At 43.9% G+C, this 132,902-nt stretch overlaps 1 protein-coding gene across 1 annotated transcript; it reads left to right on the forward strand.

Annotated features, from left to right (window-relative positions):
- Nucleotides 1-17,575: 17,575 nt before the first annotated feature.
- LOC311242772 (uncharacterized protein) lies at nucleotides 17,576-106,853 on the forward strand (the record flags this gene model as incomplete). The annotated part of the gene is made up of 10 exons (XM_084331803.1): nucleotides 17,576-17,692; nucleotides 18,869-19,009; nucleotides 25,128-25,163; nucleotides 31,682-31,813; nucleotides 47,848-47,918; nucleotides 69,460-69,495; nucleotides 71,483-71,675; nucleotides 84,695-84,838; nucleotides 94,125-94,220; nucleotides 105,330-106,853. The coding sequence occupies 10 exons, from the start codon at nucleotides 17,576-17,578 to the stop codon at nucleotides 105,390-105,392; spliced, it is 1,029 nt and encodes a 342-aa protein (XP_084187929.1). The 3' UTR covers nucleotides 105,393-106,853.
- Between the last annotated feature and the right edge of the window lie 26,049 nt (nucleotides 106,854-132,902).

A 132,902-nucleotide genomic window follows, 5' to 3' on the forward strand; every position in this document is an offset into this window, starting at 1 on the left:
GTTTATTAACAATAAGAAGAGAGGTTATTTCACCGTGGCCACGTATGAACGGACAGTCTATAGTCAGAGACAATATGTTAACCCACTAGCGTCTGGCCATAGACTGACCCAGAGTGCTGTTTCAGACATATGTTAAATACACAGTTGTCAGTCATAACATAATATCAGATATGATGAAGGTAAACAAAAATGGTTCTCAGTCACTGGGAGCAACAACAACTTTGTTATGACTGGTGGGATGTCAGAGTGTTCTTAAAGAGACATACATACATTAACCAGTCAAGGTGGTCATACTGAGAGTCAAGCTGTATAACATGATATCTCAACACAGATCTATAAGAACATGATAATATATTTCCACGACAAGGGCAAAGAAACCCCCCCCCCCCCTATATAGGGCAAAGAAAACTTTTTTTAATTTGTTTTACCTACTTTCTATAGAAGCATCTAAGAATGAAGTTCTATAGAAAGTAGGTTAAAACTAAAGAAAAGTTGGATGTGTTAGTTTGTTGGATGTCTAGGTGAAAGACAGTTGGATGTCTTAGTTTGTTGGATGCCTAGTTGGATGTCTTAGTTTGTTGGATGTCTTAGTTGAGAGACAGTTGGATGTGTTAGTTTGTTGGATGTCCTACTGAGAACAGTTGGATGCACTTCCGAGCTGCTTCCACATGGAGGCAACTTCTCTTTTTTTTGTGGGAACTACTTTTTCTGGCGGATGGTTTTTTCAATAAATCTTCAATGTGTGTTTATTGTATAGCAATAAGGTTGGATGAATGTGCCAGTTGTATAAAAGCATTACACCACTTGTAGTCGTGGGTTGTGACAATTAGACCATGCCTAGGGGGGGTCTAACCACCCTCGGCTGCGCCTCGGGCCTAACGACCACCCCTAGGCATGGTCTAATTGTCACAACCCAATCCTGCGCGTGATGTAATGCTTAAATACGCACAGAAAGGTACACCATGCAAATGTTGATGCTTTATTTGTTTTAAACGAGACGATTTAGAAATGGGCAATGGGCAAATGCATTGTGTTTTCAAGATGATGGACTGGCCGGAAACAGCAATCATGTAACCACTACACCTCCCAATAGACCAGGAAGTAACCACTACACCTCCCTATAGACAGGGCCGGACTGGGGAAATAATTCATACCGGGAGATATAGCGCGAAATATAGCCCCAATCAGGCCACTTTTTAAGCGGGGGGTCTGGGGGTCCCCCACCAGGAAATTTTTTGTTACAAAGACTTAATTTCCTGCATTCTGGTGAATTTTAGTGCATGTGAATCACAATCTAATGAGCCAACAATTGCAATGTACTGTTATGGACCTCAAATAAAACTGTTGTGGCACTAGCAATGCTACTCTCTCCACCTTCAAAAAGAAAAAAGCAAGAGCACAACATATTTTTCTATTTACTATTATAATACAGTTAACCACTCTCCTGTAAGGGCCTTTCTTTTTCTTTGTTTTATCCCTCTCTCCTCCACCCTTTCTCTTTCTTCCACTGTCCATCTTGACATCAACGTTAATTGACTTTCGCTCTACTGTATCTCTCCCGAGTCCCTCACTACCTGGCTCATTGCCTGGCTGTTATTCTGCATCTGAGTGCCGTCTGCCATTCCATTCGCCGCCTCCGCTGTCAATCAGTTGTATCGCCTGGTCCCGCCTCCACCAATCACAAGCGGCAGCACGGCTCCATTGTGTGTGTGTGATCCGCGTGAGGGAGAGAGAGTCAGATAGTTCTCCAACTCTGTCGCAGACAGTGAAATCCTGGTTGTTCCCCACCCACCTAGGTTATCTAACTATCGCGCCGCCGCCACAACTAGAAACAATGGCCTGGCAAAAAAATAAAAAATAATTATAATAAATTTATATAATTTTTCTTTTTTTTAATCTGTGCAGGCCAGGCCACCGGGAAAACTCCCGGTGCTCCCGATGGCCAGTCCGGGCCTGCCTATAGACCAGGAAGTAACCACTACACCTCCCTATAAACCAGGAAGTAACCACTACACCTCCCTATACTAAGTCTTTCGGGTATTTAATTTTGAAAAATGGCCACTTCCGTCCGTGCCTCAACCCAGCGTACTGTCGAGTCTTGACTAGCAAAGTTTAGGCACATAGCGCACATTTCTGCGGTTGAGTAGTAGTAACTACTTACTGGTCACAGGAGGCTTGAATAACGTTTGAATGATAATCCATTTTGTGAATACATTTGTTGAAACAGCCTTGTTGGCCGACGGCTCCTGCTATCTTAACGTTAGCTAAAGCTAAAGGGCTGCGCTCTAACGTTACATAGCTTAATTAACGTGCATGACTTACCTGTGTAATGTTAAGCAGCTTGTGTTCCGCTGGGAAAGCATCACTGCATACACTTTGTTTAATCCAAACGTCCATTCGGAAACGTTGTATTATGAAATCAGTATGAGACGCTGTGCTTTTTTAATCGTTTCAATTCGGAAAATTGATGCTCACGTGGCTTTTTTGTTTATCCCGTCATTCAACGAATAATAATGGCAGGGTGATGATCAGAGCCAATCAGAGGAAGATCTGGGCTGGTCTTTGCATAATGCACGTGTTATAGCCAATCAAAGCCAGAGATATATATTTTTTTTTAACTCACATGGCCACGGGGAAAACACGCTAAACGCTAAACACACACATACATTTACATTTAGTCATTTAGCTGACGCTTTTATCCAAAGCGACTTACAAGTTCTGTACGACAAGCCATCAGGAAGGGCACAACTCTATCAGCTGAGCAACAATGTTCATCAAAGTGTTGAGTGCTACAGTGTAGGTTAGTTTATTAGGACTGGAAGGAAGTGCATGACAGTACGGTTAGTTAGGGTTAGATATTTTTTTTCTTTTTTTTATTCAGATAATGGTTGAAGAAGTGCGTCTTTAGTCGACGGCGAAAGATTGGACGTGTTTCGGCTGTCCTAACTGGGGTGGGTAGTTCATTCCACCATTGTGGGGCAAGGACTGAGAATAGGCGACTTCTCTTTGATGACCCTCCCGGAGCTTGGATAGGAGTAGGTCTGAGGCGGCCAGAAGATGCAGAGCGTAGGGGTCTTGAGGGTGTGTAGTTAGAGACCATTGACCGGAGGTAGGCAGGAGCGGTTCCCTTTGCCGCACGGTATGCTAGGTCGAGGGCCTTGAAGCGGATTCGTGCAGCAATGGGGAGCCAGTGCAGGTCCCTAAGAAGTGGGGTGACATGGGCCGACTTCGGTAGGTTTGAGATCAGGCGGGCCGCTGCGTTCTGAATGAGTTGAAGAGGCTTAGTGGCAGTGGCCGGGAGGCCAGCGAGCAGTGCGTTGCAGTAGTCGAGGCGGGAGATGACTGTTGATTGGACGAGGAGTTGGGTGGCTTCTTTTGTCAGGAAGGGGCGGATCCTTCTGACGTTGCTCAGGAGGAATCGCCAGGTTCTGGTTGTCGCTGCGATGTGAGCAGAGAAGTTCAACTGGTCGTCGAGGACAACACCAAGGTTCTTGGCGGTCGGGGACGCGGTCACAGCTGCATTCTCGACTGTGATGGAAAGGTCGGTCAGGGGGGAGGATTTGGCCGGCAGGTGGAGCAATTCTGTTTTGCTTAGGTTCAGTTTGAGGTGGTTGGTAGTCATCCAGGCGGAGATGTCGGACAGACAGGCCGAGATCCGCTCAGAGACGTGGATATCTGAGGGAGGGAAGGAGAGGAAGAGTTGAGTATCGTCGGCATAACTATGGTAGGAGAAGCCATGAGACGTGATAATGTTACCCAGTGATTTAGTGTAGAGGGAGAAGAGAAGGGGTCCTAAAACCGAGCCCTGGGGGACACCCGTCCGCAGGGGGCCGACAGGGTCCCTCTCCATGACACTTGGTAGGAGCGGTCATTGAGGTATGATGACAGCCATGCGCAGAGCCAGCACTGTTTTTTTACTTGCACTTTAGTGCCTTTTGAATGTGTGCTTATTGTTTTCACTAATGCAAAAAAGTTTTAATTATTGTTTACTAGTCATTCTGCTGTTGTCAAGTTATAGCCCTAAATGCCCTACCTCAAGAAGAATATTGTTTCATTTTGCTAGTTGCTACTTGAACTGCATAAGATTGCAGTTATTTTTTTACTTGCACCTTTTAATGTGTGATTAGTCTGAGGCCTTTGAATCAGTGCACTATCTAAGAGGAATTTGACTTGAAAATGCATAAGATTGCATTCCTGCACTTTAGTGCCTTTTGAATGTGTCCTTATTGTTTTCACTAATGCAAAAAAAGTTTTAATTATTGTTTACTAGTAATTTTTCTGTTGTGAAGTTATATAGCCCTGTTATCTTTAAATACAAATCGAAACTGTTACTGTAATACAAACAGTTCAGTTTGTCAGGTACATGCAACACAGAGAAAATACCATGTTCTGCAATAAAAATGATTGAAGTGAGATGAACAGTTATTTTTAAATGTGTGATCTAAAGATAAACAAAGGGTTTTAAAAGTGTTATATTTATCTTCTCTTATAGTACCAGAGAGAAGCTGAGGAGAATCAACCAGCAACAAAAGCAAAATCTATTAATAATTTTTTTTTTTTTTTTTTTTTTTTTACATTTTATGATTTAACCTTTTTCCCCGTGGTATTGTAAATGGTATCGAATATCGATACTTTTCAAGGTATCGTATCGAAGTTCAAAATTCCAGTATCATGACAACACTAGTGTGTGGTGTTCAAAACGAATGCTGTTACTGGTGATCAGAGCATCAACAAACGCCCCCCCCCCATTGATGCATTCATGATGAAACATAATACCTATTATATACATTTGATTTGGAAATAGTACTGTGTCCACGACTTTAACAAAATTCACGTAGCGCCCTATAACTCAGCTTTTCAGGAATTAGCCCGCATCACTCCAAAACTATACAATATTCCCCACGTGATAACGTGCGAACATATACATGAAAAAATGAACTCTCTTATGCATGTTCAGTGGCTGTCAAATGACCATAGTATTGTCTCCATAGCTATAATATAGAATATAGATATAGCTATGCAAACATAGTGATGCACAGTGAAGATAGGCTATGGAAAGCTGGCGCATTAGCTACATAGATGAGGGTAATGGCTGGTGCTGAAAGTGTTAAGAGAACAATAAGAAAAGCCACCGCCACATTCATCAAGCCGTTCTTAACCTCTTCCATCCGTGATATCACAAATAACCAGCAATTCAGCTTGTATTTATGAAGTATGCAGTGATGTAGTTATCAGAAGGAGTGTGTATTTTACACAACATGTACATGAAATAACGTGTAATTTGGTGTATACAGTATTAGCATGGCTCACAGTGGCACTCGAACCTCTCGCATCAGGGTCATGCAAGATAGATCCATGGACACCAGAGAGAATCAAGATAGATCCATGGACACCAGAGAGAATCAAGATAGATCCATGGACACCAGAGAGAATCAAGATAGATCCATTTTGTCTCTAATTTAATCTTTCTCTCTTCCTTCCTCTTTCCATTCTTCATCAGTGAGGCAGTCGACTAGAGGAAAACGTGGGACCATGAAGGAAGAGAAAGAGGAAAAGGAGGAAGAGCCTCCCACAAAACAAGCCCCTCCCACAAAACAAGCCCATCCCACAAAACAAGCCCCTCCCATAAAACAACAAGCCCCTCTCACAAAACAAGCCCCTCCCATAAAACAACAAGCCCCTCTCACAAAACAAGCCCCTCTCACAAAACAACAAGCCCCTCTCACAAAACAAGCCCCTCCCACAAAACAAGCCCATCCCACAAAACAAGCCCCTCTCACAAATCAACAATCCCCTCCCACAAAACAACAAGCCCCTCTGACAAAACAACAAGCCCCTCTCACAAATCAACAAGCCCCTCTCACAAATCAACAAGCCCCTCTCACAAAACAACATGCCCCTCTCACAAAACAACAAGCCCCTCTCACAAAACAAGCCCCTCCCACAAAACAAGCCCCTCTCACAAAACAAGCCCCTCCCACAAAACAAGCCCATGCCACAAAACAAGCCCCTCTCACAAATCAACAAGCCCCTCTCACAAAACAAGCCCCTCTGACAAAACAACACGCCCCTCTCACAAAACAAGCTCCTCTCACAAAACAACAAGCCCCTCTGACAAAACAACAAGCCCCTCTCACAAAACAACAAGCCCCTCTCACAAAACAAGCCCCTCTGACAAAACAACAAGCCCCTCTCACAAAACAAGCCCCTCTGACAAAACAACACGCCCCTCTCACAAAACAAGCTCCTCTCACAAAACAACAAGCCCCTCTGACAAAACAACAAGCCCCTCTCACAAATCAAGCCCCTCCCAAAGAACAAGCCCATTCCACTTTGCCAGACGCCACCTCTTCATTGGTCAAAGATGCATCTGCGTCATTGATTGACGGTCACCCAGAGCTCCAGATCAAAGAGGCTGAGGTGGGAGAGAACCGACCCAGCATCAATGCTGCCTCTACTGGGCAGGACCACCAGCCTCAACCCCCTGAGAACCAGACCTCTGATGGAGGGATGGAGTCAGAAGACCAGGCTAGAGCTGCTCTCAAAGGTAGAGCGATTCAATACATGATACAAGTGTCATTTTCTCTTTCTTTTTATAAGTAATTCATTCTTAACGTTCAAATCTGTGCTTACCCAGGTGTCTTGCATGATGAATCCCACTCATCTCTACCGCTAGATGGCCAGCTTGATAGTCTTTTCCGCTGTGTTTCACTATGTTTGCAAAGCGGTGTGTGTGTTCTGTATTATAGCTGTGGATACAATGGTGTGGCTCATTTGGCAGACACTACTTGTAGTGCAACATGGAATTTTTTTTTGTTTCTACAGTTTGTAATTTATTACACGCTAAACATCGCGCATTTCCAAGGTAATCCAGTCTTTTTCCATAGATCGCGATATAAATGATCCGGAAGATGATTTAGAACGGGGATCAGAAGAAAAAGATCAAAGTATCAAAACCCGTGAAATCTCTGGTTTGGCACAGAATGTGTTAAACTCAAATGCGCGTTCAGTCTCAATTCATTTGATTTATGAATAGAATGAACAGAGCAGTGTTGTTTTGAAACAGTACAATGTGTGTTAGTTTGATTTATGCTGCATCTTATATTGATGGCCTTCTAATTTGTTTATTTATTTTAAATAAGACACTTTTCCTTTTGATAAGAAATCCAGCCATATTCCTTTCATTGTATTTAAAATACTGCACTTTAATTTCAAGGGAAAACTAATCTTTCCATTAACTCATTCAGGGCCAACAGCGCCCTCTGCTGATGGCCTTTCTGGGCCAACGCTTTATCCAATGGAGAATAGGACTTATTTGCGAGTGCTTAAAACATATCAAATATAATAGCAATAGATCTAAATAACAGTGATCGTCAATGAGTTGCTTCCAGTCAACATGCACAAAACAGATAATTTTTTCTTACATGCATTTCCATTTTATACCGTGATGAATATCAATATATTTCTAGGGCGTTCTGTCTCATCTCAATAAACTCCAGCAAATCGAGCTTAAATGTATTTCCTTAGAAATCGTGCCATTTGTCGCTTGATTTATGAATCGTTTTCAAATAAACGCTAGATTATCGATAGTATATGTGTCCTCATGCACGAAGAGAAGCAGGGTCTGAAAAATCGCTTCACCGTACTTTGGTCGGCGCGAACCTCACACACACATACACACACACACGCATGCTCCGATGGCGGTGATAGGAACATCTGATTACCCCAAGATTCGTAACATAAAGGCCTTACCTCACATCTGATGTCATGCAAAAAGATTAATCCAATTCCTGATCGCCATTCCAAATATCGATCGTGTCCATTGATCCAACGTTATAGTCCAAAACACATAATCCACGATGCTCCCAGTCCCCCCAGTCAATGCAATAGTATCCAGCTGCATGCCCGAGAAGTAAAACCTGGACCGGACTTATTTTTTTGATGCACAGTCCCAGCCAATCCAATCCAATGATGTGCAATACCATCCAGTAGGGGTGTAACGGTACGTGTATTCGTCCCGCGAATTTACGGTACGGCCGTCACGGTGCGGTACGTGCAGCCATACGAAGGATACGCCTCGGAGCCTTCCCTCGCGCGGCACAGAGGAGCCTTCCCTCTTTACAGCGCAAACACACCAGTCGCACATGCAGGCACTCGCGAGGTCCGTGCGAGAAGAGCGAGCGTGGCCGGGCACACCGAGGCACATTTACATTGGAACAGCTGCAGGGTCATTACAATTTTACAGTTTTCTTTCGTTTTCTTGTTCGCTCAATAATGTTAACCAAATGAAACCAATGGATTAATTAATTAATCCAAAAAGAATTAAAAAAAAATTAAAGATTTTATTTTTTTTAATCTAAAGGCACCCCTGGGTGCCGCGCCACCCCTGTTGAGAACCGCTGTATTAGAGAACATGTGTATTACATTAGAGAACATGTGTATTAGAGAACATGTGTATTACATTAGAGAACATGTTCTTGCGTCCCTAATGAGGATGATTTTATTCTTCTAGGTATTACTCCAAGAGGTCCTCTGGATGCAACACCTGGAGAGCAGGCCGGGGAGCCTGCTCCACCCCCACGCAGGCTTGGTGCCTTGAAGGTTCCAGGGGCTGCTCCACCATTTTGGACAACAAACTGGAAAAATGAGATTATCCATACTAAGTGTCCTGGGTTCTGGGTCCCAGGTAAGGAATACTTGACAAGTGTCAACAACTATACCATGAAACTCCAATGATAACCGGGCCACATATAGAGCAAATAAATCAACTTGAAATGCAAACCATTTGAATCCCAAGATGGTTGTACTCATCTAGCAGGCTATCATTTAACATTATGGGGGTTGTATTTTGTACCAAAATTCTAATTAAGATCTAGTTTTAACATTTAAAATCCCAGCGCGGGTTACAACCCTAGTCATTTCAAACGACAGCCTGCTAGATGAGTACAACCACCTTGTGATTCAGGTTTGGTTTACATTTGACACAATATGCTTAAGGTATATGCTACCAGCAGGGGAGGAAATTAGGCCACTTTACTGGCCAAATGCTAGTATTTTTTACGTTTGGCTGGTAAAAAAAATCAGATACCCGCCAGTTGGCTGGTAAGCCAAAAAGTTTGTTTCCTCCCCTGCTGGCGAGTATACAAAAAAATAAAACATTCTGCAATCACTGCACTGGCAAACGGTGCACGTCTTCTGAGTGTTCGCTTTAGTTGACAGTGCCACGAGAGCACTGCACAAGACCACCCGCGGACATATAATGTTTAATAAACGTTTGCGCAGTACTGGCCAACCCTCGGACATATAATAATAAAAGTCCCGCGGTACTAGGCTAGCCATCAGGAGCACTCGCAAACAGATAACGTTAAACACAGCAGAAGATGGAAAACGGACAGACTGACCAACGGGGAACTGCATCCAACCCTAGTACAACCCTCGAGTATAAGTTACTAAGGACACATTTAAATCACAGAGGTGTAATGTTAGTCTACTGGAACTGTATACAGTGGTTAGCTTCTAGTTAGCGTTTAGCTATAGCTGCTTGCTAGCTAACGTTAGCCCCGTGTGCTCAAAGCAGCCAGCTAGGTGTATCTGTTATGACTATAATGTTTCCAAAAAAGCACCGGACTACGACGTAAGGTTAGACATTTTATTTCATGCTCAAAAGCCCCTGGCTTGCACATCGCAGTCACGAAAGGGGCTAGCTCAACCAGTGCACTGTGCACAACAGCACACCAACCCAACTGACGTTACCACAACACTTGACGGTACTTCACAGCACCGTGCTGTCTTAAAGGCACAGTGTGCCTACCCAGATGCATACACAACATTGACGCGGCTTGACATACAAAGAAGTAATTATCACAATTAGCGATTTTTTTTGTCTGGTAAAAAATCTGTTTGGCTGGTAAAAAAAATCAGATACTCGCCAGTTGGCTGGTAAGCCAAAAAGTTAGTTTCCTCCCCTGGCTACCAGTAATATCTTCAGGCTCTAAATAGGATAAATTATCTTATCGATAATATGCTGGTAGGTAGGTAGGTAGTTTTATTTAGACAATAAACATACAGATCACATGAGTATTTGCTTTGTCAGGGATAGAAACGAAAAGTCCAGGGCCCTCATTTATCAAAGTTGCGTACGCACAGATATGTGCTTAACCCGTGCGTACGACCATTTCTAAGCAAAGTGTGGGATTTATCAATTTTTGAACGTGAACTTGACTTTGTGCTTATATTTACGCACAGCTCGGAGCATGCTTAGCTGACGCCGTGGTAGAAGATCGTTACTGCAGACGGACGGCATATGAGCTCCTCAGTTCATGCATTAGTTTCAACGCGGAAATAAGCTTTCGTGCATTACTCCCGACACTGGCGCGTGTTCTGTATGAACCGTAATTCATTATAGTTCATTGTAAAATAGCGACAGTAGTGTAATTATAACGGGCTCATGCGGGAACAAGAGGTTGGCTTGCTTGTTTGGCACAGGGGGCAGACGCAGAACACCCACCTCCAAACGCCATTAAATATTGTTTCAAATAAAAAGCGGCATACTATTATTTTGTGTCATGTTTCCAAATAAGATTGGCCACAACGGAATGCTTTCTACTTCAATTTGTTGGTTAGAATAGATTACCTCGCTCCGTTGAAACTTCACTGAGCTCCGCACACAGACATGATAATAATAATAATAACAACAACAATAATAATAATAGCTTCATTTTATATAGCGCCTTTCAAGAGACCCATGCAAGGTCGCTTTACATAGATGGGGGGGGGGGGGGGAAATAACAAAGTAATAAACATAGTGGACAGACTATGTAAATATGATGATGGGATTCAAGTTCGCGTTTTTATTGATCACATAGGCATGCAATTGAGGAGAACTTTAATCCCTGGATATTAATCGAACGAAACGGAAAAAGGCAGTCATATTCCAGCACGGTCTTTATTAGTGTTTGCGCTGCCCAGGCAGCAATGGTTAATAGATATCATATCCGACATCACCGTACGTGTACACGTCTGTCAGCCTGTCACATATTTCTCCATAACACGCTTCCCTCGGCTTAGTAAATTTTTCCACATTTCATGGGGGTGTTCCATTACCGTATATGGTTAATCGGGGCGGTTTTGGTATGCAAATACGTGAAAGTGTGCATGAGCCTCAGCGTAGGAGCAAGGTGATATTTATCATGACAGGTGTGCGTAGGACCTGTGTACGCACGTGTGATAAATCCCATTTTTTTTGTGCGTGCACACATTCTAAATTCTGTGCTTACGTGTGGAAATAGAACATTTTCTAAGAAAACTTGATAGATGAGGGCCCAGGGCCCTCATTTATCAATGTTGCGTTCTCTCAGATATGTGCGTAACCCGTGCGTACGATCGTTTCTAAGCAAAGTGTGGGACTTATCAATTTGAACGTGTGCTTGACTTTGTGCGTATATATTTACGCACAGCTCTGGCCGTGCGTACCTGGCGCCCGGTGGTAGAATATGAAGACTGCTAAACACTGAAAAAGGCCATTTATAAGATAGTTCCCCTTTAAGAACGGAAATAGAACACTTTCTAAGAATGAGTACGATCATTTCTAAGCAAAGTGTGGGACTTATCAATTTGAATGTGTGCTTGACATTGTGCGTATATCTACGCAGAGCTCAGACCGTGCGTACCTGGCGCCCACCAGTAGAATATGAAGACTACAACACGGAAATAAGCTTTCGTGCATTAGTTTCAACACTGGCGTGTTCGGTATGACCCGTAATTCATTATAGTTAATTGTAAAATAGCGACATTAGTGTAATTATTGTCAAACCCTATAAATAGCATTTGGAATAGGTCTTTGCAAATGAATGCATCTTATTTATTTATCGTTGCATTTGGCTGATAAGTCATTGCCGGTGGCCGGGAGGAACGCATTAAATTGTAATATTACTGGGGTATCTGTAATTAAAATATCACTTAAATGCAGGGGATCGGGGCTATCTACTGAAGCCATGGCTGATGACTCCTCTGATCAACCCCAACAGGAGCGCATCTACGACCGGGCACACTCATGCACAAGACTCGAGAGTCACCGTGGAGCATGCAATTTGCCTGTTGAAAGGTCGATGGCTCTGCCCATGTCTGGCACAGGGGGCACGCTGCAGTACCGGCCTGAAAAGGTTTGCCACATCGTCATGGCTTGCAGTGTGCTCCATAATCTGACCATCAGAAATGGCATCCCGCTGCTGGAAGTTGGAACGCCCAAGACCTGGCTGACACATGTCGGACGTGGAACAGCCACCTCCAAAACGCCACAGCAAATCTACCCGTGCAAGATATTCAAGGATTAAAGCAAAAAACCTCCACTCTATATTTTTTATTTAATAGCGTTAGTGTTTTAAGGGAACTCGATTATTTTTAACATCTTTTCTATTGCCAGTTTGCTTTTACGTAATATCAATGCTGTTTTCAATTCATTAAATAAAACTGATACTTTTTGCAAGGGTTTACTGACTGTCAATACAAATAATCAACCATCTACATACTGTAACTTTTCAGTGCAAGTTTTTATTTACATTGTGACAACGCAGTCTATTTGTGCGCTCCCGCACAGACGTGATGGAATTCAAGTTTGAGTTTTTATTGATCACCTACGCAGGCTACACATGGCGTAGGCTACATGGCAGTGAGATTCATTGTTCTTGTATGCTCTCGTATTATTGTTATAGTATAGGCTATTGTCAAGAAAGGAAGTACATTATTTTCAATCGTGGCTTTAATTCGTAGCCGAGAAGCAGTTTCCTAGCAGCTTCTAATCCCAATCCGTCTCAGCCACATACATAACTGTCTGAGACCGGCTATGGAAACAAATCATAAATAGATAAAATAGCCTATAACATTATAAAGGATATAGGCTATAGCAGGGGTTCCCAACCTTTCTTCCCCAGAGCCCCTCGATTCCTCGGAGACATAGGAATATGATATGCTATAGGTATACTGGTCCGTCAGTGAGGAGATAGCGGATAGCCATTTGAGAATAGGCTATTATTATGGCCAAACGAGGGCCTATAGCCTATACATATTATTTAATGTTTTCATAAGCGTAAAGATACAAGGACAACAGTTACTTAGATTAATGATCAAGTTAGTTTACTGTATGCAGGCTTCGCAGGGCTCTGTGTCTGTGCCCTAATGTCTGTTGCATAATGTAGGCTATGCTATTATATATAATTTATATGGGCTACCTAATACCGACATCAAAATAGATTGTATGCCTCTACAAATCATATTATACCAGGTAGCCAATCGAACTTTAAAAGAACGAAACGAAAAAAGGCATTCATATTCCAAAGGAATTCATATTCCACACCAACGCCAAACAGGTTAATTGTCTTTATAAGTATTTTGCGCTGCCCCGGCAGCAATGGTCTTTAGGGAGTCGTTGATATCCAACATCACTGTGTACAAGTCCGTCAGCCTGTCGCGTATTTCACCCGTAACACGCGCTGTGTCTTCTTGGTTTGACAGTGCGTTTAATTAGTTGGTTTTAGACCTCCGCGAACAATCTCGCTCGTGAAGTTTCTCAAGAGTTCGCTCGGCTCAGTCCATTATTTCACATCCCATGGGGGTGTATCATTACCATATGGATAATCATGCACGAGCATAGACTGTAAGAACAAATGGTATTTATCAACACGGAGTGTGCGTAGGACCCATGTACTTACGTGTGATAAATCCCGATTTTTCTGTGCGTAGAGACATTCTAAATTCCGTGCTTAGGAACAAAAATAGAACACTTTCTATGCATTATTGATAAATGAGGGCCCTGGACTGTGCTTCTATGCTTCATGTCACCATAGTTACGTTTAGGAACACTCTGATTTTCTTACAGACTATTTCACGGCCAAGGGACTGGAACCAACTGAGGTGAGTCCACTTCTCTGTACACTTCTCTACAAACCTCTCTCTATCTTTATCTCTCTACATCTATCTCTTTCCATCTCTATCTCTCTACCTCTATCTAAATGGTAAATGGCTGCATTTGTATAACGCTTTTATCCAAAGCGCTTTACAATTTGTTCCTCACATTTTACCCATTCACTCATACATTCACACACCGATGGCAGAGGCAACCATGCAAGGTGCCAACCTGCACAACGGGAGCAATAAGTGTCGACAAGCTGCCCGGGAGGAGCGGGTATCAAACCAGGAACCTCCGGATTACCAGACGACTGCTCTACCTCCTGAGTCACTGTCGCTCCTTTCCATCTCTATCACTCTACCTCTATCTCTTTACATCTCTATCTCTCTACCTCTATCTCTTTACATCTCTACCTCTATCTCTTTACATCTCTATCTCTCTACCTCTATTTATTTACATTTCTATCTCTATTTCTTTACATCTCTATCTCTCTACCTCTATCTCTTTACATCTATCTCTCTACCTCTATCTATTTACATCTCTATCTCTTTATTTCTTTCCATATCTTATCTCTCTACATCTCCATCTCCACATTGCTATCTCTCTACCTCTATCTACATCTCTATCTCTTTACATCTCTATATCTTTACATCTCTATCTCTTTACATCTCTATCTCTACATCTCTATCTCTTTACATCTCTATCTCTCTATCTGTTTACTTCTCTAACTCGTATATCTTTTTCCACCAAAGGTTTGAACTGTATGTGCATCAGAAAATAAGTTAAACCAAGTACTGTACATAGTGGACGCCCTTGGTTAGACAGGTTTGGGGTTAGTATGTACAGCAGGGCTATTCAACTGGCTCGCGGGATGATTCTGACCGGCCCGCCAAAGATGACATGATAATAAAAAATAATATATATATTTTTTTTTTTATGTCAACGTTAACACGCACAATTGAGCCAAAAGTCACTCAATGAATGACAGATTTCATTGATAAATTGAGGGAAAACTTTGCAAGTCGATTTGATGAATTTGACATGTCCAGAGAATTGATGCATTTTGTGAGCAACCCATTTGCCAATGTAGCTGCTATTTCCACAAAAGGACAAGAGTTCCTTGAATCACTTCACATTGATGAAGGTCTCCTGCAACTTGAAATAATTGACATGCAAGCATCATCTGCTCTGAAGCAGGCACTTGAGAATGAATCCACCACAACATTTTGGATAAAGTGTATTCATGTCAAGACATTCCCCAAAATAAAAACGCTGGCAATATCTGTGCTAACAATGTTTGGCTCAACATACACCTGTGAATCCAGTTTCTCTCACATGAATGCCATTAAAACAAGCAACCATGCCTCCTTGACAAATGAGCATTTGCATCACTGTTTGCGGGTAGCCCTCACTTCCTATGAACCCTCTTTCTCTGCCATTGCCCAGTCAAAGAAGTGCAATCGCTCTCATTAGATGTGTGTATGTAGGCTAGGCCTGTCTGCCCCCCACCCCCCTGATGTTTGAGAGTTAAGAGTCGACAATAAGTGCTAATAAGATGCTGTGATTTGCTGTTGTTGCACAGACATGAAGCACTTTTTCATAAGCTCAGCTGCACTATAAATGTGTTTTTTTGTTCAAGTGTTGATGTTAGAGTTCAGATGCACATCATGCACTTGTTTGTTTTTTATTTTATTTTTATATTGAAATGTTGAAGAGGAGATGTTGCAGTTGTTGCACAGTCATAAATGAAGCACTTTTTGCAGGAGATGTTGCAGATGTGGCACATAAATGAAGCACTTTTTTTGAAAAGTATACTACTTTTGCAATGTAGTTAAAGGGGAACTATCTTATAAATGGCCTTTTTCAGTGTTTAGCATTGTTTCCTAGCTATGTGGACTTATATTAATATGATCTATGTCTCTAATTCTCATATTGGCACATTCTTCCAATTCTCCTCTCACAATATTCACCCTCACTGAACTGAGTCATCTGAAAATGTGCTGATTTGTGATGTCAGAGAGACACCGCTGCATGATAATCAGCTGAGTTTCCACACAGTTCCCACTGTGGTTGGAGCCCAGGCTCAAAACGGCTTAAGATCTTGAGGTAGAAAAATGCTGTTTTTGAGTACTTGATTAGAAATACAAAACAATGAATTAAAAAAATTAAAAGATTACAGAGGTGTTCCATAAACCCACAGGAATTGTGTAAAAGTGCCCAAATAGTGAAAGAAATAGTAAAATAGTTCCCCTTTAAATAAAAGTTGTGAAAATGTGGTTGTGTGTTGTGTCAAGTGTACATATATTCGTAGCACGGGGAGGCGCCGTGGCAGTCCGGCCCCTGGCCCCTTGGGTTTCTGACAATGTGGCCCCCTGAACAATTTAGTTGAATAGCCCTGATGTACAGTATATCTATATTATAGCTGATGCGCTAGGTTAAGACCATAGTTCTAGGTTAGTTAGGGTTAAGACCATAGTTCTAGGTTAGTTAGGGTTAAGACCATAGTTCTAGGTTAGTTAGGGTTAAGAACATAGTTCTAGGTTAGTTAGGGTTAAGACCATAGTTCTAGGTTAGTTAGGGTTAAGACCATAGTTCTAGGTTAGTTAGGGTTAAAAACATAGTTCTAGGTTAGTTAGGGTTAACCATAGTTCTAGGTTAGTTAGGGTTAAGCCCATAGTTCTAGGTTAGTTAGGGTTAAGACCATAGTTCTAGGTTAGTTAGGATTAAGACCATAGTTCAGCAGCCAATTGTCACTGGTATTTTTATTAAGGCTGTCAAAGTTAACGCGTTTTGTTCCACAAATCTCTTGTTGTCTGTAACTAGGCAACAAAGAGAGCTGCTATTGCTCGAGCGCAAGATACGTGACCGAACTCGCACCAATATGACCAAGTATCCGTTCACAAGGAAAGATCTAGTCCCGACTTTAAAATTATGATTGCGGAAAACGGGCAGGATTGTGAATGGAGAACTTTTTATTCCTAAATCTACACCAATAGATCTTTAGCCCAGAGTGAAAATTGTGTAGTCCGCCGAGGTGGGAACGAGAATCGTTTTCTAGCCACTTCTCAGCTTTCACCATACGGCCTATATTATTTCATGCACACTTTATTCATTGTTTTAAATTATTATTTTCTTTTAAGTTATTTTGTGCATCACTCTGTTTTGAATTTGATGCAAATTTGCAATGCATGAGGGTCATCCTTTTGTGTTAAATGGCTGCATAAAGCAAGCATTTGTTGACTCATGTAGAACAGATACAAAAATATGCGATTAATTTGCTATTAATCACAATTAACTATGGACAATCATGCGATTAATCAGATTAAATATTTTAATAGATTGACAGCCTTAATTTTTATACAATAATACAATATTGAACACTAGGACATGGATTACAATTAAAATGATGATGGCATGGTAATAATATCAAGCTCTGATCACTCCTAGTTGTGCAGAATGTTCGGACTGTCCACACTCTATGTATGCAGAACTATGAATGCTCCTACCCCTGTTGACAAAAATCCTGTCTTGTATATGGGTATGATCAGCTTTTTTTTTTTTTTTCACTCTTCATGTGATATGGTTATATGTTACAGTTAACTTTCTCTCCCTCAATTCTAGGTTGTCACTCGTCTTATGAATAGTTGCTCTATGGCTAACCGTACAGTTGCTATGGTTACCGGTCTGCCTACAAACGGGTGCAACGTGGAGGACCTTGTCACCCTGGCCCGTCCCTGGGGCTACATCCCGGGACGCTTCAATGTCTTCATCCTGCCCTTTCAGAGGAGGGTAAGACACACAAATCATCACCAAATCATCACAGTTACTCTAACAATGGTCCATAATGGAAAACCAATATATCAGTCAAACCCTTTTCTCTTCCTCTCCTGAGGTACAATGAATACAGTCTGTTTTCCCTCCTGAGGTCAGTGGTGGCTGGTCCATAGAGGGCGCTCGGGCGCCGACCCCCCTGGTGGAGAGAGAAGGAGGAGAAGAAATTGTGTTTTTTGATTTTAGATTATGGACCCCTAAAAATAAACTAAACATGTTTAAAATAAATAATAATTACTAATTTTAAGTGTTTGTGTTTCAAATGCACAATAACGTTAATATATCAAATATATATAATTGTTTTGTCCGTGCTATTCTCCCCCCTCGTTTGTGATTCACGTCACACTCTCATATAGAAATCTACCTCCAAACCTGAGAGCTAGACTTAACGCCAATGTAAATGGATCAAGCAAATACATTTAGCCTATCACGGTCATCAAATATGATGTCTGGGGGCGCGGCTTTCAAGCGCTCAAACAAAGCAAGCAGTCACACACTCAGTGCGCCACTGTGTTGTCACTCGACACCATTCGTCAAACAGAAAAGACTTGCCGTTTCGAGGAGCCGATGAGTATTGTAGCGAAAGCAATGCTTTATATTGCTTTCCCTGCCTTCTTTTTCAAACGAGAGGATCAGACCCAGCGTGGATTCAGACAGGAATGACCGATTTGAAGCACATATCAGATAAAACAAAAAAACGAATTTCTTTAATTCGTACACATTTTAGCATTTAAGAGCATATACATATTGCATATTACATATGAGAGTCCCACACCAGTGTATTTAACCCTTACTTAAGCCTTGTTAACCTCTCCTGCACATCACACACAGTGTGACACAGTGTTCTCGGCCATTTACATGGAGAAATGGCGCCACCGTCTGGGAAAATGCGGTATTGCACAACTAATATGACCCAAAAAATCGCGGAAAAAAACCTCCTACTTCACGGGCCGCCACTGCCTGAGGTACAATGCATTTTCTCTTCCTCTCCTGAAGTACAATGAATACAGTCTGTTTTCTCTGGCTAGCCAGGTTATTTCATGTCGGCCTGTCTCAATGGCTAGCTGGTGGACACTGACATGACCAATCAGCTGACAGCACTGATCTCTCCCTCTGTCCCCCCATCTCCTCCAGGCCTTTGTGAGGTTCCCACAGTGGTACGACTGTTGTGATTTTGTCCTGGCCAACACAGACAAGCCTGTGACCCTGCAGGGCTGTGAGCTGACCTTCCATTTTGTCCTGGATCCTGTACTAACTGTTGGTAGCTATGATGAGGTAAGGACCGACACACACTAGTTAACAGTAGCCATGATGAGGTAAGGGCTGACACACACTAGTTAACAGTAGCCATGATGAGGTAAGGGCTGACACACAGTAGTTAACAGCTTCCCAGCTCACCAGTACATACCTGGGCTGTAGAAAATGTCAATAGAACTGCATGCACATACATACAGACACACACAGACGTCCGTGCACAGACACATACAGACACACAGACACACACAGACGTCCGTGCACAGACGCATACAGACTAGGGATGCTCCGATATTGGTATCAGTATCGGCCGCCGATATCAGTAAAATAGCTGGATCGGGTATTGGTAAGCCTCCCACACGTTACAAATGACATGTCGTCAGCTTGTGACTGCAACTTGTTCTTGTTCGTGGACGACTCAGCCCTGCTGGTCTCTGACAAGAACAAGTTACAGGTTGAAAAAACCCTCAGCTCTGAACTTGGCAGAATCTGCACCTGGCTCGCTGATAACAAACTATCATTACACCTGGGTAAAACAGAGTCCATTCTCTTCGGATCAAATAACAAACTCAGCAAGACCGACGGCTTCTCAGTTACAGTGGGTGACAATATTGTCACAAGGAAAGATGAAATTACATACCTAGGTTCCATCCTAGAGGCAAATCTTTCCTGTGACAAAATGGCATCCAAGGTAATAAAAAAAGTCAACCAACGAACTAGATTCTTGTACCGGATCTCCTCTCTGGTAAACAAGAATACCCTGAAGACTCTGGCAGGAGCACTCATTCAAGGGTACTACGACTATGCTTGCACCTCATGGTACCAAAGCACCTCAAAGGCGCTAAAAACAAGATTACAAACATCACAAAACAAACTGGTCAGACTTCTACTTGACCTTACCCCTAGAACCCACCTCACCCCTGCCCACTTTGACAACCTAGGATGGCTTAGAGTAGACGACAGAGTACAGCAACTTGCAATGGGTCTGGTCTACAAGATACACTATACGACTAAGGTACCCATGTACATGTCAAAATACAAAGATCAGTGAATACCACGACCTACAAAAGGCCTTCGACACTGTCAATCACTCCATTCTGATTGACAACCTAAAAGCAATTGGTTTTGATAGTTTATCAGTGAGCTGGATGCAATCCTACCTAGAGGGGAGAGAACAGATGGTAGAGGTAAACGGTACTCTATCCCCCCCCCCCCCCCCCTCACAGTGAGCTGTGGTGTTCCACAAGGAAGCATACTAGGACCGCTACTCTTCCTAATTTATGCAAATGACATGTCGTCAGCCTGTGACTGCAACTTGTTCCTGTTTGCGGACGACTCAGCCCTGCTGGTCTCTGACAAGAACAAGTTGTAGGTTGAAAAAACCTTCAGCTCGGAACTAGGCAAAATCTGCATATGGCTCGCTGATAACAAACTATCATTACACATGGGCAAAACAGAGTCCATTCTCTTTGGTTCAAATAACAAACTCAGCAAGACCGACGGCTTCTCAGTTGCAGTGGGTGACAATATTGTCACAAGGAAAGACGAAATTACCTACCTGGGTTCCATCCTAGAGGCAAATCTTTCCTGTGACAAAATGGCATCCAATGTAATAAAAAAAGTCAACCAACGAACTAGATTCTTGTACCGGATCTCCTCTCTGCTAAACAAGAATACCCTGAAGACTCTGGCAGGAGCACTCATTCAAGGGTACTACAACTATGCGTGCACCTCATGGTACCAAAGCACCTCAGGCACTTAAAACAAAATTACAAACATCACAAAACAAACTGGTCAGACTACTACTTGACCTTACCCCCAGAACCCACCTCACCCCTGCCCACTTTGACAACCTAGGATGGCTTAGAGTAGACGACAGAGTACAGCAACTTGCAATGGGCCTGGTCTACAAGATACACTATACGACTAAGGTACCCATGTACATGTCAAAATACTTCCCAAAGGTCAGTGAATACCACAACCACTACACCAGAGGAAGCTCAACAAATCATGTTAAACCCAGATTCGGCTCAAACAAGGGACTAAACACGTTTCGCAATTATGCCACATCAATGTGGAACGCCCTACCCAAAGCTGTAAAGGAATGTGAATCCCTACCCACATTCAAAACCGCTCTTAAAGAGCACCTACGGGAGGCTGCAATTCGAAACTGGCCACCGTAAATGCCCAAAACCCCCACCACCTCCTAATAGACAGTCTCCTCCCCACCGCATGTATATATTCCCTCCCCGCCGTATGTATATTTCTCTCCCACCCACCCACCCCCTCCTAATGTACAGTCCCCTCCCCATCATATGTATATACTCTGTCAGGATCTAGGGGTAACAGTACTGTATATTTGCATATCGTATGTCACAAATGTAACAGTACTAAATGCCTGTATGTCATGTATGTCCCTATGCCATAAATGTCATGTATGTTGTGTATGTCATAAATGTCACTATGAATTGAAAATGGGGGGACCCTGATGTAAACAAGACAAACGTCTTTCTCTGGTCTGCATCCCCTTAACACTTTCCCCGCCATAGGTTATATCCATCAATATAGCCAGTCTGCCAGCACTATAACCCTATGGAGATGTTCACCTTCTTTGCAGGGCTATAACTTTTTTAATTGTATTGCTAAATTGACATTACTATGGCCCATTCAACATCAATTATCTATCGTTCAGGATGTAGGAACGTTATACTTTTTCATTCATACATTCATACAAAAATACCTTCTAGAATGTTTTCATCGTTTTCTGCAGTAATTCCTAGAACGTGAGTTATAGGCCTAAACGCATATATAGATTATCGATTGCCGTTTATTCCCTAGACACGCTATATTAAAAAATTCAACTGTATATGATCGTATACGTTATGCGTCATCATGCGCGGAGGAAATGGGGGGGGGGGGGGGGGGGGGCTTTATAATTCCGTGATCGTCAGTAAATGCTTTATGTAGTATGGGTGATATATTGATCAGATCGGTTTGCAGTGAAATGAATAAACAATTGGGCTGAAAATAACGTCAGTGTCCTCTTACCGTGCGTCAAAGAGACTGGCGGTGAAATATCCCAAGTATAGGATGTTGATCGCCTAGGTCCATTTCCGGTTTGTATGTCGCAATAAACACCGAAATCATATCGATTATTAAGTTTATAAAGCTATCCATATGTACATTGTCTCTGTCGGGAGCCTTGCAACAATGTCTGACGGCCGGATGAATTTAATCGACGCACAGCAGCCACTTCCTGTTGTTCGAGTGTAACTTGCCCGACCATCCACCAGGCGGCGGTATTGAGCCGTGGTTGTATTGAGCCGTAGGGTCCAGCTGCAGCGTCAGAGGTGTATATATGAATTATGAATGCCATGGCGAAAAAATGAAACATTGATTTCAAAATCAATGTACAGCGATATTGGCAGAATGGGCATGGCAGGCAATAACGCTGTAAAGCGTTTCCGGCGCTGGATGTGTTAACAATTGTGTGTATTGAGCCGTACTGTATTGTACCCATTCTGCAATCTGTTAAATAAAGTTTTCATTCATTCATTCATTCATTCATTCATTCATTCATTCATTCATTCATTCATTCATTCATTCACTCCTCGCCACTGAGAGATCGCACTGTACAGGTGAAAAGATGCGACAGCTACCTCCTCGTGTACCGGAGGGGCGTGTGTATGCTTTCCGCAACGGATTTCGGTTTCCGGGTTCCTCTGATTGGCCGCGACCCCCACGTGACTGCTGCCGCTCGCCTGTGTGTTGTGTTGCAGCGCGCACCACAGCGGCAGAGGTTCCTGCCTTCCTCAACAATTTATACGCATGGAAGCATTGACTACGCCGTAACAAATAATTTAAAAAATATACCGTTAATGGGAATATGTTGTGCCTTTACACATATGTTGGATTATGTAATTGGTTTGTCATGACAAACAAATAAAAAAATCGCGATTTACCCGCTGGCTACAACAACACACAGTGACTGCATGTAGTCGCCCTCCTCAGAGGCAGGAATACTAAGCTCCCCCTTAAGCTCCAGGAGAGAGAGAGGCTGAAAACCGCAGTTCTTGCCCGACTGATGGGAGCCGAATCCCCGGATCCGATTTGTCTGATGAATACCCTCAAAACATGGAGGTCCCGAATGCATGGAAGTATTGATTGCGCCGTAACCAATCATTAAAAAAAAGATACCGTTAACTGGAATATGTTGTGCCTTTACACATATGTTGCATTATGTAATTGGTTTGTCATGACAAACAAATAAAATATCGCATCGCCGGCTGTCTCTGGCTTGCTCCAACGGACTCTGGTGTCCGCTGGAGCAAGCCAGAGACAGCCGTGTCCGCTGGAGCAAACCATATTGTGCCATATGTGTAAAGGCACAACATATTCCAGTTAACGGTATATTTTTTTAATGATTTGTTACGGCTTGGTCAATACTTCCATGCGTATAAATTGTTGAGGAAGGCAGGAACCTCTGCCGCTGTGGTGCACGCTGCGAGCAACACAACACACAGCAGAGCGGCAGCGGTCACGCGGGGGTCGCGGCCAATCAGAGGAACCCGGAAACCGAAATCCGTTGCGGAAAGCATACACGCGGAGGGGACACGTGATGCAAGGCATGGTCATCACTGCAGCCAACCAGTGGGAGGCATAGTCTAGCAACGTTCGAGACAGGGGAGGGGAGAATTGAAGGGAGAATTGGCGAGGCGAAATTGGGATGGGAGAAAAATAGAAAAATAAGGAGAAAAGGTGGGAAAAAAAAGAAAAAAAAGCAAAGTAATGTTTTAAGTCGAGCCTGATGTTGCCTTGCACAAAAGAATGATCCCAGTCTCTTCCACACAGTGACAGTGAGGCATACAGTTTATTAATTGAATGAATTAAGTTTATTTTCTGTCTTTGTTTACAACAAATCAAAAACACACTTGTGATCCTTTACAATTCTTAACACTTTGATTGCCTAAGGCTAAATTCATGATATACCATAGGTTGCCAGCTCTATTTGTCTATGGAGAAGTTCCCCTTCTTTGCAGGGCTATACCTTTTTAAATTCTATTGCTAAATTGCCATTATTAGGGCCCATTCAATGTCCTATATGTATTGTTCAGGGTGTATGAACGTTAAACTTTTTCATTCACATATTCATACTAAAATATGATCTAAAGTATAAGTATGTTTTCATCTCTTTCTGCAGCTTTCTCCAGAACGTGATTTATAGCCCCAAATGCATTATATTGATGATCAAATACAGTTTGATAGCAATCGGCGCGATATAAAAAAATCCAACTGGACGGACTTCTGGAAGTTACTACACGTCATCTGATGTTGACCGGATGGGCGAGGGGGCGTTTATAATTCCGTGGGCAGCGTTATACCATTCATCTAATGTGGGTCAAATGTTCATCATAGCAGTTAGTGTCGAACACGGAAATATTACACGCTAAAACTCACCCCAGTCTCCGTGGGCCGTTGGGCGATCAGCGTGGGGTAGACAGTTTTCCATTATGGGATGTAAAAATATCCGGTCCATTTCCAGCTTGTATAATAGTATATACGTCCAAATCATGTTGTTTATCGAGTTATTGGCAACGGATCGCTATGTATTGTGACGAGCTAGAGTGCCGGAACCTATACCGAGTGCCCGGAAGTAATATGGGTGAACAGCACATCGTCCAAGTAACTTTCTGTTTGGCGATTGGGCCGATCGGCCACCAGATGGCGCTCTTGAACCGCTAGAGGGTTCAGTGGGGCTTTTTGGTGGGTCTCAGGCCAGCGGATGGGAAATATGAATCCGATCACAGATTTTTGAAATATTGATATCAAAGACGAGTTACGGCGTCTTCGGCAACTTGAGCATGGCGGGGAAGGACGCCTAAACTCGTCTTCTGGCAGTTAAAGTGTTAAAAACAAAATATATTTAAATATATATATAAAAAAAATAAAACGTGTACTAAATATTTATTCTGTTTACTTTTTTGGAAATAAAATGGTATTGGCCGATACCCAAACCCAGGTATCGGTATCGGGACTGAAAAAGTCGGATCGGTGCATCCCTAATACAGACATGCAGCTGTTTGCTAGACCATGTTCCATGTTATGTGTCAACATTTCTGTGATTTCTGCTCTGTTGCAGGACAAGTGGTACATGGAGTTAATGTATCTCAGCACTGTAAGTCACTCCATCTTCAATCTAATTCTACTAATTAACCTCTTAACTGTGCATTACTTGATGCAAATTCAATAAGCACTTACATTTCTGTGCATAATTATTGTTATTTATCCGACTGTATTGTGTCCCAATGCTAATTACATATGGTAATTAAACATTAAAACACCTGCAGCTTATAGTCCAGTGCGGCTTATATATGTACACATTCAATTTAGCTGCTGCGGCTTATATTCAGGTGCGGCTTATAGTGCGAAAAGTACGGTACATTAAATATGTACCTCTGTTGTTGGTGTGACCAGAGTAGAACTAGGCTGCATTCAGTTCCCTTCTAGCTCATCCCTGTCCCATACCACAGACATCTATACTAATTTGTGGTGCACTGATACCTAGGGCTGGGGAAAATATCAGAAAAATCTATATTGAATCATTTATTTTTAACTAAAACAATTCTTAAAATCCCAACAACGATCTACACAGTAATCTATTCCGTTTTTCAGTCGATATGACAAGATCTGGAGTTGACCAAATTACATCTTTTTGACAACAATAGCAGGTGCCCCAATGCCATCAACCCTAATTGAATCGGATCTAAATCAAATGTGGAAATATGGAAATCGAATTGGGTAATCCGTGCCGATCCCCAGCCCTACTGATACTGGGACCAGTACCCTGTACACAACACCAAAACAATGACAAAATGGAAACGGTGTAAACCATGACAAAAGATTTTCGAATTGCAATTTTGTACGGGTAGAATTCACTGTACATTCAAATTAAATAGAAAGTGACTACCTTGGACTCACCGCCAGTGGTTTTCTGTCAGGCTACTTAATAGCCTCTATACCAGGGGTGGCCAACTCGCGGCTCACGAGCCGCATGCGGCTCTTTGCCCGCCAATGTGTGGCTCCTCCCTCCATAAAAAAAAGAAGACGTAGAATAGACATTTACAGACTTTTTTTTTAAATGGTCATTTGCATGTTCTTGGTATCTGATTCTAGGGACATCTATGGATCTCAGGGAATGTATTCCCAGTGTCAGAAATATTGTATATGTTACTTACTAGGCTTGAGTAAATTGTAATGAACCAAAGGAGAATATCAATTCAATTGTATATATACTTTTGTATCTTTGACTGTGAATAACACCATGCTAAAACTTGAACAAGTGAAGGAGTACATGTACCTTGGAAGCTGGATCAGTGAAGGTGGAAGAGCTAACATGGACATTAAGAGAAGAACCGGAATTGCAAAGGGCGCATTCTGGAACCATAAAGAATTATTGAGAAGAAACATAAGTTGGAAAACGAAGACCAGGATTTTGGAAACGTATGTTGTCAGTCTTTTCATACGGAGCAGAAGCATGGACGCTGAATGAAGAGGCAAAGAGGATGATAGACTCTTTTGAAATGTGGACGCTGAGGAAGATGCTGAAGATAACATGGAAGGATAAGATCAAGAATCAGGAGGTACTGAGAAGAGCGGATATGCAAGGAGGACAGCTGCTGGAGAGGTTGAAAAAGAGAAAGATGGAGTTGTGCGGGCATGTTCTGAGAGGATCCAGCGGGGAGATGTTCAAGAAGGTGGTGATAGGGAAGGTGGATGGAAAGAGAGGAAGTGGAAGACCAAGAAGAGGCTGGGTAGACGATGTCTGTGATTGGAGCGGAGTGAGAGGCGGAGTCACAGATTTGGAGAGAAGAAGTGGGGACAGAATGGGTTGGAGAGTGATAGGCAACCTTTGGAACGAAGAAGCCACCTAATGATGATGAAAATGTACCAGACCTGCAAAATCTAAGCAAATTAATAAAGGGAAGATGATTAAACGGAAGGTTTTGTAGATACAGTACTGAATTCTGCCATCCGGACACATGCAATTTGAAATATGATTATAGAATATCAGGCCTATAAATTACCTTATTATGGCCAAGTCACACATCTATGGATCGGGCCAAATCTCTCCTTTCCAATGGCAGAATTCAATCTGGATTTAGTATCACCAGGCGTGATTCACAAGTACAGTTACTTTTTTATAATGTACATTTCTCCAAAATTCTTCATCAGATTGCAACACCGTTTTTTGCTAGACGTTCACAGAAAGGTAGAGAAACTAACTGTGTTCTGTATTATGGCAATAACGTTCAGGTTTGTGGGAGATAATCCCTGAAAAATAAGAGAAATAAAAAAGTGAATCCAGAAGTCAAATGATTGACGGGCTGGCGTGAGCTGGGTAGGGCAGTTTTTCGAAATTTGAAAGTCCATCAAAAGCCCTGGGTCTCTTCCTTCAAAAGACTACACTCACTTTTGGCTGCGCCACTAACTCCTGTCAATATGCGCCGGTTTCCGACTCAATGCCCTGGGATTTCTATAATCATATATTTCACTAATAGTAATAACGGTTACAATCATTGGTAAACAAACGTAATGCTGAAAATATACACTTTGACTGCTGTTTTGACAGGGTTAGGGTCTTTACTCTTGGCTAATTTCTTTTTTTTATCTACTTTTTTCTCCCATTTTTCTATTTTTCTCCCATCCCAATTTCGTATCGTCCAATTCTACCCTCCCCTGTCTCGAACGCTGTTAGGCCATGCCTCCCACAAGCCGGCTGCAATGTGGACGAAGCCATACATTGCACGTGTCCCCTCCGGTACTCGAGGTAGCAGCCGTCGCATCTTTTCACCTGCACAGCGCGATCTCTCAGCGTCGGGGGGTCTGCGTGGGAGGGACACGCTGCCCCCGTCGCTTCCTGATTCTGCTGCGCAGGCGCACCAACCGACCTGTAGGAGTCGCTGTCCACAACGTCTGATCCCCACCCATCAGCTTCCCACCCCCTAATACTGCCAATTGTATTAGTATGAACGACCAGCCAAGCTGATAGCAATGCGGAGAGCTGGGCTCGAACCCAGCGTCTCCTGCATTGGTGGTGAGCGCCTTGCCCACTGCACCACCTAGCCGCCACTCTTGGCTACATTTGAAAGTTATTATTATTGTAATTTCTTTTTTTCAAATTCTAATTTCTCTGTTCACGTTCGAATCTCGTGTTTTATGTACATTTGAAATTAAACACCTGCATATAACTGATAGCATGAACAATAATGCTGTATATACCATATATATATATATATATATATATATATATATATATTCTTACCATACATATATATATATATCCACATCTGTCTGTACATACCTGCAAGTAATCCTTCTATATACCTACTTATACACCTGCATATAACTGTATGATGGCATGTACAATAATGCTGTATACCGTGTGTGTGTATGTATATATATATATATATATATATATTTATTCTTACCATATACCGTATATATATCCACATCTGTAGATACTATATCTGTACATATCCCTTACCTACTCTTACTAGTTACGCTGCTGTCCAGTATGACTACTACCATATTGACTTAATACCTTTATCACTGTACATATTCATATTACAACTCTGTACATCCATCTGATTAGCACTACATTAATTTAGGAGTACTCATTTATATATTTTATACCCAGTTTAATCACCTGTACATTGTATATTACTATTGCACTTTACTGTTTCATCTGCACTCTGGTTGAATGCCAAACTTATTTTTGTTGTACTGTACTTTATTGTACTGTGCTGTATAATGACGATACATTTTAATGTCATTTTATTTACTTGTGGTCAGTAAAAGTGGAATCTGGACGTCAGAATACCAGAGTCCTATGCTCTGCTTGGTGCCAATTCTATTGGAGCCTATAACGAGCTAGCAACCAAGCTTTCCAAGCTAACATATGGGCTATCCAAGCTGGCACGCGGGCCTGGCTGGAGAAGGAGCTGCAAGCTAACATGGAAGTCAGCACGAGGAATACGACGCAGCGGGGGATACAAGCTAACGGGGTGTTGGACCGCAGCGAGGCCTGGCTGGAGGGGGAGCTGCAAGCTAACATGGAAGTCAACACGAGGAATACGACGCAGCGGGGGATACAAGCTAACGTGGTGTTGGACCGCAGCGGGGCCTGGCTGGAGAAGGAGCTGCACGCTAGCATGGAAGTCAACACGAGGAATATGACGCAGCAGGGTATACAAGCTAACGTGTTGGACCGCAGCGGGGCCTGGCTGGAGAAGGAGCTGCAAGCTAACATGGAAGCTAACACGAGGAATATGACGCAGCAAGTGATACAAGCTGGTTCGGGAGAGGTGAAACGGACGGCCCCCAGGGGAGGGACGGGGAGGCGCTGGATACAACCGGATCAACCAGGACTCGGGCACCCAGGTCGGCCGGACCATCCGCAGCGGCACACGAGATGCAGGTGCGGAGGTCGCCCGGGCCGGCCAAGATGCAAACAAGGAGGCCACACACACCAACCGAGATCCGAGCACCGAGACCAACCGGACCAGCCAGAACTTGAATAACGAGGTTTCACACACCAAGCAGGACTCGAGCACTGAGGTCATACACACTGACCAAGATTCAATACCATATGCATATAAGGTGATAGTGAATGGAGGTTATGATTCGAGACACACTGCAGACAACACACAGACCACTGGGGGACATATAATACAAATAACACGTACTAGACTAAACTGTAGAAACTAACACACATGACGCACAACTAAGCATATTATTTGATAGTGAATGGAGGTTATGGTTCGAGACACAATGCAGATAACACACAGACCGCTGGGAATACAGACATGGTAAACGCATTAGTTGGGGAGGTTGGGACTTGATTCGGGACATACAGTATAGTACAAATAACACGCACTAGACTAAACTGTAGACACTAGCACACAGGACACACAAATAGGATGACAGGGAACATGGGGAATCATATTCGGAGACCGGACTGGGAGCTCTGGAAATGTACTAACATATGAAAGATAAAAATTCAAATAAAATGTTGGACAATAATAGGGACATTGGAGAATCCCCATTGGGGATATCTACGTCGTTATAGGAGGGGCCCTCTCCAGGAGAGCCTTACCCCTCCAACCCGCCAACTGGGGTTAAACTGGGTTAAAAGAATTACCTGGGAAGTGCCAATTGTCTTCTTTATTTTCTTCTGAGTTATGTTAGAATAGCAGTTGCTTTAAATGTGCACATGGACAAATATGAAGGACAAGAATTCAAAATGTTGGACATGAAGAGAGGCTTGGGGGATATCTCCATCTCTGGGGGGGGGCTTCTCCAGTGGGAGGGCCGATCCCCCCCCCAAACCGCCAATCGGGGAAAGAGTGCTAACCATATAACCATTTATGTTCACTTAATTTTTCTTATCGTGTTGTTAGTTTAATTTTTCATAAATATATGCGGTGATGTCGGTGACATGGGAGGTACAGAGGTGGGCAGGCTGGGTTCAGTGGGGGGGGTGTCGGGGGGAGGGGCCATCGTTCCGGCGGTTCGACCCGGGGGAGGGGGGGGCCTTGCGTGTTGTGGGATTGGTGTGTGGGGGGGTGGGGTTTCCTGGGGGCCTCGGACGCCGTGGCCTCGGACGCCGTGGCCTGGGCGGTCTGGTCACCGGGCTGGGGGGGCACCCGGCTTGGGGGGTCGGGGGATCATTGAGGCGTGGTGCTTTGGCCTTCTGCGGGTCTGGGCTTGGGGTCCTCGTGGGCCGGGGGCCTGGCGGTCGGGCGGGGGCGGGTGGGAGCTCTAGGTGCTCGGCTCCACGCATGGTGGACCAGGATATGGGGGTGTTCTGTTTCTCTGGGAGGAGGGCGGGAGGGAGGGGTTTCTCTCAGGAGGATCAGAGCGGCTGGGCTCTGCCCGGCGGGGTCCTGTGTGTTGGGGGGTCGGTGGGCGTGGGGTGGGGCTCTCGGTGACATGGGAAATAGCGGGCTTGGCTCTGTGGGGGGGAGTCCCCTATCCTTTCCTCTACTGAGCTGGCCCAATTGATTCAAGGGACCCGTGTCGCCGGGGACCCGGCGGCGCGCACATCGGCCTGGGATATGGGGGGCTCCTATGGGCTTAGCTCAGGGGGGGGGGGGGCGTAGGGGGAGGGGGACCATCGTTTCCGCGGTTTGGCCCGGGAGAGTGGGGTCTTGGATGTTGTGGGGTGCTGGGTGGCATGGGAGGTAGCGGGCTTGGCTCGGTGGGGGGGGAGTACCACCCCTTGCCCCTCTACTGGGCCTGGCACAACCAAATTCAAGGTACCTGTGTCGCTGAATACTCGGGCCACGCGTGAGACGGCCCTGGGATGTGGAGGAGCCCTGTTTCTGGGGGTAGATGGCGGGAGGGAGGGGTGGGGGGCCTCTCATGGAGGTCTGGGAGGCTGAGCGCGGCCGAATTCAAGGGGCCCAAGTGGATGTACTGTTGTGTTGTTGATGTCATTGTAGGTATGCTGTAAGTGTTGTTTGTCTATAAATGTTAATACAAAATGTAAGTAAAAAAAAGAAGAAAAAAAATGGAATCTGTGTACCTATATCAATAATAATTGATAATGATGATAGTAGTAGTAAAGTAGTATGTGGACATAGTAATGATAGTATTATTTAAAATGATAATAATTGTTACCTTTTATTCTAGGCATGTTCCAATATAAATCAGGTGGAAAGAAGGTTGCTGATCGTGGACCTGAGGAAGTGGAGTTTTGACACTTGCAGACAACTCCTGAATATTGTGACGAATGCCAAGAACTACCTACCGCTCGCTGACAGGGTGCAGACACACACACACACAGACACACACACCCTCACTCACTCAAATTGTGGTGTTAATTCTGTCCTTATATAGCCAGATAATGCAGCTAATATTTTTGTAAACTGAAAGTTAAATTCTGCCTAAAGTTACAAAAGAGTCACTTGCACTCTTCCACTAGGGGTCATGAATGTGCACGGCAAATTTGAAAAGATTCAACTGAAAGCTATTTGAGATGCACTAATTTAATAATTGATGGTTTGGGTTGATTGTGGTGCCAGAGGACGGGTCGGGTCATGAGGTCACCAAACTCAATAGGCTGCATTTTACCAGATGGCCCATAGAAATGACACAGCTCTCAATAATTTAAGAAGATGCCTCAACACATGCCATGCTTTTTTCCCATCTTTGTACTTAGTTGGCCAGCGCTGTAAAGTATAGGGATTTTCACTTTGCATTGCGGTGTTTGCAGGGCTATATCTATTATATATATATTATAGCTATGGAGACAATACTATGGCTCATTTGACATCAACTATCCATCGTTCAACATGTGAAAAAGAATAAATGTTTTCATGTATACGTTCGCGTCTTCATACGACATCGCGTTTCAGAGTGATCCTGGCTAATTCGTGGTAACTGTGTTATGGAGCAATACGGGAATTCTGCTAATAGCGTTGGTACACGCTACTATTTCCAATTCAAAGGTATATAATAGGTATTATGTTTCATCATGAATGCATGAAAGGGGGGGGGGGGCTTTTTCAGATGCTTTGATCGCCAGTAACTGCATTCGTTTTGAATACTACATACACTGATCGTCCGGATCGATATGAAATCATTGTAGGATCAAGGCAGGATTGACGTCAGATAGTCCTTACCTTCGATCGGGGTTATTCCAAAATGAATATTCCAATTGTCTGATTGCGATTTCCAGTATTGATGTCCATCTGGTCCCTGACATGAAATGGCACAAAATATGCCTCAAGTGTGGTGGAGACGTTCCAAGGTGCTCGGATGAACCGTTATGCTTGCCTGGGTCCAAATTCGTGCCTGTGCATTTGGACTTGAGTTCAGGTGCCGGACAGCCTCGGGGTATGTACTGTTTTTAAAACGGGATGTCCTGCACCTGAGACTTTGGAGTCTTCTGCCAGAGGGAAGGGGGTTAAAAAGGTAGAAAGCAGGGTGAGAGGGGTCACTGATCACCTTCTCCCCTTTCCGCCTGATTTGTGTGGCATAAATGGAGGCCACAGAAGGGAGATCACAGCCGATGATTTTTTACGCTGTGCGTACAGTTCTTTCTAGATGTCCCCTATCATGGACGGTGGTGTTTCCGTACCACACAGTCATTGAGAAGGTAAGGACGCTCTCCACAGTGGCTCTGTAAAAGCTGAGCATCCCCTCCCTGGACACACCAAACTTTTTAAGCTGGCGCAGGGAGTGGAGCCTCTGGTGGGCTTTGCTAATTATGAGGCTGGTGTTAACTTCCCATTTTAAATTATCACATATGGTGATGCCGAGGAATTTAAAACTGTCTACCCTCTCCACCTGCTGGCTGTTTATGTACAGTCCTCAAGTTCAAGCAAAAAAAAAAAAGGCTCTGTTTTGGGGTGACTGCCAAATTGACTGCCATGCTGTTTTCCCAAGTTTACTCCCTGGCGCCAGCGTTTCAGACCGTTTTGACGATGTTTGTAGACCCATCGTATATTCTATATTATAGCTATGGAGACATACTATGGCTCATTTGAAAGGCTTCTCTTTTTACTCCAACAGGGAACAAACCGTTTATTTCTACATACCTCCGTTCCTGTGCAATCCAAAAAATCCCTGCTAATTTTCTAGTAAGAGATGTCGCATCTTTTGTGAAGCATGCACAGTTTGAGCTTGTTGCTCGTCTGACACGTATACATTTCCAGGTCAAAGGGCTCATGTTGATACATATTATTTTATTCACAAAACCACAATGTGTAATCGTACCTGCTTCACGACTTGGCATCCATTCCGGCTTATCTGGGTATGACTCGGTAATCTCGCTGTCTGTGTTGCTATCGCTGAACATTTCAGTGAAATTATTCGGGCTCTGAATATGCTCTATTGCGACTACTGCGGCCCGGTGAGATGCTCTGAACAGACCGGCGAGCAGTCTTTAGTATTTTTCTGATTTACTAGAAATGCAGACTCCAACGTAGTCTGGTGAAAACGCACTTTCTCGATAGTCTTCACCTTGTTTTTCCTCTTCATGATGATCTCCAATCGTTCACTACACCCCGATCAATATTGCCACCTCTCTCACAAACAGTTTGCTCAGCTGCTAAAGTTCATGCAGAGTTCATTGGGACAGGACCAACTGGCCCAGATGTACTCAAAAGGTAGGCGACACTGCAACCTATCAGGATTCGATCGTCATTTATTTCAGTTGTATCTATTCCAGGGTTACCAGATCCATACACAAGGGGCCCGAGAGTGTCTGGTATCGTAATAAAAAAAAAACTATAGGGGCGCCCGAGTGGCGCACCGCGTACAGCACTACGGTGCAACACGGCCGTCCCGGGTTCAACTCCCGGACCCGGCGACTTTTGCCGGATTTTTTCCCTCCGTCTATCTCCCATTCGTCCTCTCTCTCTACCGGACTGCCCGGTAGCAAAAATCAATAAAAAACCTACAAAAAACATAACTTGTCCGGACAGGACAAGTAAATTTTTTTAAAGAAACTATAAAACAAATATCGTTTTATAGCACTAGTTTTTGGCGTTCAACGCATGGGCGCCAAAAATGAATATACTCATTATTGGCAGTCAATGAGTTAATAATACTTTATTTGTATAGCACTTTTCATACAGAAGTTGCAGTTCAAAATGCTTCACAACAGTAAAGATATAGGCATAAGCGAGCAAGGTAAGGTAAATCAGTGTTTCACATTAGGACCTAGTATCCCAATAGGTTCTCTGTTTACAGTTTCATTCAGTAATACAAATGACAAAAATAGTTTAAGGTGATTCGGTTTAAAAATAGTCTAAGAATTATAAAATGGAACAGACATACAACAGGGTATTTAACATAACAGTGATAAAATAGTTCAATTTTGGATTACAACAGAGCAGTGCTCTTCATTATAGTAATATTCAAAATTCAAGGGGCTTTCACAATTATTACATTTGGTAGTAATAATGGCACACAGTCATAAATTCATCAACATGCGCATTTGTTATCAGCAGCGCCAACGCAGAGGAGGGGGGGCTGGGAGATGGGACTGCGACTGGAGGGGCCGGGGGTGGCGCGGTGGGGGCGAGTGCAACGAGCCAAGTCTGGTTGTGGTAGGTGGTGTTGCGTAGGAGGAACGCTATGTCTTCTGTTCTTATCTCTCGACGTGACCTTGTGAGTTCCATAGGCTCCAGCACACTTGAGAGTGGGCGGGGGGGTGCATCGGGCAGCGTCGGATTGATGGGCAGCGAGTCTCTTTACAAGTTCCATGTGCAAGGCTTTCAGTCTGTCCATAGCTATCTCCATACGGTTATCGTGTTTCCGAATTAATCTTGTACAGATCCCGATAGCGATCGCTCCCATGCCGGTCAACATGAATGTGAGGATGTACAAATCCTCCACATCTTCAATCTCAAGAGAGTAAAGGCAGATTGATCCCTATTTATTCCAGCTGTCAATCGCAAAGCCCGCTTGAAATGTCCCAACTGGACCAGCGGATCAGCTGCGCTCTGCTTCCTTGAAGAAAAAATACGATCAATGGCTGCAGATGACCAGCTTACTAGTTGATCCATTTTGTAGTTTGAGTAGGGAGTCAAGTCCGTTGAAGAAGGTAGAATCGACACGTCTAGACCGGTTACAGGGAGGCAGTGAGGGCTGGTGATAGGAACGACCTCGACAGTCTGGGGAGTGGAGATGTGACTTGTCTCGGCAGAGAGGAGGGAGGAGGTAGTGAGATAAAATTAGCATAGAACCGACACATGAATTTGATAGGAATTTTCATTTAAATGCCTGAGCAAAGAAGTAGGTTTTAAGCTGTTTTCAATCTCAAGAGAGTAAAGGCAGATTGATCCCCATTTATTCCAGCTGTCAATCGCAAAGCCCGCTTGAAATGTCCCAACTGGACCAGCGGATCAGCTGCGCTCTGCTTCCTTGAAGAAAAAATACGATCAATGGCTGCAGATGACCAGCTTACTAGTTGATCCATTTTGTAGTTTGAGTAGGGAGTCAAGTCCGTTGAAGAAGGTAGAATCGACACGTCTAGACCGGTTACAGGGAGGCAGTGAGGGCTGGTGATAGGAACGACCTCGACAGTCTGGGGAGTGGAGATGTGACTTGTCTCGGCAGAGGCAGGAGGGAGGAGGTAGTGAGATAAAATTAGCATAGAACCGACACATGAATTTGATAGGAATTTTCATTTAAATGCCTGAGCAAAGAAGTAGGTTTTAAGCTGTTTTTGAAGATATCTAGTGAGTTGGCTTCTCTGATGTTTTGGGGTAGTTTGTTCCATAGTTTTGGGGCATAGTTGATAAAGGCTGCATTACCGATCCTTTTTTGACTGTTTCTGGGAGCCTATAGTAGCCCAGCAGTTGATGAGCGCAGTGTTCTTGCTGGCCTGTAATTTATTAGAGTGTTGGTGATGTAGCTAGGTCCCTGTCCATTTAGAGCTTTGTATGTAAGGAGAAGGACCTTAAAGTCAATTGTAAATGTTACAGGAAGCCAGTGTAAAGCAGCTAAGACTGGGCTAATGTGCTCTCTCCTGTTGGTTCTAATTAGCAGTCGGGCTGCAGAGTTTTGGATTAGCTGAAGCCTCTTTGTGGTTTTCTTAGGGAGACCCGTGAAAAGTGCATTACAGTAGTCTAACCGGCTAGATATGAATGCATGAATTAGCTTCTCAGCATCGTTTTGATTAATAAATGGTAGTACTTTTTCTATATTTCTGAGATGGAAGAACGATGTTTTTGTCACTTTGTTAATATGAGAATTGAAGTTCAGTTCTGAATTTATGATAACCCGAGACTAGTGAATTCAGATTTGATCCAAGGGGTTAGTCCTCCCAGGTTCTTTATTAACGTTTATTTTTTTGTTTTGGGGCCGATAATTAGAATTTCTGTTTTGTTCTCGTTTAGTTTCAGGAAGTTCTTACTCATCCATTTATTTATTGCCAGTAAGCAGTCTGTAATGGAGTTAATCGCTGTATCATTTGGTTCAGCAGATATGTACAATTGTGTAAGAGGTTAAGAGGTTAACAGTAGCTAGTAGGGGTGTAACGGTACGTGTATTCGTCCCGCGAATTTACAGTACGTGCGTCACAATGCGGTATACGAAGAATACATCTCATACCACTAGGTGAAACTAGGGTTGCGCATTTTACAAATCTATGCTCAATATCTTTACTTTACACTGGCTTACATTGATCTTTAACGTTGAATATTAAGCTTGTATGGCCAAATGTAGATGATGAATAAAACGTTGAAGCTTGTAAAGAAAGGCACGATCGATGACAAGCGGACAGAACAACTCTGGTCTGCATCCCCTTAACAATTGTATGTATTGAGCTGTACTGTACTGTACCCATTCTGCAATCTGTTAATAAAGTTTTCAATCAATCAATCAATCACACTCTGCACTGGGCCGCTTCTCCCCTCCTACCCTCCCGTTTACTAGTCTAGTACAGCCTAGGTGTCCCTAAAACAAAACCATGAATGAATTTTTTTTGTATCCACTTTTTCTCCTTATTTTTCTATTTTTCTCCCATCCCAATTTCGCCTCGCCAATTCTCCCTTCAATTATCCCCTCCCCTGTCTCGAACGTTGCTAGACTATGCCTCCCACTGGTCGGCTGCAGTGAGGACCAAGCCTTGCATCACGTGTCCCCTCCGGTACCAGAGGAGGCAGCTGTCGCATCTTTTCACCTGAACAGCGCAATCTCTGTGGCGAGGAGTAGCACGTGGGAGGCTCACGCTGCCCCCGATACTTCCTGATTCCGCTGTACAGGCGCACCAACCGACCTGTAGGAGTCGCTGTCCACAACGTCCAATCCCCACCCACCGGCTTTCCCACCCTCTAATACTGCCAATTGTATTAGTATGAACGACCAGCCAAACCAGTAGCAACGCCCAGCATCTCCTGCGTTAGTGGCGAGCGCCTTGCCCACTGCACCACTTAGCCGCCCATGAATGAATTATTTATGTTTATTGTAACACAGCAGGGTCATTACAATTTGTTACCGCCCAATAATGTTAACCAATGGAAACACACACACACACACTCACGCGCAAACACACACGCTTCTTTCTCTCGCGGACTTAGTCTCACAGGCACAGCTGATCGAAGAAAAAAAAGCACTACATACTTTTCTGGACTGATCCTCTCCAGTTGCTGCTACTGTGTTTAAATCCAAAATATTGTTAAATCTTGAAACTAAGTTGTATAAGGGGGCAGTAGGCAATTAATTTACTCAGTGGATGCCTGAACACAGAATGACACCAGTATCACTGACTACCACAGCAAGCCTATAGAATATGATTCTATTTAATAATAGTAATTATTATTATTATTATAAATGTATAATAATAATTACCAATACCGAGGTACGTACCGAACCGTGGCTTCTGTGTACCGTTATATATCCCTAGTAGCTAGCATTAGCTGCAACATTTTGTAGCCGACATTGGCTCAAATATTTGGTAGCTAATGTTAGTGCTAATGCTAGCTAACAACAAAAGAAGATGTGTTGGATGCTTTGCATTGTGTGGCAGATTAGGAGGACTATATGACATCAAACATGCAGCCATACTTAATGCAGTCCCCTATAGAGAAGGCTAAGATGGAGCTGTGCAAGCTAACTCATGTGTTATGAGCAGTGTTGTGCTAGTTACTGAAAAATAGTAACTAGTTACCATTACTAGTTACTTCATTTCAAAAGTAACTCAGTTACTTTACTGATTACTTACACCAAAAAGTAATGCGTTACTGTGAAAAGTAACTTTTTAGTTAATTAACCTCTTAACACATTCTGTGCCAAAAACGTAAAAAGTCGCTATTGGCCGCCCAACGGTTGGATCGTTTGATATTTTTACTTTGATCCCCGCTCTACAGACTTGCCCAGAGCGATCTGCATAATCTTCAACCATCCCCACACATTAGAACTGCAATGCCGATCGACTATCACCAGGTGGCAGTATCGTCTGTGTCTGAACTGCTATGGCTTGGGTTGAATCACACTCTAACTTTCATTTCTGCTTGGCCAGTGGCCACTCCTCCTGCTGGGACATAGATTCACATTGATCGCCTAGAAATTCCGTCGCCTAAGTGTATTTGACCATCGAAACATGTATGGACATTAGGGCTGTCCCTGACTAAGGATTTGGATAGTCGACTATGATTGGCCGAAATTAGCCGAAAGTCGACTATGAAAAAAAAAATTGAAGAGAAAAAAAAAGTATTTTTATAATATTTTTTCATCATTCCATTTGGGCTGTGGGGGTGCTTAATGTCTGACGGAAGGCTTCTTGTCCTCTGCAAAAGCATGCAATTGGTCCACTGATGGATACATCTTGATATTTGTCTAGTCTAATGTGTTCATTAGATGGGTGAAATCCTCTTTCAGTGCCTCTGTGCCTGTTTTATTAGGCAGTTAGCCTCTGCTATGTGTGCCATTAGCGTTAGCCACACTTCTAGGCCTCTTTTCTCTTTGTTGTAAATTGTAAATAATTGTAAATAATTGTAAATAATAATAAAAAAATAAATAAAAAATTATTCTACTAATAGGGGTCAGCCCGGCCCCTAATAGACATATACACTGGTAATCGCAATGGCGATGCAATCACTTGGAATTATTCTTCTTGGAATACCTTCTGGCTAAGGTAAACCTTTTGATTTGGGAGTATTCAGGGTTTCAGGGGATCAGCCAGAACGGTTTGGGCTTATTGCACAATGCACATACAGATGCAGCCATGAATTGACGTTGGACCAACGCTTGGGCACCGTATTAATGGTAACAATGACCAGCAGGGGCGCTCGAATACAGCTGGTGACAACGGCCCGACGCGCGGCTCTCATTCCATTTCATCAGAAGAAAGCGATCACAACGGTGTTAGTGTAATGCTTTTTGGTAACAATAAGTTTGTTTAAACACGCAATGTGGCTGAATTAAAGAATTAAACAGTTAAAACCTGTCAAATTAGCAGTCAATGTGTATATTTTCAGCATTTTCACGCTTGTTTACCAACGATTTTGTTATATAAGATGAAAAGATTCTAGCTGTGTTTTATGTGTGGCACAGTGGCAATGTCGCTGTCTCCCAGACACTAAGCCTTTGCAAAAAGCTAGTTCGAATCCCGTTTTTTTCCCTTTTATATATAATTCATTTATAAAATGAAATGGTGTGGCTAAATACATTATTGTACATGTACTGTATGTCGTTTTATTAATCTATTCCTCCCATGCGGTCCATCTGCGGACCACAAATGACATCACAAATCAGACAAAAGTATTGTTTTATTTATCAAAGGTATTCAAATTATACATCATAACCATGTCACAACAGCAGTTATAATGTATATTATCATCAATACGTTAGTTTACCAATAGGTTAAAGTGTTATTAGATAGTTATTCTTTTTTCCAGATATTCTCTCTGTGAAATTACTGTTATATTATCGCATAGCTCCGCTCTGCGTCTACTGCAATACTCTTCCATATCAGTATTAGCACTGAATAAATGTTCACCTGCACCTTTACATACCTCATCTGCCTGGCCACACCCCCATCCGCTCCTCTATATAAGCAGGGGTGTGGCCATACTAACAGCTCCTTCTTTAGTTTTCACCACGGCAAGTGCCTGCAATGTACCACACTTTGAGATTGCTGAAATATTGAAGAAAGGAATAGGAGCTACGTTGACATTATATCTTTGTTTTTCTCTCTCTCACCAATTTAAGAGAAAAAGTTCCCTGACTCCTCGCCTGTAATGGTCGGTTGAGTCATGGGATTCCCCCCGCCATAGAATACGTCACTGGGCGCGTTTCTATTGGTTGCCGACTTCCGTGAGTTATTTACAGGCCCCATGTGTGGATCTCTGTTATTTGTCAAGTTGGTGCTGCGGTGCATAGGAACTCAAGAGTTCTACTACGCTCGATATATATGTATCTTGAGCCTTTTGGTACGTGGCTCAATGTTACATAAACCTCAGTTACATAAACCCAGATTTTTCTCCCATTTCCACTGTTGGTCGTTATGCCAATTCCCAACCCCCTTCCTGGTTGTTGCACACAGACACATGTGCAGCCAGCCTGGCAGCGCAGACTCTCACTGGGAGAGTGTAACGTGTGGAAGGTCACACTACCTCCCTCCAGATCCTTCCCTCGCTGTGCAGGCGCCCCGACCGAACTGTAGGAGTCGCTGTTTACAACGACCAGGACCCACCCACCAGCTTTCCCACCCCTAACACTGCCAATTGTGTTAGTATGAGCGACCAGCCAAGCTGGTAGCAACACCGAGAGCTGGGCTCGAACCCAGCGTCTCCTACGTTGGTGGCGAGTGCCTTGTCCACTACACCACCTAGCCGCCCTACACTGCTATCTTAACGTTAGCAAGCTAAGCATGCATAGCGCAACCTGTGTAACGTTAAGTTACTTGTGTTCCGCGGGGAAAGACCGTTCCATTTGTAACACAACTTCAAAGAATAACATCCAAATCCGATCCCGACGCGCATTTCCTTCATTCCACAGTGCTGAGCGTGCAACGTATTTCATTGATACTCTGGCCAGAGCCTACTCAAACGTTCCAATGCTGTCTTCGGGATGATTTGAATCCAAACGTCCATTCAGTCCATTCTTTGTATTATGAAATAATTCTGGGATGTCTGACTTTTTCTCTATGCATTGGTGCGAGTTCAGCTGACAGTCCATAAAGTCCATGACATAAGTTCATGAGATGCTCTGTTCTTTTGTTGTGTTTGAGGTGGATGTTGTTGAGTGTGTGGGGTTTTTCATGTATCAATTTGAAACAAGCCTCTTGACTGTTGGAATTAGGGATGTTAAAAATAGCTAATAATATTATTCAATATTAGACATTCATTGATCCAGAGGCAACCGGCTATTTGTCTGCTATTTGTAGATATATCAAGACAACAACACAACTTGCCCTCAGGGACAATAATATTGAATCTATTTAGATACAGTATGTATGTATTATTTACAGATAATTGAAGGTACCTCAAAACATGAAACCAAGCCACACTACAGAAGGTTAACCTTTCACTACCACACTACAGAAGGTTAACTTTTCACTACCACACTACATATGGTTAACACTTTCACTACCACACTACAGAAGGTTAACCTTTCACTACCACACTACAGAAGGTTAACACTTTCACTACCACACTACAGAAGGTTAACCTTTCACTACCACACTACAGAAGGTTAACCTTTCACTACCACACTACAGAAGGTTAACCTTTCACTACCACATTACAGAAGGTTAACATTTCACTACCACACTACAGAAGGTACTGTAGTGGTTGCAGTTTGCACGGTCACAAGACAAACTCATGGTAATAACAAAGGCCCTCAGACTGGAAAGCTGCCAGGTGTTAATTGCTCTAGAGAGGAGGGGTGGATTACAATGAATTCTGGGTGAAAGAGTTCTTCACGAGTGTGGCAGTTAGTCACTTTGATTCAGATAATGGGTGTTTTCTCAGGAAACAGGACTGTGATATCAGCATGATATAGCATGATTCATAATACATATAGACTGAAAACTATATCCCGATCCGAACAAGTGATGGCTTATTTTGAAGGTATGAATCTCTACTTTCATATTATGTAAACTATTTAAAAAAAAATTGAAGATGCCTCAACAAGACCATAATGTATATGTCTAGTCACAGATACAGTATCATGTTGAACTTGTTGTTGTAAGTTAGAACTGTCCTAATGTAGTTGTCTCGCTATTACAGAGAGAGAGAGGCTTGTTTATTCAAGTTAGCTATAATACAGTATATATTATTATGGCCACCACTGTAGCTGTTCATGTCTGTGGGACCTGTTTATTAAAAGAGAAATGATGCAATGAAAATGTATTCCAACCAGACACTCATTGGCATTGGCCCATTTTATGTGAAGCATAAAAACTATTGTTTTAAAAAAAAATTTAAACTAAGTTTGTTTACCAACTATTCCATTCTATTTAATCGCATCTGATGCGTCTAATCACTGTAAATGTAAATGAATGTATTAGTTATTGCCATTATGTCATTGTCGCGTGGTAATTCAAATAGTACATTTTATAGTGCTTTCCTATTCTTTCTTTCAAATGATCAACTACTACTTTTAGGATTCAGCACCCAGCTGTCAAAAGATATAGGCGTGAGTTGAGCGTTTTATCTTGTTTTTTATGCATCAAACATTATCCCTGGTCTGTATAGCAATGGAGAACATGTGGACTGAGCTGGTCACATTTCTTTCACTGAGAATATACCCTGAACGGTGTGGTAGTGAAAGGTTAACCTTCTGTAGTGTCGCCACCTACAGTATTGCTGCATACAACCCCCCCTGCATTTACATGTAAATGTAGGGAGGGGGTTGTATGCCGTTGCCGTTGACGATCAGAGCATCAAAAAACGACACCCCCCCCTCCCCCACCCCCTTTGATGCGTTCATGATGAAACATAATAACTATTATATACCTTTGATTTGGAAATAGTACCGTGTCCACACGAGCAACGGGAACGACTTTAGCAAAATTCACACAGCGCTCCATAACTCAGCTTCCAGGAATTAGCCTGGATCACTCTGAAACTATACAATATTCACCACGGGATAACGTGCACAAATTTTAAAAAATGTACATGTTGGACGAGAGATAGTGACTGTGAAATGAGCCATAGTATTGTCTCCCAGTGGTGGCTGGTCCATAGAGGGCGCTCGGGCGCCGCCCCCCCTGGTGGAGAGAGAAGGAGAAGAAGAAATTGTGTTTTTTGGTTTTAGATTATGGACCCCTAAAAATAAACGAAACATGTTTAAAATAAATAATAGTTACAAATTTTAAGTGTTTGTGTTTAAAATGCACAATAACGTTAATATATCAAATATAAATCATTCTTTTGTGCGTGATTCACGTCACTCTCTCCTGATAGACATCTACCTCCAAACCTGAGCGCTAGACTTAACGCTCACTGAGTGGGCGTCACTGCAGCCAATGTATCATCGCAGCCAATGTAAATGGATCAAGCAAATAAATTGAGCCTATCAGGGTCTTCAAATATGATGTCTGGGGGTGCGGTTTTCTAGCGCTCGAAGCAAGCACTCAGTGCGCCACTGTGTCAGTCGTCAGACAGAAAATAATTGCCGCTTGGAGGAGGAGCCAGGAGTATTTTAATTTCAGATTCAGTGAGTTAGCTGGTTCGGTAATAAGAAGTGTATTCTCAGGAGTCGGAGAGATAATCACGAGATACTGTACATTCAGACAGTGTTGGATCTAACAAAATGGATTTATATGGACACTTTTTATCATGGAAAGTTCAAGCCCGGACCACAAAACAAGTGAGTCTAACCATATGTACTGTTTTGTAGTTACTGAAACTGATTGAATATGGCAAGATTCAAGAGGTTTATTTGTCACATACATACACAAGGCATGATACATTGAAATGAGGGTGGGCTGGCCATGCCTGCTTTGTAGATAGCTGCAATATCTCTCTCTCTCTCTCTCTCTCTCTCTCTCTCTCTCTCTCTCTCTCTCTCTCTCTCTCTCTCACACACACACAACGCTGTACACACGTTCCGAGACGCGCGCAGCGTTATGACTTATGTCATAAGTGAATTTTATAGAAACAACTCACCAAAATTGACTATTGCACAACTGATTTAAAAAAGAAAATCTATGAAGGGGGGGGGGACGGGACCTTCCTACTATACGTAGCACCGGCCGCCACTGTTGTCTCCATAGCTATAATATAGAATATAGATATAGCTCTGCAAACATCATGACGATGCCCATCTTTTAAAGCGTGGCCCATTGACAACGGTGAGACAATCGGTGTTTTTCAATGTATGTGATGTATAGATTGGGGGGACGAGAGAAGTGCCACGACGACAGGCTTCTGGAATGACCACCAGGCCGCGATGACCACCGAGAAATCATTAGAATAGACTTTTCAAGGACAATACAATCTGATAACATCTGAGCTGAGGCTTTCTGTTTATGGAATAAACAACGCTTTTCCTTGTAAGGTAGTACGCTGTCAAGTGTCGAATTCTTACGGAGGTGGTGAATACTTATGCTTGCGGATTGCATTAACGGGGAATGATAAGGATTATCAGCCAGTATGAGGAGACGTCGGGGGAATAAAATACACAACGCAGGGTCAGTGGATGAAGATGATTACACAAGCCAAACAGACGAAGACGTGATACTGGCTGATTGATCAGAATCCAACAACAGGATGGGGATAAACGCTGTCGCTGAATGTGTTAAACGGGGCAATGTTTATCTTAGGATTGTGAACGAACGAGGGTATGTAGAAACGAACGTTTTTTTACATGTTGGACTTAAATAGGGTCTGTCAAATGAGCCATACTATTGTCTCCATAGCTATAATATAGAATATACAATAGCTCCGTAAAGATCGTGAAAATGGTCAAGAAAAGCTGGCGCCAGGCAGTACAGATGGGGAGAGAGGGTGCCGCTCAAAGAGTTAATACAGGGCGGCTGGGTGGCGCAGCGGTCTAAGCACTCATCACCAACGCGTGAGACACCGGTATCGAATCCGCTGTCAGCATTGCCTCCGGCTTGGGCCGGCCATCATACTGACTCAATTGGCAGAGTCTGCGGGAGGGGAGTCGATGGGTGGTAATCTGGTTGTTGTAAACAGCGACTCGTACAGGTCGGTCAGGGCGCCTGCACAGCAAGGACAGGAGATGTCGAGGGTAGTGTGAGCTTCCCACACGTTACATCTCGCCAATGAGAGTCCGAGCTGGCAGGTGAAAAGAAGTGGCTGGCTGATTCCGCATGTATCGGAGGGGACATGCGATAGATTCTTAAACCCTCCCTACGACCGACCAGTGGGGGGCACATGCGAGCAACGATAAAGACAAGGGAGGGGGGAAGAAACCTGTTGCATATTTTTTGCGATTTCTTTTAATCAAACGTTTTCAAGTATTAACATCACTAACATGTCACAAAAGCATGTAGAATGTATATTATCATCAATACGTTAGTTTAGCAATTGGTTAAAAGTGCCATTAGATTAGGCGACCATTTTGGAAAATTTGAATCATGGGAATTTTGCCATTTTGTTGAGGGGATGCATAGCTGTGGATCAGCGTTGGAATTTTGCCGAACTACACTTCCTGGCAAATACTATGGGGGTTCAAAGTTCAGCGTTCTGAATGAATAATATCAATAACTGTTATTATTCGGGATAATAAGCCACAAAAGGTAACATTTTTGACAAATATTGAAACGCAGTTAGTTTCTCCTCCCTATTGTTAGCATGTAGTGACAATTGGATCTGAAATTAGTTTCAAAATGGTTGCACTGTGGTGAAAATAAAAAGGTACAGTAAATTACAGTAGATATCATTATCTGTTCTTATGCACGCCTGGTGATACTAAATCCAAATTGAACTCAGGCATTTGAAAGATAATATATGTACATATATATAAATGTGCGAATTGGCTATAATAAGGTAATTTATAAGCATCATATTCTATATTCTATAATAATATTTCAAATAGCATTGGTCCGGATGGGAGAATTCAATACTGTATCTACAGAACCTTCTGTTTAATCATCTTCCCTTTATTAATTTCCTTAGATTTTTTGTACACATGATCTCAAGAAGGTACTGAACAAGATCAGTGGCAGTTTTTTAAGTTGGGTCATTATTATCATGGTGTTATTCACTGTCAAAGATTCAAAGAAAAATCATAATTCATATTCTCATTCATTCATTCCCTGAGGTCCATAGATGTACCTAGATACCAAGAATATGCAAATGTTATTATTTTAGGCGAAAATATTCCACGGGTGGAACAGGTTAATACAGGAAAAGGTAACATTTTAAAAATAACGCAGTAACGAACCATTTAGTAACATTAATTGAGTTACTGAATTGAAAAAGTAATGCGTTCAGAATACTAGTTTAAGATTTAAGATTTGTTTATCAAGGACAATGCAAATTAATGAACATCATTTACATGTGTATGCATAACATCACAGCATGATAAGGACGTAAATATGCCGGGAATAGCACAGGGCTAATTTCCACCCGTAGTCCTAACATAAAACAAACACAAAACGGACCATACAACGTTCATTCATAAAAACTGACATCACTGAAAAAAGTTAAAAAGTAATGGCGTTACTGTACTTTGTAACATGTTAGTCTCAACACTGGTTATGAGGATACAATAACTGAAATAGAGTTTAGACTGACATGGGAGTGAGTAGATAATGGCAGAGGTTTCATTTTAAAATTAACTCTTACTTTAAGTAGAATACATGGCCACTGTTGATTTACTTGCTTCATGGATGTTAATTTTTTATTTATTTTTTATCCTCTTTTTCTCCGCCTGATTTGGAACCCTGAAGTCCACCACATGCTTCCTCCGACACATGTGGAGACAGCCAGTGGCTCTTTTTTCACCTGGCAGCGAGGACTCTCATTGGTGAAGCGTAACGTGTGGGAACAATTGTATGTATTGAGCCGTACTGTATTGTACCCATTCTGCAATCTGTTAAATAAAGTTTTCATTCATTCATTCATTCAGGTCACGCTGCCTTCACCATTTCCTGCCTTTCGCTGAGCAGGCGCCCAGACCTGACCTGTCCACAATGCCAGATTACCACCCATGACTTCCCTCCCCCTAACTCAGCCAAACTAGTTAGTATGACGACCGGCCAAAGCCACAGGGCAATGCTGACTCCGGGAGTCGAGACCGCAGCCTCTTGTATTGGTGATGAGCGCAATCTCCGCTACGCCACCCCACCGCCCTTCATGGATGTTGATTTAAAGAAAAGATAAATAAATAATAATAATAAAGGTAAATGTTTCATTCCATTTCAGGTCTACTTTGAGATGAAAAGTGTTGCTGATCTTACTGAGCAGATTAACGGACACCAGTCTTCTGCATTGCCGTGAGTGTTTCCACCAAAAAAATCACAAGGGAATTAAACCAAGAATAACCAGGAGCTGAGAAGATGGCTAGATTTATTGGTAATATTGGACCTTTTAATGACAATGTAGAGCAATTAGGGGTGTAACAAATCGACCCCACAACGATTCGATTAGATTACGATTCTTCAGGCAATGATTCAATGCATCATGAAATCTCTTAATTTGGCCACGATTCGATTCATTTTCGATCAGTTAATTCCCCCAAAAAAAATGTATACACGAATGTGGATGGACTATAGGTCAATAATAGGGGTGTAAATATTTGACCCCACAACGATTCAATGACTATTCTTCAGGCAACGATTCAATATTAATTTGACCTCGATTTGATGCAACCTTAGGATCGATGCATTGCGATGCATCGATGCATTGCTACACCCCTAGGAGCAATGGAACTGTTACATGGAGTGTTTTGGATACTTCATCACAGCTAATGGAATTGAAGATGACAAAAATAGTTCCCACATTTCTGACTGTAATGGGACCAAGGACATTTAACTTGCATTAACATTACATTAAACCTGCTACATTCAGCAAAACCAGGTACAAAGACATACGAAGAAATAGTGGATATACTGACCCACCATTTTTCACCAAAACCTTTGGTAATTGCAGTAGGGCTGTCTTAAATACTTCGAAGCTTCGAAGCTTTGTTCGATGGGCACGGGATTCGAATGGGAAAATAAAATTTGAATATATTAAAAAAAAAATATATATATCCTTTTTTCATTTTTTTTTCATCCCCCCTCCCACCTGCAAAATCTTGCGCCTCCAATGCAACGAACGCCATACACCTCATTAACTCTGCTTCTCTTTGTTAACTACAACAAGCAATGCCGTTTGTTATTTAAGATGAGGTCGGACTCTGCACTGACAGATGTGTGTTCATTGTGCTGCTTTTATAATGCCTCAAATGACGGCTTACAATATTTCATAAAAGCAAAGTGTTTCGTTTGTCTAAGATTTAAAAAGGTTTAAACTTTACAATTCTCTATAGTATTTTTTATAGTGTCCCGACCCATATAAATACATATATTAAAACATGTCTTTCGAATTCTGCCTTTGTCTCTATTGACTACATATACATATTTATATAATTGTTTGTTTTATAGACAAAGGTTGCAACATAATTATGTAATGTAATGTTGTTGGCTGTGTAACGGAGAGCAGCCGCCCAGGCAGCGCAGCTCCCGACTCATTATTAATTTAATTAATTAATCCAAACAATCAACTTTATTTATAGAGCACATTTAAAAACAACAAAGTTGACCAAAGTGCTATACAAGTCCCACAACATAAGATAAACAATTAAAATAAAAAATAATTGTAATCTCGAAGCTTCGAATTAAAATCGAATCTCGGCCCTGAAGCTTTGACGGCCAAAGCTTTGAAGGTCAGCCCTAAATTGCAGAGAGGTTTAGGTTCCACAGACACAGCCAGGAGGAAGGTTACCATGTTTGTTGCAGCTTTAAGGAAATTATTAGTATAAGGTAGCCTACTGTATATAAATGATATATAGCATAACCTACATATAGGCCTTTATCGGCTACAACTATGCACAGACACGGAGCCCTGCGAAGCCTGCATGCATACAGTAAACTAACTTGATTGCAGTGTTAATTTTGTCAACTAAAATGATGACTATATATGGTTGTCATCATACGCTGACAGCTGGATTCAATACCAGTGTCTCTTGCGTTGGTGACAATCGCCTTGTCCGCTGCGCCACCCAGCCGCCTGAACCAGCTATTTTGGACAAATGTATAATTACTTTAATTACTCAGATATTCAAACACAATTATGCAATTATTGTGAAATGATTGAAAATAATAATTATTTAACACATTCCCTGCCATTGGTTATATCCATCAATATAGCCAGTCTGCCACCACTGTAAGCCTATGGAGATGTTCACCTTCTTTGCAGGGCTATAAGTTTAACCTTTTAAATTGTATTGCTAAATTGACATTACTATGGCCCATTCAACATCGATTATCTATCGTTCAGGAAGTAGGAACGTTATACTTTTTCATTCATATATTCATACAAAAATACCGTCTAGAATATAAGTATGTTTTTATTGTTTTCTGCAGTAATTCCTAGAATGTGAGTTATAGGCCTAAACGCATATATAGATTATCGATTGGCGTGTCTTCCCTGACTTACTTGACTTAAACCCTTTTGCTCTTTGGGGAGCATAGGTCATTCATGAGTGTCTTCCCTATACACGCTATATTAAAAAATTCAAATGTATATGATCGGTCTAGTTATGCTTCATCATGCGCAAAGGAAAGGGGGGGGGGGTCGTTTATAATTCCTTGATCGTCACTAACTGCTTTATGTAGTATGGGTTGATTTATTGATCAGATGGTTTGTAAATAAAGAAATGTACAATCGGCTTGAAAATAACGTTAGTTGCCTCTTACCGTTCGCCGACGAGACTGGAGGAAAAAGATCCCACTTATTTGACGTCGATCTCCTAGATCCATTTCCGGTTTGTATGCTGCAATAAACGCCCAAATCATATCGATTATTGAGTTATGGCAGCGATCCATATGCACGCCAGTGTATGTCTGGAGTCCCGCAATGATATGTGACTGCCGGATGGATTTCCCAGATGCACCGATTGCCACTTCCGGTTGTAACTCGCCCGATCATCCACCAGGCGGCTGTATTGAGGCATTGCACTATTGTGCAGGGTCCCACTGTATCACCAGAGGCTGGGTGGCTGAATTATTAATGCCATGGCGAAAAAATTAAATATGATCTCAATATCGCTGTACAGCGTGGTTTGGCAGACAACGCATGGCGGGCAATAACGCTGTACAGCGTGAACGGCGGTGGATGTGTTAATGCCTTCTGTGGAATTTGTATTTCTTATTTGTTACATATCTGTTTTAATGATTAATTATACATTTGAAATAATGCAGGTCAACATGCAATATATCCCATTGATTGGTATACAATGGGACAGACCTTTGTTTGATATAGCTATAAACCTGCTTTCCTTTGAATATATCATTAATCAATTAAACTGATATTGAAATACACTATATAGCCTATACACCAACACTGAAATGACGGTGGATAAATAAATAAATAAGAACTAAAGCTAATCGCATGGAAATAGACTGTGTGCCAGTATAGCCTACGTGTCTAATGAATGAACAGTATATAGGCTTATATTATTCTAATTACTTGTTTCATTAGGATTTAGTAGGTACTATATATGCTCTGCCCTACCTACATACAGTAAATACAGTACACATATTAAGGCCGCCAGAGTCGGGCGTACAAGCGGACTGCATGGTGGACTGTACTACGGTCTACGGGGCGGGCAGTGCAGTATATTTGCTGCTGCTGCTCCTAATAAAACAAGTCATGATTAGAATAATATAAGCCTATACTGCGTTCATTCATTACGCGCGTAGGCTATACAGTACTGCGCGCTAGGGATGGGTACCGAATTCTGTACTTTTGAGATACCGAACCGAAACACGTCGGTACTACCGAGTATCGATTCAAGTGAGATACCGGGAAAAAAATTAATTACTTTTATTTAATTTTTTTTTATTTTAATTTTTTTTTACCTTTTTTCTTTTCATGTCAACGTTCACACGCACAATATATGCTTACCTAGGATTTGACTTGATTCAACAACAAAGCAGTCGGAGCAATGGCAAGCCGAAAACTGTCAAAATTGTAGTTATTTGAAGTTTGGATTTTTATTTACGACTGAGGTAGGTATTTCTTGAGACTAAAGTACAGAAAAAAGGTACCGTTGGGTACCGGTATCGATTCACAGGTACCGGTACCGTATCGGTTCAAATGTGAAAGGTACCCATCCCTACTGCGCACGCGTGTGTGTGTGCGTGCGAGCGTGCACGCTGCGGCAGGTGCACCACGAGCTGTACTATATGATGACAATACATTAATCGAATCTCATTTTGATCGGTTGCAAAGCGCTTCCGCATATCGGCAAACATTTTCACACGGCTGCATTGTCAGTTGCATTCTAATGAGCTGGACAGGTGTGTCTAACTATTGACTTTTTGCGATTTCATCTGCACACTTCGCTATTGGCTGCCTTATAAGGAGCTTCGGACGGGCGTTCATGTTTCAGAGCGGTGACATTCCTCATCGCGGCATCTCAGCTGAGACAGTTTGAGTATATTAAGACATCTTCCCCACACGTTGGGGACTCGGAGTGAACTTGTTGTAGATTCTGTCTTAGTCGGTTCCAAGATAAGTCTTCCAAGAGAACTCTTTGGAAGATATTCGGGAATGAGACCCAATGTACTTTACAAAAACCATGACGAAATCATTCTTAATTTATGTTGACTAAAACGAGATGAGACAAAATAATTATAACTTTTAGAATAATTCACGCTATTATTTCAGCATTTCCATTTCCGGCGATAGCTAAGCAAGGCTAAAAACCGCATCCCAGGTATCTCTTGACTACCCAGCAAGATTTTTAATAACCATGAACGGAATCCGTTACTCTCTCAACACTCCTGCGGCAGCCGAAGAGTTCTACCAAAAGAACATAGCATTTAACCTCTTCCACCCGACGGGTCCGGTACCGGTCCCAAAATGACATCACATCATAAATCAATCTGTCTATGTATGTCAATCTGTCGATCTGCAGTATGACATAATGTTACGTTTTTCCCCCCTAAATCCACTCCAAATTGAACTCTGCCATTGGAAAGAGTAGATTTGGCCCGATCCATAGACGTGCAAGTTCGCTATAATAAGGTAATTTATAGGCCTCATATTCTATATTCTATAATAATATTTCAAATTATTATTCACTTTATTCATTTGTACACGTGATCTCAAGAAGGTACTGCATGAGCTCAGTGGCAGTTTTTCATGTCTGGTCATTTTTAGCATGGTGTTATTCACTGTCAAAGATGCAAAGAAAAATCAGAGAGGTTAACCTCTTCCACCCGTGCGGTCCATAAATCAATCTCTCCAGACTGTTTGACAAAAGTATCGTTTTATTTTTCAAACGTATTCAAATATAAACATAACCATGTCAGCAGTTATAATGTATATTATCATCAATACGTTAGTTTACCAATAGGTTAAAGTGTTATTAGATAGATTTTCGTTTTTGTTTTGGTGTTTAGTTCGCGAAAGTCAACCATTTTGAAAAATTTGAACGTCAGGAAGTTTTTTGCAGCCATTTTTAAGAGGACACCGACAGCTTTTGAGTGTTGGAATTCTTCCGAACGACACTTCCCAAAAGGCCTCTATGGGGTTTCAAGCAAATTACTTCTGTATGCATTTTTTTAATATATCTTATTACTCGGGATAATAAACCACAAAACGTAACGTTATTGGTATATATTGAAGCGCAGTTAGTTTCTCTTCCCTATTTTTAGCATGTAGCAACAATTAGATTTGAAATTAGTTTCAAAATGGTGCCACCCTGGCAAAAATAAAAAAGCTACTGTACATATACGATTTGGCACAATCCATAAATGTGCGAATTGGCTATAATAAGGTAATTTATAAGCCTGCTATTCTATATTCTATAATAATATTTCAAATTGCATTGGTCCGGATGGGAGAATTCAGTACTGTATCTTCAAAACCTTCTGTTTAATCATCTTCCCTTTATTCATTTCCTTAGGTTTTTTTGTACACGTGATCTCACGTGGTCTGTACTAGGCAGAGTAAATTGTAATGAACCAAAGGAGAATATACATTTTTCTTTTTCTTTTTTCATCTTTGACGGTGAATAACACCATGCTAAAATTTACCAGACATGACAAATTGCCACTGAGCTCATTCAGCACCTTCTTGAGATCTACTGAAAGTACAGTTACTCTTTTATAAATGTATATATGTAACTTTTCCCGCCATTTTCACCAGATTGCAACAGCGTTTTTTGCTAGACGTTCACAGAAAGGTAGAGAAACAAACTGCGTTCAGTTTTATGGCAATAACGTTCCGGTTTGTGGGATATCATCCCGGGAAAAAAGTCACACTAGAAGTCAGATGATTGACGTGAGCTGGGAAGTGTATTATTTTAATTTTTAATTTTTTTGTCACTGAGCTCATTCAGCACCTCCTTGAGATCACATGTAGAAATAATCTAAGCAAATTAATAAAGGGCAGATGCTTAACAGGAGATTTTGTAGATACAGTACTGAATTCTGCCATCCGGACACATGCAATTTGAAATATGATTATAGAATATCAGGCCTCAAATTTCAAGTTTCTTTATTAGTTGTCATACAGAAGTACAGAATACTTTTATACAAAATGCTTCTTTCTGTTTCGCTCCAGAGACTGTGCTAGACAAAAGGATAAGTATAAAATAGAAGTCACGTACGTAGACACAAGTGTTCAGTATGTACATATGTACAATGTTCAATGCAGAGTAGAAGTAACTGAGTTACCATACAATATACTAATATACTAATATACAATGTACTATATAGTGCAAAGCAGAAATGGGATGAGGTACAATTTAGGTACAATTTACAGTAAGGTGTACTGAGGTATGGGTTGTAGTGCAAATTCTTTGCCAATAAATATAAAGTGCGTTTGGGTGTTCTAAAGTGTGTAGAGTGGGTGCTGCAGTGAGTTATTTGTTTAAAGTGAGTGTGTGCGTGTGGATGTGTGTGCTGTGAGTGCTTTTGATGGTTGTTGCATAGTGTTAACCTGATGGCCTGGGGATAGAAGCTTCTTCTGAGTCTTTCTGTGCTTGCCATGAGACTCCGGTATCGCTTGCCTGACCGCAGCAGTTCAAAGAGGCAGTTGTTTGGGTGCCTGGAGTCTTTGATAATTCTCTTAGCCTTACCCACGCTTGTTGTAAATGTTCTGGAGAGTGGGAAGCCCCCCTCCAATTGTGCGTTCGGCTGAACGGGCCACTCTGTAGTCTGCTGCGGTCTTGTGCGGTGCTATTCCCAAACCAGGAGGTGATATTGCCAGTCAGGATGCTCTCTATTGTGCATGAGTAGAAGTTCTTAAGGATCTTCTGACTGACTTGGAACTTCCTTAGGCGCCTGAGGAAGTAGAGGCGTTGCCGTGCCTTCTTCACAACACTGTCAATGTGTGTGGTCCATGTCAAGTCCTCGGATATGTGGACTCCTCCTAGGTACTTAAAACTGTTCACTCTCTCAACTGGTGCCCCGTAGATGCTGAGGGGGCTGTAGTCCCTGACCCCCGACCTCCTGAAGTCCACAATCATCTCTTTTGTTTTGCTGACGTTCAGGGAGAGGCAGTTCTCCTGACACCACTGCGACAGATTCTCTACCTCTTCCAAGTAGGCCCTATCGTCGTTGGCAGAGATTAGGCCCACCACTACTGTGTCATCAGCAAATTTGATGATTGTGTTGTTGTTCCGCTGTGCCACACAGTCATGTGTGTACAGGGAGTAGAGGAGGGGACTCAGAACACAGCCCTGGGGGGCCCCTATGTTGAGCGTGATGGATGAGGAGGTGCAGTTGCCTGCTCTTACCACCTGGGGTCTACCCGTCAGAAAGTCCAAGACCCACTGGCAGAGGTCATAGTTCAAGCCCAGGTCCCTGAGCTTGGCTATGAGTTTGGAGGGGACTATGGTATTGAATGCTGAGCTGTAGTCGATGAACAGCATTCTCACATAGTTCCCATGCCTCTTGTCCAGGTGTGATGCTGCTGTGTGCAGCACATGGGCTATGGCGTCCTCCGTGGACCTGTTGGGGCGGTATGCAAATTGCAGGGGGTCCAGGTTGATGGGGAGGGAGGAACAGATGTAGCCCTTCACTAGCTTCTCAAAGCACTTCATGGCTATGGAGGTGAGAGCTACAGGGCGGTAGTCGTTGAGGCAAGCGGGCGTAGATTTTTTGGGTACAGGGATGATGGTGGACTTCTTCAGACAGGTGGGGATGACAGCCTGTTCCAAGGACAGGTTAAATATGTCAGTGAATACCGGGGCCAGTTGGTCGGCACAGACTTTTAGGACGCGGCCGGGGATGCCGTCCGGTCCTGCTGCCTTCCTGATATTCACTTTCTTAAAGGTCCTCCTCACCTCATGTTCTGTTATTCTGAACACTGAATCTCCATCAGCAGCGCCCCCCCCTCCCCCCCCCCCCTCCATTGCAGTGGTTTGTAGGCTGGTGTTGTTATTCACAGCCTCAAACCTCGCATAGAAGGTATTGAGATAATTTGCTAAGGAGATGTCACTGTTCAGTTTGAGGGAGGTGCCTTTGTAATCTGTCATCGTTCTGAGGCCCTGCCACATACCTCTAGAGTCAGCCTGTTCAAACTGAAGTTCAACTTTATCCCTATAACGCCGTTTTACCTCTATTACTGCTCTCCTGACGTTGTATCTCGCCATCTTGTGTTCATTCATGTTGCCTGTCACAAGCCCGGCGTTGTAGGCTGAGGTGCGCACTTTCAGAGCCTCACGACCGGATTTATCTACCCAGGGCTTTTGATTTGGGTAAATTCTAATTGTGGTAGAGGGGATTGTTTCTTCTACCAGAGTACAGACAAAGTCAAGCACCGTTTCAGTGTATTCGTTAATATTGCCTGTGTTATCACAGAACACACTCCAGTCTGTGCATTCCAGTGCAGCCTGGAGTGTCTCCTCTGACGTCACAGTCCAACGCTTAACCTCTTAACCTCTCTTAACCTATAAATTACCTTATTATGGCCAAGTCACACATCTATGGATCGGGCCAAATCTCCACTTTCCAATGGCAGAGTTCAATCTGGATTTAGTTTCACCAGGCGCCCCTGACCGTAAACGTGAATGAAATCTACTGTAAGTACAGTTACTTTTTTCCGCCATTTTGCAACGTTGTTTTTTTTGCTAGACGTTCACAGAAAGGTGGAGAAACTAACTGCGTTCAGTTTTATGGCAATAATGTTCAGGTTTGTGGGATATGATCCCGAAAAATAAGAGAAATAAAAAAAGTCATGCTAGAAGTCAGATGATTGATGTGAGCTGGGAAGTGTCGTTTTTCTTTTTTTATTCGAAAGCCCATCGAAAGCCCTGGGTCTCTTCTCTCAAAAGACTACACTCAAGTTAGGTTGCGCCAAATCCTCACATCTATAAGCACCTTTTTCCGATGCCCTGAGATTTCTATAAACTCATATTTCACTAATAACTAGGGGTGGAACGGTTCACAAAATTCACGGTTCGGTTGGTATCACGGTTTGTGTCTCGGTTTTCGGGTCAGTTCGATATGTTGTTTTACATTTTTATTTTTTTTAATGTAATACTCCAAAAATACCATACATCAGCATAAGATATATAGCCTAAAAATAATCAAATTTTTCAGTTATTCTCAAGGACGTACAGTAGTCATGCAAAAACTGAAAGAATGAGGCAGTTTGACATCAGGCACATTATTTTGACAGTGACCGGTTAGAGCTAGGAGAGATTTTGGTACAGCAAGAGGAGCATTGCTGATTTAAACATGCTTCTAATTTATTTGGTAAAAAAAAAGGTTTACAGCGGTTTGTCTTAAATAATGTTTGGCACACAAAGACCGAACTGACTGAAAAATATAGGCAACATTTGTCAAAGTATTAACTTAGTGCAAACAAACAAAATAATTCTATTTTTGTGGCCACATTATAGACAAAAGCCATCAACATGAAGTATTGATTGATTGATTGAAAATGTTATTAACAGATTGTAGAATGGGTACAATACAGTACAGCTCAATACACACAATTGTTAACACTTTCATTACCAGCCATGTGGCGCGCCTTACCCCCCTTGAATGCCACCACCCACTTCAATGATAGCGTTCTCATATTTGTGAACGCATAAACTATGTCTTAAATTATGGCTATGTGTCTAATCTGGCCGTCGCTTATCAATGACTTGTTTGCAGTCAACATTGTCAAAACGGATTGTTTTTTAATCGGTTCATTTCCGTTTTATACCATTTTGTAAAACTCGTTTTTTGAAAGTTTCAGGAAAATATAAAGATTCTGTGATAAACGTGTGGTATATTTCTAATCACATACCCAAGGATTATTACAGCACAATGAGGTTGTTATCTGGAAGGAGGGAAAGATCATAAGTGATATAATGGTCTCCTCATCTGACTTCCAATATAGCCAGCAAGGAATAAACGTGCAGTCAAGACCACAGAGTTCTTAATTCAAACTCATGTATTTATTGCCGAGAGGCCCAAAGGTGAAAATGCATCAGTTACATACAGGGATTATTCATCATTTTTCATAAGACATGATTGTACAAAAGGATTGATGAGGTTTTACATAATCATCGCCCATTCACGGTGGCTCTCACATCAAAACAAGTATGCACATAAAAGTAGTCATGTTTATCAATGGAATAGACTATCTTACTCTTGCCACCACATGGTTAAACCTGGTCTAAGATAGGCATCTTACTCTATATATCACAAACAGTGATTATTCCATACAGTTTACTCACGTCGCGGCAAGAGGGCAGTCTGTGGAAGTGGTGGAGACCAGAAAGACCCCCTGGGGATGGGATATCTGTCTGGCCTGCCTCTCAAACACTGCGCTGTCTCTTAAATACTCTGATTTCCATCAGTCCTAGCACATTCTAATAATACGTTTGGTCCAATTAGATTTCTTGATTCTATATATGGAGTCTTCTCTGTTCCTTGGGTCCCTTAGATGATCTTCTGGGGGGGCGTCCCGCCCCCCTGTTCCTGTCCCTCCTCGGGGTATATGGGCTGGTTCCTGCAGCCCCCGTCGCTGTGGCTTCTTGATGACTTGGCATCTTCTTCCCCCCAGAGAGAATGGATTTGCAGTTATTTTTATTTGGTTTTGCCAGTTGAACACTAGAACCTTTTCTAAATTGTAGCTTTAATGTAATGAGTTACATATTTATTCAGCATTAAACCAATGTGGCATTGTCTATATTTTAATACCAGATTCCCTATATAAAGTATACTGAATTAATAGTTCCTTGAATGTGTCACAAACAGTTTTAGCATGAGGGGGCTTTTATGACCTGCCCCCTGTGTCTCCAACTGTTCTTCTAAATACAGTTGAGTATACAGTTTTAGCATGAGGGGGTTTGCCTGAAGGCTCCCCAGAATGTCACACAACACTGACGCCTGCTACTGTTTGTTCCAACTAATTTATACATACATGGATTTGTTATGAAATACCAGTCAAAGATACCACAAACGCCCTTTACTGGAATATTCTGGAATACATAAAAAACGTTTTTCGGCCTATTTATGAATAGTTTTCAAATAAACGCTAGATTATCGATAGTATGTGTACTTATGCACGCTATATAAGCGGGCTGAAAAATCGAATCTCTCTTCCTTCAGCACACACACACGCACACACACATAGGGCACACGTTGATATCTCTGTGAAAAAAGATCAGATTATCCTAAGACTGGTCAAATAGATTCCTTACCTCAGATCAGATGTTCTTCAAAAAGATTATTCCAATTCCTGATCGCCATTCCAAATATCGATCGCATTTATTGATCCAACGCTGGATACTGGAAATATGTATTCCACGCTGTTTTGGGGCTCGGAAATGACTTGGATCCCCTCGGGTGGCTTGCCCGAGAAGTAAAATGAGGAAGCTGGATTTCCCCCCCCCCCCCCCCCCATGTGTTTCATTCAGTCTAATCCAATGGGGTGCAGTACAACAGGGAGAGACGATAGGGGGCGGTATTTTCCCAATGGAGCTCAGAGAGAGTTTGCAGCACTAACGTGAGACTAGATTGATGAAATATGAATTCAAATCGATAATAAAAAAAATAACGATTAAAAACGAGATCTCTCGTCGGCTGGCACTCAACGGTCGGCATGAACTAACGACATATCTCGTCGCTGGCACTCAAAGTGTTAAGGGGATGCACAGAGTATGCATATGCTCAACCAGCACTAGACTTTCTAGACTTATCAAAAAGGAAAAGTCACTGTTATTTAAAATAAATAAATCATGTGTACTAAATATATATTGACTTTTTAATTGCATGAAACATTATGAAGTATCCGCTTTTCACTGCATGGTACCTAATCGACTCGACTCGCTTTTGCTATTTGAGAGTCTTGGTAGCTGTATTTGAAGTGACGTCACACCAGGAAGTAAATAGTCAACAGTAACACACAGCGTTGGAACCTGGAGAAGCCCTGATGATATAATATAAACGAACAGCCAATAAACGTGAAGTTATCTTTGAACCTCTGTTGTCAAGCCTCATCAATATACCCCCCCTTCCCCACTAATAATGTACTGGGCTCTGTTAAGGAAGGACAGGACACACTCACTGAGAAACATTGCTTTATACTGAAAACTAGGGTAAGCCATTTTAAGTTTATTAGTGAATCTTAAAAGTGAGGAACCAGCTGACTTGATTAAAGGGGCGTGTTTAAAACGGCCATTTTGTTTAGTTAAGTGCCCCCATTAAGGGACTGTTTCCTGTTTACTAGTAGCATCTGATTTGCTGAGTGAGCCATTAAGAGCCTGCCCTGTTTAAAAGCAGAGGTCCACACTGTGTTGAAATCACTCTGTACTGGGCTCTGTTAAGGAAGGACAGGACACACTCACTGAGAAACATTGCTTTATACTGAAAACTAGGGTAAGCCATTTTAAGTTTATTAGTGAATCTTAAAAGTGAGGAACCAGCTGACTTGATTAAAGGGGCGTGTTTAAAACGGCCATTTTGTTTTGTTAAGTGCCCCCATTAAGGGCCAGGTGTTAAGACAGCACTAATTAGTGATAGTGATGGTGATAGTGATTTAAAGGCTTGCTGGTGTAGCGTCAGCGAAGCGTCGAGAAACGAAGAGGGACAAAGAGGAGGAGTTTTCCTGGAGTTCTCCGCCGAGGGATCCACCGATCCACCCAGTGCTAAGTACACCATAATCCTATATTTCCCTCCCACACTGCTATCTCTCTACTTCCTCCCTGCCACTCTTGACAAGACAATGTGTCTCATACCTATATCCACAATCTGCTCCTCCAGAACTGACTCTACCCATCCACGCCAGTTTGCTAGCAACCCGGCTAATCTCTCCTACCCTCCTACAGCCACTAATACACCTGTCACAGTACGGGGAGGCTTATGGAATTGTCAATCAGCAGTCAAGAAAGCTGACTTCATTACTGCCTACGCCCATAGTCTAAATCTGCAGCTCCTGGCTCTAACTGAGACCTGGATAACCCCCAATAACTCATCAACACCTGCAGCATTATCTACAAACTATAACTTCACTCACACACCTCGACCTTCCAGACGGGGTGGAGGCACTGCCCTCATGACATCTCCTTCATGGGCTACAAACGTAACACCACTCCCAGAACTGTCACTCTCCTCTCTCGAATATCATGCAGTATCTGTCTCTAATCCTTTCAATCTCACCATTGTTACACTCTACCGCCCTCCAGGTACACTCGATCACTTCACAGATGAGCTGGACATGCTTCTTAGCTCCTTACCGGAAGATGGTACCCCTCTCCTTCTACTGGGCGACTTCAACCTGCCTGACTCATCTCAGTCAGTCATAGTAGTCTCCCTCCTACAATCGTTTGACCTGACTCCCACTGCCATGCCTCCCACCCACAAAGCAGGCAACTCCTTGGATCTCATATTTTCCCGTAACTCCAGCATCATTAACACCACGGTAACTCCCCTACATGTATCTGACCATTCCTTCATATCCTTCTCACTAACTCTCATGCTTAACCGAAAGGTCTTCACCCCAACTCAAACAGTCTCACTCAGACGCAACCTGCCCTCCCTATCCCCCTCCACCCTCTCCTCTGACATACTGTCCGCTCTACCTTTGAGTGACACCTTCTCTGCTCTCTCCACAGAGATGGCAACCTCCACCCTCCTTTCAGCCCTTGCAACCTCCTTCGACAAGCTCTGTCCCCTCGTTGAGAAACCTGCCCGCCGTTCCCCACCCAGTCCATGGCTGACAGATCCAGTGAGAGAACAAAGACAGGTCCTGAGAGCAGCTGAAAGGAAGTATAGAAAGTCACGCCTCACTGCTGACATCGACACATATCACAACCTCTTGTTAACATTCTCCAAAACCATCACTAATGCCAAAGCTTCTTTCTTCCACCATAGGATCGAGGCCTCTGCCAAGAATCTTCGCAAACTGCATGCTACCATGTCCTCCCTCCTCACTCCCCCCCCACCCCCCCCTCCCTCATCTTTCTCTGCCGAAGACTTTGCGATCTTCTTTGAGGAAAAAGTGGAGAACATCCGCAGCTCCTTCTCCCAACCCCCACCCATTCCAAATGCTGAATCGAGAACCTCATCCTTCACACATCTTTCTCTCCCATTACAGAAGCAGAGACCCTGACACTGGTAACGTCAAACCGTCCGACTACTTGCCAGCTGGACCAGCTACCCTCCCCACTCCTCCAGACCATAGCACCAGACATCCTCCCATTCCTAACTGCAACCATCAACTCCTCACTCAACTCGGGGGTGGTCCCCACCTCCCTAAAACAAGCCAGAGTCACGCCGCTCATAAAAAAACCAACCCTGAACCCTACCGTCATAGGCAACTACCGTCCTGTCTCTCTTCTCTCCTTCCTTTCTAAAACACTTGAACGTGCTGTATCCAACCAACTTACTGCTTATCTCTTACAGAATGACCTCCTAGACCCTAATCAGTCAGGCTTCAGGACTGGTCACTCCACAGAGACAGCCCTCATTGCGGTCACAGAGGCACTTCACTTAGCAAAAGCGAAAGGCCTCTCCTCTGTCCTGATTCTCCTAGATCTATCTGCAGCCTTCGACACAGTCAACCACCAGATCCTCCTTGCGGCCCTCGCAGGAATGGGAGTGGCTGGCTCTGCGCTGACATGGCTGTCATCATACCTCAATGACCGCTCCTACCAAGTGTCATGGAGAGGGACCCTGTCGGCCACCCGCCCCCTGCGGACGGGTGTCCCCCAGGGCTCGGTTTTAGGACCCCTTCTCTTCTCCCTCTACACTAAATCACTGGGTAACATTATCACGTCTCATGGCTTCTCCTACCATTGTTATGCCGACGATACTCAACTCTTCCTCACCTTCCCTCCCTCAGATATCCACGTCTCTGAGCGGATCTCGGCCTGTCTGTCCGACATCTCAGCCTGGATGACGTCCAACCACCTCAAACTGAACCTAAGCAAAACAGAATTGCTCCACCTGCCGGCCAAATCCTCCCCCCTAACCGACCTTTCAATCACAGTCGAGAATACAGCTGTGACTGCGTCCCCGACCGCCAAGAACCTTGGTGTTGTCCTCGACGACCAGTTGAACTTCTCTGCTCACATCGCAGCGACGACCAGAACCTGCCGATTCCTCCTGAGCAACGTCAGAAGGATACGCCCCTTCCTGACAAAAGAAGCCACCCAACTCCTCGTCCAATCAACAGTCATCTCCCGCCTCGACTACTGCAATGCACTGCTCGCTGGCCTCCCGGCCACTGCCACTAAGCCTCTTCAACTCATTCAGAACGCAGCGGCCCGCCTGATCTCAAACCTACCGAAGTCGGCCCATGTCACCCCACTTCTTAGGGACCTGCACTGGCTCCCCATTGCTGCACGAATCCGCTTCAAGGCCCTCGACCTAGCATACCGTGCGGCAAAGGGAACCGCTCCCGCCTACCTCCGGTCAATGGTCTCTAACTACACACCCTCAAGACCCCTACGCTCTGCATCTTCTGGCCGCCTCAGACCTACTCCTATCCAAGCTCCAGGAGGGTCATCAAAGAGAAGTCGCCTATTCTCAGTCCTTGCCCCACAATGGTGGAATGAACTACCCACCCCAGTTAGGACAGCCGAATCACGTCCAATCTTTCGCCGTCGACTAAAGACGCACTTCTTCAACCATTATCTGAATTAAAAAAAAAAAAAAAAAAAAAAATCTAACCCTAACTAACCGTACTGTCATGCACTTGTCCTAATAAACTAACCTACACTGTAGCACTCAACACTTTGATGAACATTGTTGCTCAGCTGATAGAGTTGTGCCCTTCCTGATGGCTTGTCGTACAGAACTTGTAAGTCGCTTTGGATAAAAGCGTCAGCTAAATGACTAAATGTAATGTAAATGTAATGGAACTGGTTGTGGAGTCACTTCGCTTTGAGCGTTCCCACGGTTAGCTTGCGGCTAACGTTCGTTAGCCGGTTCGTTAGCTTGCAGCTAACGTAACGTTATCCTAGCTTGCGGCTAACGTTATAACCGAACAATACATACACGCCCCGAACCGTGGAGGTCGTGCCGAACGGTTTACGGTTCGAATGCATACCGTTCCACCCCTACTAATAACACTTAAAATCATTGGTAAACAAACGTAATGCTGAAAATATACACTTTGACTGCTGTTTTGACTGGGTTAGGGTCTTTACTCTTGGCTACATTTGAAAAAAAAAGCAATATTCATACATTTTGTAGAGATGGATTTATGGCGTGTTATCAATCTTGTACCGGACCGCTCGGGCTTAACTCATTGGGCTCCGACAACGTTTATATACGTGTTTGTCCGACAACCGTTGAACGCCAACCACGTATATATACGTTATTTGATTATTTCTTTTATTCGATATTTCTATTCATTACAGGCCCACTGACTCTGCGTTAACATTGGGAATCGCATTGAGAATGCCTAGGTGCAATACCGGCCGCATCACGCTAGACGGCGGTATCGAGCACCATTTCTAACATTGTATCCTGGGCTGTGGGAAGGCCCCAGGTCTCGGGGTTTCATTTTTCCTCCCCGGCGAGGCGAACGGTTCTGCCGGTTACATTGAAGCCCGTCAAATATGCCCGATCCATATGTTATGGTCGATTATGCCGTCGAGCAAATGGACATTGGATCTACCAGATGGCGATCAGGAAATTGGAATATTCTTTTTGGATTACTCCCGGCCACAGGTAAGGGCGATTTGACGTCAATTCTAGCTTGATCCTGCAATGCTTTTACACCGATCGGGCTGATAACCGTTTTTAGTGTTCAATGCGAATGCCGTTACTGACAATCAAATAATCTGAAATTTGTGTTCAATTGTATCTCTCCGTCAAAATTGAAAGTGTATATCTCCGTAGCATAAAGACAGTGCTTCAGGCATATAATAAAGACTTTGCTCCCCTTCGCGTAATTCACTCACCGCTCGGGCTGTCGTTGTGGTAGAGACATGATCATAACCAGGTTTTTGTGCACATGAGTCTCCCGAACACGGAAAACCAAGCACAGATTCGATCAGAGCTTCCTACGTTTTGGTAACTTTCGCGCACCGCATAATACCTCCGGGAATCCGTGGAGGCATGACACATTCACAGGTAAGGATAGGTGCGGAAAAGTGACCATATCTCCGTGTAGGAAGCTCTGATGGACTCTGGCTTGGTTTTTTCGTGTTCTGGAGGCGTGTAGCTTATTGACAGCGGAAGAGTGCAAGAATGTGACAATGTGACCATGTGACCGCGGCAGCGCGAGAGAGCGGCAGTGCGGAAATAGGCTGTCTATTGCCATTCTCTAAGACAAACTCTAACCTTAACCAGCTCCTTAACAGCGCCTAAACTTAACCCTTCTAACCTTAACCAACTCCGAAACAATGCCTAACCTTAACCTTAACCATGCCTAACCTTAACCTTAACCATAGAAAGAATATTGCCATTCTCTAAGACAAACTCTAACCTTAACCAGCTCCTTAACAGCGCCTAAACTTAACCCTTCTAACCTTAACCAACTCCGAAACAATGCCTAACCTTAACCTTAACCATGCCTAACCTTAACCGGCGAAAGAATACACGTTAAAAAAAAAATTGAAGGGATTCGAACTTGTAACCAACGGACCGCAGGACCGCAGCGCTGCCAGGTGAGCTAAGCTTCGAATGAAAATCATCTGCGATTAGGGCTACATAATGCCGCAAGCTCTGCCGCTCCGCTCTGCGGCTGCCGCGCCTGCCGCGGGGCGTGTCGCAGCCAATCAGGGAAAACGCGGAAGCACTCGGGCGCACTCTTCCGCTGTCAATAAGCTATAAGTGTTCTGGAGACTCATGTGCATAAAAACCTGATTGGGCATGTTAGTAATTATAGTCACCAAGCCCATTCATATAATCGACTGTATGCAAAGCATCTACACATCCTGGTGTGTGAAGTATCACCTCTAGGTAGTGAATAGAATGAGTGTGAATCTTTTTCATTCCTGATTCCTCCAGTGTGTATGTGTGTATGTTATGATTCACTGTTCATTCACTGTTCCACCTCCAGTGTGTATGTTATGGTGCACTGTTCATTCACTGTTCCACCTCCAGTGTGTATGTTATTGTGCATTGTTCATTCACAATGTTATGGTGCACACGTCCCAAGATATGTGCAGGTAAATGTGATATTAGTAATCTAGTGATCTGTTAATACGGCTCTAATACAGTGAACACTTCAGTTTTGTGTCCTAGACTGATTCAATTCTCTCCACAGTGCACACGTCTGTTATATGACTTACCTTTTCCTTAGGCTGGCTAGAGATGTCACCCTAGCCTAAAATAGAGATCACTTGCTTAAATACAGCAAATATATGGTGGTTGATATCCTAATCTGCTAAAGAATTTAGCCAAAAACAAAATGTGCACTGACGATGATCCTTGCATGGCTGTGTTTTCCTCTCAGATTTACTGGCGTGTTGGGTGGTCAGGTGGCGTAGCGGAGATTGCGCTCGTCACCAATGCAAGAGGCTGCGGTCTCGACTCCCGGAGTCAGCATTGCCTTGGCTTGGGCTGATCGTCATACTAACTCGTTTGGCTGGGTTAGGGGGAGGGAAGCCGTTGGTGGGAAACTGGCGTTGTGGACAGCGACGCCTACAGGTCAGGTCTGGGCACTTGCTCAGTGGAGGCAGGACTTGATGAAGGCAGCGTGACCTCCCACGCGTTACACTCAGGCATTAAAGCGTTCCGTCTTGAGAGGGATATCCGTCCATTTGATTAGGAGATTCCGTCATTTGATTCTGAGTTGTGACGGATTTTAACCTGAGCCAATCAGAGGCGTCAAGCAGTCATTTGCGAGCAATCGTTTACAGCGCTTTCACCCGCCTCCGCTGTGCTCAGCACCAATGGGAAGCGACTATTTGCTTTTTCAGTTTCTGAAATGTCGGCTATTGCTTTATCTCTACTCGAGGAGTAAACTTGACTCAACAACTCTGAACATGCGGCAACTTTTCCGAGATAGTAAGTTAATTTTACTTATTCTAGTCTAAAGAAACATATATATTACTATTGCTATTGATAAATCTAGGTAACGTGAATGCCACAAAACGAATGCCTTTTGTTAATCAGAACGTTATTTACGCGACAACCAGTGTGTTGTTGCGTGCGTGTGTGTCCTTGTGCCGCTCGCTTTCCGTGTATGATAAATGTACATATGAATGTTGATAAATCTAGGTAACGTTAATGCCACAAAACGAATGCCTTTGTTAATCACAACGTTATTTGCGTTATCAATTGTTTTTAAGCTCAATAAACTCTTGACCGGAATTTCTCCCATTTGTCCCGGAGATTGAAATCTTCAAGGACACGGAGACCGGCACAATTTTTTTTCTAACGGAAACCTAGGCTACTGGGGGCTGTCTGTAGTGGTGAGTTGTTAACTTGTTCCGTGTGCCGCAACTATTTCAAAAAGAAAAACAGAAACAACACATTTGTCATTGTTGTGTTACTTCACAGTACCCCCTCCTAATGTACAGTCTCTTCCCCATCATATGTATAATCTCTGTTAGGATCTCTGGGTAACAGCACTGTATATTTGCATATCGTATATGTCACAAATGTAACTACTATATACCTGTAGTATGTCATGTATGTCACTATGAATTGAAAATGGGGGACCCTGATGTAAACAAGACGAACGTGTTTCTCTGGTCTGCATCCCCTTAACAATTGTGTGTATTGAGCTGTACTGTATTGTACCCATTCTGCAATCTGTTAAATATTGATTGATTGATTGTTATTAACAGATTGCAGAATGTGTACAATACAGTACAGCTCAATACATACAATTGTTAAGGGGATGCAGACCAGAGAAAGACTTTCGTCTTGTTTACATCAGGGTCCCCCATTTTCAATTCATCATAACATATATGACACACATGACATACAGATAGACAATACTGCTACATCTATACATTTATGACATACCAGATTTACAAATACAGTATTGTTTGTGATACAAAAATAGTCTAAAAAAGAGAGTATATACATTTGACGTAGAAATTGTACATTGGTGGAGGTTGGGTAGGTGGGGTGGGGGGACTGTACATTGGAGGTGGTTGGGTGGGTGTGATGGGGGGGGTGTTGTAACTGTACATTGGATTATCGACGAAACCTTACTTGGTCCCAAGAAGAGGGTCTCATGTATTAAATAAAGTTTTCATTCATTCATTCACTCTGGATCTGGTAAATCCAGTAGCAATACACACAATTGTTAAGGGGATGCAGACCAGAGAAAGGCGTTTGTCTTGTTTACATCATCAGGGTCCCCCATTTTCAATTCATAGTGACATTTATGACATACACAACATGCATGACATTTATGACATAGGGACATACATGACTTACAGGTATATAGTACTGTTACATTTGTCACATATACGATATGCAAATATACAGTACTGTTACCCAGAGATCCTAACAGTAAATATATACATATGATGAGGAGGAGACTGTACATTAGGAGGGAGGTGGGTGGTAAAAAATATATACAAATGGTCGGGAGGAGACTGTCCATTGTTGTTGTGGCATAATTGCGAAATGTGTTTAGTCTCTTGTTTGTATGATAACAAGCCGTTTAGTTCATGGTTCAAAGTAATGGGAAAAGGGTGCTAGCTCGCCATCAATCAGAAGCTAGCCACAAGACTTGCATTCACGCTCTCCAGCACACAGCCTCCCTGCCTGGCACAACAACCACAACAGTAGGGTCTATAGTCACAGTCAGTCAAGTCAAGTCAAGAGTTTTAATTGTCACGGCATACAGGTATACAATGAAATGCGGCTGGTCTTGCCCTTTCTTGCCCAGGACAGTAGGCTCTACAAGTAGGCTCCCTTAAAACGCTAACGCTATTAAAAAAATAATACAGTGGAGGTTAAAATAAGAATATGACTTGGCCAGAAAAAAAGTTCAGTCAGGAGATTTCTTTTTGCTTTAATCCCTGTACACTTCACCAATGAGAATCCTCGCTGCCAGGTGAAAAAAGAGTCACTGGCTGTCGCCGCACGTGTCTGAGGAAGCGTGCAGATGACTTCAGGGTTCCCTTGTACCGACCAGTAGGAGAACATGCGCACAACAACCAGGTAGGGGAGGGGGGGAATTGGCACAACAACTCAAATTGGGACGGGGAGAAAACCGAGAAAAAATCGGAGAAAGAGAGGATTTAAAAAAAAAATGTACTGGCGTGGAATGTCGCCAGTTCCCTGGAAATGTGTAGAATCACTGTTTTACTCAGATTTACAGCAGCAGGTACACTGATAGAAATTATTTTCTTTTCTTCCATCCATCTATCTAATTTATTTATTTTGTCCCCCTCAGAATTGACCTTCAGCGGACAATCGGACAATTCCGAGGGTAAGAATGACTTATTTGGAGAATGATCTTTGTTGATATTAACTTAGATTAACTGGTGTATTAATTGGTTGCTTGGTAACTAATTAGTGGTGATGAATACAGAGAGGGAAGAAACATGTTATTCACCAAATACTATGAATGTACTGTAATCTGCCAGTGGTGCAAACGCATAGTGGCACCTCTGGAACTCTCCCCCCCCCTGAAATCCGCAACGCCCCAACCCTGGACACCTTCAAAACTGCTCTCAAAACACACCTCTTCACCAAGGCTTTTCCCCATTAGTTAGTTTAGATTTGGTTCATTATCCCTTACCTGCCCTCATCCCCCCCCCCCTTTTTCCCTACTTCCCTAGCCCTATTTTTGGTTGTGATTGTAAATCGACCTTGGGTTTCATGAAAGGCGCTATAGAAATTTGATCTATTATTATTATTATTATTATTATTGAGAAGCAGTGAAGACGAGACCTCACGCATGGCTCACAGGGACAACATTACCGTAGGCTACATCACAACATTATTTAACAAAAAAAAACTGTACAGAAATCAGAAACAATTTGTCTTGGAAACATCCATTATAGATGGTTTCAACTTGACAATGTAAGCATTCTAAATGGACCAAGTTAATTTCCTGTTGCCGTGGTTTGCTAACATCAGTTGCTGACATCAGTTGCTAACATTAGTTGCTAACAGGAAATACGCGCGGATCCAAGCTGTTTACTAGCAACGTAATCACAGTTAATCCACTATACCCTCGAATATTAAAGGAACACGGCAACTTTTTGGAAAATTACCTTATTTGCCATTTACCCTGGAGTTAGACAAGCAGATACATACCCTTTTCTTCTCTGTGCATGCATTAGGCTTAGGGAACAGCCATACCGCTACCCTAGCTTATTGTCATTCACTGGAAGAAGGTGTGCCAGTGTAGCCTAGTTCCCAACAGTCATGAATACACTCCAAATACAACTCAAACTTTCCTGTAAACATGTTGTGACCTGTGTATTTACCATGTGGAGGAAAAAATATATAATAATTAGACATTTTCGTTTTATAAGCAGATGTATATACTCGCAACAATTTTTTGCCGAACCACTGCTGCCTGGGCGCAGTGATTTCATCACCTCAAAAGCCCTTGTTTTTTTAAAACTATTTGAAAATTATTATTTCTCCACGTGGGAAATACACAGGTCACAACATGTTTACAGGAACATTTTGGAGTGTATTTGAAGTGTATTTCGTGACTGTTGGGAACTAGGCTACACTGGCACACCTACTTCCACTGAATGACGCCAAGCTACAGTAGGCTAACGGTGCGGCTGTTCCCTAAGCCTAATGCATGCACAGAGAAGAAAAGGGTATGTATCTGCTTGTCTAACTCCAGGGTAGATGGCAAATAAGCAAATTTCCCATGGCATGTTCCTTTAAGACATCCTCACCAAAGCTGTTCAGCACTGGGAGACAACGCTACTTCTTAGAACACTTGTATCTAAATGGACCCAAGTTTATTCCCTCTTGGAGTATTTTACATTTTGAGTGCTAACATCTCATGGTGATAAACTCCTGAGTGGTAACCTAGCAACTCCTCATTCCTAAAGCATCACTTCACTTCCTTGACATTCTGTTGATACATTGTACCAATCATGGTGAAGTTGTAACCTAGCAACACTTGTCACTGTTACATTTATCCATTCTACATCAGCAAATTGGCAAACGATTTGTGTTTGTTATTAGTAAAATTGTTAATGCAACTTGTATCCATCCTACATCAGGAAAGGCATCAAATCACTTTACATTCAGTGAATTCAGGAAATGGATTTTCTTTCCAATACAAATAATATTTGTAACTTCTTCTAACCTATCAAGTGCATGAGAATGGATGTGCTATCATTTCTGTTTTTTTATTTTGAGTTAATTGAATTGAAAATTATTTGGTCCCAAACATGGCACATTCCAAAATGACAACTTGTGATTCTCGCATGTCATTTCAGCGTAAATGCGATAAAAATAAGTATTTTAGTGGAACCTGTGTACAAGATACATGCTCGAAACTCTCCCTCACTGACGTTGTACAAAACGCTGAAGTCTCGTATGGAACCAGCCAAACCCCTGACCTTCACTGCTGGCAGCAGCTCGGGGAGAGGCCCTGACGCGCCAGAGGCCAAGTCCTGCACAGGGGAGGAGGTGAGGACCTCTTTTTGTACCATTTCTTCTGCACCCTCTTCAGCCATTTTTAGCCTGATGACTATTGCTAGTCCAAGAGAAGAAATATTATACCAAAGCACCTTTTACTAAAGACAAATACTGTTCCAAGGGTGGAGAGACCTGCTGCAGACAGACTTGAGGTAATGTTATTAACCTGGCATTCGTACACACGAAAGCTTGGCAGGATAACGGTAAAAACAATCACTCAATAAGCCAGTAGTATGTACAAAATATCAACAGAGTCATGACTAATTCATGACAAAATATCTATATAGATTTATTTCCCCTTCGCAACTTCTTTTGTAAACATCAGAAAATAGTGGAATAGATAAACAAAGACCGTATGAACATAGACTGGATAAATAGAATAGATAGAATAGAAATACTTTAACACTTTCGGGGCCACTGGGATCCGTCTAATCTCACTCTATAAGGCCAGCTTATCATAACAACCTTTCATTGTGTGCGTGAAGCTGTTTGTAGAGCTAAATCTATACTTTATACCAGACCTGGGCATTGTACGGGATGATTCTGACCGGCCCGCAAAAGATTACATCATAATAATTTTTATTTTTTTTAACCTTTTTTCTTTTCATGTCAACGTTCACACGCACAATATACGCTTACATAGGATTTTACTTGATTCAACAACAAAGCAGTCGGGGCGATGGCAAGCCAAAAACGGTCAAAAGTGTGGTTATTTGAAGTTTGGATTTATTTTTTCACAACTGAGGTAGGTATATTACATTTTTAGAGACTAAAGTACCGAAAAAAGGTACCGTTGGGTACCGGTATCGATTCACAGGTACCGGTACCGTATCGGTTCAAATGTGAACGGTACCCATCCCTACTGAGCACACAACTGCAGGGCAAGGTCATTTTTGCTCATGAAATGCATAGCCTTCATGACAAAGTTGCAATTAATTTCAAGGCAACTAGGCAGCAACAATCTCGAACACATGAAAACCCTGAAAGAAGTCAAACCATCAGATGATCACCGGCACAGGTACTCATCCATGTTAGGAGAGGAGAACTGCATGATGAATTTTCAAGGCGTTTTCAAGATTTTAAAAAGGTTGAGGTTGAAATGCAGCTGGTGATGATAGTGCACCCACTGATGTTCAGCTTGAACTCATTGACCTGCAGTCTGATTCACTACTGAAAGAGCACTTTAAGTCAGCATCACTGCTAGAGTTCTACTCTGCTCTCAAGGAGGAGAACTTTCCAAACATGGGGAGACATGCTCAGAAGATGTTGGTTCTCTTTGGATCCACCTACATATGTGAACAGACATTCTCAGTCATGACGTTTACCAAATCCAGGTACAGATCCTCTCTCACTGATGGACATCTGTCAGCTGTGCTTCGCATCTCCACCTCAGCCATTCAACCTGACTTTGATGGACTTGTTAAAGCTCAAAAGAGACTGGATTTCTCACACTGAATGAAAAAAAAGAACTGAAAAACACTCAAATGTGGAAATATAACAAGTGAAATGGGACACATGATCTTTTTTTTTGCACAGTTCTGAAAACATTAAATGTAAAGTCAAAAAGCCTACAAAACTGGGACATTTTTCTTTACACAGTTACACAGTTCAGTGACATGTCTTGTTTATTTTAGCTACAAAGATGATGTGTTGTCTTTAGAAAGCTAAGAAAATCCTTGTTTCAATAGTATATGAAACTCAAAATGCCCTTTGTTATTAATGTGACTGAAAATGAGTTAAATGTTTCACATTTTGTTTATCATTATTATTGTTTATCATTTTGGAAATTCTATTTGAATAAATGATATTTTTGAAAGCTAACCTCACCTTTTAACACTTTCAGTGCCCAGCAGGGGGCGCACATTTAGTGCTTGAATGCCCACCATCCACTGCAATGTTAGCATTAATATCGCCTAATCTATGTTTTAAATTATGTGTCTAATCTGCCCGTCGCATTATCAATGACCCATTTCCAGTCAACATTCTCGAAGCCAGTGATGCAGTCGTAATATCGGAACTGCCCACACGCCACCGTGCACGCGCATACATGTTCCCTCGGTTGTGCACAAAACAGATGATTATTATGCATAACAATGTTTTTAATGTAATTGTAGTTACAATTTCTTTAATTGAATTAACTTAAACTAGAAAAGTAAATACAAACTAAATTAACAATGTAACTTAGAGTTAGTTTACAGAAGGACAGTTTCCTTCAGACTGAAGCACAACTTAATGTCTCATCCTTCCAGTCGTGTTGCTTGACCACAGATCAAGCAACCCCCCACCAATTGCTACAGGGCTTGTATTTTGGTTTGGCACTTCTCGTTGTTATGCTATGGTATCCTATTATTATGCAAAGTCTAGGTGATAAGTGTCGGCCGGGTAGCTTCATTGCTTTCTACAACGGCCGGGTACTTATCGCACTTCTGCCTCAGTGACCTACTAACACAGCGTGTAACCGCGTGTGTGCACGACTGCATGCCTGGTCGTAGCGGATTGTTTTTTTATCGGTTCATTTCCGTTTTATAGCATTTTGAAAAGCCCTCGTTTTCACGGAAAAAAAGACGATTCCATGATAATCGCCCTGTACAGTAATATTCTAGAACGTTGTCATTTGTCGGCCTATTTATGAATAGTTTTCAAATAAACTCTAGATTATCGATAGTATATGTGTACGTGTGCACGCTGGTGCCGCATGCTGAAAATCGATTCTCTCAGTTCCTGATTGCTCTTACAGTCAAACAGCCATATCACATTATAGGGGGAAAGCTTATATCTCCGTGAAAACGGGTCTGATTATCCTAAGACTGGTAAAATAGATTCCTTACCTGAGATCAGATGGTATCCAAATGGATTATTCCAATTCCTGATTGCCATTCCAAAAATCGATCCTTTTATTGATCCCACACGTATACTGTAAAACACAGTAACCACGCTGTGCTGAGGGTCCAGCATGAAGCTGATCGGCGGCGGTTACATGCGTGAGAAGTAAAACGTGGATTCCGGGTATTTCTTTCTCATGCATTTTCATTGAGTCCAATCCAAAAGGGTGAATTACCATCTGGGAGACGATAGGGGGCACTTTTTTCACATCTGAGCACCTGGGGTGGCTGATTTACCAATGGTAGACTGGGTTGATGCGATATGAATTCAGATCGCTAATAAAAAATTAAAACGAGAAAAAAACGAATATTCTCGCGATGGGCATTCAACCCGCGGGCTGATAACCCGAAATATCTCGGTTTGGGCATTCAAAGTGTTAATTGCCAAATAATAACATACACTCTTACCAGCGGTCAAAACAATGCCATTTACTGTTTTTTATATAGAAATAAAATGTATATTATGCATAATTGAGTTCGGAATTTTGGCCCGGTCCTCCAAAATATTTTCAGTTGCTCATTTGGCCCCCTGGGAAAAATAATTGCCCACCCCTGCTTTATACTATTGCTATCTGTCCATTGTCATTGTCAATTGACACTATAAACTGTCCCTTCAATATGCCCTAAATAAATAATTTTTTCATCAATACGTTCCCATTTTATAGCGTCGTGAATATGAACTATATACCGGATTGGTCTGGGGTATTTCCTGGAAGGCGAGATACAGGGCGCTAAGCTAATAACGTTCAATCGAATGGCGTTTCGGCTATACACAAGCTAGAGCTAAAAATCTAAATGCATATGTTCGGTATCATGGTCCTCCATGAATGCATGAAAGGGGGGGGGGGGGGGGGCGGAGGACGTTGTTTCTGATTATTGATTACCAATAACGGCATTAGCCTCATTCGCTGATCGGCTGGTTGGCTATCAAAGCAAGGCCTGATCAGCATGAAATTTACGTGAAAAAGCTCTTACCGTGGGCCGGTTGGATCCCAAAAAGGATTTCCCAGTTATCGATCACCATCTGGTAAATCGATATGTCCATTGGCTGATGCTATATTCCTTTACTGCATACTGAATTCAGCGTCCCAAAAAGTATTCCTGGCTGCATGCTACAGGCATAGCTTCAGGCTAACAGGAAAATTCACTGCAGGATGAAAAAAAACGTCATCCGTTCTGCCACAGGGAACACTGCATTATCGAGACAGCGCCCCTACGAGGATCTGGCCGGTAATGCACTTTTCCAAATCCCAAGAGTAGGGTAAATCTGCAGTGCCGCTCGGTGACATTGAGTAGGTTATTAAAATGTAATAAAAGCAAAAAAAAAGGATTTTTTTCCACTATTTTAAGGCGTACACTTTAAGTCCATTGACAACATGGTTTGATCCCCAAGCATTAGTATCCTGGAGAAAATTAGAAGAAAATATAGTAGCCCCACATAGACTGAAGGACATAGCATACACTAAACTATCAATTAAGCAATGCGAACGGAAATTTGGCCCCATAATTACTCATGCGATCCGGATATGGCGTGAAACACAAAAAAAATATCCTAACCCACATAAATGGCATAATCATACTCCCTTATTCAATAACAATGCACTCTTGATTGGAAAACGACCTATAAGATTCCCTATATGGGAAAAGCAAGGCATACACTCATTAGGGGATGTTTTTAACAAACAGGGTTTTTGTAGTTATGAAGAAATACGCAAAAAATGTAATCTCACCAAGTCCACACATCTTTTTTACATACAGTTATTGTTATGTTTGAAGTCTCACGGTGTTCCATTAAAGATACCAATTGAACACCACAGATACCACAAATTCTTCTATGAAAGAGAGACATCGAGAGGTTTTGTTTCAGATTTTTATCATCAATTACTAACGTCCTCGTATGAAACCCTCCACCTAGACTCCGTCTGGAGGAGGGATATACCAGACCTGGAAAGTGATTTTGATTGGCAAGAAGCCTGGGCAAATGTTCGACTCACATCAAGGAACCCGGACCATCAACAAATAAATCTTAACTATATTCACAGGACATACTTGACTCCTATAAGACTGAAAAAAAATGGGTCTTAAACAAGACTCCAAATGCTCCTTATGTACAAATGGGGACGAGGGGACATTTATGCACATGTACTGGGACTGCCCACCAGTTAAGATATTCTGGAAAGAGGTGACCCAGCAATTATCAAATCTCTTAACTCTGGATATACCTGTACACCCCTCTGTATTACTGCTGAATGATGTTTTTGAGTGTGCAGTACACCCACAGCTAAAGAGATTGGTTTTATCGGGTATCACAGTGGCTAAAAAGCTGATAGCATCAAGATGGTTCCAACCGGAAAAAATGTGCCGAAAGGTCTGGATTATTACATATCTCGATGTGATTTATCAAGAAATATCTACAGCAAGAATTTTGGGTCTCAATGAATCCAAAATGACATTGTGGTTAGAAGTGGTGGAGAAAATAAAAGCTAGCATATAATGGTAATGTCTGGGTAGGAGCGAGGGATAATGGATGGATTATCCAATGGGGGGTCCGGGAGGGGGGGGTACGAGCTAGAGCATATGTGTGTAGGGTATTAGATAGCAGGTATTGGGGGTATATCCTGTATAAGACATTGGTATAATTGGTAATTTCGTTGGATATACACTGTATACGGTAAAATATTATTATATATTTTTTTGCTTTCTGTTTCTGTGCTTGCATGTCATTTTAGCCATCTTAATTGTTAGTTTCATTATGCATTGTGTGTTGAGTACTGACTTTTAATAGTTTTGTTTTGCAATAATAAAAAATAAAAAATAATCTCGGGTCTGGCGCAGAAAAATAAATTAAACGGTAAATCTAAACATTTAACATTAACAGTCACCGTCAATAGTCTCATAGCCGGTATGTCAGGCCAAATCGCACCAGTTGCGTCAATTCAACGTCAATTCACGCACCTGCCCAGTCAGGATGGAATGGCCAGCTAGCTTGAATGAGCATGTGCAGTCCTGTGCGCATGTCCAGCTAGCTTAAGCCGGTATGAGGCTAGCTTGATGTGATGGTGCATAGTGTAATTCACGCACATGTCCAGTTAGCTTGAATGAACACATGTAGTATTCCAGCAATTGTCCAGCTAGCTTCATTAAACAAACCTAGGTTCTTGTCGGACCTCACCGGGCCAGCTCTAGGCTGCTTCACACAGTGGAGGGTTAGTCAAAATGTCGAGGCCCACAATCTTCTGTAGTAAACCGGGCATGTAATCCACGGGACGGCTCCATTCGGATCCCTCCGGGACCCCAACGATACGTATGTTGAGGCGTCTCTCTCGGGACTGCATCTCACAAATTGTAGACTGCATTCTGGCCACCTCCGTTTGCTTGCTGAGCAAAGCCTCCTCCAAAAGCAGCAATCTTTCAGACTGTATGGAAGTCTCTGCGGTTAGCGATGCTATTTCGGTCACGTTAGTCGTGGCTCTTGTATTCAACGACTCCACCCTCTCCATCACCGAATCCACTGCCGTCCTAATCTCCTCACCCCTGCCCACTTTGACAACTTAGGATGGCTTTAGAGTAGACGACAGAGTACAGCAACTTGCAATGGGCCTGGTCTACAAGATACACTACACAACTAAGGTACCCTTGTACATGTCAAAATACTTCCCAAAGGTCAGGTGAATACCACGATCACAACACCAGAGCGAGCTCCACAAATCATGTTAAACCCAGATTCGGCTCAAACAAGGGACTAAACACATTTCGCAATTATGCCACATCAATGTGGAACGCCCTACCCACAGCTGTAAAGGAATGTGAATCACTACCCACTTTCAAAACCACTCTCAAAGACCACCTACGAGAGACTGCAAGTCGAAACTGGCCCCTGTAAATGTCCTAACGCAACCTCCTCCAATCTACAATAAATGTCCTATTAAACTCAATAATACACGAGACCCTCTTCTTGGGACCAAGTAAGGTTTAGTCGATAATCCAATGTACAGTTACCCCACGTCCCGCGTCTCTACAATTCGTAGCCGCATTTCTGCAGACCCCTCTCTGATTGGTTGAACTCCATTTCTGCAGACCCCTCCCATTTCTGCAGACCCCTCTGATTGGTTGAGCGAAGCCTCTCTCTGATTGGTTGAGCGAAGCCCCTCTTAAGGTACGCGCTTGGTTTGAGCAAAGCCCCTCTCAGGTACGTGTTGTAAGGTTATCGCGGTGCTCGCGCCAAGAAAAGAAAAAAGATGCCGCACATTAATATGGCAGCAAATCTTAAAAGACGCGTCAGCAATGATGAGCGTTTTCCCTGTACTCCGCCATGTGAATCTAATCTGGATGCGTACCCTGAACTTGTGGTAGGCCTAGACATTTTCAATTCATCGTCTTGTTTACATCAGGGTCCCCCATGTTCAATTCATGATAACATATAATAGGTAGACAGATAGACAGTACTGCTACATCTAGACATTTATGACATACCAGATTTTGAACTTGTGGTAGGCCTAGACATTTTCAATTCATCGTCTTGTTTACATCAGGGTCCCCCATGTTCAATTTATGATAACATATATGACATACAGATAGACAGTACTGCTACATCTAGACATTTATGACATACCAGATTTTGAACTTGTGGTAGGCCTAGACATTTTCAATTCATCGTCTTGTTTACATCAGGGTCCCCCATGTTCAATTCATGATAACATATATGACATACAGGTAGACAGATAGACAGTACTGCTACATCTAGACATTTATGACATACCAGATTTTGAACTTGTGGTAGGCCTAGACATTTTCAATTCATCGTCTTGTTTACATCAGGGTCCCCCATGTTCAATTCATGATAACATATATGACATACAGGTAGACAGATAGACAGTACTGCTACATCTAGACATTTATGACATACCAGATTTTGAACTTGTGGTAGGCCTAGACATTTTCAATTCATCGTCTTGTTTACATCAGGGTCCCCCATTTTCAATTCATGATAACATATATGACATACAGGTAGACAGATAGACAGTACTGCTACATCTAGACATTTATGACATACCAGATTTTGAACTTGTGGTAGGCCTAGACATTTTCAATTCATCGTCTTGTTTATAAATTGCGTTCGCGAGCATCCGGGTTCGGCTCCCATCCGTCGGGCAACAACTGTGGGTTTTCAGCCTCTCTCTCTGGAGCTTAACCGAGTTTCGACCAATCAGAGAGGGGCTTCGCTCAACCAATCAGAGAGGGGTCTGCAGAAATGGGAGGGGTCTGCAAAAATGGAGTTCAACCAATCAGAGATGGGTCTGCAGAAATGCGGCTACGAATTGTAGAGACGCCCCCGTCCCCACCCCGCCTACCCAACCCCACCCCCCACCCCACCACCTACAATGTACAGTTTCCCCCCCACCCCACCCCACCTACCCAACCCCCCCCTCCACCCCTCCTACCAACCTCCTCCAATGTACAGTTTCTTCGTCAAATGTATATACTCTCTTTTTTAGACTCTTGTATCAAAAACAGTACTGTATTTGTAAATCTGGTATGTCATAAATGTATAGATGTAGCAGTACTGTCTATCTGTATGTCATGTATGTCATATATGTTATGATGAATTGAAAATGGGGGACCCTGATGTAAACAAGACGAAAGTCTTTCTCTGGTCTGCATCTCCTTAACAATTGTGTGTATTGAGCTGTACTGTATTGTACCCATTCTTCAATCTGTTAATAACATTTTCAATCAATCAATCAATCAATCCAATGTTACAGATTGTCCAAAGCCTTCAAAGAGCTCTCTTTGTGTCCTGGCAATACACTTCTCCGTTTCTGCTGCAGAGTCTGCTATCCGTTTGCTAACTAGCCTGTCGATAGCTTCAAGGCTCGCTGAGCTGAGCTTGGCCGAGGAGGACACGCGTCGACATTCCTCGGCCTACCGTTCGCTTAGTTGTCATCTCTAACGCGTAAAGTAGAGACACCCGATGTATCAAACTAAATACTGGATAAAAAACAAAAATTAAATAAAGACTAATGGGTAAAAATGTGTTTTTTTTTTTTTTTTTTTTTGTCTTTTTCCCCCTCCATTTTCCTCCGATTTTCTCCCATCCCAATGTTAGTCGTATGCCAATTCCCAGTCCCTTCCTGGTCGCTGTGCTTTACCCCCCACAGTCAGATCATTTGGGAGAGTGGAGGCTACCACGTGCTTCCTCCGACACACGTCCAGCCAATCACCGCTTCTTTTCACCTGGCAGCGCGGATTCTCATTGAGAGGGCGTAGCGTGTGGGAGGACCACACTATCCCCCTCACGTCCAATCCGCGCTTAGCAGGCGCCCCGACCGAACTGTAGGAGTCGCTGTTTACAACGACCCGGACCCACCCCGCCAGCTTCTCCCACCCTCTGATACAGCCAATTGTATCAGTGCAGACGGCCAGCCAAGCTGGTGACAACCCCGGAGCTGTGAGCTAGATTCGAACAGGCGAACCAAGCTCACAGCTCCGGGGCTGGTGACGAACGCAATCTCCGCTCGACCACCTAACCGCCCTGTAAAAATGTGTTTTAAAAGTATTTCTTGGGGAGCCATTCAGAAAAGCGTCTTACCCCATGTCGCCTCTAGCCACGCCCCCATAGTTCTGCATGCATCTTAACTCATTCCCTGCCAACAACGAGTTACTCGTTATTGGGCGCCATGCGTTGAACGCCAACGAGTAAACTCGTTATTTGGTCATTTTTTCTTTTATTCGATATTTTTATTCATTATTCATCCACTGACCTCGGTGTTGCCATAAGAAAGGATTCTGAGTTCGCCAAAGTGCAATACCAGCCGCATCCTGCTAGATGGCAGTGTCGCCCACCCTTTGAAACCTTACACTTAAATCCCTCCGGGCGCTAAATTTAGATGGAGCCGAGTAAATCGCTTCATCCGACCACTTCGAAATGCATCTGGCACACTCGATCCATAAGTTGTGCCAAATTATGTCCAGGACCAGATGGACACCAATACTGGAAATCGCGATCAGACAATTGGAATATCCTTTTTGGAATAACCCTGATCAATGGTTAGGACTATCTGACATCAATTTCAGCTTGATCCAACAATGTTTTCATATCGATCCAGCTGATCAGCGTGTGTATTGTTCAACACGAATGCCGTTACTGGCCATCAAAGCATAAAAAAACTACCCCCCCCCCCCTTTCATGCATTCATGATGAAACATAATACCTATTATATACATTTGATTTGGAAATAGTAGCGTGTCCAGGCAAGAAACGCCAACGCTTATAGTAGAATACATGTAATCCTTGAAGTCCGAGGCACCCTGTAAACAGGTTGTAGCCGTCCTTGGAGCAGACACCTCGACTCCCTGATCCTGTGGGCAAACCTCTTGCCGTGCCTTTCAAATTAAGAAAAACAATTATCAGTGGAATTACCGACGCAAAGCTAAATTCTGACTGAAAACAAATGACAGCCGATATGTAACGAAGGTTTCATATCATTGATTCAACACAAACCAGCATTTCAAAAGTGACTACAATTCATTTCCTGTCAGCTGTCTACAGCCAAGGAATACTGGCAATGAATATTGACTAATTATACTCCAAGATATAAAAAAGCAACAAAGTAAAAAAGTTAAGTCACTGTATTAATCCCATTGCTGGCAAATTGGGCGACCACTTTACCAACTCCAGCCGCTCTGGATCAGGAAATTAACTGTAGTTGTATGTGTTTTCTAGCAACACACCAAAGACTAAACTGTAACGTACCCCTCAGTTTGGAAGCGCTCCATTAGTAGAGTACACCACCACTCACGAATTGAGTTCATGTCAAACAAAAAATCACAGACATGACAAACAATAACATGGGATTATCATTAATGGCCAATGAGTTGTAAAATAGTTGTAAAATGTAGCTATATCGGTAGGCATGATGTCATGAGAATGATATGAAATGAAAATGAAAAGCCCCGAAGCCCCACCTTCACACAGAGTACAAGCCCCGAAGCCCCGCCCAGACGTTGGGCTTGCGGCTCTGCAGATTTACCCTACTCGGCCCTGATGGCATCCCCAGTAGAGTGCTCAGGAACTGTGCTGAGCAGCTGACCGAGGTCTTAACTGACATGACTGACTGACTGTTGCACTCACCCCCATCATCATGAAGTGCTTCGAAGTGCTCACCTCAAATCTGGCTTTAAAAAAATTAAAAATAAATCTGGCTTTTTACCCTCACTGGACAAACACCAATTCGCCTACCGTGAGAACAGGAGCACAGAGGACGCTATTTCCTCTGCACTACATTCTGCCCTCTCCCATCTGGCGGTGTAGTGGTTAACTCATTCCGGGCCAACAGCGCCCTCTGCTGATGGCCCTTCCGTGCCAACGCTATATCCAATGGAGAATAGGACTTATTTGCGAGTGCATAAAACATATCAAATATAATAGCAATAGATCTAAATAACACAGTGATCGTCAATGAGTTGCTTCCAGTCAACATGTATGAAACGGATTGTTTTTTCATCTGTACATTTCCGTTTTATACCGTTTTGAATACGAGTATAGTTTTGGAGATTTCTAGTAATTCCAGAGAAAGACACGATAATATCCCTTTAGTGGAATACACAAAACACGTTGTAATGTTTTGGCTGATTTATGAATCGTTTTCAAATAAACGCTAGATTATCGATAGTATATGTGTCCTCATGTACGCAGAGAAGCGCGGTCTGAAAAATCGCTTCTCCGTACTTTGGTCGGCGTGAACCTCACACACACACACACACACGCTCCGATGGCGGTGATAGGAACATCTGATTACCCCAAGATTCGTAACATAAAGGCCTTACCTCACATCTGATGTCATGCAAAAAGATTAATCCAATTCCTGATCGCCATTCCAAATATCTATGGCGTCCATTGATCCAACATTATAGTCCAAAACACAATGATCCACGATGCTCCCAGTGGGGGGACTCAATGCAATAGTATCCAGCTGCATGCCAGAGAAGTAAAACCTGGACCGGACTTATTTTTTTGATGCACAGTCCCAGCCAATCCAATCCAATGATGTGCAATACCATCCGGGAGACGATAGGCGGCGATATTTGCCCTTTGCAAGCTCAGACCCATTCCCAATGATAACGTCAGGCTGGATGGATGAAAAATGAATGGATATCGCTAATAGAAGAAATATGGATTAAAACCCGAGATTTCTCTGGGTTTGGCGCCAAGAGCATGGCGAGTTAACCTGGACTATCTTGGGTTTGGCCTCCAGTGAGTTAACATGACCCTATTATCTGTGCCTGGTCACATATGATAGAGAGAGGCGCTTGTCCCTGGTATAATAATAAAATGGCAAAAAGACATGAAAAGAGGTATAATGTTAAACAAGCATTGGCACTTGTTGTGGATGTTGCGAATGATCCAGATAATATGAATGAAAGGGACTCTGAGCCAGATCGCTGGGACAGTGATGACGACATTTGATTTGACAACTATACAATTTATTGTGCAGCTTGAATGAAAATCACCTGTTGATGATTTGTGTGTAACTATGCTATTTGGATAAGATGCAGAGAGGGACATTGATAGGAGCCCACAACAGAAAGGGGGAGGGCAGGTAAGTTGCAGGGACTTATTGGTCCAAATATGAAGGCAACACCAAAATTGGTAATATTTTCACATTGTCTGCTAAAAGACGCCCGAGTCCAATATCGAAATAGATGACTCACTGAGGAAAAGGTGCATCTTTTACCTAATTTGAACATGGAGGTTCATAACACCAAACAAATATAACAAATATAACAAAACAAAAAATCGCCTGGTAAAAAAAACAAGTTTTTTCCTTCAAATAAACAGTTTTTTTGGTGCACAACTGGTTTTGAGTGACTTCATTACAAGGACAAGTCCGAGCCCTGAATGGGCAGTAGAGACATGTTAGTATTACCTCCACACTGCATATACCTATCTCAAGTCTCAACCGGGCCCTGTGTTCTCTATACACTGTCTCTTTTTTCTCTCTATACACCTCTATTCCTCTTCTCTATACATCTAACTTCTCTATACATCTCTTCTCTATATCTCTCTTGCCTTCTGTCTGTACCCATCTTTACCAATCTCTCTCCATGCATCTCTCTCTCCCTCTCTAGCCTCTGGCATCTGAGATAGTCCTGCATCCAATTCTGGTAAACCTGGTGGGAATTCCAAAGAAGATGCGCCCTATCCACGTGCTCGATGCTCTGAAGCACCTTGGACCGGGCAATAAGGTCGTTCGGTGGATGCAAAAAAAGCAGGTAGGATGTTAGTGTCAGGGTCCCCCATTTTCAATTCATAATGACATTTATGACATACACAACATACATGACATCATGACATTTATGACATAGGGACATACATGACATACAGGTATATAGTACTGTTACATTTGTGACATATATGATATGCAAATATACAGTACTGTTACTCAGAGATCCTAACAGAAAATATATACATATGATGGGGAGGAGACTGTACATTCGGAGGGGGTGGATGGGTGGGAGGGGGGGTTTGGACCAGGGGCGTCGTTCTGGTATGGCAAGGTATGGCACTCGCCATACCTTGGCAAATAAAAAAATTAAAATAAAAAAAATATAAAAAAAATGTATGTTGATTTCGAATTCGAATGTCAACATTATGAACGAAGCTTCGAACTATTCGGTACAGCCCTAGCATGTTTTGATATTGTCAATTATCTCACTTTTACTAGGTGACTTTTACTGTGACTAACTGAAATATGCCCAAAAAAAAGGAAAATGGACAAGTGATACAGGGACACAGGTAAGGTCTGGCTTAGTGATTATAATAGTGCAGTTCAGCATTCAGTAACCCATACTTTTTGTGAATGTGTTTTTGATACTACATTCTGTTGAACACACACCTCAAAACCGTAACTAAGGAAAATTGGCTCAATTGCAAGAAAAGTAATAGACAGTTATGATATTACATTCTGCATAATTCGTATGCAAAATATTGTGGTTCCCTGCTTTAGTCTGTTGACACTTTTCTATACAAAAAATGCTTGTGTAGTCCTGTGTCATACCTAAATGTCATATAACTGAATTGTATAGAAACAACTCACCAAAAGTGACTATTGTACAACTGATTTGACAAAAAAAATCCACCATGGGGGGGAAACCCCCCATTCATGTTTTACCTCACATGTTCAAGTCTACACACCTGTGAATGTCACCATGTTGTCCAGTCCCTCTGCCTTAACAGTTAACTTAACATAACATGATCCCATAGCAAATTAAAATAATGACTCATGAAACATAAACATTTGGAACTTAAGCAACTTGCTTAAATCAAAATGTATTTGAATAACATAAATACAATACAACAATCAATCATAACTAAATAAATAAATAAAATAATACAAATTAAAGTGCAAGTGTTTAAATGTAAACAAAGAAAGAAAATAAGTAGCAGCATCTGCCCCCAGCACCGCGGCTGATGGAGCTGTAACTTGGTCCAGGAGGGTGACTTGGAACAGCTGTAGGGGGAGAGGAGAGGAGGATGACAGATCAGACAGACTTCTAGGTATTTTGTTTGCTGTGTGTGAGAGGAGTATGTGTGAAACTTTATTTTCGATGATGTACTGCATAATGCCATTAACGTTAAACCATGGGAAAGCTAGTTGGAACTTGGCTGGCTAGGCTACAGACAGCTCACGTTAGCACAGTGTCGTGTTTTTGCAGACTAGCTAAGTAAGATTGTGACACACACTGCCACATTGAGTATATGTGTATATAAAAGCAGCAACGCTGTAAGCTTGGCGCTGTTGTTTAGCTAACGTTACGTTACATACAACATACCGCAGCTTCGGCATAACTGAAATAGCGTGCAGCAACGCTGTAAGCTTGGCGCTGTTTAACGTTACATACAACATACAACATACCGCAGCCTCTATAAGCCCCAGCAATAGAGTTCGCTTAGCAAGCATAATCCATATCCATGAGACGTTCTGTTTTCCAACATGTAAGCTAACGTAAAAAATACAATACTATGGCGGCAAGGCGCTCGCCACGAATGCTGGAGACGCTGGGCTCGCCTGTTCGAGCCCAGCGCTCCACATTGCTTTCAGTTTAGCTGGTCGTACTAATACACATTGGCCGTATTAGGGAGTGGGAAACTGATGGGTGGGGATCGGGCGTTGTGGACAGCGACTCCTACAGGTCGGTTGGTGCGCCTGCGCAGTAGAATCAGGAAGTGTCGGGGGCAGCGTGAGCCTCCCACGCGTTACTCCTCGCCACTGAGGGATCGAGCTGCGCAGGTGAAAAGATGCGACTGCTGTTACCTCAAGTACCGGAGGGGACTTATGCTATGTATGACTTAGTCCACATTGCAGCCGGCTTGTGGGAGGCAAGAAACAGCGTCCGTGACAGGGGAGGGTTGAATTGGATGATACGAAATTGGGATGGGAGAAAATATAGAAAATGGGAGAAAAAGCGGATAAAAAAAAAAAAAAACTATGGCTAACTATCTAAAACGTACCCATGTTCCAAAGCTCCGGGGTGCATTCTTTCTTCTTCTTACCCGGGCCGTTACTACAGAATGCAGTCAGACAATGGAAATTATACTGCCCCCAGCACTTCCTGTAGTGCATTGCAGTTACAAATGAACATTTGCGTCTCAGATTTCTTTATACGACACATCGACGATTTTTTATGATCGACATCGTCGATTATGTCGACTAATCGTTGCAACCCTATTGCAGTCACAAGCTGACGACATGTCATTTGCATAAATTAGGAACAGTAACGGTCCTAGTATGCTTCCTTGTGGAACACCACAGCTCACTGGGAGGGGGGGGGGGGGGGGGGGATAGGGTACCGTTTACCTCCACCATCTGTTCTCTCCCCTCCAGGTAGGATTGCATCCAGCTCACTGATAAACTATCAAAACTAATTGCTTTTAGCTTGTCAATCAGAATGGAGTGAGTGACAGTGTCGAAGGCCTTTTGTAGGTCCAGCATGACCATGCCGCAGTATTTGCCCGCGTCCACCTCTTGTTTGATGTGGTCGTTCAAATAGAGAAGGCATGTGTCAGTGGAGTGGGATGTTCTGAAGCCAGATTGGAATTCGTAGATTCGATTTTTTTCCACAATGTACTTTTTGACCTGTTCGTAGAAAAACTTTTCCATGACTTTCGAGATGGAGGTGATAATTGAAACAGGGCGGTAGTTGCCTGGGTCTAATTTGCTGCCTTTTTTGTGCAGGGGGGTCACTCAATTTTGAAGTCTTTGGGGACGTGTCCCTGTTTTATGGATAGGTTTATTATGTGTGTGAGGACTGGGGTAATGGCGGCTGCTGGAATTTGGAGGGCATATTGTCATGGCCAGTGGCCTTGTTAGGTTGGAGGCCGCTCAGTTTTTTGAGTACCTCATCTGTTGTTACCATTTCCAGTTTGAAGTCATCTTTGCGGACCCCTAGGTTTTTGTAGTATGCTAGGATGTGTTCTACCCCAAAATGCCCTAAGTGGGAGGGTAGTTTATTTATTAACCCATAAGAACCCACACCCATTTCTCCTCCAAGGAAAATTATGAGGGGCATAAGACTGACTAAATAGACTACAAAGAACACATTTCTGAATTTCAAAATAGCACCCCCTAATGGCAAAGATTTGAAATGTTACATATATGTCACATTGGGCATTAATCATTAAACTTATTCCTCATTGGAAAATAAATCAAGCTGACAATCTCTGTCTGTTTGTCTTTTTATTTGCATTTCCTCAAACTATAACTTTCCTTTTTCTGTTTCCCATAACTTTCCCTTCGGTTTAAAAAGAAAAACACAACATTTAGCTGAACACAACTGAACTTTTCCTTCGGTTTTACAACACAACATTTTGCTGAACACAACTGAATAAAAATAAATAAGACTGCCTCATATTGGAGGTCTTCTCAAAAAAAAATCAAAAAGGGTTTAGAAACAATGTTAGTTAGGTTTTAGCACCATGTTTAAACCCTAGGCCAAATGGAAAGATTTGAAACACTTTCTTTGGGTGGCACTACATGGCACTACATGGTACTACAGGGTACTACATGGTACTACAGGGTACTACATGGTACTACATGGCACTACATGATACTACATGGTACTACAGAATACTACATGGTTCTATTGATTGATTGATTGATTGATTGATTGAAAACTGTATTAACAGATTGCAGAATGGGTACAGTACAGTACAGCTCAATACATACAATTGTTAAGGGGATGCAGACCAGAGAAAGACTTTTGTATTGTTTACATCAGGGTCCCCCATTTTCAATTCATCGTAACATATATGACATACATGACATACGGATAGACAGTACTGCTACATCTATACATTTATGACGTACCAGATTTGCAAATACAGTACTGTTTGTGATACAAAAATAGTCCAGAAAAGAGAGTATATACATTTGACGTAGAAACTGTACATTGGAGGAGGTTGGGTAGGTGGGTTGGGTGGGTGGGGGGGGTATGGGGGGGGGACTGTACATTGGAGGCGGGTGGGGGGGGGGGGGGGGGGGGGGCGGTTGGGTAGGGGGTGGGTGGGGGACACTGTACATTGGAATATTGACAAAGCCATACATGGTAATTTACTGTACATTGGAGGGGGTTGGGTTAGGACATTTGCAGGGGTCAGTTTCGAATTGCAGTCTCCCGTAGGATGGAACCCAGGTAGGTAATTTCATCTTTCCTTGTGACAATATTGTCACCCACTGTAACTGAGAAGCCGTTGGTCTTGCTGAGTTTGTTATTTGAACCGAAGAGAATGGACTCTGTTTTGACCATGTTAATGATAGTTTGTTATCGGCGAGCCATATGCAGATTTTGCCTAGTTCCGAGCTGAGGGTTTTTTCAACCTGCAACTTGTTCTTGTCAGAGACCAGCAGGGCTGAGTCGTCCGCAAACAGGAACAAGTTGCAGTCACAAGCTGACGACATGACATTTGCATAAATTAGGAACAGTAGCGGCCCTAGTATGCTTCCTTGTGGAACACCACAGCTCACTGGAAGGGGGGGGGATAGGGTACCGTTTACCTTCACCATCTGTTCTCTCCCCTCCAGGTAGGATTGTATCCAGCTCACTGATAGACTATCAAAACAAATAGCTTTTAGCTTGTCAATCAGAATGGTGTGATTGACAGTGTCGAAGGCCTTTTGTAGGTCCAGCATGACCATGCCGCAGTATTTGCCCTTGTCCACCTCTTGTTTGATGTGGTTGTTCAAATAGAGAAGGCATGTGTCAGTGGAGTGGGATGTGTAGATTAGATTTTTTTCCGCGAGGTACTTTTTGACCTGTTCGTATACTATTTTTTCCATGACTTTCAAGATGGAGGTAAGGATAGAAACAGGGCGGTAGTTGCCTGGGTCTAATTTGCTGCCCTTCTTGTGCAGGGGTGTTACTCTCGCAATTTTGAAGTCCTTGGGGACGTGTCCCTGTTTTATGGAGAGGTTTATTATGTGTGTGATGACTGGGGTGATGGCGGCTGCTGAGTCTGGAGGGGATGTTGTCATGGCCAGTGGCCTTGTTCGGTTGGAGGGCGCTCAGTTTTTTGAGTACCTCATCTGTTGTTACCATTTTCAGTAGGGATGCACGATAATTATCGGGCCGATATCAGCAATTATGACGTCATCCCGATAAACCCGATAACATTATTGATAGCTCCGATATTATATAATAAATGTTTTGGTTAAAAGAAATGCGGTGTGGGTGGATTGGGATGAAGGGCGTTTGTTTTTACTGTAGGCTCCTCCCGTTTGGCCAGTACTGTGGTACGACTGATAGCGTGTGGTTTAGGAAGAGGGAGTTTTTCACAAATCCAGCGCTCCCTTTCTCATGCCTGGCTGTGACGTAGTTTCAGAAGCAGCACAGATGGTAAACAAACATGGTGTCGTCGGTAGTGTGGGAAGTTTTCAAAGTTTCAGAGGAAAACAGTTTGCTTGCTATTTGTAACAAATCCAGAAGTTCCACGAGGAGGGAAAGGGGCAACAACCTACTAAGTCACCTGAAACATCACCACCGCTTCGATGGTGTATTAAAACCGACGACGGCGCGCAAGCAGCTAAAGGCTAAGCTGCTGCGAAACCAAAGCCAGCTGCAAAGGAGCCGGCGGCGTGTCGTCTTTTACCAACAAACTTGCAGTTCGCGAACTGGCGCGGCTTGTACCTATTGACGAGGCGTTTGCAAAATTAAAGACGTTTGACAGAGATGATTTGTTTGGTTTATTTAATAATTTTTGAGGCGTGCTGTCCTATACTGTAAATGCCAAGTAATAGTTGTTTCATGCAGTCTCCTCTCCTATAGCGTCAAATGTTTTATCTGCTGACAAAGCACAATACCTGTTGGTTTTTAGTTCACTCATTGTTCAGGGAAACACATTGTTAATGACATTGACTGATTGTGAATTTTGTGATTGACTCAAATTATATTTATTTGGAAAAATAAATATAGTCACTTTATTTGAAGAGTCAAAACTGTTCTCTTGGCTTTGTTTTGTTCATAGTAGTAACGCTCATGTCATGATAAATCTGGTTAGGTCAAAACTACAGGAATATACATTAAAAAGATTTTTTTATAATACAATAAATATATATATTATCGGTTATCAGTATCGGTATCGACCTTGAGGAGCAGAAAGTTATCGGTATCGATATCGGGGGTCAAAAAATCAATATCGTGCACCCCTAATTTCCAGTTTGAAGTCGTCTTTGTGGACGCCTAGGTTCTTGTAGTATGCTACTATGTGTTCTACCCCATACTGCCCTGAGTGGGAGGGTAGTAGTTTGTTTACCAGTGTTGTGGCTATGTTTGTGAATAAAGTGTTTAAGTAATTGGCTACATCCAGCTTGTCTGTGATGAGCGTGTTGTCAGTCTTTATGTTTATGTTTGAGAATCTGGTTTTAAGTTTTTTACTGCAGCCTAGTTGATTATTGAGTAATTTCCAAAGTTCACATGGTTTGTTTTTGTTTTCCTCAGTTTTGTCATTGATGAATTATTTTTTTTTTGCAGTTTTTTATTATGGAGTTTACGTCATTTCTTAGTCAGTTTCTTTCTAGTTTGAGTTCAGTCACGTGGGCTTGGAGTTCACTGCTTGTGCTTTTGGTAAGCTTTGACTGACTTTTACGAAACTCAGAGCATTTTTGTCTCTGGCTTTCATAGTGGTCAGTATTTCAGTGTGCATCCACGGCTCAGCGCGATTTTTTACCCTGGTGGTTCTTAGGGGGCCATGTTGTTTAGTATTGTTGAAAATTTGGTTTTGAAGCCAAGCCATGTTTCTTCAACCAGTGTACCATTGAGCTCATCTGACCAGTCCAGGCTCTCCAGTTCAAGGTTAAAGGCCTCGCTAGAGTAGGTTTTGAGGTCCTAGATGTGACTGTTTTGTGACAGCCAGCCTTTTGCTTTAGATTTTTGCGGGTACAGAATATCATATAATGATCACTTAACCTGCATGCTATAACCCCTTATTGGAGATCTTGGACTTGTCAGAGGTCAGAATGAGATCAATGGTAGTTTGTGCTGAATCACATACTCTCACAAAACCTACTGAAGGCCTTGAAGACGGGTGCTTCTTTACGTAGCATATCCGTGTTCCAGTCCCCAATAAGAATTGTTCTGCTATTTCACCACTGTTTCTATTCTTAGCGGTGTATCAGAATAATAATAAATATTAAATGGAATTTCTATAACACTTTTCTGGTCAGTGTTGTGATTTTCTATGTTTGGGAAATTTCCGATGACCTAGAGCTGGAAATAAAACAACCATATGTGAGAAATATGGAATTGAAACGATCGTGTAGCAACCATTTGCTCCAAACTTTTGGTTTGCATACAAATCTCTTTTGCATACAGTTTTTGCATACTAACCGATCACATACTGACAATTGCATACAATGTAGCATGGAGAATTTGGAAGCAGCTTATGTGTCTGCAATTACGTTTCGCAATTATGCCACAACAATGTGGAACGCCCTACCCAAAGCTGTAAAGGAATGTGAATCACTACCCACCTTCAAAACACTCTCAAAGAACACCTACGGGAGACTGCAATTCAAAACTGGCCCCTACAAATGTCCTAACCCAGTTGTACAATAAAGACCAAGCATGGCTTTGTCAGTATTCCAATGTACCCAACCCCCCCACCTCCAATGTACAGCCCCACCCAACCCCACCCCACCTACCCAACCTCCTCCAATGTACAGTTTCTATGTCAAATGTAGGTCAGTATTCCATGTACAGTGTGCCCCCCCTACCCAACCCCCCCCCCCCCCCCCCCACCTCCAATGTACCACCCCACCTACCCAACCTCCCCCAATGCACAGTTTCTATGTCAAATGTATATACACTCTTTTTCTGGATTTTTTTAGTATCACAAACAGTACTGTATTTGAAAATCTGGTATGTCATAAATGTATAGATGTAGCAGTACTGTCTATCTGTATGTCGTGTGTGTCATGTGATGAATTGAAAATGGAGGACCCTGATGGAAACAAGACGAAAGTCTTTCTCAGGTCTGCATCCTCTTAACAATTGTATGTATTGAGCTGTACTGTACTGTACCCATTCTGCAATCTGTTAATAAACTTTTCAATCAATCAATTCAATCAGTCCTTGTTGTATTGTGGGTATATGATTCAAAATGTTGTCTACGTGAATGATGGAAATTAAATCTCACAAGATTACTTATTAAAGGGGTAGTTCTGATTTTTCTAACCCTAGCCCTATTTCCTACTTATCAATGATGTTGATTGATAGAATCTTTTCTCAACACAATCCAAGCTGTTCCTCATACTGGCTCCAGCTTGTTAGACACAAATCAATGCAAGGTTCATTGAGGTCAAGATCCTGTGTTGAAAAGCTGACTGAGGCTCACATAAATCTACTCCACAGTGCCCACAAAGTAGATATCAGTGAGCCTCAGTCAGCTTAAGTACAGACAGGAGCTTGACCCCATTGACTTTGCATTAGTTAGTGACTTGCTATCGGGAGCTAGTATGAGCTCTTCTCATTAACCTTATTCTTGTGTCCGCTATCTTTAACGGAGACTTGGCTCTGGAAGACCAAAGGAACCACATTGACTCCCATATTATGATGGCTACAAATGTCATTAATGAATGGGTATTCTAGCATCAAAATTATATATAAAAAAAAAAGTGGAAATCGTTTTCATAATTGTTCATACATGACACGCCACGTTTTTTTAGGCAGCTTTATTTACACGTTATGAATGCATTTCAACAAGCAGATGACTAGTAAACTTTCAAAGCTACAGCGGTTAAAACAAGTCTGTAATTACAGCAGTGTCTTCTGCCTGTTGTTTCCACTATTTTGCTTCTTGAAGTGGTATTTTTATATCAAAGTTTTAACATTGAAGTGAATGGGACACTTCCGCATCTTCCCACCCCATAAACCAGTATGGTCGCTGTGTCAATTACTCTGCAGTCCAATATGATGAATATCTGTTTCATGACCCCCCCCCCCCCCCCCCCCCATATATCGTCCAGCCCTGGGGTGACAATGTCCATTCTTCTCTCCCTCTTTGAAGGCGTTGGTTTGGTTTGAGAGGGGGCAAGAAGCAGAGGCTTTGGTCAACTGTAAGAACTTCACCATGAGAGGAAACCATATTGTCATCACGTATCAGGTATCTCTCTTTCTCACTCTCTCAGAGGGCAATGTCTCTCTTTCTCACTCTCACTCAGAGGGTAATGTCTCTCTGTCTCCCTTTCTCACTCTCTCAGAGGGTAATGTCTCTGTCTCTCTCACTCTCTGAGGGTGATGTCTCTCTGTCTCTCTCTTTCTCACTCAGAGGGTGATGTCTCTGTCTCTCTCTTTCTCACTCTCAGAGGGTAATGTCTCTGTCTCTCTCTTTCTCACTCTCTCTCAGAGGGTAATGTCTCTGTCTCTCTCACTCTCTCAGAGGGTGATGTCTCTGTCTCTCTCTCTTTCTCACTCTCTCTCAGAGGGTAATGTCTCCGTCTCTCTTTATCTCTCTCTCAGAGGGTAATGTCTCTCCGTCTCTCTCTCACTCTGATGGTAATGTCTCTCTCACTATCAGAGGGTAATGTCTCTCCGTCTCTCTCTATCTCACTCTATTGTACTGTATTGTACCCATTCTGCAATCTGTTAATAAAGTTTTCAATCAATCAATCAAACTCTTTCTCAGATGGTGATGTCTCTTTCTCTCTCTCATTCTCACTCTGAGGGTAATGTCTCTCTGTCTCTCTCTGTCTCACTCTCACTCTTTCTCTGAGGGTAATGTCTCTCTTTCTCATTCTCACTCTCTCTGAGGGTAATGTCTCTCCGAGACCTTGTTGATGAAACATGAAACACATTCTAGTATGCATGAACAGATATAAATAAATATGAAAAACATTCTAGTATGCATGAACAGATATAAATAAATATGAAAAACATTCTAGTATGCATGAACAGATATAAATAAATATGAAAAACATTCTAGTATGCATGAACAGATATAAATAAAGTAAACATGAAAACGAAAGGTTATCCTATAACTAGGGGTGCACCGATATGAAGATTTGTCGCCGATACCGATTGTTCAACTAACACAATCGGCCGATACCGATATTAGTGGCAAAAAATAAAAATAAAATGTAATATATATATATATATATATATTTTTAAACTACTGTATATGTGCACGAGCGCCCATATGTCACCACCACGTTAACCTGAGACGTGAAATTAAGTACCAACATGGACAAAGTCTCAACCCGTTCATAACAGAGGATCGCCAGCTGCCCCTTACTGGTGCAACGTCAAACCCATTTACTGCACATAATAAACCATTGATAATGGCCAATGGTACCAATACATACATGATACATCGGTGCACCCCTACTACCTGTCATCATCATCATCACTGTCATAATGAATGAGTGAAACACACTACCTGTCATCATCATCATCATCATCATCATCACCATCATCATCATCATCATCACCACCATCATAATGAATGAGTGAAACACACTACCTGTCATCACACCACCATCACCTTCATAATGAATGAGTGAAACACACTACCTGTCATCACACCACCACCTGGGCTATTTTGTGTGTGTGTGTGTGTGTGTGTGTGTGTGTATACTGTGTGGGTATACTGTGTGGGTATCAGACGGTTTTAAACTGTCTGGGTATCAAATAGGAAGAAAGACCGTCAGGTTTTAAACTTTGGATATCAAATAGAAAGAAAGACCGTCAGGTTTTATACAATACTCACTGGCTTTCATAACCTTACAGCCTAACTTCTTGTCTTGCTCAAGACTTGTTTATGACTTATGAGTTTTAATAAGAGAGAGCACCATCTCTCTCAACCAAAGCAATGCATGGTGACGGGTGACTGCAACAGAACAATCTTTATTGACAGTCGATTCTGCCAATTACGTCACACCGCTAGCACCCACCTCCTGCTGTTCTTACCACCAATCGGCAAGCGTTTATTCGTTTTTTACTTCCGGGAAGTCCGCCATTGATCTGCAGAAAGAGATCAACAACAAACCTACCGGCGCTAATAACGTTAGCTCCCCGGAGTCCCCGCCGGCCACGAGTAGATTACCAGCGCTCCGCAGGATGACCAAACGAGGCATAATGATTTTACTGCAACAAATGTTATAATAAAACAAAGCTTTTCTATACATTTGTCTGATTGAAAACTTTATTAACAGATTGCAGAATGGGTACAACTCAGTACGGGCTCTATGAGCAACGGAAGGAACTGAGCTATGAATGAGTAATGCTTGCTACTTGCCATGTTCGGGTAAATAATATGCTGATGTTATTGAACGTGTAACACTAACTATATAACGTTAATGCCACAAAACGAATGCCTTTGTTAATCATAAGTAGTAACTTTGATGCAGTAGCTTGTGTGTGTATGGGGGCGGCGTTGTGCTGGTCGCTTGACTGAACTTTTTTTTGCCCTTTGACGCGACACAAATTGATGGATATTTATCGGCTACTGCCATCGGCATATTTGAGCTTCTCGGCCGATTGAAGGCAACAAGGCACTTATCGGCCGATACCGATACCCGACCGATACATCGGTGCACCCCTACCTATAACCTAGTTATATGAATACTGGCTGAGCGTCTCGCTCTTCGCCATTATGAGATATATCTTATCTCCTAGCACATAACAGGGCTGTATGCCAAGCTTTTTCACTAGGGGCACACTTGCCCCTAAATGAGAAATTTAGGGGCACAGAATATTTTTTAGGGGCACATTTTTAAATAACAATTTTACCATTATAGTGCAAAAAAATATGTTCCTCCTGCCTCATTCCTGTGGTCCTTTTATTTGACATTTAAGTGTATTTGTTTTCAGGTTTGTATCTTTTATAATGAACCAACTGAGAGTGTGTAAATCACTAATAGAACAAAAACAACAAACTGTGTGTGTGTGTGTGTGTGCGCGCGCTTGTGTAGTGCTCATTGAATGAGATCACCACAACACACACACACCATTGCATTAATCAGGAGGACAAGAAACTCTGCATACCTTTGTTTCACAATGAAAAGTGCTTTATAAATAAAATGAATTATTATTATTGTAAATAACCCCATGAAAGGTTTATTATTTTTATGGGTAATTACCTGCTTCATATTTGTGATGTTACTGGTTTCAGGGTGTGCCTAAAGTGATCAATGTGTTGGGCCATTTATAGAGATCTATGCCAATTAATGTTTTATGTATATCCGGGACTTTTTTTTTTTTTATAAGAATTGAGAGGCCTACTACGGTATTTGTTATGTCAAAATGCTCGCTATCTCCACTGTCTGTGTGTATACTCTGCTTTGGTCAAATCACATTCAGCATGCCCTCAGCAGGGTATCTGCGGCTCTGCAGATATACCCTACTCCCTCAGCTAGCCCCTTTCGTGACTGCGATGCAAGCCAGGGGCTCGAATACGCATCGAATCAATGTTTTCTTTTTATCAATTTTTTTTATTATTATTTACATGAAAACAAGACGACACAATAACCACAATAACAATACACAGAACTTCACAGGGAAATAACAGAAATAATAATAATACAGAAATAACAAATTATAAAGACAAAAAAGAAAACAGAGTACAACCTTTTAAAATTTAAAGGGGTACTATCTAATAAATGGCCTTTCCCAGTATCCAGCACCGTTTCCCAGCTGTGTGGCCCTATCCATCGAATCAATGTTATAAGACATTGATATCAGGAGCTATCTGTAGCTACTGCTAGCCGGCTAGAAAACGTTAAGACAATGCCTCAGTTAACTATTTAGTTTAATGGGACATTTCGTTTTGAACAGTGAGCTAACGAGCACTACTACTAGACTATTGCTGGAGCATTTGTTGATATCAGGAGCTATCAGTAACTAGCTGGCTAGATACCGTTAGACAATGCCTCATGTATTAAACTAAAAGTGAATAGTTGACTGGGTCATTCTGTTTAAACAGTAACGATAGCTAGGTAGCTAACGTTAGCTCACGGTCGCATGCACCAGACTATAGCAGACTGCCGGAGGCATAGGAGCCTCTTGTTTACACGGGTGCGGGAGGGGCTGGGGAGGAGGAGGGGCTGTGCGCTGCTGCTGTGTGTGTGCTTGAGAGAGAAGTCAACGACAGCAAGTGAGATCTCCGCTAAGAATTGGATCATGTTTTTCGATCGGTTTTATATTTTATTTATATTATTTATACTGAATATCGGCCGATACCAATCGCTGGCCGATCGATCGGGGCATCCCTAATTAATTTAGGAGTGAAATGCGAATGAAGGGTTGAAATCACTACTCGCAAGCTTGCCCCCAAATATGATTTACCACTCGCACGGGCCAAAATAAGGGGCAATTTGCGATCATCTCGTCGCAGTGTACAGCCCTGCATAATGTGCTCACAAAACAACAAATGCACTCGCATGCACGTGACCAGGCCACGCTCCTGTGTCCCACTATATGACGGCACCCTGTGGCACACACCCACACACCCCTGCTAGCCCACCAAATGGCGGGATGCAGGAGAGGTCCCAGACCTCAGAACCGCCTGGGAGACGGAACCCCCAGTCATGTCCACGAGGTAAAACTTAACGAAGGGACCCGGGGAGGACCAGGAGGCCGCAGCACAGATGTCCTCCACCGAGGCCCCCCCCTAACAGGGCGGCAGAGGCCGCCACTCCACGAGTGGAGTGCGCCCTGACGCCCCCAGGGGGGACCTGTCCAGCCAACGTGTAGCAAAGGGCAATGCCCTCGCACAACCAATGTGACAGGTGCTGCTTGGACAGTGCCTTACCCGCGAGAGGGCGGGTAAGAGAGCACACAGCTCACCTTACCGAGAGAGCACACAGCTCACCCACGTGCTTAGCGGAGGTGATGGCCAGAAGGAACGCAGTCTTAAAAGACAGCTGCTCCAATGGCTCTTGCTCAAGAGGCTCAAACGGGGCCTCCGACAACCGGCCCAGGACCAGTTGGAGGTCCCAACTCGGAGACAGAACGTCCCACAGGCTTGAGACGCCGAGCGCCAAGCAGGAAACGTTTCACAAGAGGGTGGCTGAACATCGTACCGCCCCCAAAACCCACATGACAAGAGGATATAGCTGCGGCGTATACCCTCACCGTCGAGGCCGACAGTCTATCCAGGATGCGTGTATCACTTCCGCAACGGATTTGATTTCCGGGGTTGGCCTGATTGGCCGCGACGGCCACGTGACACGCCGTGGCCCCGGCCCGCCGCAGCGGCAGAGGCGGCAACGGCAGAGGCTGCTGTGTTTCACTGCCGCTTCCCACTTCAACCGCAGAGCAGCATTGTCGCGCCACATCTTCTGAGTGCAGAGCTGTTTAATCACTTTACGCACTGAGTTACCATACGCTATACAATATACTATGCAATGTACTAATATACAATACGGCTCACTTTTCCCATTTTAATGACAGAGCCGCTGTTTAATAATATTGTCGCGTTGCGGAAAGCAGGATGCGCGAGCGTATATTTCAGTGTGCATCATTTAATCATTTATCATTTAACATTTGAAAGGCATACATTGTTGTCATACAGAAATACAGAATACTTTTATCCAAAATGCTTCTTACCGTTACTGTTAGAGACTGTGCTAGACAAATTAATGACTAATTCGGTCAGAAATAGCGTAACTAATAACGTTAGTAAGCACTGCTTATATGCTTATTATGTCTGCAGGGTACAGTAAACGTTTCTCCCGGTACATTCTGAAGAGCACACCGCTGTATGTTGGAGAACCAGCGGTCTTCCGCTCCTCCTCACTCGAGTGAGAGCACCTTGGCACAGCTCAGCCCTGTGTGACGCAAGCAGGAAGGAGGAGATGGGAGTCCTTCCAATCGGAATATGTTGTTTCTTTACACATATGTTGGATTATAGCCCTGTTTGACGCGAGCAGGAAGCAGGAGATGGGAGTCCTTCCAATCGGAATATGTTGTTTCTTTACACATATGTTGGATTATGAATATGTCTTTATAGCTACAAATGAATGACTAATTCGGTCAGAAAGCAGTAACACAACACTTGCAATGTTGTGTTACTGCTTCTCGGCATAAACCCCATAATAAGGCCGTCTCTGGTTTGCTCCAGCGGACACCAGAGCTCAGCGATGCCGCTCGCGTGAGCATATTCTCCCCGCTGGTGATCGCAGCACGGAGGGTCGCGGACCAGCCTGGCAGCATAGCTATAAAGACATATTCATAATCCAACATATGTGTAAAGAAACAACATATTCCGATTGGAAGGACTCCCATCTCCTGCTTCCTGCTCGCGTCACACAGGGCTATAATCCAACATATGTGTAAAGAAACAACATATTCCGATTGGAAGGACTCCCATCTCCTGTTTCCTGCTCGCGTCACACAGGGCTGAGCTGTGCCGAGGTGCCGCCCCCCTCGCACGGCTTTGCTCTCACTCGAGTGAGGAGGAGCGGAAGACCGCTGGTTCTCCAACATACAGCGGTGTGCTCTTCAGAATGTACCGGGAGAAACGTTTACTGTACCCCGCAGACATAATAAGCATATAAGCAGTGCTTACTAACGTTATTAGTTACGCTATTTCAGACCGAATTAGTCATTAATTTGTCTAGCACAGTCTCTAACAGTAACAGTAAGAAGCATTTTGGATAAAAGTATTCTGTATTTCTGTATGACAACAATGTATGCCTTTCAAATGTTAAATGATAAATGATTAAATGATGCACGCTGAAATATACGCTCGCGCATCCTGCTTTCCGCAACGCGACAATATTATTAAACAGCGGCTCTGTCATTGAAATGGGAAAAGTGAGCCGTATTGAATATTAGTACATTGCATAGTATATTGTATAGCGTATGGTAACTCAGTGCGTAAAGTGATTAAACAACTCTGCACTCAGAAGATGTGGCGCGACAATGCTGCTCTGCGGTTGAAGTGGGAAGCGGCAGTGAAACACAGCAGCCTCTGCCGTTGCCGCGAGGCGGGGGCGTGTCACGTGGCCGTCGCGGCCAATCAGGCCAACCCCGGAAATCAAATCCGTTGCGGAAGTGATACACGCATCCAGGATAGACTGGAGGAAGGAAAGAACAGCGTCCAGGGGGCAAGACACCGGATCCAGGCCCCCAACCTTACACCACTCTTGAAAAGCACGCCACTTACCCGAGTAAACCGCGATAGTGGACGGAGCGTGCGCGTTCCGGATGGTGTCGACTACAGTGGGGTTAAGACCCATCCCCTCCAGACTCACCCTCTCAGCAGCCAAACCTTCAGTGGCTGCCCCAGAACAGGGAACAGACACAGAGATCCGTGTGCCTGAGAGAGGGCCCACGGCAACCATGGAACAGGCCACGGCGGGGCTACCAAGAGCTGGATCAGGACCGGGAACCACACAGCCATGCCCCGGTCCGGCGCGATCAGGATCAAAGTCCTGCGCTCCCGACGTACCCGCTCCAACAGCTGAGCTATCAGGTGTATGGGGGGGAACGAGAATCGCGGGCGGCCATGGATACATCGAGAAGGCATCCACCCCCAGGGGAGGATTGTCCCCCCGACTGACCGAGAACCATAAGGGGCACTGGTGAGACTGTCTGCTCGCAAACGGATCCACCGTGGCCTCCCCGAATCGGTCCCAGACCTGTCTGGACGTAGTCCCCACTCGTCGGGATGAGGACCGCCCCGCGACATCACATCCGCGCCCACATTCTCCTTGCCAGGAATGTGGAGCGCCCTCAGGCTGCACAGATTGAGAGATGCCCATAGCCAGAGCTCGACCGCCGCCCGGTGCAGACTGATGGAGCGTACTCCTCCCCGTCTGTTGATATACGACGCTGTCGTCGTGTTGTCCGTCCTGACTAACACGTGCTCGCCCACCACCAGGTGGCCGAACTGCTTGAGGACCAGAAGGGCCGCCTTCAATTCCAACACATTGATATGCAGTGCAGACCGGGTAGCATGGTACGTCCAGCTGCCCCCTACTGCGTTGGTCCGACACGTCCCTCCCATCCCGTGAGGGAGGCGTCGGTGAAGACCGTGACGTGTGATAGCCTGCAGCCCATGGAGATCCCGCTGGTGAGGGTACCAGTCCTGCCCCAGTGGTCGAGATCCCCCAGTATTGACACGGGAACCTTCAGTTGTTTCCACTTGCCTCTCACCAGGTCTATTTTCATACTGGAAAACCACCTCTGAACCCTCCTCATAAACAGGAGGCCAAGAGGGACCACATAGTGAGCAGACGCCTTCATACCGAGCAGGCGCATCACGGACAGCGCCGTAACCGTCCTGCCAGGACGGAACCCCCTGAGCGCGCCGAGAATATCCTCTCGCCGTCGCTCTGAGAGGGTTGCCCTCATGGGCCTTGAGCTTAGAAACAAACCCAAGTACTCCACCTGTTGACTGGGAAGAGGAGTACTCTTCTTCCAGTTCACAGCAAAACCCAGACTGGTGAGAAATTCCACCACCAGCCTGGTATGAGACCTGGCGACCTCCTCCGACCGGCTGAGGAGCAGAATGTCGTCGAGATAGAAAATAACTCGTATCCCCTGACGACGTAGAGGCTCCAGCGCGGTCTCCACGCACTTGGTAAATGTGCGAGGGGCCAGAGAATAGCCGAACGGCAGCCTCTGGTATTCGTACGCTAAACCCTGAAAAAGGAAGCGAAGGAATTTCCTGTGAGGAGGGAAGATCGGGATGTGAAAGTACGCATCCTTCAGGTCTATGGAGGTGAACCAGTCTCCCACCCTGACAGAGCTTATCAGGTGTTTGACGGTCAACATCCTGAACCGCCTCGCCACAATCAGCCGATTGAACGCAGACAGATCCAGAATAGGTCTGACACCTCCCGATTTCTTGGGCACCAGAAAATACCAGGAGTAAACACCATGCATCGCGTCCTCCTTTGGGACTACGACGATGGCTTGCTTCGCCAACAGAGATTGGATCGGCCAGAGCTGTCACTGCTGCTGACCCTGACAATAGGGTCTGTACCAAACCTGAAAACGGAGGGTGGGGTTGTGCAAACTGCAACACAAGTCCCCGCCTCAGCGTTCTCTCCATCCACCTTGACATATGGCACTGTTGTAGCCATATGTGATGATAATCCCAAAGCGCACCCGCCGCCACTTGGCACTGGTCCGCCAGGAACCGTAGATAGGCGGCCCGGTCCCACCCGCTGTGCGTTGCCAACCCTGGACTCGCCAACCGCGCGAGCAGGGCGTCTCGCGGAGCCGGGATATCGCACCCTGACACTACCAACGAGGCAATCGTACCCAAGGGGGAACCCCGACAGAAAGGGCCGGTTTGATACGGGGGAAGCTGACATCACACTGGGTGACATAAGCTCCCCCACTGAACATCTCCCCGGCATGGACTGCTGAGGATCTGTTCTACAGCTGGACATGCAAGGCGTGTGGTCCCCACACTGCCAGATAGGGTGGGTTCCTACACACCGTAACCCTGCAGTGATATTACTACCACCCAAATCATGCTTGTCTGACTGACCACCGCCGGTCTTCCGGCCGTGGGAGGCACTAACGTGATACCCGGCCTGGCGAGGGCGGGGCTGAGGGAACTCGCGCTGCGACCCCCTGGGCCTCGAGTTCCCCTGCTCACAACCTTCGTTGTTGACGGACACAACACCAGGCTCACCAAACACAGACACAGAACGTGTGGCGTGGGAGCCGCTTGACAGCACAGCATTCTCATAGGCAGACCCAGGCTTAGCCAGCAACTTGGTGTCAGCCCCTGTCCCCATGAGAAGCGAAAACGTGGGGCCGTTTGCGCCTTGGTGAAGGCATGCAGCCCGCAGCCAAAGGGGACAAATCAGAGCCCGTATCCCGCTGGTGTTTGGGGGGGGAGTGACCGGAGAGCGAGCTAGACACAGCTAGACGCCGACAGTTTTTTAGGGCGTGCTCATCTAATGTAGCCGATCCCTCGGCCGCCAAGGCTGTCGGCCTTGTGATCACCTGTTGTCTTTGTGTACCTCAGGCGGGGGAAACATGGCCGCTGGTCGGGGGCCTCGCCACAGTCGCTGGCGAGGCCGCGCCCTCACCTCTGGCTGCGTGGTGCGAGGCGGTGTGGGGCCTAGGTCAAATACCGCCCGCGCTCCTGCGGAAAGACCAAAGAGTCCCTCTGCGGAGAGGGGAGCCCTGAGGAGGAGAAGCCTTTACTCCTCCTCAAAGGAAGACTGCTCCAACCAAAGATGTCTGTGAACAAGCGTTGACAGCATCCTAGTCCTCCCTGCGGTTATAGCTTGCGACTGGGTTAAAAGCTGTATAACCTCAAAAACACACGCAATGTTTTCGACGTCGGCTGGCCCTAAGACCCGACACCATTGTGGACAGAAAAGCAGCCAACTGAGCAATGACACTGGTCGCCGCAAAATTCCGTCCTGCGGCGGTATAAATTTCATCAGCCCATACAGCCACCTGCCGGGCCGTCTCGCCCTCTGGCGTCGGCTTCCGGGTGGGACACCGTTCAACCATGCCAGGGCAAAGGACCGATGCTACCTGGCTCTCTAGCCACGGCACACCTGCCTTGCACCCTGTTGTCAGCCCATCCACCCATATAAAGGGTAAATAAGCCTCAGCAAAACCCCCCACATTAGACACCGATTGACCTTCAGCAATGAAACGGTTGGATAGCTGGGAAAACATCCAAAAAAGAGTCATGACGACCATGTTTACCCAAATATCCTGCCCCTCGCGCCAATACATAACTCGGCTGTCTCACGGGACAACAAGCAGTATCACTCATGCTAGTATCAATGCCTGTTAGCGCAGGCCCTACCTGTGCACGACGTAGCTCGACTGCTAACCGTCGCGCGACGTCCCTCGATCCACTGTCACGAGACAAGGAAACCCCAGGACAGGCCCGATGCGCTGTTAGGATGTGCCGAAAAGATTCCAGGGGCTGGTGAACCTCTGGCGAATACCCAACATTGTGTAATTTCTCCCTGCGTTTCATAACAGCTAGTTCACGGAGTGCACTGCTACTTCCGTGTTGGAAACAAAAAGAGGAAGGTAGAGTGTGACCATGTCCGGCGTCATATAGTGGGACGCAGGGGCGTGGCCTGGTCACGTGCATGTGAGTGCATTTGTTGTTTCGTGAGCACATTATGTGCTAGGAGATAAGAGATATCTCATAATGGCGAAGAGCGAGACGCGATTGGCCAGTATGATAATATAACATTCTAGTATGCATGAACAGATATAAATAAAGTAAACATGAAACACAAACATCCCTGACATTTTTCTTCTCTCCTCCTTCCAGAAACATTTCCAGAAGTTTCAAGAACAAACAGGAAGTTCCAGTCAGGGCTCCGCCTCCAAATGACCACCGACTCCGCCCACTCAGTCTTGTACTGATTTTAAAAAGTTAATGTAACTTGTTCCAAAAAAAATTATAAAATAAACTTGGCACACATTAAATACTGTGAGGGGTAACTAGCTATTAGCTAATGCTGAGATTAATTTGATCAGGACTTGGAAGTAGCACCAACAAAACGCTGATCAGTCAATTCTACTACTAGCCACTTTGGCAGGTGATCAATTGAACCGGTGTTCAATCAATCTTTTCTGTTGTGAACAAGGACACACAGTTTCATAGATGCAAAGTGCAGTTCCTATGAGTCGCCACAAGGTGCAGAGCGGCTAACCATGAGTGAGTTACTGAGTTACTGAATGTATGTTGGTGACATCGCCGGTCATATAGATGCTGCTTTGCATCTAGAAATACGTTGGCTGTCAAGAGGTTATCCACCAGCCACTACAGAGGCATGAAATAAAGAATATAGAGCAACCAGCCAAAAAGCTGCAGGTCATCACCTCAGGTCCTGAGGAACAAGGTGAAATGTGTCCACATTATTCTCTGCTGCAGGTGACGAGATGTTACTGGACTATGTTACCTCCAGTGTGTTTAGGCCTCCATCAGGGGTGTGATGCTGGGTCAGATGTTTTATCTCCTGAGAATGGATTTAGTTGCACTACATTTAGTAGAAATAGATTAGATTTAGTAGAGGAGGTTGTTATGTGTGTTATGTATGTGTGTCAGTATGCTCTGGATGGAGGAAGTATTATTGGTCAAAATCAGTATTATAACTGTTGTGGAGCTGATTATGCAGGTGACGAGATCTCCACGGTTGGTACAAATGTATTGGTAAGGCATTAGGGATCAATTACAAATGGACAGAGTACAGCAACTTGCAATGGGCCTGGTCTACAAGATACACTACACGACCAAGGTACCCATGTACATGTCAAAATACTTCCCAAAGGTCAGTGAATACCACAATCACAACACCAGAGGGACCTCCACAAATCATGTTAAACCCAGATTCGGCTCAAACAAGGGACTAAACACGTTTCGCAATTATGCCACATCAATGTGGAACGCCCTACCCAAAGCTGTAAAGGAATGTGAATCACTACCCACTTTCAAAAAAACTCTCAAAGAACACCTACGGGAGACTGCAATTCGAAACTGGCCCCTGCAAATGTCCTAACCCATCCCCCTCCAATGTACAGTAAATGACCAAGTATGGTTTTGTCAATATTCCAATGTACAGTGTACAGTGTCCCCCACCCACCCCAATCAATCAATGGAGAGATCAGAGTTCAGTCAGGGCTGAGGAAGACTGGCCTGTTGCTATTGTTAGAGAATCCCTTTTTGTCCCAAACAATAGAATAATTCACACTTAACTGAGAGGCCAAGGCCTACAACCCCCAACCCCTCTATACGATCACTCTTATTCAGTGTCTCCTAGCTGGCCAGAGGAGAGCACTCTTCAGCCAAAGCTCTTCTAACCCACATGTATAATTGTTTTACTATTAAACCTATTTTGATAATAAGATCTGTCTACGATATAATTGATGAATCCGGTTTGCACCACACCATCCCAGGGGGACCCCAGTGGGGGGGGGTATAGGGACAAAGGAGGTTCAGCGGAGGTGAGGTGTGGGGTAGGAGGGTTAGGATCTCACTGGTATGGACCTCGACAGGTACAGTTGGTCAAACTTGTCCATGTACACATTTCTGCTTGTACATCATGGCATGGTGTAACTAAGTTGTTAGGGATGGACCCATACTGGTATAACTAAGTCGTTAGGGGTGTACCCATACTGGTATAACTAAATTGTTAGGGGTGTACCCATACTGGTATAACTAAGTCGTTAGGGGTGTATCCATACTGGTATAACTAAATTGTTAGGGGTGTACCCATACTGGTATAACTAATAAGTCGTTAGGGGTGTACCCATACTGGTATCCCATACCCAGCCTGCCGGCCAATATGAGGTTATAATAAAATGTTCAATCAATCAATCTGCACGGTTATTGATTGAATGAAAATTGTATTAACAGATTGCAGAATGGGTACAATACAGTACGGCTCAATACACACAATTGTTAAGGGGATGCAGATCAGGGAAAGACTTTCGTCTTGTTTACATCAGGGTCCCCCATTTTCAATTCATAATGAATTGTAAGTAAGGGTGCAACTTGCTCCGTGCAATCCATTCTTTGTGGATCTTGTACCCATACTGGTATAACTAAGTCGTTAGGGGTGTACCCATACTGGTATAACTAAATTGTTAGGGGTGTACCCATACTGGTATAACTAAGTCGTTAGGGGTGTACCCATACTGGTGTAACTAAGTCGTTAGGGCTGTACCCATACTGGTATAACTAAATTGTTAGGGGTGTACCCATACTGGTATAACTAAGTCGTTAGGGGTGTACCCATACTGGTATAACTAAGTCGTTAGGGGTGTACCCATACTGGTATAACTAAGTCGTTAGGGGTGTACCCATACTGGTATCCCATACCCGGCCAATATGAGGCTTGGTATCTAAGAATTCCCTCCATAAAATAATCTGATATTAAAGAGCCATGTCAAACACTTGATTTTCAGCATCTTAGATATATTAGATCTGTCTAATGGCGAATAATGGAGTATATGTCAATAACTTTTGTCCATTGACCCCACAGTAAAAGTCTATACTGGTCAGTAAAACAGATCGGATACTCAGTCTCAGCTGATGACTTAACGATCAGGACTCAGAATCTGTCTCGTCAGTGAGATGCATCCCTGAAACCTATAGACTGCCATCATGTGCTTAGACGCTGAACTGGGGTCAGTTAATGGCTATGGTTGGTTAGGGTTGTGGTTTGGCAATCTGATCTCTAGTCATTGATAAGGGGTCAAATTACTCTGAAAGCCTTTATTATTCCTTTTATGTTACTTACTTGTATTATGTTAGGCTATTGTTATATACAAGACCCTACATGTTCTGTGCCCAAACCTGTGACCATGTATAGTCAAATAGTACAGTAGTGCACCCTGACAACATCCTACAACTTTATACCTTGTACTTAGTTTTTTATGTATGTCTTTATACTTTGTCTCGTAGCATGATATGCTTCACTGCCTGCCTGTTTCGTTTTTATGTTTTGTGTGGGGACTGCGGATGAAAACTAGCATCCTTGCTAAATCCGGTGTATTTACACTGCAGTTATTTGTAGTGTCCATTAATATGCTCTGTCCCGTCTAAATAAACAAATAATAAATAAATGTTAAAGAGGAAATCCCCCTTCAAATCTGAGCTTGTGGATTTGTCTCTTGACATCGTCGAGACCGTTTGGTGTGTCTCATTTCCTTTGAGACTTGTTCATGTCCACCAATTTTATTTGTATAATTAAATAGACAAGGGAAAGTGCTTCACAAGAAAATAAACCAAAAAGGCTGACCTGTCGAAGAACTTAATCATAGCATAAATATTTTTCTATTTAGCAGTGGATAAGGGGAACTAGGCCCAATTTAAGAATTGATGTCATTCCTTGGTCTTACAGTCCAAAAATATTAGTGATAACGAACAAATCTCTCCCTATTCTCAGGGGCTCATACAGAACCAAGCATTTCACCGTAAAGTGTATTTTATTGTACTTTATACGAATGCAATTACGACGTGGGGGAATCGGGACAGAGAGGAGAAACCCCATCCCATTGTTCCCCAGGCCCATATTCTTGCTCCTGTGTCATGGGGCATAGACGGTAAGGTCGGCACTGGCATGGGAGCCTGATCCTGGGGGGGGGGGTCCCCCGGGGCGGCTGTATGTGCCCAAGGCTGCACGTTCACGACGGCTGTTGCAGTGGGCGCATACCTCCTCCCTTACCGGTCACCCTGGGGCCGCCAGGACCATGGATTTCATCCGCAGGAGGTTCTGGTGGCCCACGGCGGAGGGGGATATGCGTTCCTTTGTGGTAGCTTGCCCAGTGTGTGCGTGCAGCAAGACCTCTTGCCGCTCCCCGGCGGGTCTCCTCCATCCCATTCCCAAACGTCCTTGGTCACATATATTGTTAGACTTTATATCAGGCCTTCCTCCTTCTGATGGTCTTACTACAATTTTCTAAAGCGGCTCACTTCATCCCTCTCCCCAAACTCCCCACGGCTCGGGAAACGGCTGACCTAGTGGTGCAGCACGTTTTTCGGGTTCACAGGCTTCCTCAGGATATTATGTCTGACCGGGGCCCTCAGTTTGCCTCCAGGTTCTGGAAAGCGTAACTTGCTTCCACCAGTCTCAGCGCCTCCGTCAGCCTGTCATCTGGATTTCATCCCCAGTCCAACTGGGCAGACGGAGCGTGTCAACCAGGATCTGGAGGGCGTTCTGAGGTGCTACGTCTCCGGCAACGTGGAGTCGGAGGCTGGCATGGGCAGAATATGCTCATAACACCCTTCTCTGTTCTTCTACGGGGATGTCTCCCTTCCAATGCCAATATGGCTTTCAAGTTTCAACCTCCCCTTTTTCCTGAGCAGGAGGCAGAGGTGCCCTCCGTCGAGACTCACGTGGCTCGCTGTCGCAGGACCTGGAGCCGGGTTCGGGCGGTGCTGCTGAAAGCCTCTGTTAGGTCTCAGCGTCAGGCCAACCACAAGCGCCGTCCGGCCCCGGTTTTCTGTCCGGGACAGAGGGTTTGGCTTTCGACTAGGGATCTTCCCCTCTGGGTCGAGTCCAGAAAACTGGCTCCACGCTTTGTGGGTCCCTTTAAGGTGGTTCGTCGGGTTAACCCAGTGGCCTACAGGCTGTTACTCCCAACTTCCATGCGGATTCATCCGACCTTTCACATTTCTCTTTTGAAACCTTTCCTCACTTCGCCTTTGTCCCTGCCACTCCCCGCTGTTCCTCCGCCCCGCGTCCTTGATGGACAGACGGTCTACAAAGTGCGAAGGATCGTGGGTTGCCGGCGGAGGGGTAGGGGGTTTCAGTTTTTGGTGGATTGGAGGGGGGTACGGGGTAGAAGATCGATCCTGGGTGCCTCAGAGGGATATCCTAGATCAGTCTTATTGATGACTTTCGTCGACTGCATCCCGAGGCTCCTAGGTGAAGGGATACTGTAACGTTTGGGCCTTTTGCTCTCACTTAGGAGTAAAAGCCCTAGTGCCACCCTAGAGTATTTCACCCTTTTCCTCTTTTCTCATTTGTCCTGATTGCTAATGTAAGATCCTGATCAAACTGGCCAGTATCACGTCTTCGTCTGTTCGGCCCTCCATCCAATTCCTCTGCGTTGTGTACTTTTAATGGTCCTGACGTCTCCGACACTGGTAGATAAGATCCTTATCTCCCCCCGTTAGTGCAATCCATAAACCATAATAATTCTCCACCTCCGTAAGAATTCGACACTTCGACACCGTGAGATACCTTATGAGGAAAAGCGTTGTTTTATTGCTATAAACATAACCTCATAATCAGATGTTGTCAGATGTTATAAAATTGTATCGTCCTTGAAGAGTCTATTCTAATGATCTTTTGGTGTGTTCGTCTATCGTCCTTTTGTGATTCAGTCCAATAGTGTTCAGGCCAGCTCGTTAGCCTAACCCTCCTCGCGTTAGCCGAAGCTACTGTAATGATGATGTGGCATTCTCCCTTCCCCCCCCCCCCCCCCCTCCGTGGTGGAGGAGGAAGAGAGTCTCTCCTGGTTTCTTCCCTCTTAGTCTCAGACAGATTTTAGTCTGCCCTACCCGGAAACACTGTTCGATTTATAGATCTGCTACGACGGCCCCCCGCCCCTCTCCTGGTTGTCATGCGACGTGCTGTCATGACGACGGCTAACCTTTCACACATTAAAATGCAGTCTCTACTGTTTCATTCAAATGAACCGCTCTCCCTCGCTCTGGGAGACACTCACTATCAGTGTTATGTCTCCGAGGAATACAATACAAACAACCTCGCTGGCAGTGTGCTGTGACACCGCTTCTTCTCCACCGTCAATATCATCCCGTGATGATAATGATATTACCCTCTTGAAGCGTCTCTTTATATCAGTTTATAACCAAATATACATTGGAAAAACCACCATTTTCTCTCACTAATTAACGCCTGCTGTGTGTAGTTGACTCTCCTTCATAATGCTCACCTGTTGTGTTCTCTCATTGTCAGTTCTTCCCTGTCCACAGGCGTGAGTAGTACTCTACCAAGAAGCATTTGTTATCGCTCATGTCGGGAGCATAATTGTGACACCACGTTGGGGTTGTGCTTAGCCTATTTTTGTATTCATGTTATTGTGATACATATTATCGTGTTGATGTGTGCCCAGCAACATCACTCAGTTTAGTGTAAACTGCATTGGCGTTTTTGGAGACTACAGTCTCTTATTTCCTTTCCCCTTTCAAAGTGTTTGTTTTTCTTGTTGAGACGTTGGTGGAGTTTATTATTGTTTCACGATAAAGAAAGACGTTACTTGGGCGGCTAAGTGGCGCAGTGGGCAAGGCGCTCGCCACTGACGCAGGAGATGCTGGGTTCGAGCCCAGCTCTCGGCGTTGCTACCAGCTTCGCTGGTCGTTCATACTAACACAATTGGCAGTGTTAGGGGTGGAAAAGCTGGTGGGTGGGGATCGGACGTTGTGGACAGCGACTCCTACAGGTCGGTTGGTGCGCCTTTACAGCAGAATCAGGAAGCAACGGGGGCAGCGTGAGCCTCCCACGCGTTACCCATCGCGTGATGCAAGGCTTCGTCCACATTGCAGCCGACCAGTGGGAGGCATGGTCTAGCAACGTTCGAGACAGGGGAGGGGAGAATTGGAGAGGTGAAATTGGGATGGGAGAAAAATAGGAAAAGGAGGAGAAAAAGTGGATAAAAAAAAGAATGACGTTACTTGTGAAAACGCAACCATCATTTCCGACTACTCTCTTCAACTCCACATGGGTCCAACACACCTACCCCAACTGTAACACTTCTTGTATGGTTTGTTATGTGTTGTGTGTATTTTCCCTTGTTGGTGCAGACTATTGATAATTTCAACATGTATTCAGTCTTTTCCTTTTTTTCCAATCCCTGGACTGTGATGTTGCGTTGTTACAGGAGTCACATTTGAAGGATGAGGATTCTATTAAGTTGAGACAGAGATGGGTAGGCCAGGCCTACTCAGCACCAGGTACCGGGGCATCAGTATTTTAATAGCTAAACCTAAATGACCGTCAAAAAAGAATTGACAAAGATGGCAGGTTTGTCATATCAGGTTTTTTACAAAATGCACTTTAGTAAATGTCTATGCACCCAATATTGGTCAGGCCGAATGGGGAGGACAGAATGTAGCTGTCTCAAGATGGAACCATGTAACTTTGCTGTTGACCTGCTTTGCCTGCTGTCGAATAAACCTGCCACCATACAAGAGCCATTGTCTCTGAAACCGATGTCAAGTTTGAATTCATCCTTGGAACCAGCGCTCTTACCTGAAATCTACAGAAGCAGCACTCTGCACACAGAGTATACTTCAAGAATGGTGCTGAAATCAGCGGTCGTCTTCAGCTGCTGTTGTTCTAACGGAGAAACACCGCCAGTTTTTCTTAAAATTTTAGTGGACCTCGCCATAAATAGGAATCCTTTCTTCAAATTGAGCGGTGAGCAGACGATGTTAAAACAGTGGCTTGCGAGACCCAGGGACAAGTAAGAGAATGAAGGAACAAGCTGGTTTCAAGGAAGAAAGCCGGAGGAAAGGTTGGTGTATTGAAAGCGGGCAGAAATGAGTTGACGGGTACAGTGAAAGTCTATCTTAAGTTCTCTCATTGTCAGGCGATTTTGCCAAATAGTAAGTGAAATAGTTATTATTCACATTTGAAAAGTGTACAGCAGAATGCCAAGAACAAAATTGATAGGCTATCTGGAAGGTGTACCGCAAACTTGCGAAAACGAAATTGATTAGTTAAATTGGATTGTACCGTACTAATTAGAGTGCGGAAATAAGGAGTCTTACTATAATAAAGGGAGAACAGTGCGGTTAAATAGGACCAGAGGTGGAAATCTGCAAACTCATAAACTGTTAATAAAATGTTCATTCAATCAATCAATCTGCGCAGTGATTGATTGAATGAAAATTGTATTAACAGATTGCAGAATGGGTACAATACAGTACGACTCAATACACACAATTGTTAAGGGGATGCAGACCAGAGAAAGACTTTCGTCTTGTTTACATCAGGGTCCCCCATCTTCAATTCATAATGAATTTTAAGTAAGGGTGCAACTTGCTCTGTGCAATCCATTCTTTGTGGATCTAGCCCTGAGTTTTTAATCTGGAAACCAAATTGCAGCGTTCAGTAGGAATGGCTGTTTAAAAGACCTCTGCTAACTTGCCGAAAAATTTGAACTACATGGTAGCGCCTGTAGAGGGGCTGGTTAGGAGGTCGGGTCTCAAAGTCATTGTAACTGAATACTCTGAATAATATAGAATTATTTAATTGAGGTACCGCATCATAAAAACTATGGCGAAAGAAAATATTCAAGTGTATATTCAGAGTCCCAGAAACGATTACGTTGAGTAACTGAATAAGACGCATTTCACGCTCTGAGGGAATAGAAAACGTGGATCCATGCAGGGGCGTAGCTGGGGGGGGAGGGAGTTTAGGATGATTCCAAGGGCCCAGCACTGGGGGGGGGGGGGGGGGGGCCCAGATTTTTTATATTTTTTTTACTAGACATCACTCAGGTGTGTTATTGATGCTCTCATTGATACTATGTTTGTTTCTGAAGTGTGTGTGTGTGAGATATATAGAGAGAGGGGGGGGGTGAGAGATGAGGAAGGGGCAAGAGAGAAAGAGAGCTGGGAGAGTGTGAGAGAGAGAGGGGGGGGTGATTACTCAGCTCTTGTGTGCGTGAATGTAACAAGTTCCTAACGTTTTCTTTCCCCTATTATTTCATGCACACTTTATTCATTGTATTAAATTATTATTTTCTTTTAAGTTATTTTGTGCATTACTCTGTTTTGAATTTGATGCAAATTTGCAATGCATGAGGGTCATCCTTTTGTGTTAAATGGCTGCATAAAGCAAGCATTTGTTGACTCGCATGTTGATAAGAGTATTAAAACTTGGAACTTGAAAAATATCTGTTTAATGTAGAAAAAAATAAGAGAAATTTTTTTTTATTCAGACTGTCCAGGTCAGCTCCCACCACAGAGCTTGCTTTTTTGACCAGTTTGTTTATTTTGTCTGTGTTGGTGTTGCCCCCCCAGCATACCACAGCGAAGAAGAGGGCACCAGCAACCACAGACTGGTAGAACATCTGCAGCAGTTTGCTGCAGACATTAAAAGACCTGAGCCCTCGCAGGAAGAACAGTCTGCTCTGTCCCTTCCTGTAGAGGGCCTCGATGTTGTTCGTCCAGTCCAGTTTACTATCACTTGACCCAGGGTTGTTCCCAGCCTATAGTGCGACTCAAGGTTCTTTGGTAGACTATTGCATTGGTCCATTCATTGAAGATGAACGCAATGCAACATCCTTTACTAGGCTCACCCACCAACAGTGCAGGTGCTGAACTGCTGATCCGAATGTATAGGTAAAAACCATATGCGTTTATCAATAAATAAATGGCCCAAAAGAATTTCACTCGCACGCGCTCGCATTTATTGGGGGCCCACAAATACATTCTTTCATGGGGCACATAATCTACAGCTACGCCCCTGGTCATCCATGTACTGTAATACTTATTTGCAGAACGGGGGCATCCGTCCTGTAAATAAGGAAGTGTAAAATGGCACTTTGTAACATAGTGTAGCAGCCTGAATATTCTACTAAGTATTCAGAAGTGCTAACTAACTGTTACTTTCCCTGTGTGTGTATAAAGTGTGATAAACAGTGTTCCTTTGGATTGCTCGCCCAGTTTAACAACAAGGTGAGGTGCTACTCTTCTCCGGCTTCAGTATGGATTACTAACAATAACATTGAAGCCCTTTTTCCCTTTCTGGAGCGGTCCTTGAGTGGGACCAGTGGAGGTTGCCAGCAGGGGGCGGAGTGGCAGTGGTGGCAGGTGGAGCGGAGGAGAGAGGAAAGCAACGAGGAAGAGGGAGTTACCTGGGAGCGAGAGTACCAGGAAGCTCTCTTCGGCAGTGGACTTGACCGTGATCAGTCGCAGTCACAGCGGGCGTGTGCTTTGGAATAGCCCCGTTGGAGAAGTTATGAGGAGAGCCCCGTTGAACGAGCAACGGGTGATAAGAAGTACTTGCTAGTTGACGGGTTATCCTAGAAGTACGGGCGGGTACTCAAACGAGCCCTGTGGAAGAAGTGAGGTTGAAAAGCCCTGTTGGAACGAGCAACGGGTGACAACAAGTACTTGCTAGTTGCCGGGTTATCCTAGAAGTACCAGCGATAGTGTGTGAGTAAGAGATACAGAACCGAAGGACTAACGTCTAGAGTTAACGGGACTAACGTCTATCGTTGGCGGGTTATAGTAGTAAGTGTGCGGTGTATTAGCATGCTGCTAGTGGCTCCGTCTGACTTCAGTAGACTACCGGGCGCGCGGCGCTGAAGACCGGTGGTATAGCCAGCCACGTTGCGTTAGTAGTACAACCGATATAGCAGGAGGGTGCATCCAGACCCGAAGCTTAGCTGTGTTTAGGGTAGCAACAGTATTAGCTCGCGCGACAACAGCAGCAGCAAGCAACAGCCAGCAGTGGACGTCTCCCAGACTGTACAGAGGACGCCTCTTCGGACGCCATCCAGCACGCTCCTCCAGCTAACCACTGCCTATGCTGTTCGCTCAGCCCGCTGGCTGTGCTCGTGGGATCGCCGACGCCATCTTGTCACCTGGACGAGTGGTGATAAGAGTGGGTCCGCCATCTTGGCTAAGTACTAACGGTACCTCGTGTATCAACAGCAACGTCCATTCAAGTGAACGCTAACAACCAGTGTCTAAGGGGTACCCCAAACAATTTAAGCCGGCTTAGGTTAGGTTTTATTTTGGTAACGTGGGCCCACATTTACTTAGTTTTATTTTGTTATTTTGATTATTTGGTTATTTGAATTCCCAATGTTTCTCTACTTTATGCCTGGGTTCCCCTAGTACAAGCGGGGTGTTTTTTTTTTTTTTTGGTCTTTTTCCCCCTCCATTTTCCTCCGATTTTCTCCCATCCCAATGTTAGTCGTATGCCAATTCCCAGTCCCTTCCTGGTCGCTGCGCACTTACCCCCCACAGTCAGATCATCTGGGAGAGTGGAGGCTACCACGTGCTTCCTCCGACACACGTCCAGCCAATCACCGCTTCTTTTCACCTGGCAGCGCGGATTCTCATTGAGAGGGCGTAGCGTGTGGGAGGACCACACTATCCCCCTCACGTCCAATCCGCGCTTAGCAGGCAACCCCACCGAACTGTAGGAGTCGCTGTTTACAACGACCCGGACCCACCCCGCCAGCTTCTCCCACCCTCTGATACAGCCAATTGTATCAGTGCAGACGGCCAGCCAAGCTGGTGACAACCCCGGAGCTGTGAGCTGGATTCGAACAGGCAAATCCAGCTCAGCTCCGGGGCTGGTGACGAACGCAATCTCCGCTCGGCCACCTAACCGCCCTACAAGCGGGGTGTTTTAATGTATTGAGCATGCGGTGCCTATGGTGGGAAGAGCTTCCCCTACATTAACAGTGAGAGCACCCGGTGCCATGTATGAATAAATGAAAGTGTTAACTGTAACTGATAACCTGCCCAGGCTTCTATAAAGTAGACCTTATTGGGAGCATTGTCTGTGTGTCTGTTTCTTCCATTTGCTATTCTAACCCTGGGTAAATATTGTGACTGCATAATTATTTAACCCTTACACCCCATTCACAGAATAGCATTTGAAGGGTCTATACAGGTGGTCAAGGAAGGGTACTGCTTAAAGGGAAGCCCAATAATACTATTGATGGAGAATTATCAGACGTTTTTCCCAATATATTTATCATTATTATCCTTCATTATTATCATGAGTAACATTTATTGTATACATTTATTGCATGAGTTAATTATTATCTGGTGCCGCCTAGTGGACGCACTTTGGAGTACGTATTGCGACTGAGCAGGTAAGCTGTCTCTGCGCCGGTGTGGTGCCAAAATCTTACCGCTTGCCATAATCTTACCGCACCCACTCAGTCAGCGTTGGTTAATACTGCTGGAGCATTTTGGTCCGATTTCCTTGCGCGATTTTGCGCGCCGCGTGGGAGTAAATTCGAGACACATATTCGGTTGCAAAAAGGTGTCCCACGGTCTCCTCTATGGCCGTGAATATTTTCACGCGGATCGGAATCACGGCGAGCCCGTGGGACACTTTTCCGTTTCGGCGAGGTTATTCCACGCTCGCGGCTTTCCTTTTCTTTTTCTTTTTTTATCCACTTTTTCTCCCATTTTCTATATTTTCTCCCATCCCAATTTCGTATCATCCAATTCAACCCTCCCCTGTCACGGACGCTGTTTCTTGCCTCCCACAAGCCGGCTGCAATGTGGACTAAGTCATACATAGCACAAGTCCCCTCCGGTACTTGAGGTAACAGCAGTCGCATCTTTTCACTTGTGCAGCTCGATCTCTCAGTGGCGAGGAGTAACGCGTGGGAGGCTCACGCTGCCCCCGACACTTCCTGATTCTACTGCGCAGGCGCACCAACCGACCTGTAGGAGTCGCTGTCCACAACGCCCGATCCCCACCCATCAGTTTCCCACCCCCTAATATGGCCAATGTGTATTAGTATGGACGACCAGCTAAACTGAAAGCAAATGTGGAGCGCTGGGCTCGAACTGACGAGCCCAGCGTCTCCAGCATTTCGTGGCGAGCACCTTGCCCACTACGCCACGTAGCCGCCCTGCGGCTTTCCTTTTCTAAGCATTTTCGGGGCTACATGTGAATGAGTAAAAGTTGCGGGACGCCCAGATGTACCCACGGTAGAAAGCTCGCGTGGAGCCCATAATAGGCTCACTTAATACAGCGTTTTTAAAATCACGCGACATTTTCAGGGTCGCGAGCCGACCTTTTCCCCTCGTTTTCGATGATGGAAGTGATTTAGGAAAAGCTTCGGCACGCCGAGAGGTACCCGTGGATTTAATCTCGCGAGGATCGGGGCAATATTCGGCCCGTGGGAGCAGTCACAAAGGAAATCGGACCAAAATGAACCAATGCTCCAGCAGTATTAACCAACGCTGACTGAGTGGGTGCGGTAAGATTATGGCAAGCGGTAAGATTTTGGCACGACACCGGCGCGTCGCGCTATTTAAGTGACACTCTCAGCCTAGACTGTAAGGTGAAAAGCCCTGTGGGCGAACTCTTGACTGGCCAACGGTACGTTGCATTGGATGCGCCGTTAATATCCGCATTTCTCTTGAATTCATATATCTAGTTATTAATTAATGCTGTTTGTTTTCCTTTCCTTTTGTATAGATAAATAATCTATAGACTGACTAACGTCTGATTGTATGCCGACTGACTAAACGCTGACTATAGACCAACTACATGCAGACCAACTAATGTCTGGCTACACTGTCAAGTACTGGGCCCTATTCCCCGTACCTGGTTCAACTAAGTCGATCAAGAGTCCCATTATCCAGATTCAATTAACCCGATGTTTGAAGCCGGGATTTTCCTGTTCCTCGAACGCTGATTCAGTCTCGTTAACTCGAACCAGACTTGATACCCAGGATAAGTGCGCGCGGCCGCTTCAGTTGAAAAGACAGCAGGTGTCGATAGCAGAAATCCTGATTTTCTAACGGCATTGATTGATTGATTGATTTAAAACTTTATTAACAGATTGCAGGCGGCTCAATAGCCTCGCCGACAAGTTAAATGCATAATCTATAGGCTAATTTTAAATCCCTCATTACCCCAATCAATCAGATTATATTTCTTTAAATGTGCCTGCTGGCAGTAGGTTTATGGGTTGAATAATCAAATGAGATCTTGCTAGCGAAAATAATTAGTTCAACTGTTTCAGAATAAGGATACGGCTCTCTTACCCATTGATTGATGTATGGTGGATGTTTTACTTATCTGCACTGTGGTGTGACGGTTGGTCATTTTGACTTTCACGCGGACGACCCGCGTTCGAATCCCCCTTCTAGTCTTTTTCTTCTTTTTGCAATGTAGGAATAATTCAATTTGGTGCACGTTGAGAGCTATATAAAGAATGACATCCTCAATGCATGTAGATTTATAATATTTTAACTTAAAACTAGGCTACTTTTGCGTATAATCATTAATATTATATTCCAAAAAAATTATATTGGAAACACGGGGTCTCGAACTCGGGTCGTCCGCTTGACAGGAGTAAACACTAGCCGTTGCACCACTGTGCCAGATGGGATATATTTATTGTGTATCCATCAATGGACAAGAGACCCGTGTTTCGAATATTTTTCTTTTGAATGAAGTTTTATCTCTTTATTCTCAAATGCATTAATGTGACGTCAACGGCTCATTCAATTTCTCAAATCCGTCAAACAGCGCATCTCAGACATTTTAATCCCAGTTACAATATCACAATAACGTGTGAGTGATGATACAATTCAACAATCCTCAGAGTCCTCGTAATTCATAATCCACAAAAACCACAATCCACGCATAGACACTTCAATTTTATGCTTGAATGAAACACAATCCGGGCGTTCCGTTAAGCAAATCTACAGCGGAGAATATATGAAACTAATCAGAGCCAAACGGCCGATAGGTTTCATTCATTAAAAATATCCCAGCGGGATTCACATTTGCAATGCGCCGTTATTAAAATAACCACATGCAGCGTGTATCGCACTCCGAGCGCCGTATATGACGTGCATTATTTTATTTAGGACAAAGTAAATCTATAGGCTGAATGATTTATTATCAGCATTTAGTTCTATTATTATACATTTCAAAAGCCCCCTCTAGGAAAACGAAGCACAGAAACATAATTCAGAATGGTATAATGGGATCTAGACTGAGAAATATTTCAGGAAGCGAGCTGGCATTTCTTTGCGTGGGCGTGGCCATGGTTCATCCAGCTAACTGAACTTAACCCTGCTCCGGACCAGGTTCAAACTTTCTGATCCGTTACCATGGTGATTTAGAAAATCCGACTTCGGGGAACAGAATGGTCCGGCTTAAGTCAAGCTATACTGGAAATTATCCGGCTAACTCAGTTAGCCAGGTACGGGGAAAGGGGCCCTGGTTGCTAAATTGCAACCTAACTATCAACGAACTATCATCAGAGGCGACTTGGTTGAACATTACCAATACCATATCGACCTCTACTAACATTATCCACTAATGCTTGGATGTAAGCTGCTACTAACTATCAGCTACAAGCTAACCACTTGTCAATTGACCACCTGGTGATTATTACAACAAGGATCTGGCAAGAGAATTTTTTGTTGTGATTCTCCATGTTGACATGTTGACTGATTTGGGTAGGCCTATATGGAGAGAAAATGTATATTTTCATCAGTCTGCATCATTGGTTGTCTTGTGTAGTGTTTGGTGAATGTATTGTATATTTTCACGTTCTCTGTGTACAGTACTTCACTCTCCTTCCATTTTGGTTGAAGACAGGTGAACTCACCTGCTGCATTTTTATAGTGCTTAAACCTGATTGGTATATCTACAATTAAGCAATGGTGTGTTTGTGCCAATTTAACCAATTGGCTCATATGTGTGGTAATTTGACATTCTGTGTCTAATGTAATGCAAGTGTGTTTAGTGTTTTGCAAATCACTGTGTATTGTTTTGCAAAAAGTGTGAGGCTGACATTGTGCTTATAGGGGTGCAAATCTGGGCCTATGTTTTGCTCCTTGAGTATAAGGTTTTGATAATTGTGTAATACTTTTGTATTTATGCAATCGAAGAAAACTGTAAAGACTAGAGATGAACTGTTTATTTCTTTTGTACATAGGCTGTGCATATGTTTGTTTGTTTGTTTATTTGCTTATGTGTATGATTCTTAAGTGTTTTTATTTGGTTATTTGTGTATATCTGTGTCTGGTGTCACCACCCCATATGCCTGCCCACACAAATAAATGAAGATAATCAGTTGAAATTGTAAACATGCATACCGGGTTCCCCGGTTGCTACAGCCTGCTAACCCACACTGAATAAAACATCAACACAGCGACCCCGGTCAGGCTGCTACCTGTGGACCGAACATCACAGAACCCACACAACTATTAATTAAGGTGTGAACAGGCCTCTTAGCTGAAACATTGTTTCATTTATTTTCGCTGCTTAATCAATATTTTCTACAGAGTAAATCCAAACATTTAACATCAACAGTCACCGTCAATAGTCTCGCAGCCGGTATGTCAGGCCGACTCTCTGCGCCAGAACATCGGGTGTAAAGTCCTCGCAAATGGCAACCTTATGTTCATCAAGGTGTAAATGTCCCCTCTTGGAGCAGGCTGCTCGCATAATCACTTTGACAACCTAGGATGGCTTAGAGTAGACGACAGAGTACAGCAATTGCAATGGGCCTGGTCTACAAGATACACTACACGACCAAGGTACCCATGTACATGTCAAAATACTTCCCAAAGGTCAGTGAATACCACGATCACAACACCAGAGGGAGCTCCACAAATCATGTTAAACCCAGATTCGGCTCAAACAAGGGACTAAACACGTTTCGCAATTATGCCACATCAATGTGGAACGCCCTACCCAAAGCTGTAAAGGAATGTGAATCACTACCCACTTTCAAAAACACTCTAAAAAAAACACCTACGGGAGACTGCAATTCGAAACTGGCCCCTGTGAATGTCCTAACACAACCCCCTCCAATGTACAGTAAAAATTACCAAGTATGGTCTTGTCAATATTCCAATGTACAGTTTTGCTTGTACAGTTGTACAGTGTCCCCCACCCACCCCTCCTACCCAACCTCCCCCCCCCACTCCTACTCTTTTCGTATCACAAACAGTACTGTATTTGCAAATCTGGTATGTCATAAATGTATAGATGTAGCAGTACTGTCTATCTGTATGTCATATGTCATATGTTACGATGAATTGAAAATGGGGGACCCTGATGTAAACAAGACGAAAGTCTTTCTCTGGTCTGCATCCCCTTAACAATTGTATGTATTGAGCTGTACTGTACCCATTCTGCAATCTGTTAATAAAGTTTTCAATCAATCAGCTCCTTCGTATGCAGACTGTGGAGCCTCACAATAATGGGTCTCGGTGTCCGGTTCTTGTCGGACTTCACCGGGCCAGCTCAGAAATAAAAAAGTCCATGTTCTGCGGGCTGAGTCAAGCCCCGGCTCCAACTGGCCCGGACCTAGACGACTGTCAAACTCTGGAGAGTGCCTAGAAAAGGATATTCCTATGGCACCACCCGGAGCTCCTCCCCACCACAGACCTCAGTGCATCTGCCTACAAGGAAGCGGAACTTCTTGTGCTGCAGAGGGCGCAGAGAGACTCTTTCCCAGAGGAAATGGAGTGTCTGATAAGGGCAAAGCCAGTCCCCTCAGACAGTCGACTCCTCACCTTAGCCCCAGAAATCGACGCCCAGGGCCTCATCAGAGTGGGTGGTCGGTTGAGACGGGCCCCGGACTTGGCCGAGGATGTTAAGCATCCCATCGTCCTAAGCAGCCGACACAGGATAACAGATCTGATCATTCAGAAATACGACGAGGTGGTGTGCCACGCGGGGACGAGAGCGCGTCTTTGCGGAGATCCGACGGCGCTTCTGGATACTCCAAGGGAGAGAAGCTGTACACCGATTCCAACGAACTTGCCCGACCTGTCGCAAGTGGAGGGCACAGCCTATTATCCCGAAGATGGCAGACCTGCCTCCCTGCCGCCTCCGAGTCGGCGAGCGGGCCTTCCACTCCACGGGCGTGGACTGCTTCGGCCCATTCAATGTCAAGAGAGGAAGAGGAACAGAGAAGAGGTGGGGCATCGTGTATAAATGCATGACCACCAGAGCTGTTCACATTGAGCTCCTCCAGTCGATGAGTACAGACTCGTTCCTCATGTCATTCAGGAGGTTCCAAGCGAGGAGAGGGACCCCCTCCGTGCTATTGTCAGACCAAGGGACAAATTTCCATTTCGGGGGAACGTGGGAGAGAGAGGTCCGATCAACAAAGACTGCTATGTACACCGTACTTGGAGCCCAAACAGTGGGCGATGAAGTCCTGGCTACGGTCCTCACCGAGATTGAGGGAGTTCTGAACTCCAAGCCCCTCGGCTACGTTTCAAGCGACGTAGCTGACGTCGATCCCATCACCCCAAACTACCTCTTGATGGGCGGCTGGACCCTGCCCTTCCTCAGACTGTGTACAGACAGGACGAGATGAGCGGACGGAGAATGTGGAGACACAGCCAAGTACTGGCCGACCAGTTTTGGGCCCGCTTCCTCCTACACTACTTACCCTCCCTTCAAGCCCGCCAGAAATGGGTGAAAGACAGGGACAACCTGACCGTGGGGACCGTCGTGATGATCATAGACCAGTCACTACCCCGAGCTACGTGGCCAGCCGGCCGTGTGAGCCGAGTAATCAATGGTTCGGATGGGAAGGTCAGAGCGGCAGAGGTCATCGTCCAAGGGCGGACTTATACCAGACCAGTAGCTAAGTTGATAGAGCTTCCTGCGTTCCCTGACCCCCCTGACGACGACGATAACCCATCGACTTTATAGATTACTTCCAACTCCCCATAGCCCATTATGGAGAAATTGACTTGACCCTTGATATTAATCTGTGCCCCAAATGTATTTGCTAATTAGGTTCCGACTAATTAGGGGGCGGCTGTTCTGAAGGTCCAGATTAACACATAAAGTCCACGTTTATTATTTTGTATACCTTATATATTGTTTATGTATATAAGATATATATTTCACGTCGTCTATTACCTAACAGTATTTATCATTCGCTCTTTGTATATGTTCCATTCTTAACGCCGTAGGCGCGCGCGCATGCACCTGTAGACAGCGTGAGCGCATGTGCAGGGTTCTTAGGACATGCCCGAGCAGAGTGTGAGAGAGAGAAGAAACGTTTGGCAGCAGTAACCAGACGGCAAGCAACGTATCTTGATAGAGAGCTGTACGGCTAATTAGATACAACCATAATATTGTCGAGCCACTATTGGCAAGGCAGAGTGACTTGTTCGAGTGAAGTGAAGTAGATAGCAATCTCTGTAGATTTGCAGACTGGCAAATAAGGAAGTAACGTTACGAGACTTCTAGCTGAACCCAGCGGCGTTCAGGATTCAACTACCTATTACGGATTACATGCGGGTTGGCCTAAGTATACAAGGGCTAACTAGCTAGCAGCCATGCCAACGGGCGTTTGGAATATTAGCTATTAATCCTGCCATCGGGCGCTTGGAATACAGGAACTAGGTCTGTACGAGACCCTCCTCACCAGCGACGACAGGATTATCCCACGTTTGTCTGCAGCGCTCTGGAGTAGGAACTCCAGAGAATATCGTCTCCATCCGCCATCTTGCTTTCCCCGTGCTGTTCACTCCTTCTCACTCCATTCAGAGCATCAACGGTCGAGTACTAGTAGTTCAGGACTATCATTACCTCTGATATTGTTGCATTGACATTCTACTAGTAACAGGAGATCTGCTATATATATAACATGTATGTTTGACGTTGATTGATTGATTGATTGAAAAGTTTATTAACAGATTGCAGAATGGGTACAGTACAGTACAGCTCAATACATACAATTGTTAAGGGGATGCAGACCAGAGAAAGACTTTCGACTTGTTTACATCAGGGTCCCCCATTTTCAATTCATCATAACATATATGACATACATGACATACAGATAGACAGTACTGCTACATCTATACATTTATGACATATCAGATTTGCAAATACAGTACTGTTTGTGATACAAAAGTGTCCAGAAAAGGAGTGTATATACATTTGGCATAGAAACTGTACATTGGAGGAGGTTGGTTGGGTGGGGTGGGGTTGGGTGGGTTGGGTGAGGGCTGTACATTGGAGGTGGGGGGGGGGGGGGGGGGTTGGGAAGGGGACACACACACATTTTACACTGTACATTGGAATATTGACAAAGCCTTACTTGGTCATTTACTGTACAACTAGGTTAGGACATTTGTAGGGGCCAGTTTCGAATTGCAGTCTCACGTAGGTGTTTTTTGAGAGTGTTTTTGAAGGTGGGTAGTGATTCACATTCCTTTACAGCTTTAGGCAGGGCGTTCCACATTGATGTGGCATAATTGCGAAACGTGTTTAGTCCCTTGTTTGATCCGAATCTGGGTTTTACATGATTTGTGGAGCTCCCTCTGGTGTTGTGATCGTGGTATTCACTGACCTTTGGGAAGTATTTTGACATGTACATGGGTACCTTGGTCGCGTAGTGTATCTTGTAGACCAGCCCCATTGCAAGTTGCTGTACTCTGTCGTCTACTCTAAGCCATCCTAGGTTGTCAAAGTGGGCAGGGGTGAGGTGGGTTCTAGGAGTCAGGTCAAGTAGTAGTCTGACTAGCTTGTTTTGAGATGTTTGTAATTTGTTTTTTAGTGCCTTTGAGGTGCTTTGGTACCATGAGGTGCAAGCATAGTCGTAGTACCCTTGAATGAGTGCTCCTGCTAGAGTCTTCAGGGTATTCTTGTTTACCAGAGCGGAGATCCGGTACAAGAATCGCGTTCGTTGGTTGACTTTTTTTATTACATTGGATGCCATTTTGTCACAGGAAAGATTAGCCTCTAGGATGGAACCCAGGTAGGTAATTTCATCTTTCCTTGTGATAATATTGTCACCCACTGTAACCGAGAAGCCGTCGGTCTTGCTGAGTTTGTTATTTGAACCGAAGAGAATGGACTCTGTTTTGCCCATGTGTAATGATAGTTTGTTGTCGGCGAGCCATATGCAGATTTTGCCTAGTTCCGAGCTGAGGGCTTTTTCAACCTGTAACTTGTTCTTGTCAGAGACCAGCAGGGCTGAGTCGTCCGCAAACAGGAACAAGTTGCAGTCACAAGCTGACGACATGTCATTTGCATAAATTAGGAATAGTAGCGGTCCTAGTATGCTTCCTTGTGGAACACCACAGCTCACTGTGAGGGGGGGGGATAGTGTACCGTTTACTTCCACCATCTGTTCCCTCCCCTCCAGGTAGGATTGTATCCAGCTCACTGATAAACTATCAAAACCAATTGCTTTTAGCTTGTCAATCAGAATGGTGTGATTGACAGTGTCGAAGGCCTTTTGTAGGTCCAGCATGACCATGCCGCAGTATTTGCCCGTTAAGATTAAAGTGATTATTCAACTTTGTATCACTGTCCCCTCTCAGTTAATGAAGTGTCCACCATTTTGTGTACATTTAATGTCTGGCTAATTAATATTTTAGTAGTGGTCTAATCTAGCATTTAAATACAGTCAGGGTTGTGTAGCCCCTTAGCTACACTTTTTATTCTTGGTTTATATCCTACCACCCCACATCTATAAAAAAATATATATATATATTGATCTAAAAAACGCTGTACAGCGATCCTGGCGGTCAACGCATGGCGGCCAATAACGCTGGAAAGCGATTTTGGCGACCAATGTGTTAAAGAAATGGCTTCAAACATGTCAATGGAAAAGATAGTGTATATTGCTAGACGTAAACAAAACATTTTTGATAATCCTGGGGACCGTTTGTGTACTTTTAAAACATAATACAAATGTTGGGAACTTGCTTCAACAAGAACAAGATTAGGGGGTGTGGGTCAACTATTATCTGATTGTGTAAAAACAACAAGAAACACCCTTTATTCAATGTGTAATTTTTTATTTATTTTTTTTAAACTTTGGCCATTTCCCTGGCTCTTTTATACGTTTATCGCATTTATACTTGGTCAAGTTCGACCGACAGAAGCAGGCTGAAAGGGTTCAGATGGGGGGGAAGACACTCTGGGAAAGGCACGGCTGCAGTCCGGGATTCGAACTCGCTCAGCCCCAGATCCGTGACGAGCACGGTTGTCCACGGCGCTGAAATAGCACTCGCGGTACGTGGTGAGCTACTGGAGCTCCCCGTATTTTTTTTTTTTATTGTATTATTTATTTAATTAAAAAAAAATTATCCTTTATGAACCCGTTTTGAAGTGAATTATTATTTAGTTTGGGGCGGGGTTATGGGGTGAAAATGTTTGCTGAATATTGCTCTGCTGCAAACCAAAACCCAATAAATACTTAAACAAAAAAACAATGTCCATCAAACAGTGCTGAAACTTGGGTGCTGCAGTCTTGAGTGTAGTAGTAGAGACATAGTATTAGTTGGGTCAAGAACCAACATTCTGTGACCATTCTCTGGCTAAGATGTTTTGATGATTGATTTGACTTCTATGGACCTTTTATAAAATATTTAGCCCCCGTGTCCCTCCGAAAAATCCCGGCATTTTTTGTCAGATGGCCAAATCCAAAATATCTGCTGACGCCATCTTGAAAAATGAACTTTTGATCCAGAGCACCTAGAATCATGTATGAATACACTTTTTTGTGTAAGTCAACCATGACGATTCCAATCCTGACATTAGTTTGACTCTATGACATCAATTTAACCCAGAAATCCAAGATGGCCACCATCCAGTAGAGCAAAAATGTAGAAAGAGACAGCAGAGCGAAAATGTAACTTTTGAATGGGAAAGTAAGATTTGGTGTTTGGGCAGGGCTTCAGACTAACAACTTTCCCAATAGCTAGCTAGCTAGCAACAACAACTAGTTAGCTAATATAGTCATTGTAGCCCTGTGTTTGGGGTTTGTTAACCCTTGTGTTGTGTTCGAAAGCTGTTTCTTTCAGGAGTTATTTTGATGATGTTCTGAGCTTGTGCTCAGCCTTCTGTTTCAAAAGGTATCTTGGACCACGCCATCTCGCCATTCCTTGACATGAAGAACTCCTGTTGACCTCGCTCATCCAGGCCTTCTTCTTCAATAGACTGCGAGTGTGTGTGTGTGTGTGTGTGTGTGTGCGCATACGTGCGTGTGCACATGTGTGTGTGCGTACGTGCGTGCATGCGTGCACTATCCCTTCATACAATGGGTTTCACGCTGGCTTGAATATGGAGCAGAGGAAGAGCAAGGCTTATTTTCATACATCTTACAATAAACCGCCCAACAAGTCAGTTGTGAATGACATCATGGAGAAGCTGTCTACCATCATCGCAACTAAGCACATGCCCTTCGCCTTCTTAGTGGGAGATCATCCTGTGTACGTCCTCATCACTCTGCTCAAGGCCAAGAACCCAAACAAGTACCATGACATTGTACCCTTTCTTGGTCCCTTCCATACACAGTGTGTGATGATGAGCGCTATCTACAAGCACTACAAGGGGAGTGAGCTAGGAGATGTACTTGTGGCAGGAGGAGTTATTGCAGAGGGCTCCGTCGACCGTGCACTGAAAGGCAAGCATTACAAGAGGGGGCTGCGTTGCTTGAGGCTCATCTATGAGGCACTCATGAGTCAGCTGGTAAAGGGGAGGCTCATGCCCAACCTGGCTGATGAGACAAGGGAGAACCTTGAGATTCTGAGAGATATGAGTCTCTCCCAAGAACCCCGTGCAGCTGCACATGCGGCACTGGAGGATGATACTGACCTCGAGAGCCTCATCACCAATTTATTCACCCAGGTGGAGGCCAGTGACATGGCGGACTACTGGAGGGACTTCCTGTCTATGACGGATGCACTCATGCAGAATGTGCATGCAGTACATATCTGCAACTTGGATGAGTATGTCAGCTCTCTGCGTGCCATGCTGCCATGGATGGTAGTGTACGACAACAATAGGTATGGAAGGTGGCTGCCTGACTTCTGGGCAATGCTGACAGCTCTCCCTGCTGATCAGGTCGCCTTCCTTCGTACTGACTTCACTCAGTCCATCACAGGCAACCCCTACTCCAACATGGCCTGGGACATGTGGATCGAGTGTACAATGAACAAGGGCAGCCAAATGAAGTCTGGCTGGCTCTCCATCCTCCAGAATGAGAAGCAGCTGCTGGTGCACTCCAGAAATGTGAACAATTTGGCCAAGATCGGGGTGGCTCACAATGCCCTGGCCACACACAAAAAAGCCAAGAGGAAGCACATAGAATGTGGTCCGAAAAGGATGAGAGAAGATGAGCAGCGTGTGCAGGACCTGGTCGCATGCATGCATGCATGAGTTTGATTCCTTCCCATTTGATCCAGCCTCACCCACCCTCCGCACCCTACAGTCAGCCATGCCTGCCTCTGATGAACTCATCGCGGACTTCAACTCAGCCTATGCTGTGGGAGAGGAGAAGTTGACCAGCTTCTTGCAAGACCGAGTGTTCAGTAAGAAAACCTCCCTCCATGCACCTGTCCCTCTGAGCAAACGCTTGACATTTGCCAAGCAGCCCTGCATGGAGAAGCCCGGGGAGGAACTCAAAGCAAGAGCTGCTGAGATGGAGCGGAGTGCTCTCAAGGCAGTGATCGACCTGGTTGAGGTCAGTCAACTTGTGAATCTCTCAGAGTTGCTGGAACATCGTGTTGTCGAGGAATGTGTGGCCTTATTCAACTCCAATGGCACATATAGGAAGACACAGAAGAGCAAGCTCATTCAGAAGCTCTCTCTCCAATCTGTAGATCTGCAAGAACCCTACACCGCTCTTGTCGACATGGGCATGATCTGGAGGATGGCAACCCCATCAGCAGAAGATCGGCAGACACAAGATGGCACCCCATACAAGTGGTTGGACTATGTCCACAAGGTATCATCCATCATCCTTGCCCGCCATGGTGATGCTGACCGTATTTTCTGTGTAAATGACCCGTACGACGTAGCATACTCAACTAAAGATGATGAGCGAGATCTGCGGGTACAAGGTAAGGTACATGTCCCCAACACCTACATGAAGCGCCAGCAACAAGGAGCGGCTACAAAAAGTAATATGCAGCTATCTGACTGACCTTGTTGCACAGGGTGTAGATACAGAGATCGTCTACTCTGTTGGCTCCCACTGCACCAACTTGTCAACCCAGCAACCAATGCAGAACTACAGCTTTGACCAGTCTGAGGCTGACACCATCCTCTTCTCTGCTTACACAGTTCTACGTGAGTCAGGCTACAGTGGCCCTGTGGTCATTGATGCAGCCGACACCGATGCCTATGTCATGGCAGCGGTCATCTCTCAACAGCTGCCCGGTATGCTCTGCATCAAGAGAAAGCAGAACACGGTCTTCTGCCGTGGCCTGGTTACTGAGGAGATGGCAGATTGTATTGTGCAGCTACACTGCATTACAGGCTGTGATGCCAATTCAGGCTTCTATGACAAGGGTAAGTCGTCGGTGTATGACAAGGTGGCAAAGAGCCCTATGGCACGACGGCTGCTCTCGCGGTGTGGAGATAGCCTTGACCTTGAGGAGGAGGTGCTAGAGGAGCTGTTCGAGTTCACACGACATGTAATTTATGGCGACAAGAATAGTAGCACCATGGCTGAGGCCCGTGCCACAAAGTGGAAGAGAATGAAGAACAAATCATTCATCCATCTCCCTCCAGATGCAGATAGCCTACGTCAACACTGCCTCCGTACCAACTACTTGGCATATCTAGTGCGCCACCCCTCCCTGAAGCAACACCCTTCACCACTCGGACATGGCTGGGAGCTGGTGGGTGGTCGCTGTCGCCCCGTCCGTCACACACGACCTGCTCTCCCAACACATCTACCTGCACCAGGGCCAGCTGAAGAAAGTGAGGAAGAGGAGAGTGAGGAGGATGATGATGAGAAAGGAGATGATGATGTATGGAGGAGGAGGGGTGATTCATTGGAATCTGATGATTCAGAATCTAGTGAGGCAGAATGCTCTGATTCGGACTGATCATGACATGTTTAAAGTGGTTTCATTGTTGGGGCGCTCCAGTAGCACACCACATAGCGTGCTGAGTCGCAAAGCGGTCGTCCCGGGTTCGTTTCCCAGTCCCGGCGACCATTTGCTGCATGTCTTCCCTACCTCTCCTCCTGTTCTCCCTCTCTCCCTCTATCGGTCCTGCGTGGCCAGAAAAAGCTGAAAATACTATAAAGTTAAAAAAAAGAAAAAAAAAAAAAAGTGGTTTCATTGTTAATCTGTTCAAGTTACAGCGATTTAAGAGAGCGTATTTTGAAGTATAATTAGTTATCTTATCATACTGTACATTCATCAATTATTTTGCTGAGATACTTATGAAGGTAGTTTGTTTAAAGTACAGCAGTACCATGGTAAAATTGGTTTTGACATTAAAAGTTACATTTTCGCTCTACTATATGGTGGCCATCTTGGATTGCTGGGTCAAATTGATGTCATAGAGTCAAACTGATGTCAGAATTGGAATCGTCATGGTTGACTTACACAAAAAAGTGTATTCATACATGATTCTAGGTGCTCTGGATCAAAAGTTAATTTTTCAAGATGGCGTCAGCAGGTATTTTGGATTTGGCCATCTGACAAAATGCCGGGATTTTTCGGAGGGACACGGGGGGCTAAATATTTTATAAAAGGTCCATAGAAGTCAAATCAATCATCAATACATCTTAGCCAGAGAATGGTCACAGAATGTTGGTTCTTGACCCAACTATATAGTAGGTACTAGGCAAGAAAGATTCTCCTAACTGTGGTGGGAAGTTCGTTCCACCATTGTGAAGTGAGGACCGAGAATAGGCGGCTTCTCTTTGATGACCCTCCCGGAGCTCGGATAGGAGTGGGTCTGAGGTGGCCAGAAGATGTAGAGCGCAGGAGTCTTTCTTGAGGGTGTGTAGTTAGAGACCATTGACCTGAGGTAGGCGGGAGCAGTTCCTTTCGCTGTGCGATATGCCAGGTCAAGGGCCTTGACACGGATTGGTGAGGCGATCGGAAGCCAGTAGTGATGTATTGAGACTAGAGGCGATTCTTCAGCCGCCCCTGCTCAGCTGGGTGGCGCAGCGGAGATTGTGCCGTCACCAATGCAAGAGACTCCGGTCTCGAATCCGGGTGTCAGCATTGCCTCCGGCTTGGGCCGGCCGTCATACTGGCTCAATTGGCAGAGTCAGCGGGTGGAAGTCGATGGGTGGTAATCTGGACGTTGTGGACAGCGACTCCTACAGGTCGGTTGGGGGACGCCTGCACAGCAGAGACAGGAAATAGCGGGGGTAGTGTGAGCCTCCCACACGTTACACCTCGCCAATGAGAGTCCGCGCTGGCAGGTGAAAAGATGTGACAGGCTGCCTCCTCGTGTACCGGAGGGGACACGTGATGCAAGGCTTCTATCCTCCCTACAACCGACAAGTGGGGGGCATATGCGAGCAACGTTCAAGACAGGGGAGGGAAAAATTGGAAACACGAAATTGGGATGGGAGCAAAATAGAAAATAAGGAGAAAGTGAAAAAAAAACGAAATGAGTGAACATAGAAAAAGCAGCAGCTTTTTTAGAATTTCCGGTTTAGCTACAATATGTAGCGCATGCATTTGGTAACAGCTCCGCTCCCGTCACCGTTAATTTCGTTCAAAAACATTATTTTAACAAATACCAATTAGATTAAACCACATCGTATGTATTGATAGGAACTCCTACTAACTATATCAAAAGACATAAAGACTCAACATGGGGGGTAAGGATGAGAAAAAGGGTAGAAAGAAACACGAAGCAGCAAATCCAACGGCGACGATTGATACACG

This window comes from Notolepis coatsorum (assembly GCF_963971535.1).
Source record: "Notolepis coatsorum genome assembly, chromosome: 1".
Taxonomy (NCBI): domain Eukaryota; kingdom Metazoa; phylum Chordata; class Actinopteri; order Aulopiformes; family Paralepididae; genus Notolepis; species Notolepis coatsorum.